This window comes from Rhea pennata, chromosome 1 (genome assembly GCF_028389875.1).
Source record: "Rhea pennata isolate bPtePen1 chromosome 1, bPtePen1.pri, whole genome shotgun sequence".
NCBI lineage: Eukaryota > Metazoa > Chordata > Aves > Rheiformes > Rheidae > Rhea > Rhea pennata.
Window position 1 is genome coordinate 152197286 of NC_084663.1, and position 129310 is coordinate 152326595.

The 129310-nt window shown below is 39.6% G+C and overlaps 3 protein-coding genes across 10 annotated transcripts; 2 read left to right on the top strand and 1 right to left on the bottom strand.

The window, feature by feature from the left end:
* Positions 1-6011: 6011 nt before the first annotated feature.
* TMCO3 (transmembrane and coiled-coil domains 3) lies at positions 6012-41177 on the bottom strand. 2 transcript variants are annotated; one of them, XM_062601664.1, is made up of 14 exons: positions 40890-41172; positions 40491-40583; positions 38130-38666; positions 33329-33508; positions 27822-28013; positions 26990-27118; positions 25095-25187; positions 23667-23853; positions 22633-22750; positions 21834-22029; positions 15717-15867; positions 8913-8992; positions 8300-8449; positions 6012-6926 (listed from the first exon to the last, which is right to left on the bottom strand). In XM_062601664.1, exons 3-14 carry the CDS (start codon positions 38574-38576, stop codon positions 6813-6815), a joined length of 2037 nt encoding a protein of 678 aa, XP_062457648.1. In that variant the 5' UTR covers positions 38577-38666; positions 40491-40583; positions 40890-41172; the 3' UTR covers positions 6012-6812. The 2 variants fall into 2 exon arrangements, 1 of the variants encoding a protein (XP_062457648.1); XR_009961391.1 differs by lacking the exon at positions 8913-8992 and having other exon boundaries at positions 6836-6926; positions 40890-41177.
* A 579-nt stretch (positions 41178-41756) lies between these two features.
* DCUN1D2 (defective in cullin neddylation 1 domain containing 2) lies at positions 41757-73645 on the top strand. 3 transcript variants are annotated; one of them, XM_062601667.1, is made up of 7 exons: positions 41757-41965; positions 44795-45011; positions 48065-48233; positions 51327-51457; positions 67007-67089; positions 69464-69560; positions 70296-73645. In XM_062601667.1, exons 1-7 carry the CDS (start codon positions 41963-41965, stop codon positions 70373-70375), a joined length of 780 nt encoding a protein of 259 aa, XP_062457651.1. In that variant the 5' UTR covers positions 41757-41962; the 3' UTR covers positions 70376-73645. The 3 variants fall into 3 exon arrangements, with proteins under 3 accessions (XP_062457651.1, XP_062457653.1, XP_062457652.1); XM_062601669.1 differs by lacking the exon at positions 41757-41965 and adding an exon at positions 42426-42650; XM_062601668.1 differs by lacking the exon at positions 41757-41965 and adding an exon at positions 42577-42650 and having other exon boundaries at positions 44643-45011.
* A 4542-nt stretch (positions 73646-78187) lies between these two features.
* On the top strand, positions 78188-121862 carry ADPRHL1 (ADP-ribosylhydrolase like 1). Of its 5 annotated transcripts, none has more exons than XR_009961392.1 (9): positions 78191-78720; positions 83065-83229; positions 89595-89720; positions 91882-92022; positions 95071-95198; positions 99164-99296; positions 100347-100500; positions 106356-118997; positions 120633-121862. XR_009961392.1 is itself a non-coding variant. In XM_062601672.1 (9 exons), exons 1-9 carry the CDS (start codon positions 78507-78509, stop codon positions 120666-120668), a joined length of 1296 nt encoding a protein of 431 aa, XP_062457656.1. In that variant the 5' UTR covers positions 78228-78506; the 3' UTR covers positions 120669-121862. The 5 variants fall into 5 exon arrangements, 4 of the variants coding, with proteins under 4 accessions (XP_062457655.1, XP_062457654.1, XP_062457656.1 ...); XM_062601672.1 differs by having other exon boundaries at positions 78228-78720; positions 106356-106554; XM_062601670.1 differs by having other exon boundaries at positions 106356-121862.
* Positions 121863-129310: the final 7448 nt, after the last annotated feature.

The following is a 129310-nucleotide window of genomic DNA, read 5'->3' on the forward strand; positions in this document are numbered from 1 at the left end:
CTTGTCCCGCCGCGACTTGAGCAACCTCGCTTACACCGATCTATTCTAGGCTTGTAATTTCGTAGTAATTGAAGTGAAAAAATCGTTACACAACTGCTACTGTGAAGCTTGAATTAGGCCAGATCTATGCTAAAGAAATCCAGCCTGCACGATTGCTGACACTTCAAACTGTGAAACCTCATACCCCATATGCTAGCAGAAAGACTAGTTAGTGCGTGTGCAACTACAGCAACTGCAATGATGCTTGTTAGCTGGGGTTGTGTGATGTAATTACATAAGAATTACATGTAACTGATGGCAAAACCCTTTTAGCATGCATAGTAGGGGCTATAAAGGCATAGCAATAACGGTAGAAGCTGCAGCAAAGTAAAAGCCTTCAAAAGCTGTGTTGCTTATAGGTGCTGAGGTAAAACTGCTTCATGGGGGTAGCTGCTCAGCAACTTCTGCCTGCAATACCAAGTGTGCGTGATACAAGGTTGTCATAACAAGGTCAAGAGGAGAGCAGGAAAGAAAAGGGTTTTTGTTTCTCAAAAAACATGCTGCTTCTTGATCATGCCTGGGAAATCTGTGAATATTTATTTGTGAATAAAAGACTTTACCAGGAGAGCAACTATACAAAAAAAAAAAAAAGAACAGAAAAACCTATCACAGACCCCAGAGGTTTATCAGTTGACTAGATTCACATTGAGTTTTCCTCTTTTACACCTCTTAAAAAAAATGGGAGTTGTGTTTTCTAATAATGAGGAATCACTAGTTACTTTGATTCTTTTGATAAATGTAGCAATATTCCAAATTGTTCCTTTACAGTAATGCCTTGCTACCTGTCACTTCCCAACTCACTGTTTTGGGGTTCCTTGGCCAATAAATTAGTACCCTGCTCTGCTAACTAAAATGATGTAATCCTCATTTTTCCATTCTTCATTCTTAACTGAGCGTGACAAGCAGGGAGCATCTGAAAAAGATTACAATATTTGAAACATAACCATTCAGAAAGAGGCAGACAGAACAACCCCCATGAAAGCCTGACCCTGGCCATTCAGCCTCAGGTGAAGCAGCTGAGATCCTTCTGCATGGTGACCTATTCCAAGAACAGACAGATAAAGCCATCACTATTGCAAGATTCAACAGCATTAAGAGAGCTACTATTCAAAAATCTCAGGCCAGTAAGTAGTCACCTCTAAAACCACCAAAGCCAGCCTCAGGGAAAACAAACAAACAAACAAACCCTAAAAAAAACAGTATCTCCTCCAGCTAGTGATGCTGCTCTCTATCTTATGTGCTACATATACTGTGCTGGCACATTTAAATTGTGTATATATCTTAAGTCCCTGCATGCATCCCCCTTTTATTACATTAATTCTTATGGGGAAAATTGTTTCACTATCCCACCTACTACTAAGCACTGCAATTTTCAGGAATGCATCCTCAACAGATAGCAGGGCATGTCCATCCTAGGATGAAGACATGACTACAGAAAAAAGCAGATACTTCTACAAAGATAGAATTCAATGACTATGCTAAGGTACAAAGCATTTTCTCTCATGTTTCAAGTTTTATCTGACAGATTAGCACCCTTTTAAAAAAAATCCGAGTATGAAGAGAAAAATTCTAGCTTCTCTAGCACACGGGAAAGTTGACAAGAATCCTCTTAGGAGGGAAAGCAAAGATGAGAAAATAATGTATTTGCAGTTGTGGTTTGTAGACTCTAAGATAACTATGCTAGCTTTCAGACCAAAGGAGCACTAGCAATCAAAGGACAGAATATGAACCTGGTCTACCACTACCTGCTTTGGCAAACTACATAGCTTCTCCGCAGACTTATGAATCAAGTCTTTCTTGACTCTAGGCAGTAAAGAAATGGTAACTGAAGACAGCCTTTTTTTCATTACTCAAGTTCTTCTATTTACACTTGTCACATAATCCTGCTGTGTTGCTTATGCTTCCCAGTAAGCCTCTTGTCTTTGCCCTGAATTTCCTGTGAGACAACTGACCAAGCACATACTACAGCGGACAGCACTTGTTTTTTCCTTTAATGCTTTAGGCAGTCTCCATTCTTTAGGCAGCTTGGGGGGTGAAGGGGGAGAATGTTATGCTCAGTTTGCCAGCATTTATTTTACCACATTAATAACTCCCTAAGCATATCTACTCCTAGCTTTTTTTTTTCTTTAGTAGTGTTGTTTACAACTAATTTGAAATATTTTTATTAGTGGGAAAATCTTCAGTTTTTCTCTAATCTCTGAGCACTCCTTCTTTGGCCTTTTGGAGCTTTAGGACTTGCTTTGTATTTTTAGCAGTGGAAAGCTATCCCTATTGATGACACTTTTCTGTGGCCTGCCTTCCCATTTTAAATAAGCTTCAAAAGGAGAACCAATCACACCTTCAAGCTATGTCACTGTGGCATAATGTGTAAAAGACAGAGAAACAAAGAAAACTACAGGTTTCAAGAGGTTATCTAGCTAATGGTCAGCAACTCATGACATTGATGCCAGTGACAGCACATGGGCACATTTTGATTGCATGCTTCACAGCTGCAAGCTATGCCATCTTAAGAGAGGTACCTGTGGAGCTACTCTTAAACCAGACACCTAATACCAGCTGAACAACTTGCCAGTGTTTGGGCTCATTTAGCGGTAGTATCTCCCAATTCCCAAATTTGTTTTTCCTTCAGAAACAAAAGTACAGCTGGGCACTGTAACCTTGGAAGTTTGCCATTCTCTGAGCTAGATTTTGTCCTCCAAGGCAGGATCAGTTCCCCCTAAGCTCCCTCCAGTCACACAGTTGTCCAGTTTGTTATTACTCTCCAGCAACTAAGACTCCATAGTCTCTTTCAGTGATGCACTGCTGTTAAATTTTTCCCACCTGGCACCAGCCAACTACTCAATAGAGGCAGTAGGAGAACCAAGGAAGCACCTCCTAAGTGAAGCTGGTAGCCTTCATGCTCTGCCTTTTGTTTGCTTTTGGGCTAGGTGGACCACATATTTCCCCAGCTGTAGGACATCTTGCTGCTCCTCCTTCACATTCCACTGTTGTTTCCTCCCTCACTGTCAGATCAGTTTACAAAAGGATTTCTCATAATTGCTGCTGTTTATAAGCTGTTGCTGTTTCCAGTGACAATATGTACGCTGTCAGCAGAGCTTGCCTCATGTCACTCAGTGGTCCAGTTTCCTCCATGTTCCACACTGCCCTGGTGCTCTAACACTATCCACATTGCTTACAGAGCAGCACTACAAATTCTTTCCCTAGACAAACCCAGGAGTGATTCTGTAGTTAGATTGTTCCTGGGTTCGCTCCAATAGGCAGTAAGACTTCTCATTCCCTCTATCAAGCCTCATCATATAGTACTATTCCTTTACGCTATACCCCCCACCCCCCCACACACACACCCCTCTCTGCTCACAGTGTGTCCAACTCTTTAAAAAAGGAACCATGAAGCTGCTTTCTCATCATCTATAACAATTATTAAAAAAAAATCTTAAAGTTTTTTAAAAGTTATGGAAATCCCATGGACTATGCCATTACAGCAGCATTTCTTGAGCTATCCTAGGCCCATACAAGTGACAGTTCTAAAAAACCTACCTCCACCTCTCAGAAAGTGTTCTCCTTCTGAGAAACTGAAGCATAGTCTGCTTTAGATGGGACAAGCCATAAGTAGGGTGGCTGTGGGTCAATATATTCCAGTCTGACCCTGGGAACAGGGAAAGGAATTAAAGTATAAGCATAGTCCATGCTATGAGCTTTTAAACTGTTTGGTTCATTCTCCTTCACAGGCAACAATGACTAGAAGTAGCCATCAAGGGGGTAATACACAACAACTCTAGTTCTCAGGCAGAAAGCTACAATCCCTGAAACAAACACACAAAGCAAGCAGTTACACTCACCTCCTCCCAGATAAATAAATCAGGTATGCTGAACAAGTCGCTACTTATGTACAGAACAGACCCTTCCTTTCAACTCGCTTAAGCTCACTTCACCACAGAAATAACCATTCTCCACCAGCGAAGACAAAGGTTCTGCCCTCCATCAGCTTGTCTATATTCAAAGCTGATCATTAGATAAAAGAATGAGATAGATATCAGCCAACAAGCTGAAATAAGATTTTCCAGAAAAGACCACCTGTTCTTCAGCAAATCTATATAAAAATCACTAGATTTTCCTTCGAGGGTTTCTAGGTCTCTGCTTTATTTTTAGTCTCCTTGACACTGGGGAGTGGGTAACAGTATTTTGGAGTACAACCATATATTTCTGAAAAGCTGCAACTGTATCTAAATGGACCAGTTGTGAAATATTCTTCCCATTTTACCTAGAGGCATGTCAGATGGTGATTGGATCCTAAATATAACTCAACAAGCAAGATCAGAATATTGATATGCAGATAAGGTTCCTATTGTCCTTTCCCCAGTTCTTAGAAAAGCTAGCCAAGTCATGACAGAGTCAAAAAATTATTCAGGAAACAAGTGACAGATATGAGGCAACCAAAAGAGTATCTATATTTTGCTCTCCGTTTTGGACCTGGTACCAAAAAGACTCCTCACTCAACTCCTTCACAAGGTAATCAGATTTTTTTTCCTCCTCTTAAGAGACAAAAACCATCAGTATTTTCTACTCTCCTAACAGTTTTCCAGAAAAGTAAAACTAGCCTCAGCAATTTAATTTATTTAGCTGAAGACCCAATCATCACAGTTATTAATACTTTCTATAACAGTTTCAAGGGCTAGCTGACTAAAAGACAATGAAAACCATACAAAGGTCTCTGTCATGGTCACCTCTAAGAATACATGGAACAACCCAATGTGAGGTGACATCAATTAGACTGTTTTCTTCTGAAACATAGGTGATATGATTGTGGTAGCAAATAGTACGTGCAAGATACATGTTCTTTCAAAACCAAGATGAGGCATTAAGGAAAGAAGCTTGGATTTCCAGAAGAGATGCCTGACTATGAGCTGTCGGTGGACAGAGTAAGACCTCTTTCCCTCATACTGTTAAGAAACAAAATTAAGTTATTTTTAATGAGGCAGCTGAAGCAAAATGAAAGGTTGAGATAGATTTAAATTGTACAATAAAGCTGTTGAACTGCTTCTACAGTTTGAATACTAAACAATAAACAAATAGAGCAGTTTTCAAAAATTTTTTGTTAAAGAATCATTTTTAAACAGAATTATTTATATGGTAGGTTTTTATCTGGGTTTGGCACTCTTCCCCAAAACATCTGAAACCAAGGAGAGGTGAAATTGTCATGCATGCTTGCAAGTTTTTGAAGAGTCAGTGCCAGAAAAGAAAGACCACAAATCCAGTGAAGAACAGGAACTCAGTAAGACAGTTAAGACACCCTGCCTTGCAGGGGCCAGTTGGCCTAACAGTATGTACAACCTCTAGACTAGCCCAAACTGTATTTTACCAAGCCCAGCAGATGTCAGATAAAACAGGAGAACACAGAGGCTACTTTGGTAGGGGAAAGAGCTTTGAAGCATTCAAATTCAGAGGAAAAAAACTTCTGTTAGTTCCACTACTTGGAGGACAACTTCTCTCATTTTAATTGGCAATTTAAACCTATAGCATTCATTTTTCTAACCATTTTGTGCATACTAAAGTTATTTTGTATTACAATATAGTACTGACCTAAGCTGTTAACAAATCTTTAATAGCATTGTTGTAAACATAAAATTCAAAACTTTTTTTTTATTATTTGTTTGTTGGACCCGGCTACAGTGAATAAGCTCTTTCTATGACAAATAAAGAATGGGCTTTTTACAAGGCTTACATAAACGCATATTAGAAAGTTGTAGAGTTCCCAATGCACATCTAATCAGCCTTTTTCAGTTTTGTGCAAATTGATTTAAAATGATTTCAAATGTAGAATTATTTCAATTCCATACAACCTCCAGAGAACCGATAAAATGTTTTCACACCTGCTTGAAGTTAGACTTTTATTTTCAGTTTAAACCCAAAGAAAACTATAAACAATTAGTGTAACAGTAGTTAGCAACAAGAACAGGTAACAACTGTCAGTCTTCAAATATAACTTAATTTATGTCCTTTCTCACCAGCTATGTAAATAAATACAAGAACTACACAAATGAAAGTTATCATTGTAAGAAAATATATGATATGTAGTAAATTGGAACAAAATATCACATAGTACTGGCTGTACCATTTGGAGTATGTATTTACGGTTTAAAATAGTTTGATGCTAACAGAGTTAAACTTTTTCTGTGTGTAAAGGATTAGACTTTTACTCACAATTGGAAATGTGTTTTGTGACCAGATTTATATCAGTGTATTGAACTTTTAAATGTGAAAATGACTCAAGTCATTTATAGTGTAAGAAGATACCATAGGCACCATAATATAATACATATATGTCTGTATGCATGTGTGTGTGTGTATGTATATATATATAATTTTCTTTAAAAAAAAACAAAATCTGGTAATGAACAAATAGTAGCAAAATCAGACTAAAATTAAAAGGCACATCCAGGCAAAAAAATACACAATGCAATTTGCATGACACTGTATTTAAAAAAATAATTTCTAATTTGCATAATTGATTGGATTGGGAACAAATATTTTGGCCATTTGAATCTGCCAGGAAAAAAGCCAATTTTGTAAGAGATGTTTAATTCAAATATCAGACTTTTTTTTTTTTTTTTTTTTTTTTTTTTTTTTTTTTTAAGATCAGTATAAAGCTTTTAACTGAGTACATGTTAAGAGGACTACTCAGACCCTCTTGATTTTGTGAGTGCATAGAAATACAATGAGCAATGAAGACGTTTTTTGCCAAAACATGTATTCTTGTACACGTGCAAGTCTTATCAAGTACTTGAGCGTCTTTCAGGTCTTGGAACACATTTCATAATTGCAGCTCTCCACAGGGCTGGGGCAAGTAAAAGGCTTAGAGTAGTCACACTCAAAATTAGGAGATAGACCTGAAAATTGGAAATGAAAGAAAACCATTACTTCTCTCCCCAGTTAGGTGGTGAGCTAGGAAACAATTATGAGTTGATGAGATCAGACTTTTCTGGATAGTATTTCCAAGAGACTTCCTCCTGAACAGCTACGCATTTTATTACAAAAGCAAACAAGTGCATATACATATCATGTAATTATATGTTTACCTGTTTTGAACAAGTAAATTCAAGAACAACTTTATTAGCTTATACAAAAACAATTATTTACATGCATAATTAAGAGATTAGTTTTAAAAGCTTAAGGTGCACTAAAAGACCAAAGGCCAAGAACCACTTCATTTTATACATACGTAAAAAACAAACACCTGGAAAAAAAAATCCCGAACTGGTTTAATAATAGGGTGGAAACATGCACTACCATTTTACACTCTTTAAAAACAAAGAAAAAAACAACAAAAACAAACAACAAAAGCACACCTCAAAGTCATACTGCACACTTTCCAAAATAAAATTTTAACCATGTTTTCTGAAACAGCGTTATACAATGGCAGTACGGAGGGGCTTTAAAGTGCAAGTTTGATGAAATTAGTTTTGAAGTTTCAAACAGAAAAGCAGTATTTGGAAATTTCAGAGCTTTATAAAACTATATAATAAATAATGACAGAAGACCTGCCACAGGAAAAATAAAAGCCTAAACATCTTCATGCACAGTGGCCCCCAAATTGACTATGAAAAATGGCGAGGTATCTGGAAACACTGTTCAAACACACAAAATTTTTAAGTCTTAATTACATGCAGGAGTAAACATGAAAATTTATCACCTAAACATATACAAGTGAATAGTGTTGTGTAAATTATTTTCCATATTTGCTTTGTTTGGAATTGGTTCCAGCATTATATAACCTACTGCTCACACAATGAAAATCTCAGCTAGTCAGCAAATAGAAAGGTTATTTTTTGTGAGCAAAGGTACAGAGAAGAAAGCAGCTAGCACTGGAAAGTGAGGTTGGTTGTCACACCTTTGAAGACCTTATTTACTTCAATTTGCAAAGAAGACTTCATCTTGAGAAAATAGGGTTCTGACAGCTCAGAAATAAAACTGCATTTTAAGATTCTTTCCTAGAGCATTCTCCCTCCCCCTCCCCCCCATGATTGCTGAAAAAGCTAGTTGTTGCTTCTGCAAAAGGATGTAAAATCATCAGAACTAAGAACTCTATCAGGAACATGCATGCATCAAGCATACAATTATTCTATTTGCATGGGCTAATTCTATTTGTTAATATTTGAGAGATGACACAATATTGGAGCATCTTTCAAATGCACTGTAATATAAAACCCCAGTAAGTTAATCAGGTGCTAAAAACAAAGTTAATAGCTACAAAATAACTTACCTCCCGAGATATGATCCCTGCTCTGCGTGCTCTACTTCCCAGAACAAAAGAGAATTCACTGACTTGTGCCAGTCCTGCTGAGACTATCCATTTGATATACTGGCTGCTCTTTGGAAGAATCAGAGAAAGGACAAGCACTGCCAAGACAAACTTTAAAAATGTTTTTTGGGTTGTTGTTGTGTATATATTGTTTTTGAACAGTGCAATAGATAAAATAGCACAATCATTGTAAGATATATAGCATCAGATAAAGTAGTAGTCTTATAAATAAATACATCTTTTAAGGTCAAAAGAGACAAAAAGTATACTATATAGTATAAAAGTAGTATCTTACTTGCTATAATAAAAACACTTGACAATTTTGTCAGAAATCCAGAGCTAGACAAAAAGATGTTTCTCCATGTATAATGGGCTTTTAACATTTGAAACATTCCTAGGATAAATTAAAGGAATTTTTTTAACTACTCTATCAATATATAAAACAGATTTACAGTAAGGGTGTAATATTATCTCTGCTATATCAAATATTCAGTTCTTGCACAAAATTTTCACTATGGCATGCAGAAGTAAGGTTATTTAGATTATTAAAAGATAGACAAGAAAAAGAAAATACCTTCATTATGACCACAGACAGTGTAAGAAAGAGTAAGACTGTGAGTTCATATATTACAAATGTAGGGAAAACATGAAGCCCTGGGGGAAAGAGGTTTTAAAAAAAAAAAAAAAAGAAAAGAAAGAAAGATTAGTACATCTTTTAAAAAGAGTAACTTTAGCAAAGCATTCGTACAAACATCTAAGTACAAATAAATAAATTGGGTATTTATTGGGACACAAAATGAAAATATGCAGTATTCACAAAGACTGAAAAAATGCACTTTACACAACTTATGTTTTATTATTACTATACTATTATTTCTACGTATGAGATATTTTATTACTTATTATATATATGTTTTTGCTGTATTTATTATAGTATTTATATACAGCTCAGCACTAAGAAAGAAATAAAAAAGATCCCCATCCCTTTTTATTTACATGAACTGAAAGTTTTTTTAGTGAATTTTTGTTAAGAGATGTGAACTCTTGTGCTATGTTCCAATTCTAACTTACTTAGAATATACACAGTTCATCACTGACTAAAAGAAATGCCTTGTGTAAAATTTTAGTGCCTTGTGTATTTACAACCATTCACATTTAACTTTTTTCATAAATTCTTACCACTGCATTGATGTATTTTTAATTTAACGAATACAACTGCAAGCTCAATTTAAAAGCAATATCCAATTTGTCTTTTTAGAAACCTCTGAAAAACAAATTTTAAACTTTAAGACAGATATCTAATTCTGATAATTTTTTATGTAATAGATTTAATGGCAGGAATGTATCTAAACTAAGAAACAAAAATCATTCCTACTTAATCATGACGCGCTTTCTGCAAGATCTAACTATTTTGTACACTGGAGGGATTTATCACAAACAATATTCCAAAAAAATGTAAGTTGTATATGATTGATGCATGAGCACTTTTCTGATGCACGATTTATAAACTTTTCTGTCTTTCACACCAATCAACAATGCAACTGAAACATATCTCTTTTTCGAAAGCTTTTTAAAAAGCTAAAAAAATATTGCAAGAAAATAATTTCACTGCTCTGCATATAGATTGTAACATACACATACACTCTTGTTAACTGTTCATCTTTTCGCCATATGAAATGGCAACAGACTATCACTGTGGGAAGAACATATTTGTGTTTACACTGACTACAGCTAAAACAGAAAACTGCCTGTTTTGATCCCTTGACCCTCACACGTGAGCTAGAAAAATCATTGACTGGAATCAGGGAAAACTGTAACCCCCTGAACATGATCTAACAACCAGAAAATTACACAAGGCCACATTGCTATGATGTCATGTTTTCTTTTTTTGAAAAAGGAATGTAGCAAAGTAGCAAAAATTTGTCTCATATTGAGACCTAATTTTTATTCCCAGTGACCACACATACATTTTCAGTAATCTTATCCATAAAAAAGAAAAAAAAAACCAAAAATCAGTAAAGGTCATTTTTATTTATTAATTATATGAAGTAAGATAACAAGAACCAGGAAGAGCACAGCAGTGTGAAATTAAATCTTTCTAATATTAAACAAATATACAAAAAAAAAAGTATTTTTTGAGAGAAGTCGTGGCCTCTCTAAAGAAAACTCTTACTCACAGTTGATTAATCAGAGTGCCTTTTTTTCCTTAGGGTATGAGGAACTTGTGCAGGCAAACATAATTGTGAGTCTTTGGAAGTTCATTCCTTTTTCAAAAAAGCTCTTAAAAGAGGAACCAAAATTGTGGTGTTCCTGATAAATCCATAATAGTTGGCAATTCTCCAATCTAATTATTTCTGTTGAAGAATTAGAGTTTAGCTTCCTAAAGCATATGAGGCATGTAAATCAATGCTGTAACTTATTTTAATGAAAGACAAGTTTTCACTAATTTTCTGTTCCCCATAGCACTACAGAACCAAAAGAACTCTGGATAACTAAAAGTTGCCTTCTCGTTCTGAACGTGCAAGAGAAGTTGCTAGCAGTTACTTCAAGATGTTTTGTACATATGCACATTCCATGGTGGATGAATATGTACTTCAAGTACTCTAAGCTCAGATTTTTATACAAGCGGTATCTAATCACCATGCATACACCCCACGTTTTGTTTCTTAATTTCCTTCCACCTACAGAAGCTCAAATGCTAAAGACTCACCATAAGGGGAGAGATGACAGAAAACAAGAGATACAAACATCACATCTAAAAAAAATAATTAAATGTGTGTGCGCACATGCGCAACAAATAGCTTTTCTCTTTTTACTGTTTCTCGTGTACACATTGCTAGTTCACCTTTAGGCTGGTCTCAGAGATGTACATGAACAGCAACTAGAGAAGCATGAGGTTTGACAAGAGGGCCAACTCTGATACATCTAGAATAGGAGATTTCCAAAGAGAGGCTATAATATAGCCTAGGGCTCTCATCATTGTCAGTGGATCTACTGCTTTTGTTCTGGTGCAGACAGTCTGAAGTTAACTTGGAATGCCTCTCAGTGTGCAGATTAGTACCATATTTGAAAGCTCTATGAGGCACAAACTATCATGAATTTCTACACTAACCTTATGGACCTTATGGAAGTAAGCATCACTAAGGTGAAGCAAGCCTAAACTTCTCGTATACCTTATTCTGAGAAAACAAAACAACGCCCCACTCGCACAACTTGGGAAAAAGACCTCCATGGATTTCATGGTTGTTATAGACCTTTGCCCTAGCTCTATACTAAAACTTGGGATAAAGACACAAGTCCTAACAAACCATTACACAAGTACACAAATCTTTCAAGCCTTCCTGACAGAACTAATGCCACCAGAAAGATTAACTTCGTAGATAGATGATGCATGAATAATGGCATTTTTTAAAACAGATTTATCAGGTTTTGTGACTAGGTTCAGAAGTCACTATGGACTTGTTCTCTAAAGTGGAAAAAACACTTCAGTCAAATACTTCAAAAACTTCCAGACCATCATCAGGCAGCATATGGCATATCAACCTGTCATTAATAGCTAGGATATCAATGAGATCCATTTTCATAGAGCTGAGTAGTAAGTCACTGAATTTCAACTCTATATAGTAATCTAGAATAGCTGGAACAGAGGCCCTGGAGAAAAAATGACCTTGTATCAGTATCAAGGCAAAAGCATGGTTCACTTGTGTAAGTCAGTACATGTTCTATCTTCTCTAGCCAATTAAAAGCAATATTTGGCAAAATCTTTCTGTAAGCAAGTCTTTCTTTACAAGTACCTCTTTTTTCAGATTTAGCAGATTCTACCTGCCTGCTGGATGGCTACTAAACAGCACGTAAAGATCAAAATGCAGTCATTTCCATGTCCCGGAAGATTCAGCATCAGAAAATCAGTAGACTCTTAGAAATCCTTGACAACAAAAATATTACTGAAGCCAGAACTCTTGATCAGATTGGAGCCAGAGCTAATCCTGACATGTCCTCAGGCCAGGACAACCACTCAGAAAAATAACTTTAGCCCTTTCACCGGGATGCTGTATCTACCAGCAGTTTCAATGATTGTTTGATCATAGCTAGCAAATGCAATAAACACAACAGCTCTGGCCAGATCATTAAGACAATAATGCCAGAGTGCCAATGGCTATGGGGAAAACCAACATTCATCTCCATTTTTGCACAAGGGAAGTCTTCTCAATCCTAATGTCAGTTCTAATTCAACAGAAGTATTAGAGGTTCAAAGAAAGATGGGTTTTGTGTTTGCTCTGGAGAATGATAGCGCTGACAGCGTCAGTATCACCCCCTTCTGAAGAAAGGGACTAAGCTATTAAAGAGTTTTCATCATTTTGCATTCAGGGTCCAGTGCAGACCTCAAAATTTACCCAGAAGGGAAATATGAGTGTTTGGCAAGTGAGGACATTTGTACAGTACTCTGAGAACATGCAACTTTGTCGGTGAGCAAAAGTAATCTGCCTGCTCACCAGTGGCAGATAGGGTCCTGATGCCTGATTTCAAACTCCACTGATCTTGTAATCTGGCAAAAAATGGAATATTGAAGCCTTAACAAAAAAAAGAGAGAAAAACAGTCAATGCAAAAATGCATCAAAACAAAATCAAAGGAGGCAGAAGGGGAAAGAAAAGGAGCTAAGTACTAGATATCAAAAAAAGAGGGGGGGAATGTTCTCAAAATGTGGCTCTTAAAAGATGCTCTCTCAAAAATATTAGTGATGACAGGCAGTGAGAAGAGTTTTCCAGCCTCAGCATAGAGCACAGGAGAGCCAGGAAGCTTGAAGAACACACATAGAATGTGTGGTGATGATGAATACACATGAATGTACAAATGGAGAGTTACTTGAACTACAGCTGTTAAATGTCTAACTGCAAAGGTGTATTATTCCTACAGATGTATCCTTACATAAATTTGAAGGCAGTAGCATTACACGTCAAGCTAAGGTCAGGAGGTCAGGGCCACTTTTAAAGATATGAGATGAACAAGTACTCTTCAGCTCAGCTTTCAGACACTAGAAGGATTTTTGTAGTGAAAAAAATAGACATTTAAGACAAGCAAGATAGGAACTGACTTTTTTCAAATGACATATTTATAACCACATTTCCATGATGTCACATTTTTCTATTTATTCCTTTATTCTAAAGGAATAAATAGAAATCATATTGCTGCAGTGATGTACCATCCCACCTCAGGATCTTAAGTGTCTTGACTCTCTATGTAGGGCGCTTGCTGCATGTAGCAACAACTCTCTGCTTTGGGAAGGGGAAAAACAATCTTTCCTATAACCTTTGCATAATTTCACATGCTAAATTTATCTAATGATAATCATGACAGCCTAAAGATATTTACGAGAGTGCATATACATTCAGAGAAATCAAGAAAACTTTTCTTACTAGATTTCCTCTTAAACTGTAAGGAATACATCATCTAATTCAGGTTTTCTCTGCATCACCACATCACTTCTTTTCAAAACCTACCTCCTTGCCACACCGCAAAACACACAAACTTCCCACTAAGCATAGAAGCTGAAAATATTAAGGGGAAAAAAAGTTTTTGTTTGGTAAATAAGTAGCATTATCATGTTTTGCCAGATGCTTGCTATTCTGATTTATGGCCAGACATTTTAGCTACTTTTCATGTGAGGCAAGAATAATGCCCGTTATCTGTAAAAATCACACTAATTTGTTAGGCAGTTTTCTCTTCTTTCTCTTCTTACAGTTATAACAGGAATAACAGTCAAAAAGTGTTTTTTTTTTTTTTTTTTGAATTTTGTAACAGAACTACCAAAGTAGGTTTCTTTCAATATAACTTAGACTAGACAGACTGCTGCCTATCATGCCAATTGAAGTCTCACTATTCTATTGTACTGTACCTAAATCTCATCTCTAATCTTAATCTATGAAGTCACAGGAGTGTAGGACTGTTTTTTTTTTTATTATTTTTCTAGGTGCTGAACTTTTGGCTTATGATTATTTGCCATGCTTTGCAATCTTGATAACACCACCCTTTTCATCACTATCTTTACTAAAACACATTAACATCTTATCTGTGAGCATTTAGGAATTACTCATCCACTTTTCGGTTATATAGTAATATCTTGTAATAAATACAAAATTTTATTGTAGCTTATTAGTTTCTTCCCTTTCATAAAAGTAAGTTCATCAAGTAAATACATCTATTAGTCAGGAGTCTGACTGAACAGCAAAATTTGATATTATGGGTTGGGAGAAGCAAAATTAAGACTGTTGAACATAATTATTTCTTTTTTATTTTGATAATTGCTGCAAAATAGCTTTGGTTTCTCTTACAAACCAGCTGAATGCCCATTGTTTCATACGCACATCATTGCTTAAGACTAAACACCTGAAAGCCATATGAATTATGCTGACGGGACTTCACTATTATTTGAATAAATACACAGAAATAAAGAAAAAAAAGCTCAGAATAGAAGCAAAACAAAGGTTAGCCTTGGAAAAGACCTGCTGAGCAAGCATGGGTTGAAAAAGGCTGGAGTGTAAGCAAAGGGCTAAATTCAAACTACTTATTTTGGACATTACAACGCCCTAAAGTTGGGCATACATCTCCTGTACAATATGTAAGGAGAGGCAAAAGCTTCATTCACTGTACAGGGACCAAAGTGCTGTCATAACATGCTTCCTTTAGAGAAGGACATGCACTGATACCTTAGGAATTTGGCATTTTAAAATGAAGACACTGACTGATTTTAAATATTGTCAAGATTAACTTGCTCTGGCTAACAATCTGGCTGAATTATTCTTCTGGGCTTAGGCATTAATATTCCATTTCAGTAGACATTCAAGTAGTCTGTCTGAGAGATATCTTGTTCAATTAATTCTTCTTTGTTGAGGACACACAGATCATATTTTCCCAACTAAACAAACTATAAAAAGGATCTGCTTCCATTATCATATTCTGCTTCTAGAGAAAAGCAAGCCACAAAGACCTGAAATCTACTCTAACAACTCAAAATGGCAACACAATTTTCATACGAATTACAAATAAATATCCACTGCAAAGAGAAATTTTTCCAAAACCCAATTATTTTACCTTAAAACAGTTTAACTACACATTTAATGCAATTCAAATATAGAATTAACAATGAAAAAGTGACATAAGAAAACAGAAATTGAGAGTACAACATGGAAAACGTTTAAGAAAATGAATGTTACCTTTAAAAGTATTAGCAAAGTCAAACCAACACTCGGATCAATTAAAATTTTATTTTTTTCCACAAAATAAAATCCACTTCCTCCCCCCACTCTGTAGTCACCTAATTTCTTCCTTCCCCATATTCATAGGTTAGCATTATTTTTTGTAAGTTTTCTTAGAAATTACCTATGGATGCAAAGAAAATGATGGCAAGAAAGTCACGTATTGGTTCAATACAGGACATAATCTCCTCAGTAACCATGTGACCCTGAGAAGAGATCAGAGCTCCAGCTAAGAAGCATCCCAGCTCCATTGACACATCCAAAAGTTCTGTGATCTGTCAAGGAATAACAGAAAATTTATTGCTGTTCTCTTTCCCTGAGTGACTTCACATATCATTTTACAGTGAAATTATAAAGCTATACATTATATTGAGTGCAGTAAATTATTACACCTTTCTGCAATTTCAACAACAAATAGAATTCAGCACATTTAAGTGTTCTGCAGTAATGTTCTTACCCGAAAGACACACAAAATCAGTTTCCCCTTCATATTACCTCCTTCCCCACAGAAGCAAAAACAAAAAAAATCCCTTAATCTACATTGTAATTCTTTGAGTCACTCATAACGATAGCATCCGATTTCACTAAAATGAGACAGCTTCTAACAACTTCAGAGTCAAGATTACATAACAGAATGAGGCTGTGAAAATAATGCAGTTAAGAAAGCATATTTTCCAACAGTCAACCAAAGCAGGAGTTGGGGTGAGGGACTGGGATCAAAACTTTTACTTTGAGAGAATAGCATTGATTCAGCAAAACATTCCCTGATATAATTGATGTTTTATAATTGTAAATGAGGTTTAAAAACACATTCCTGTGGTTTACGAAACAGAAATGGATTCAAGCACGTAAACTGCTGAACTGAAGCATGGTATCTATTTGAAAGAATCCACACTGCTCTTTTACTCTTTCTGTTATTTGTATATTGTATTCAAAAGGAAGGATGAAACATATGTAAAGAATCTAACCTCCTAAAAATAAAGAAATGGCTTAAGACAATGCTCCTAGCATTAAAAAAATGCAGGCAGCACTTTTAGTAAGTATAAAATACGTTTTAAAATAATTACTTTAAAACTATGCTGCTGTGGACAGTCATCTTACTGAGAAATAACAATGCTATTAATAAAACACTTTAAACTGAAGCCTTATTTCCATACTAATTTAGAATAAGCAACAATATATTACTGTACATTTATGGACAACATTCATCACATCTTGAACAGTGTTACACTGTATGGTATGAAGCTAAAACTCAAGTGACTTAAATTAATGGAGGAGAGCAAAAGAAATGATAAACAAGTCATTCCAAACAGTGCATAAAATGCTATCTAAAAATAAAACCAGACTCTTGTAATTTAAGTAGTAATGTCTGAATGTTCATTACATAAACTCCATTTGTGCTCATAGTCCTTAATTTATTGCAAGACAGTTAAGAAAATGAATTGAATCTGCCAAATAATGCAAACAGTTGCTGATCAGGCAAAGCCAACAAAATAATATTATACGTAGTACTTGGCATGGATTATAAGTATATACGAAGTGACAGCTTTTATTTTAAAAACAAAAGGAATTCAGTTTAGTTTCAAATGGTGGAGTGTTCTTCACAGTAATCTAAAATTGTAAGAGGGAAGAAAGAAATTATATAAAAGGTTTTAAATCACCAGAACAAGATGAAGACACAGGAAATAGTTTCAAATAGGAAATATGTAAGTCATTTTTCATAATCATAACATTAGCTTTGTAAAAGTTGCACCTGTTACATTAAGATCCAAAATAGCCTCTTTAGGCAAAATTTTAACTGTTTCTACCATTCACATATAATCTCCACACATTTATACATTATCAGCTAAAACAGAGCTCCAGGTCAAAACATTTACAGCAAAATATTTTAAACACTCGCATTTATTTGGTTAACTTTCATTTAAGAAGGGATTTACAATCCCTTTGCATTGGCATTGCATAATATGGTGCTCTCTTAAGTATCACTGTTCAAGCAAGGAACAATTCAAGCATGAAAAAATACACTAGCTGCTTGTTCAGAAAGCATCAAAGTAACAAGAGCAAACAATATATCCACATAGGTTTGATCCCACAGTGTAAGAACTGCAATCCACTTTACTCTAGGGCAACATAAGCATGAGTTCAAAGACTGAATTTTGCCATCTCTTCTCTGTCCTCTAGATACTACACAACCTCAAAGCTACAAAATATGTATGTTACTCTACATAGAGGAAAATCTATAGTAGATGAGACACACACATGCATACACAAACACACACACTCTGGAAGGGCTTGTTTTATTTGCAGGACGGCCTTCTCAGCAAAGATTCTTACATAAGCAAGATTGGGAAAGTATTTTGCATTTACTGCTCCCTCTCTCCGCTTGCACTAGTTAAAATGTTTTGTCTTTACCTAAGACGGCTCTCACAATTACTACTTTTTGGGCTGTGTGCCTGTTTCAGGTCCTTTTCTTTACTCCTATATTATAGAAAATGTTTTGTTGATTTGCACCTTTATCCCAGTACAATTCAGTTTTCGTTTGTTTTCAAAAAGTCCCATTTTACTCTATATTCAGATAGGTTACTTTGCTTTCACTAGGATATTGGACTTTTATGCTCAAATGTTCTCCTACAACAGTAAGTAACACAGGAGTGATACTCTCCATTCCATTTGAATTTCAATCATTGTTCAGTAGTTGTTTTGCCTGTATTTTCTGACAATGCATGTTTTATTACTACTCTTTAATCATCACAGAAGCTTAATAAATAGGGTAAGGCACTAAAAAACACTAAAAGACACTAAAAAAAATCCTAATTGGAACTAAATGTATTAAAATTTTAGGTATTAATTACTCTTGGACAGGTTTAGGTTAAGATGCGAAATCTAAACTTGTGTTTTAAGGAAGCAAAACCTCAATGCAAATGTAAATATTATTTAGGGAACTTTGTAAAAAATCCATTTCATTTATATAATTAACTAGAGTATTTGAGATTGCAGTCCTTCCTTAATCTTCTCCCCTTAATTAACAGAAAAGGAGTTCATAAGCACATTATGAGTCAGAAAAGCACTCCAGCAAACAAGGAATGACATTCATAATATATCAAAGGAAGAAGTATGTATGTTTTCATATACTACAATAACACTAACAACTTTATTTAAATACTAAAAAGTTGAAAAAGAAGATATAGTTATTTCCTTCCTCTTGCTGCCTTCATGAGTCAACCATAATGCAGTCAAACTGGAAGCCACTTTTTTACCCTTCTCTTTTTATGCATATTCATATAAATGTAACTACTATCCTTCTGGGCTTTTTTTTTTTTTTTTTTAATTGCTTAATAATGTTCAGCGACTTATTTTAAAACATGACAAAACTGAACACTGTTGTCCTACAAATGTCTAATACTGCAGTTCATTATCACAATACTATTTAAAACAGCCTTCTTGTAATGATTTTATTCACACAACAGAAAAGCAACACTACCCAATCAACATGCTGGCTGACATATTATGTGTTCTTCAGCTCTCCTTATGGTACACATCTTGACTTAAAAGCACCAGTTTGGTCATCTGTCTTAAATGGTCACATTTAAAAACCATAAGCTGGATTCTATTTTCTATGTTGTGATTGAGCAGGATAGTTTACCAACCTACAAAAAGCAGTATCTGAAAAACTCAAAGGTTGCAAAGGAGTCACTGCAGATTCAATAATAGTCTGCAAGCCTTTAGTATTGATTATGATGTACTAATCGAAAAATGTGCATCTCAAAGCTCAGCCAAATTTCTGGGTTGGCACTTGACATAAATCTTCCCCTGCCACTCCAAGATGTGCTTATCTAGTTGGAGGAGTGAGGTGAAAGGACAAAAGAATCAGTTACTTCTGAGAATATATTCTTTTTCCTCTAAGTTTGTCAAGAAGAGGTATATTTAACCTCTACTTTCAGATGTAATCATTTGCAATGCTACTGAATCAGGTCAAGCAGTTTAGGAATGCTCTTGACAGGAATTTTCAAAAGTCACTTCCACACAGGAAGCTCCTCATCTGACAGAGTCCTTACACTAAAACTGCATATTCTTACCACATATAAGAACCTCTTTTGTCTAATCCTCCCTATGCCTTTCCACATAAGAGCACAGAATCCACACTGATGGATAGAGAAACCTAAATTCTTATTGCTTAATCATCTAAGATTTTCAAGTAGGCAAACAAGAAAAATAAATATGATATGTATTACATGTGCTAATGTTACAGATGAGCCCCAATACAGCATAAACTTAGGTGGATATGACATCACATGATATCATGCCTACCTCTTTATCATGCATTGGAAAGGATGTGGCCTGCAGAAAACCTCATGTGCTAGATAGAGATTTAAAATATTTTGTTTATAAGTTTCTCTCAGGTTTTCTGAATGGAGCTTTAGAGTCACCTATAATTTTGGCCACTAAATTTCCGCTCAGAAGAAACCATAACAGTTTGTTTTCCTACTGACAACCAAAAAGCTCAGTTCATCCTTTCCAAATATATGCTTTTTCTTTTTTTTTTTTTTTTTCCCAATTTTGATTTTTTTCTCCATCCCATGTTTTTATTCCTGACATAAGGGAATGTATGCCAATTAAGCTTGGGGTTTTCTTTTTTCCAGAAAATTTGTTTGTTGAACTTTTCAACCGGTCAAACACTTGTGGTTTTTTTTTTGTTTGTTTGTTTGTTTGTTGTTTTTTTTTTTAATCTTGGTGCTCAGAACACAACTTTTTAGTATTACAGTAATAATTACAGCAATAACTGTATCAGTGTCAGCAAATATCAGGCATCTGAATTAGTTTGATGAAGTTACATGCAGCATGTTGTTACTATTCCCTCTTTATACCTTATTTTTAAACTTCAAAAGGAAAACTGCTTTCACTTAAAGTACACAAAGTATGTGCTTCTCTACAAAGGTTTCCTATGTCGAAGAAGCATGCCATTTTTGTGGTATAAATTCAATGCACTTGCTGAAATATATTCTCCCTCAGCTTTGTTTATGCACATATATCTAGAATCATGTACAGAATAAACTCAGTAGAATAAACCCTGGTAGGTCATATTTTTAATGAAAGTAAGACTGTTTCCAGATACTGTATTTTTTTTGTTGTTTAAGATGTTCCACAGATAATGTGTCTACTTGTTAGAAAGTAAAAAGAAAATAATTTTTGTTTCTTTTCTTATTAATGGCACACCTGTTTGGAATAACTTTTTACAATGATGGTATTGTTATATACAACAATACAAATACATAAAATACAAATTGAAAAATTGTAAAGTTATTCTCTCACTACCTTCTTCCTTGACCTACACCCTGAAGGCAGCAACTGAATAACAACTTTATTGTCTCTGTAACAATTACACAAATACCTTAGCAAAAAGGTGTATGCACAGAAACTCTTTCTTGTTATTTTTTCCTCAGAATCTCTCAAAGAGGGCCTAACAATCTGCAGATCCACAATAACAACATTTTAGATCCACAACATTATCAGGGAGTGTTATGTTCTATTCTCTAACAGAATAGTTTGCCAGAGGGCTGAAATGTGAAATAGAAACCAATGGAAGGAAGATTTTTTTTTTTTTGGGGGGGGGGGGGGGGGGAGCCCAGAAGAAACATCAAAACTTATAAAAATGGTTTGTGTTCTGAAGAACTACAATAGGACTCCTAATAAAGTACTATTTGGTCCTTTAAAATACCCAACTTCACGCACAGGAATTGCATGCTACATTTGAGGCAAAATATCTGAACATTAAGGCATTTCTCTACTTTCTCAACTTCAGCCCCAACCTGTCTATCACACACACAAAAAAATTATTTTGTAATCAAAACTATGTCAAGAATTTGTCATTCAAAAGATAAATAAATTCAACAAGTAAGCAAATATCACAATCAGCCATTATCAGTAATTCAAAACTCATCCTGATTTTTTTTAAATGCATGAAGCATCCCAAAATTAAAACTGTAATCGTGATTATTTAAGTGACTTCTATTAAAGTTATCTGCAGAAATTCAATGTACTGACACTGAAATTTTATCAGTTACTACTCACCTGTGCTGTGATACATCAGTCATTTGTGCATTTGAGTTTTGATATTAAGCATTTTAAAAGTAATTAACTGCAAAAGTATGTGGATATGCAGCAACAATAAATGTGACTGTTTTTGTGAAACTGATGCACTATAATGCATGCATAATTTTTAAAAATTAATTTAAATGATTACCGTTAACATAAGGAAGATGAATGCAGATATTCCTAGAATGAGGATTTCTTTATTCCCTTTGCTTTCCATATGCAACTTGCGATAATATGGTCCTATGAGATAAGTCTTTATAACAAGACAACTAAGAAAAACAGCAGCCAGAGAAAAGAGAATTTGGCCAATCAGTATCAGTATTCTCAGTATTTCCTTGACAATGCTGAAATAGAAAAACAAACAACCATTTCTTTAAACTGCTCTCTTGCCCCTAAATCAGTTTCACTTAAGTGAAACTGTAATTGCACAGATGATCAAAATTACCCTAGGTACCTATTGTAGGTGCCTACAATAAGGTATTTAGATAAATAAGCAAACAGCATGAATACTAAATCTGCTGAATGTCCAGTAATCTCTTTTACAGCCTAGAATTTACTTCTAAGCCATTTCTAAAACAGTAACAACAAAAAACTTTTGTTAGTTGATCAAGGTGATTTATCAGGCTCAATAATTCTAACTCATAGTCTTTGACAGAAATATACTTTGAGTGAATGAAGTAGCTCTGAAGAACTTCACTTATTTTCAACAGTAACAAACTTTTCTGCACTAGCAAATTTTAATCTGACTATTAGGCAGGACAAAGGTATCTAGAGCAGAAAGAATATTTTCGTATAACATTGTAATTACAAATAGTAAAGGGAACTCAAGAGAATAAAGCACGCATTTTTCAAGAAATTAATATTTTAAGTGTAGCTTTCTTATATTCATATTTGTAATCAGCATACTAAATTGGAAAGAGAGTTTATACATACAGCAATTCCTTTACCTGGAATAGGTGCTAGCTCCTGCTTGAATAAGTGTAGGCATGACAGCTATAAATAAACCAAGCTGCACATCCTGCATCACCAACATGCCAAGTAGTACACTACTATAGTCGATATCCCCTGTACATCCCCCAAAAAGAAAAAAAAAGTCACCGAAACATTCATCAGAATCTATGAATACTTTCAGTGCTCAAATATCTACAAATGTCTTCATCAAATGGAGGCTAAGCATGGTTCTCTATGGGATGAGAACATTCAAAGCATTCTATCTTTTCCACCATTAGGTAAATCACACCTATAAAATCTTCATATGAAGCTTCTGTTATACAATAAAAATACAGACTTTGCATAACAGTTAAACACTAGTTGTGCATTCACTGTAATTTCTGTATCGAAAACTTAACAGCATACAGCATAATGGGCATGCGTAATTCAACAAGAGACTGAATATTTAAAATATTTCTTTTGAATCCAAACACTGGAATATGAATATTCTAAAGATAAAAAAGCCTTAATGCAGTATGTATGAAGCAAGTACAAGAGGAAGAAAGCAAGTTGGCAAAATTTTTGAAAGGAAACATTTAGGAGCTATTTGAGAAGTTAGCAATGTGGCACTTGAAAGGACTTGGGACTACCCGAGTTGGTCTTAGTTTGCAGAAAAAGGACATGAATTACTTCATTTAGCCTTTATGCCATGATGACAGACTGGTAATAATGGTCTAATTTGCTAACTTCTTTAAAGCACAAGGATTTCAGACCTCAATTCATGAGTACTGCATGGGCCAGACACTCTTCCTCTAAGGAGGAGAGGCTATGCAGATAGTAGGTACGTCTCATAACAAGAATGCATTGGTCAGTGTTAAAAGATGATACCTTGTAAATCAGCTTGACAAGGCTTTTTTAAAACAAACAAACAAACAAACAATAATTTGACATGACATAATATTACAAAGCTCAACTACTTTCAAGTCTTATTGCAGATTCTACAGTATTTTATTGCAGATTCTATAGTAATCTGTATTTAAATCATACCTACCTTCTTTATCTCCTCGAACACTACCTGCAAGAAATCTGGACACCAATGGTGTGCTCGATAAAGACAAACAAGTGGAAATAAAGACACTTTGTGTTGGTCTAATTTGGAGCAAGTGTCCCCATAACAAACCAAAGGCAATCATCAGAACTGTCATGTAGCAGGGTCCTTGCAAAGATATCTTCCACACCTCGAGAAGAAAACAAATTCCATTTATGAAGTCTGAGGATGTTTTTCTCACTCGTATCTTACAAAGCTTTTCAGTGCAAGTAGTTAAAAATGCATGATTTGGGGATACAGTGCTGGTCCACAGAAGTAATAGACTCTCATCCTACATATCCTAAAACTCTAAAGGTATTACGTCTAGTAGATTATATTCCATTCCAGGGCTCATTACCAGAAGCTAAGCAAATTCGCTGGAGCTCAAAGACCAACAAATGAAGGGTGAAAGGTCCAGTATGAACTGAACTATATCAATATCAAACAGAAGACCAGTTATTTACTGTGATTTCAGCAAAAAATAGTAGGAGTGGTGAGGACCATCATCAATACCAGCAGTCCACTCTGCAGTGGGATGCACACAGCTTTCAAGTGGCTTGCATACCAGTAGTAATTTACATATTACAGTTTAGGAACCTCTTAATTACTAAATATACTAGAAGATTGTTAGCTCTAACTTAAGATAGATTAAAATAGTAGATTTTGTGGAATGCTCATAAACTTTAACATATTTCAATGAAAGTTTTTGTCCTCTCATGGACTAACCATGACCAATTTAAAGACAAATCACAGAATACAAGTACACTTTTAATAGTGGAAATACAGCTGCAAAATATGAAAATTCTAGCTGTTCTGGGGTTGGGGTCTTTTTGTGCCTTTTTTTTTCTTTTTTTTTAACAAGGTAGCATTTTTTTAATTAAAAACAAAAGGAACTTGTAACTTTTTGCTGGATTCTGGTGGCCACAGCATTTAATATTCCAGTTTTATCAACACACTTGCAGAATCAGTTTATCAGCCAGAAGAGCATGTATCAATTCACTACGCAGCATTTGCTAAACTGATTTATTTATTTTTATGATAGGACTGGCAAAACATCACTGAACAATGAATCACAGCAACTGGATTGCATGGATAGCAAAGATACTAATTGCCATAAATTATGTGAGAAATTCCTAGCAATCAAACTGTTTTACTGAAGTGGAAAGGAATAGTAAAGTGTTTTGGAAGCATTAAAAATAAATAAATAATGCTTTCTTTTCTTTCCAAAGATTTAAGAAGCAGTAGCAATTGTCATATTTGTCTTCTCAAAAAAAAAAAAAGTAAAATGTTACCCTAGAATGTTACAGACAGAGCATAAAAATATGAAACAGACCTGATTACAAGATTTAATTGCTAATGTTCAAGTTAGGCAGAAGTATTATAAGGAAATACCTTTCTTAATCTTTCAGGAGAAAATTCTAGACCAACCAGAAAGAGAGTGAAGAATACACCAAACTCTCCTAATGTCTCCACTTGTACAATAGACTGTTAAAAAATAAAATAAAAATCAGTGCATAGTAGCCTACTTTCAATGCAAACTACAAGTCTACTATCAATTCAAATCATTTCTTATTATGTTTCCATAGGCAGTTCACTCACTGGTCATATGACATCAAAAGTTTTCTCAGCATCTTGAAGATTTTTCCCATGACCTGGCTACTACTACACAATTTGGCTGGACAATGCTAGTTGCCTAAATACACGTGCTATTCAGTTAGGTAAGTTTTATTGCTTGTTCAACACAAATCGGTTAAGCTTTATGTGTATGTTACTAAATCCTCAAGGCTATGTTCTAGAAGTTACTTGGGGCTAGTTATTTCATTGCCTTGCAGGTATACAGACCCTGCTAGAAGGTATACAGACTCTGTTGGACTGTAGTAGTTGTTCTTCCTTCCAGCCTATAGACTCCATGTATCTACAGTGTAACTACCAGCCTTTCCTCTTCAGAGAGAGGTACAAGGGTACAAGAACAAGAAAAGCAGACGCCTAATATTTCTTTTTAACATATTTACAGTCCAAAGGAGAGGAGAATAGAGAATATCCTTGATCACGCAGAAGTGGAGATGAGGAATAGCTTCCCCCCAGATTAGAATCTGCCTGCCTCCTCAGTTCCTCCCACACTCCACATTTTTATGAAATGCAGAAGACTAAAGGAGACAACACGCTATAAGAGACCCAGTAAACATGAATAAGCATTATCCAGAAGAATGTTTAACCACAGCTCCATAAGAAACTGTCCTGAAGAAAACTCCCTCATCTCTGTTCTGACCACTCACCTTCCTGCAAATTTCAGTGCAAATCCACTGTTGAATCTCTTTCTAATGACAAACGTACAAACTTGTTTCTCTATCTAAGCAGTCAAGCTTTCCAGATATTCTCAACTGTGGTGTTACATACTACAAAAAGGTATTTTAATCTCATCTTTTCAGAATACAAAATGAAAGTGTAGTTTTAGGAAGGAAGGCTAAAAAGAGATTGACAGAAACCTATAAAGTCTCTTCATTCTCATTTACCTTTGAGCCCATTGGTCAATTTCACCTAAGAGCAGAGGTTCCACAGATCCTAAGTTCCACTGAGCTAAGTGGATGTCAAGGAAACAGATGCATTTTACTTAACTTCATATTAACATGCAACCTTCACATTTGTTCCATTTTGCCTGCTGGCTAAACAATCTGTTAATGCATACCAGATCACTAGCGAAACATGTGTAACCTCAGACCAACCCCAGATTCTACCGCTGCTCATTCACCTAGTAATCAGGGAACATGTGATGGAGCTAAAAAGGTTCAAGAGATTTTAGGAATGTGGGCAGGGGGACTGGAGAACTTGGGTTACTAGGCTGGATGAAAGAGCTGCAGAGATGCAAAATAACTCTCTAGGGAGCCAACCTATGCTACTCATTGAACAACTGTTTTAAACACCTGCACTGTTGTCAGCATCGACTTTTTGCAAGTTCTTGAATATTTGATATCTTTTCTTAATTTAGCTCCAAACATGATGCTTTACAATAAATAATATTAAATAAAAAAACAGGAAAAAATATCAAAACACAAACAGCCCTTCAGCTTTCACTCCAAAAAAATTTCTTGCCATAGTTACATAAGAGAAAAAAAAAATGAAGCCAAAGGGATTCAAAGATGTAATTTCAAGGCCTCACTTTGCATAGGTCAATGTTTGGATTTTTTTAAATACATTTGAGGTTAGCAATATCATATTTTTCTAAAAATATTCTTAGAGTTTTCAATAAATGAAACCAGTTAAAGCATAGCAGTAATTTCCACATTTACCTTGATACTATTTAATCCTGATGGTCCTAAGAGTACTCCACAGATGATATACCCAAACATTGTTGGCAATCCTATTGTTGTGCACAGCCAACCACATGGCAAAGACAACATTCCTATTGTCACAATATCCTGTATATAAGATTTACAAATACATTAATACAAAGAACACAAAGTTATAGTGAAATTAGACTCTCATCCTTCAAAGAAAAATGGCGCTGTAAAAATTAGATGTAGAGTACTGTGTAGAATCTATGATAACAAAACATCAAACATCAGTAAAATAAGCTGAACACTGTTGTAGGCATGAACACTACAGTTTTGCAGGCACAGTACAATTTACATTTAAATAAAATTATGAAACAGATCTGGTTTGTTTTTAAAAAAATAAAAATAATCATATCCATTTATTCTTTACCAAGCACACACACAATAGAAACATTCCTATGTATTTTCCAGCCTCAGTTTCCTTATCATAAGACACATATGAACAAACTCTCTCATGACAGTATGCAAGCTATTTACCAGGCACAGCAGTAGCTCTATTTAACAGTGTGTAGTTAGAGAGCAGGAGAGATGCTGCCTCACAGTTACAAGAAGTCAAATAAAACAGAGGGGAGTCGTGTAGTATGTATGTTTAAAATCACAACCAGTCTTGTGAGGAGTACACCTGGGAGTGAGAAAAACATTAGCCAGGTCACCAGTGGAAGGGGGAGTCATGTATGGTAGGGCAATTTTAAAGGGACAGATGCTGAAACTATATAAAGCAGCACTGGCATGGAAACAAGTGGGAATAAGTCACCCTAAAATGAATGATGCAAGCATCTAAAATTACCTTTATAAAATGATGATCAGCACGAGGAATGGTTGAGTCTCTGGGTTTTGTAAGGATATACTGATTGTTCTGGGAATCAATAAGCATGCTAAGACCTAAGTCATCTTCTACTTCTCTTTCTGAAGCATTTCTTTTGGAGTTGGCTTCATCTTCTTCCACCCTTAAAACTGCTTCAAAGTTAACACCTCTTACCTTTCAAGAAAAACAAGTAACAAAAAATTTGTTAGTGGAGCATATGGTAACAGGCTACTAGCTCTGCTTGAAGTTTCTCCAGGATACATTGAAGCCAAGTAAAAATACTGCAGTTCGGTCTTAGAGAAATTTTATCAGACTTTATCAAAAAATGATGTCCACAGCTGAAAATGTAACTTCAATGAGGGTTTTTCCAAGCCCACTTATTAGTGAAACAATGTCTCTTTAGATAAGTTGTCCAACCAAAAAATAGCAAGACAAGCAAGCAAAGCTGTAGAATTTCAATTCAGTATTTTCAATTGAATTTAATCTGTTATTTTCTTTTCTTTTTTTTAATTTTGGCACCTTTAAGCCACAAAAGTATAAGGTCTATAGTAAGTCTGGTTTAAAATGAAACATTTTTATTGATTTGAACAGAAATCTCTCTTAATCAGAGCTTAGAAACTAATGATCAGTTCACAAAAATCAGATAGTGGCTATACCCTCAGTCAAGAAAAAAGTCAGTACCCTGCAGAATTGAAGGGGAGAAGATGCAAACTGTTTCTACTCAGCTCTATCTTCAGTGTCTTAAAATTGTTCACTGAACAATGAAATCATTTCTGTCTTCTACTTTGTAATTAAATTAGTGTTAATGCAGATTCTCAGAATACTCTGAAATTCTTTCAAATTCTTATGCTATTCTCATTCCGACAACTGATTAACATACAACTTCTCTGGATTATCTTATTTTGCCTGTGCAATTTCCCAATTTTAAGATGACAGGCAGTCAGATAAGGCATCTATAAAATATCAGCCTATTTGCCCTCAGAGTCCCCTGCACCTTTAAACAAATTGTTCAGATAAATATTGCATTTTCAGTATTTAATACTGACATTTCACTTGCAAGTTTTATCCTTTTCTTCACTCCATATATTTATTTTAAGAGACAAATTTCTTATTATAGGCATTACCTCTTCCTCTATTTTTGTACATTATGCAACATGATGGGCCTTTAAAGAATTGGAAGTCACTAAGAATCAAATGGGGAAAAGAAATGCAGAATCTGAAACAAATTCTGAAGTCTGCAGAATTATTTAGAAGTAGCAAGTATTTACTTCAAGTACCAATGTTTTTATGTGCTGTACTGAGATGCTGATGGCCATTTTCTTCTCACACATTATGAAAGTTGTCTTTTCATCCCTTTTTCCACAACCTGTCTTATTATATCTATTCTGTTTTTACATCCCTAAGCTCCCCATTTACCAGGCTATTTTGCATTCCAGAATGAAGTGTCCATTGTCAAGTTTAAGAGCCCAAACTGCATGTTTTCAGCTGAGACAAGAAAGCAGGAGCAGCTGCATGCCCTGTACATGCAAGCTATTCTCACAGTATTGGAACAAAGAAAGGCTTCCCTACAGTCAGGGAACATGCAGAACTGTTTCTGTGTAGAAGACCCAACAGGTTCTCAATCCTACCACTTTTCTGGCATCTTTGCTCCTGATTCCCACCCTGTGCTTCTCCAGGGATACCAAAATAGTGCTCAGTGCACAACTAAAATTTGGTTCTGCAATTTAAAATATACTCTAAACTGACTTTCCCACATGAATTACTTCAGTATTTAGTGCAGTGCCCTCATCTTGCAGGTGACTATTACTTTGCCTAAAATCAAAACACTAGTAAGCCAACTTCTGTTCTAGTATCTTCTTGGGAATTTAATCCTATGACATCAGTGATAGTATTCAATACGCAAATTATAAAACACATCAATATCAAAGCATCGTCTTTGAAACTCTGGAATTCTAAATTCATATACAACATGTTGCATGCTCCTTTGTATTTGGTAGCTTTTGTGTGTGGAACCAAACTTCTCTGTATCAAATCAGTAGCAAAAGCAAGACAAGGGAAAATGTGGGCCTGCTGCTGAACGGGTGGGTGTCCTAGTGACAGTGGATACAGAGAAAACAGAGTTACTGAATGCCTTCTTTGCTTCAGTCTTTACTGCTAAGTGAGCTCTCAAGAATCCCAGACCTGGAAATGACAAAGAAAGTCTGGAAAGACTTTCCTTTGGTCAAGGAGGATCGGTTTAGGGATCTTTTGAGCAAACTTGACAGCCACAAATCTATGGACCTTGATGGGAGGCATCCACGAGCACTGAGGGAGCTGGTGGATGTTATTGCTTGGCTGCTCTCCATCATCTTTGAAAGATCATGGAGAACAGGAGAGGTGTCTGAGGACTAGAGGAAAGCTAATGTCACTTGTGTCTTCATGACATGAGGGCAAGAAGGGCAATGAGGAGGAGCAACTACAGTCCAGTCAGCCTCACCTCCATCCATGGAACAGCTCAGAGGAAAAGCAGGTGACCAGGACTAGTCAGCATGGATTCACCAAGATGAAATCATGATTAACCAATCTGATAGCCTAATGACTGGCTGGGTAGATGAGGGGAGAGCAGTGGATGTTGTGTACCTTGACTTCAGCAAGGCTTTCGACACTGTCTCCCATAACAACCTCCTAGAGAAGCTCAGGAAGCGTGTGTTAGATGAGTGGACAGTGAGGTGGACTGAGAACTGGCTGAAGGGCAGAGCTCAGAGGGTTGTCATCAGTGGCGCCGGGTCCAGTTGAAGGCCTGTAGCTAGTGGAGTTTCCCAGGGCTCAGTACTGGGTCCCATCCTGTTCAACTTTTTCATCAATGACCTAGATGAGGAGACAGAGTGCCTCCCCAATGATACCAAGCTGGGAAGAGTGACTGATATACCTGAGGGCTGTGCTGCCATTCAGAGAGATCTGGACAGGCTGGAGAGCTGGGTGTAAAGGAATCTCATGAGGTTCAACAAGGGCAAGTGCAGAGTCCTGCACCTAGGAAGGAATAACCCTAGGCACCAGTACAGGCTGGGGGCTGACCTGCTGGACAGCAGCTCTGCAGAGAAAGACCTGGGAGTGCTGGCAGACAAGTTGACCATGAGCTCCTGTGACCAAGAAGGCCACTGGTATCCTGGGCTGCATTAGGAAGAGTGTTGCCAGCAGGTGGAGGGAGGTGATCCTGACCCTCTACTCAGCCCTGGGGAGGCCTCATCTCAATACTGTGTCCAGTTCTGGACTTCCCAGGACAAGAGAGACATGGAGCTACTGGAGAGAGTCCAGAGCAGGGCTATGAAGATGGTTAGGAGACTGGTGCATCTCCCCTACGATGAAAAGCTGTGAGAGCTGGGCCTGTTTAGCCTGGAGAAGAGCAGACTGAGAGGGGATCTTATCAATGTCTACAAATACCTTAAGGGAGGGTGTCAAGAGGATGAGGCTGGACTTTTTTCAGTGGCACTCAGTGACAGGACAGGAGGCAATGGGCACAAGTCGAAACACAGGAAGTTCCACCTGAATATGAGGAGGAATTTCCTCCCTGTGAGAGTAACAGAGCACTGCAACAGATTGTCAAGAGAAGTTGTACAGTCTCCTTCTCTGGAGATATTCAAAACCCGCCTGGACATGATCCTGTGCAACGTGCTCTAGGTAACTCTGAGCAGGGAGATTGGTCTTAGATGATCTCCAGAGGTCCCTTCCAACCTCAACCATTCTGTGATTCTATGGAATTTAAAATTATCATATGATATGATTGGATAAATACGTTCATCATCCAGTGAAGTTTAAGGTATAGTTCAGAAACAATATTAAGAATACAGGGAAGATATCTTAAAACTAAGAAAATTACAAAAAAAAAAAATTATGTGTAGCAAATTTACAAAACTAAATATTGAATAGATTTTATGGTGCATTTTTGTTTTTACTGAAGAAAAGGGAACCAAAGACAAAATATGATAAAAGAGCAAGAATAGATAGCACAGATTCAGAAGAGCTTTTAAAAACTTACAAATTTGAGAATGGGAAAACAGTTATTTTAAGATTTTATTTCCTAAACAGCAGTTTCTGCAAATGGGCTGCCCATGACAGAATACAATGGATAAATACTGTCATCTTGCACTAAGTGGGTTATCTCATATTCTTTTTTCCTTTTTATCTATTACATTTCTTCTTTTAATGAGAGTGTCTATACCTTGTTCAGATTAATTACTTAGACCTTCTTTATTCTAGTGTTTCAATTTATGAGAAAATATGTTAAATGTTTCCTGCTAAGATGGAGGTCTAAGCAGTCTTCCAGTTACCATTTTATTATTCCTCCTCTTTCATGAATAGAAGCACAAGAAAGAAAGATACATTGCTCTGCTTGGCATTTTGCCAATTAGCAGGAATGTTTCTGCTGTTCCACCTGCCCTCTTTAAAGTGTGCTGTTACGCCCTAGAGTAACAGAAGAGGGCACTCCATTTAGCTCTTCCCTATCCACTTGTGATCCTGCTAGGTAGAATTACCATTAAGTACAACTGCAGTAATCTGATGTATACAAAACAAAAAACCACTTTCTGTCAAGAGAGGACAACTCCAAAAGGGGCCTAGCTCTCTATTAGACAGCAACTGATACTCTTCCTGAAGAGAATTCATGAGCTATGCTGACCTCAGAATTTGACCTGCAAGTCAACAAAAGCCTTTCAAGACCAGAAGCCAAATAAAATTGCAACCAACACTCACATAAACAGGACCAACTCAGTCAGTCTCTTAGGAAAAGACACTAGGAGGCAGAAGTAAACTGATGTACTCCCAGCTCCTAATACACACAGCCCTACCTGAGAGATACTGTCCATAATGTAACATCTACCGAAAAAAAAGAAGAACAACGCAAGTAATCCAATGGACTGAAAACATGAAAACAAAGGAAGTCAGAAGTGAAAAAAAGAAAAAAAGCAACACAGCAAAAAAAAAAAAAAAAAAACATATTTCATGAGCTTCACCAATATATCTTTTCCCAGACTAAAAACTAACTGCAAGGATTCCTGTTCTCCCATAACTTCCTCAATAAAATGAAAGAGAAGAAAAGAACTGGAGACATGACATGGTAGCTCCATACCCTGCAAAGCTTACACAGTGCGGTCCTCACCACCACCAAAGAGATGTCACAACTCTCATGGGATGTATCAGTGAGATGAAATACACTTCTCACAACGCAAAAGAGGCAGCTGCACAAAGGACTTTCAAATAAAGAAAACTGAGAAATCACTAGCAAAAAGGTGATGATTCCTGTTAGTTCATTTCATAACAAGGAAACTAAATACTACATATTTTTCTTCTGCAGAAAGGGGAGTTTAAATATATGTAAAATCAAAATGTTTTACAGTGGTCGCTAAAATTCTAACAACTATTTAATATAGCATAAAAGAAACATCTCTACAATGCTAATATCAATTTAAAAATATATATGTGAATGAAAAGATCAAGTCTAAAACATTACTTACAGATTTATTGTCATCAAAAGCATGTTCTTCTATTTCCTCTTCCAGCCTATCAGCTGCCTTCCTGACGTCTTCAAGAATCTCATCAAGTATTGATAGGCTTTTGTTTTGATGTTGCATATTCTTAAGGGCTTCAACCTGATGTTTCTCTGCTGCTAAGAGTTCAACATACTCCATTTCTTCCTGTTAAATTTTACCACACACGTATAAAGTGCTGGTTCCTTTGAGCAGGAAAACATTTGACCTACACTTCTTTTGACACAAAAGTTCTAACAAGAAATGTAATTACAAAAACAATATAGATGTTACAAGGGTATTTAAAGATTGCTTTATCTTGTAGCAAATTTACATTGGGGGAAAGGGGCAGAAGTAAAAAAAACAAAAATGAAACAAAACACCACACACTACTACCCACCAATGGAATTCTCTAACCCATTAAACAGTACAGCTACCTCACAATCACTATCCAGAAAAAACAAGAATAATTACTTTGAGGAACCCTAGACAACATTTCAGAGCCAAATAAAATTCAGAATTCAATGATTTAGCAGAGAAGTACAATAAACTTGAAAGGATGGCTTTACTAACTACAACAATCAAATTGGAAGGAAAATAAAAAGAAGCTTAATTTTATAAATGAGTTTATAAACAGGGGAAGGGGTTCTGTTTGTGTTTTTTAAAAACTAAAATAACTGTGAAAAAAGCTACAAAGGTAAAGGTTTGGGAAGAAGTACAGATTATCAGTCAAGTATCCTAGCTGAGGTTCCTGTTTATCTTGCCCAAGAAGCATTTTTCCGTCAGAAGCAGAATACTTGACTTCGTCCCTTTTTGCAGTCTTCGCCTCTTACAAATATCCACTAATGATTTATGAAATCTGTTTCTAGGGTTTGGAAGGAAGAAAAGAAGAAATACCAACTTGGTCTGATATGGTGTAAGAATACTCTTAAGAGCTTTCCTGATAAACTTACGTCTATCAGGATATCTCTGGGTGTCTGGAACTCTGAATGTCTGATGTTCAAAAGAAGAAAACTGAAAAAAGGTTTTATTTACTGCTCAAGAATAGACTTAAGACTGCCCCTTCTATATGGTTATCAAAGCAGTAATTTAACATAATACTTTGTGCATTAACTGAGCATATTTTTGATTGGGGGGAGAAAGATAAGATGCATCACTTCACATGTGGACATTATCTTAAAGATGTGCTGGTTAAAAGAGAACAACTACAAATGAGCAAACAAATACACAATGGCATGCTTCCTTTCAGTTAGATTCAGTATAATGATAATATTCAGACAAGATTGCCCCTTTGTTCTTTCTAAAGGCCAACAACATGACCAAAGGAAAAACAGACTGGGCACTTGACACAAGCACTCCCAAGGTCAGGCTGAGTTGCCTGAAAACATCGGTTTCTATCACCATATCAGATGCACTATAACATCCAGCTAGAGAGCAGGCAGAATATGGGTCTCCTTTAGGTTTTGTATTCTCTCTGCCTTTACCGTACAGGTGTTCTACATGCTCTGGACATTTAAAATGGCCCTAAGAACACCTATTCTTAAACAACTGAACTCTTCCTTTCAAGTTCATGGATGAACGCACCCCCCCTTGAAATCTGCAAGAACACACATATAATTCAATTAATTCCTTGATGCCAAGACAACAGTATGTTCAGAACCACCTTGTAACCGTGGCTTAGCCTTTTTAAAATCCCGAAACTGGGAACACCTAGGAACGAATGAGCAGGATTGAGTATGACTTTGGGGCAATACGAGTTACAAATGCAGCGTTGCTGTTGCTCACTACTGTTTAGTAATGAGCAAGGAAAGTGAATTCAGAGTAGGATGCATCTTTCCAGTGTGGGAGGCATTATTTTTTCCATCACTTCTGAGTAGCAGACACACAAAAACTTAGAAGCTGATGAGAAGTAGACAGAATTTTGTTGCTTTTTCCAGAACCTTGATTCAGGTTGTGACGAAAACTTAGGATTGCTGGCTTTTGTCTATTGCTGTTTAAAATTACCATAGCTACACTAGTATGATGAAATTTGCCCAGTTTACAAAAAATAACAAGAGCTGCGAAAAATGTAACTACTAATGTGCTTGGTCCAACATCAACTGCCTTGTTTCTCACACAGCACATAAGCAACAGTCACTCATGCTCTTGTACTGCCTTTGTGTTCTCTGTTACCAGATACTGCTTGAAGGTTTTAAAAAACAGCCACTGCTTGAGCCACATACTCTCTCCTAAATCAGCAACAACTTAGAACACAAGATAGATTTAATAGTGGGTTTTTCTTGAAAAATGGAACAGGTTTGGGGTGGAAAAGTGCTGACCAGTCCTTTTGATCAGTTGACACTGGTTGAAAAAGAGTTGGAAGTAAAACGCAGAAAAGCAAAGCTCTAATATGCAAGAAGTTAACTTTCTCTGGTTAGCAAGACAGAAAAGATTTGAAAATTCGGAGAATCTTCAGTTATAAGATCTTTTAATTAATGGAGACATATCTTTAGTCTATTGAAGTTTTCACCTACAGACCATGCCATAGTAGTACAGAGGGAGATGACCAGGAAGAACCACATCCATGAAGAGCACAAGCTTTCTCAAAGAGCCTGCTTCATGTTAGGCAGAGTGCATCACGGCACTAATGCTGCTCTGCTGAGGTTGGAGATAATCAAGCAGAAGTTGCATACTGAATATCATCGTAAGCAAGATGAGGATTCTGTACTAAACTGGGAACACCTAGAAACAAACGAGCAGGATTGAGTAAGACTTTGGGGCAATACCAGTTACAAATGCAGTTTTGCTGCTGCTCACTACTGTTCAGTAATGAGCGAGGAAAGTGAATTCAGAGTAGGATGCATCTTTCCAGCATGGGGGGGGGGGTATTATTTTTTCCATCAAATTCTGAGTAGCAGACATACAAAAACTTAGAAGCTGATGAGAAGTAGACAGAATTTTGTTGCTTCTTCCAGAACTTTGATTTAGTTTCCTTGAGCAAAGGCAGGCAGAAGCTGTCTTCCAACACTTCCTCCTCCATTTCCCCTCCACCCCTTAATGTGAATGATTCTGGCATTATCTTTTCTCAGCAGCAGAACCAACACGAAATGTATCAGACACACAGATTCTGATGCTAAATACTTCCAAATACTTCCATCTTCAATAAGAATGATAGAGTTCAGCTTCCCAACGCAGTCATTTGTATTTTTTCTCTCAATCACTCTTCAGAAAAACTGAAAAGATGTCTTTGAGTACACCAACAATGTAACCATTATAATTAAAACAAAATTGAAATTAATGTATGTCTTTCCAAGTGAGAACAAGTCATAACAAATTTAGCCCGTGTAATTTTCATCTTTCTGGCATGCATTTCCCCAGCATCTTCTCCTTTGTTTCACTTTATGTAACAGATTGTAAGGTTAGAACAAAGAATATTTTATTTAAATAATCATGCAGATGCATAAGAAGGGGGGACATAAAAGACTGCTTATTCAAGCATGTTGATATGATACACAAAAACAGCCTACACAATCCACCTCTGCAGAAGCAAAGCTTTGACAGAACACATATCTAGAAGAGCATGAGCCTCTCAAAATGACAAAAAATTAAGAAGCAACATACTCTTCAAGGGTAGATTACTCTAGGATTTGTTTTACAGTAAGACTGTTGCCAAAAAGTACATAAACTAGAAGGAAGATTCTGGACAGTTTCACTGCTGCTTTTTAAAAAGATGTGAGCAAAAAAAGGTGAAAAAACAATTCATTTTCATGAAAACTGTCATGCAGTACAGGCTGGCACTGCCATTAAGTACCTATATCAAAGTCATGTAAAGCATTTCACTGGAACACACATGGATCCAAGCTGCTTCCTGACCAAATTTGCCATAATTCAGTCTTTGCTTTCACAGCATAGAGTTCTTTATGAGGACATGGGGGATGGAGGGAAACAAATCTTTTATATCTTCCTTCAGTGGTTGAGGGCAGAGGCTATAAAAAGAACAATTTAAATACCAAGTCAATTAAAAAAAATTTCTTTAAATGGGAGATTTTCAATACACTTTGAGCATTATCAAGTACAGCAGACAGTGGCATGTCTGCCACTGCCTAACATGAAATCTACCTAACATGAATTTGCCTAACATAATTCTCTTTTGCCAAGAGAGTTATAGATGAGTAACAGTAGAGCACAAGTACTTTGCAGAAAGTTTAGGTCCCACATGAATGCAAACCTGTTAGGACTTGCACAATCTCAGTAAACTTTTCACGAAAATATTGTTTTGAAACCTGCACTTCTTAGGCTACAAGTACTGCATGGGATAACAATGAAGTCATCTCATATTTTGCACATCCATTTTACCCACATCTGAACAAATACAGAAATAAAAGGCAAGAAGTCCTTCTGTTCAAGTTACAGACCTTGTCTGAGAAATTCTCATGTAAAGTAGCATTACTATACCACTAATTAATGACTTTATATTCTCTTGGATAATCCCACTGATTTACATATTACAACTGTGCTATATGCATTGACTTCTCATATTCCTTTTCCTTTAATGTAACATTTGACATAAATCTTGTGATCAGTCTTAGCTTTGTTTTGAGATAACTATTGACTGTAACTGAATTTTAAACTGTTACAGAATCATGTTTACTAAGGAGAACAAATACTTCCAACTTTGCTTAAAATCTATTTCATATTGTAAGCTTCGTATAGATCCATTTTTCATCAACACAGATTGAAACCATATCATAATAGAAGCACAAGTAGAATATTAACATTCTAGTAATAAACACAGGACAAAAAAACTAACCTTAATTGCAGCTTCTCTCAAGGCTTCCAGTCTCTGTCTACTGCTTTCTTTCATATTTACAACATCTTTGTAATCACCTTGTAGAGCTCTCTGGAGACTGTGGATTGCTTGAAAGACTGAGTTTTCACTTTCATTTAGCTCCTTTTGGAAAATTTCAAAGGTATGCACCTGAAAGAGTTTCTCTTCATCTGACAGGCCTGTATCCTTCTCCACCGCTCTTATAGCATTTTTTAGTTTGTTGAGCACAACATTCTTTTGGCGAAGGAGGCCAGATAGTTTTCTGCAGCTCTCCAATACCCATTGCTTTCTCTGAGTAACAACGGCTCCTTTACCACGATGCAACTTTATTGCATGCTTTACTACATCTTCACGATCTCCAGTATTCACTAACTGGCTACAAAGCAGTGAAATCAACATCCATAAGGAAATAAATCCAATTGCCTGCATTCTTCAGTTTTTATTGCTGTTGATAGAGACTCATAATCTTTAACAGCTCAAAGCTTTCTGCTACATGGCTTCTGCAACTCCAGTACAATGCTGCAAGACAGTACCAATTAGTTATCAAACATGACGATGTTGGGCCATTCGATGAAACAAATTAGAAGACAAACTGAAGACTGCATTCTACGCTATAAAAAATGTGTGCTCTCCTTCAGCAAATAGTCAAAGCCAACAAACTGTCCAAGTTTAGTAACAGATTTTTGTTTCTCCTATGTTCAAATATTTTCTAAAGATCACCTTGCTTTAAAAACACAGTAATTGAAAAGCTTAGTTATATCACAGAGCAGTCATTTGTGTTTCTTTTGGGATGATAGAAGAGTCATTAAAAATGTTAAACTGTGATGCCATAGATTTTACTTCAACATAGTACTACAATTTATTCTTCTCATACATATCAATGAACACCTTGTCATTTCTGAAATCTATCTTAAAAAAAAAGAAAGTATCATATTCATTAGTATGTAGCATACTCATAGTCTCAGAATTATAAACATACTGAACTATAATATACAATGGAAAATTTTTAAAGAGAATATAAGTTATTACTATGAAATGAATGTTTATATATAGAAAGCAAAAGGAAAACTTTCTTATTTCTGAGCACTACTCATTTGAATCAAAGATCTTGATCTGGAAGGCTGCATGGCCTTGAAATATTTTACTTATTACTGAGCTGTATGAACTTTAAATAAACTTATAAGAACACTAAAATAAATCAATATCAGAAGCTTTTTTTAAAAAAATCTAATTTTTATATTTGCTTTTAAAAATAAGTAGGATAGCATTTCAAAACCTTCCCTCTCCCCAAGTGCTACAAAAAAGGCTAATGACATTATTTTATAATAACAAATAAACATTTTCTAAAAAGCAAAATACATAACATATACATAACAGAACGTATTTATTACAGTAGTATGCCATTCCAGAATTGCACAACATACATTAAACTTTAGTAAATCTTCAGTAAAGCAACTATTTGCCTAAATCTTCAGCTGCAATCTTGATTTCCGAGCCAACAGTCTTAATCAGGAACCAATGTGCAGGAAATGCAGTCGTGTGGAAGTAGTCTACCCAACAGAGGATCTTTAGCCAAAATATAGCATCAGTTGCAACCAGAGGCATCAATGCCAGCCCTCCTCTGCCATGCACTACTTTTACTTTTAAAATGCCCTATCTCTGTCCAAAGGCAACACCGAAAAACTTATTTGTGCTGCATGATGGACGATTTATTTGTTTTTGAAAAAAGTCAACATGTTTAGCTCCTAACAGTTGGGCTAGAGCTTAACAACAAGAAGAGCTAAAATATTTAAAGAACCAAAAGCGTAATTAAAGTAGTAAAAGCATGCTCACATTGCTCTTATTTCTATTTTATTACAATATTTCAGAACTTTGATAAAGCTATTAGGTTTGACTCTTAAATAAGAGATCAAAAGAACATCAACAACAACTTCCATCATCAGAAAAAAAATCCTAAATTGATATTTAAGGAAATATTTCTTCACAAATAAAAATTAACACTCTTCCTGTTTAATAAATTTTGGGGAGAGATTTTGATAAATACGTTACAACCTCCTGCAATAGAGAGGTAAAGGAAACAGCATAGCATGTATTCGAGTTTCCCTTCATGATAAGGTGAGTAAAACACTTTGCTGGACATCTTACATGGCATGACAAACCACATAACTGAACTCTGGGCAGAGACGAATACTAGTAAGTATGCCCACTGCTGCACTGTCTAAATTTATGAACATGATTCAGAAACAGGACAGATTTGTTCTGGTAACTAGGTGCCTGATCTAACCTTTTTTTTATATGAATGGTAATTTTATTCAGGAAAGCAGCACCTGCGGTAATACTCACAGGCTTTTAAATAGTGGTGAACATAAGACTTGTTATGTGCTTCACACTGTGCAGGTACACACGAAGAAGTGCTCCCACCTCCGCAGCAATTATCTGTAATTATCCAGTAAAGAGAACTCCTGCCGCTCGTGCTCCTTGTTAGCCACGGCTCACCTTCCCGATTTCCCGACACTGTATCACTGTGCTTCACCAACCTGTCCCCGATCCCAAGCCTGAACTCGCATCTCGTCCTCCCGAAACGCCTGCCGGCTCTCCCCACCCAGCTCAGCTCCCAACGGCAGGCTGCTCCTCGCCGCCCCCGGCCGGAGGAGGCCGGCAGGCGCCGGGCCGCCGCGGGGAGCCCGGCGCGCGGGAGCACGCCGCCCTAACGGCCGCCCTAACGGCCGCGGGCCCACCCACCTGGGAGCCATCGCGGCGCCGCGGCCCCTCCTGGCGCTGCCGCCTCGCGTCGCGGACTGGGGTCCCGGCGGCGCGCGTCGTCCGCCGCCTCGCCCTGGGCAAGAAGGGGAAGGGAAGTCAGAGAGACGCGGGCGCCGGAGCTCGCCTCGGGGAGACGAGGCCGAGCGGAGCGCAGCGATGCCTCATGGCGGCGGCTGCCGCACTGCCTGCGCCGCGGGCTGCCGGCGCGGCGGGCGGGCGGGCGGGCGCAGCGGCGCCCTGAACTCCCTGGCCCCGCGGCAGGGGGCCGAAACCCTCCGCCTCCGCCTCCTCCTCCTCGCGGCCCCTTTGCCCCCACGTCGGGGCGGCGGCGGCGGCTGGCCGGGCGGCAAGGGGAAGCAGGCAGCTGCCGGCGCCGGGCGCTGCTTCCTCCCTCCGCCCCGCTCACCTGCAGCAGGGAGGGAGGGCGGGCGGCGAGAGGAGCGCAGGGAAGTGGGGTCACAGTGCGGCAGACACCGGAGTAAGCGGGCGGCGGAGGCGGCCGCTCACGGAACACGCGGGGGAGCCCTGTCCTTGCCAACAGCCTGCCGCCGTCCCCCGCTCTCAACGGCCGCCGCGAAGGCCACCCCTCTCACCCGGCGCCGCTTACCGAGCGCCGACGCGGCGCCTTTAAGCGCGGAGCCGCATGGGACTTGCAGTCCGAGCGGCCCTGCCGGCTCGCCGCGGTGCACCACGGGAAACGTAGTAGTGGGTTCTTCCCCCTTAACCGACTCCACAGCTATTCCGGCAGCTCTTCGGCGCGGTGCACGCCGGGAGGTGTAGTCGCCGCCAGTGCCGGCGCGGTGCACGCCGGGAGGTGTAGTTCTCGCTCGCGCGCGTCCCAGCCCCGCGGGCGCTGTCTCTCCCCCACGCGCGGCGGTGAAAGGAGAGCCAGGGACTGCCGCGGTCGCGGGCCGCCGCCTGGGGCCCGCGCTTCTCCCGTACGCCTTTCCCCGGAGCGCGGCCGGCGATAGGCGGCGGCGGAGGCGGGCCGCTGCGCGCCTGCGCGAGAGGCGGCGCTGGGCAGTGAAGTTGGTCAAAGCGCCGGTGATAAAATGGTAGGTTGTTGGGCGAAGGGGGGAGGGGAGGGGACAGCAGGGGGGAAGAAGAAACAGAGGAGGGGAAGGGGGGGGGGGAAGAAAGAAATCAACCCAAACCAACCCGCCGAGGCCCCCCCCCCGCCCGCCGCGGTTCCCCGCCGTTTCTCTCCCTTCACGCGCCCCGCCCCTCCCTCCCCCCTCCCTCCCGCGGCGCCGGGTCTCGCGCCCCTGCCCGCAGGGGACGGCGCGAGGCGGGGGCCGCGCGCGGGCCGGGGCCGCCGAGCGGCCGTTGGGGGCTGGGCGCGCGCCGCGCGCGGGGGGCGGGGGGCGCGACCGGGAGGCGGCAGCGCGCGCGGAGCTGGCGGCAGCCTCCCGCTGGGGCCGGGAGCGGGGAAGGTCACCGGGGGGGGGGGGCGTCCAACGCGCGGCGCCGCCGCGGGTATTTTGAGCGCTGAGCCCGGCAGCCGGCGCCGCACGTACCTTTCCCTTTTTTGGGCTTCGGGTTCCCAGCGGCAGGTTGCCGCAGCGCGGCGTCCCTCGCTGCTCCCTCCCTCCTTCCCGCCCGGGCCGAGTGGGTCCCCCCCACGCGCGGGCCAGCGCGGCGACTCGCCTCCGCGGGCTGCAGGTGCCGCTGCGGGAGCCGGAAATCAGTCCGGCCGCACCGCTGCGGCTAATAGCGGAGTTGTTGAAGGCAGTACGAAAGGTGAAGTAGGAATTACGTTCCTCGGAAGGGAGGCTGGGGGGGGGGGGTGAGGAAGGACGGGATCTGTTGAGCGTCCCGTCAAGGCCACCTCTGCCTACGCTAGACCTTGACTGAAAAAGCAGCATCTTTGCACGTTGAGCAAGTGATCAGATCTGTTTTGGGAAGAGTTCAAATTGTGCCTGAAAGCGTTTTAATTTCATCATTTTTCCTTTGGATTCGCAGTGTGGTATGACTACTGTTTTGAGATGGCGTCTAAAACTTGACTTCCTCATGACTTGATGCAAAATGCACATCTTGTTCTGGGTTCCATTAGGAAAAAGGCATGCCAGAAATATGACTTCCAGACCTTTCCTCTCTCCCCCCCCCCAACCCGTGCCAGGAAAGAGTGCATTGATAATCCCCTCTTTGGGACATAAAAATGCTAAACAGAACAGCAAAAACATGGCAAAGTGGTAGATTGGATAGTCTGACACATTTCTTATACCCAACTTCTTCAAATAACTTTGTATTTTTTGAACCTGTAAAAAGTCCCTAGATGCATGAAATAAGTAGACTTACAGGAGGATATATTTTACTTGAGGAATGGTTATCAGAGACCTCTGTTTTGAAGAGGTCATCACTAAATTCATTGCTTGAAAGAAATGTAAATGGGGGTGCTGCTGCAAAGAGATTCTTCTAGATAAATTTTAACCAAAAGGGAGTTACACAGAGCTTAAAGAAATAAAGCGAACTAAGGAATTGCTGAATATCTTCTTGCCAAAATACATGGTAGTTGCTTTTGTGGCTCTTTTCTTATTTCGCATGTTGCTTCTCCTTTTTTTTTTTTTTTTTTTTTTTTTTTTTTTTTTTTTTGTAATTGAAGAATGTTAAGGAAAGACCGAACTCCATATCTTGTTTATGTAACATGATTCTTGTCTGGGACCATCTGTGGTCAAGAAGTCACTATCCATATGTTTACAAGAGATAACTGAACTGGAAGATGTCTGTATGTTTACAGTTTATTGCACTGTGATTCAGTGATACAATGTTTTCCCCTGATATTTAGAGACCAATGAAATGATCTTTTATACTACACCTGATTTAAGTAGTAGCCAGCAAGTTAAACCTTTTTCTGAGAAAACTTCATTGTTGGTCCAGAACATGTTTCAAATATAGTTTAACAAAATCAGGAAGTATCAAAACATAATTAAAAACCAGACTTTGATTTAAGTCATCTCTCTATCCTTCCAACTTTATACGAAGACCAATGTTTAGCTATATTAATAACTAGTCTGCTCTCCATAAAATCCCCATTTAAAAAAAATCTCCTAGATTTTGCAGAAGTTTAAGGGTGTTGTGTAGGTATGATTGGTGCAATTAATGGCAATTAAGAGAAAAAAAGAGAAAAATCTTACTGATTTCTATATACCACTACATTAGATTGTTTTGTTTTTTAATATCAATAGTATAAACATCTTCTGTCAGAGTTCATTAAAGTTTTAGATCATGTCTACAGGGACTTTATATTCTCATTCTAACATTCAGCAAATCTCTGGTATGTCTGCTTTATCTATTTTCTTTTGCTCTTTTGTATTCCAATGACAACAGTTACTGGTTTTTAACATAAAAATGTGAGAAATGCTTGTAAATTTCAGCTGATCACTTAAAATGGTTAAAATTCGCACTGTGTTTTAGAGCCAGGAAAATGTTAGGAAAACTGTTAGCAGATCTCTATCTTGCTCATTTATGAAGGGCTTTTGTACAGAATCTGAGAGTTGTGTCTGGAATTTCTTGTTTATATAATTAATAGGCTTATTTTTCAGAAGATAGCCATGTTGTCATATGATAAAATGTGTGTTTACTAGTGCTACAAAAAAGGAGAAGCCTTTTATATATGGCAGCAGTAAAGCAGAAATATGAATTTATATTTGCCAGAATATTTGCTGCTAAAAATGTGCATATAGATGCTGTCATTTCAATTTTCAGAAGAAAATGTTGTCTTTTTAACTGCAGAAGAGCAAGGCTTTGTCTTCCTGTAATTCTGAAGTGAAAATTGTCATCAACAAGAAAACTAAACCTTTTAAAAGTAGGCATTAGTAGTAGAATGCTGAAACAAACTTCTGGATTAGCTTCATTGGCTTTCCTGCTTCTTTTGCATCCCAAAGCATAAGCTTAAATCATCTCAGAAGGACAAGGTCCGCCAGTTTATGGCATTTACCCAGGCTGGTGAAAGGACTGCTATATACTGCTTAATGCAGAATGAATGGAAACTAGAAGTGGCAACAGACAACTACTTCCAAAATCCAGACTTGTACTACAAAGAATCCATGAAAAATTCAGTAGACCGGAAGAAATTAGAACAATTGTATAATCGATACAAAGGTAAGGCTTGTTGTTCTTTATTTTTTTTTCCATTTTAGTGTGATTTCTGCTTTTTGGTTTGCCATTTGTAAGGATTTCTAAGGAAAGATTGCTACCTACTGCCGCATCCATATAGTTAGTAACAGGGAGAAAAGAATGCAAAGTGTTTTAAATGTTCTTAATGTTTAAATGCTCTTAATGTTCAATACACAAATTCTCCATGTGTTCCTGTAGAGTTCAAAGTAAATTCACATCAGGGAGTTAAACCTATATTGAGGAGATAGTGTCAACTACGTATGGTATCAAGGAAAGCAAAGCAATTTACTTGATCTTTTCCGGGTGACTGCTAATACATGTATGATGCACTTCTTGTGGCAAAACAGTACACACAGTTCCGATACTAGTATTTGGCTAATTTAGTTCAAATATAGGAATACTGCTGTCGGTTAAAATGATAAATACTTTAAATAATATTAAGGCTAAGACTCTGACAAAACAATCAAGCAAGAAGACTCAAAAATTAAGCTTGAAGTTGCATCCTTAATTTATTCTTCATGCTTGCATACTGCAGCGCAAATGGTACTCCTGTTGTTCAGAGAGGCTTTGAGATAAAATCACAAGGAAGTGGATTAAAGGCAGAGTTGTTTATTTTTCCATTTCTTTTTATTTTACAATATTGTTAAAACAGGAACTGTAAGGAGAAAAGATCATGTAAATATAAAGATTTATGTGATCCAGGTAACAAAGCTTTTTGAACTGTCGCTATCTCACATGAATACATGCATTATTTATTAAACATTAGTGCAGAGCATTTTGTAATCATTACCAGCCACTACCTCGATCTAAAAAATCTTATATTTAAAAAAAATGAACTGTCAACGATATTCAACGATAAAATCAACTATGATTTTTATATACTTTACTAATTTTTATATAAGGATGGCTTTATATATACTCTTTTCTGTTCTTTCAGTACTATTTTTGCCTATTTGTTATTCTTTGACAATGTTTTCTATTTTAAGTATAGATATTCTTCAGTATTTCATTATAAGGTGGCAATGAATTGCAGAGGGACAGAAAATGAGCAAAACTAGAGCATTTCCTTTGTATATTTGAAAAAATTTAAGAAATAATCTTATAAATGTACACATACATCATTCCATCATTTCTTTGATCTTTGAATCTAAAACAGTGTTGAATCAAAAATATATTTAAAGTAATAAATGCTACTAAAAGTATCTAAAATCAAAGAAAAATATCACAAATTTATTTATGCTTCATAATGTTCTATCAGCAGAAAAATGTTTTTGTTAAGGGAAGTTGAAAGGATTTGAAAGAAAATAATTAAAGGTTTAGTTAAGCACCTTATCCGTTTTTCATATGCAGCATAGACTTTACACCTTGGTCTCTTAACAGAAAGGATTTTTTTTGTCCTATATAGCCTAGAGAATACTACAAATGTTGCATTATATTTGAAATCTCAGATGGAGAGAGATTTCATTTTCTGTGCTATCTCTGCATTACTTTTCTTATTTGATTTCCAACATCTCTATCAGAACAATAATTTTGTATTTATTTGTTCCTAGTTACCTGGATTCCATGAGTAATGTTAAAGATGGAATACTCCATGTTGAAATCCATCAGAATTTTTCCTTTGATCTCCATACCCATGCACTTTTTGCCTTCAGTTCTTCAATTATTCTGAAAATATACTAGAAATGAGTTTACATGTTTTAGAACTAAATCTGGCATCCAGTACCATATTTACTTGTTACTCCTGCACAAAGGTCCTCGATTTCAACTGAGTTACCCAGTTAATGATATTCAGTAACTGGATATCTTGGGTAAAGATATTTGCTAAATTAATTTCCTGTCCACTATTTAAATTTTACTATTATTGCCACTGTGGTAGTGACTGAAAAAATGAAGAGATTTTACTTAAAAACAAAAAAAGCCTTTAAAACATAGTGCAGATGAAAATCTTACCAGCTTCCTATTTAAGGAAGTTAGTAAATTTACTTGAGAAATACTTTTTTAAATAGCACAACCAATTATACTGAAATGGCTTCCTATCAAGAGTTGGAAAGACACTTCTGTAAACTGTCATGTTTTGGGGAAAAAAAATGTGATTTTTTTAAGACTATTACTTTACATGTAGATTTTTTTTGAGAATTCTGTTACAGTCATTGAAATTCAACAACAATAATTAAATAGCTACTATGTTCTATAGGAATTGCTTAAATAATTTTGAGGCACAAATTAACCAGTTATCCATCAAAGATTTATTGTTAGCTTTTAGATTTACATTTCATTATTTATAAATAAAAGTTTAGTGTTAGAATTGTGACAAAACTTAACATAGGTAATTATGAAGTGCAATACTGGCTCTAAAAAGTACTAAACTGAATCCTACCGTAACATAATGTTTCTTAAGTTGTGTTGTTTAGCTTAAGACCGTGTTGTGCTAGGGCATTGTTTGAGCAATGTTTTGGTGGTTTCTCTGGCTTACTTTTTTTTTTTTTTTTTTTTTTTTTTTTTTTTTTAAAAAAAGAATCTTTCGATTAACTGGTCTGTAAAGAGTTACAGTGTTTGTTTTCCTTCTTGGTTACCACTACAAGGAAAAATATTTGTGGACATGCTTACTAGTTTTTTTAACTTTTTATTGGTTTTATTTGTTTTTAGGTCTGTGCTAACCAATAAATGTTTTGTATTTTCGTGTATTTTATCAGCCTTACCATTTTTTAGCTATAGCCAGGCATTTTCTCCTGTTCATTCAGATCTTTCACAGATCAAGGTGGACAGAAAGAGAAAATACTAATTTTTAAAGTTAGCTGATCAATGTAGGAAAAAGTTGAAAGGCAATTCTTAGGGAAGCTTGCCAAATACATAATCTGCTTAGAGCTGCTCTTTAGGTACTTTTAAAATTAGCTAGATTTCAAATAAAGACTTAGTTTTGTGAAGCTTATGTAAAACTGAAGACCTGTGCTATGCAACATACCAAAGCTGTGCTGGTGATTATTCATAAATATTTTAAATGAATAATTGTAATTCTCCTATTTATGCTTGACCTGCAGACCCACAAGATGAAAATAAGATTGGCATTGATGGTATTCAACAGTTCTGTGATGATTTAAGCCTGGACCCTGCCAGTATCAGTGTTCTGGTTGTAGCATGGAAGTTCAGGGCAGCTACTCAATGTGAATTCAGTAAAAAGGAATTTGTAGATGGCATGACAGATTTGGGGTGAGTATCCATCTCTTTGTAGTTCAGAGTGTAAGGCTGGAGCTCAGTTTCTATTTAAAATGTTTATAATTGAATCAAATGTGAAGCTTTGAAAACTCTTTGTGGCCTTGTTTTGTAATAGTTTGGTTACACCTAAGTAACCTATGCTTTGGACTCTACAGGATTTTGTCTAATTGCATCGTGGGAATGTAAAATGGAACGTATTGAAAGATTGCAGTGCTGTGCAGCTGGATTTACACAATAGTCGAGCTTGTTTATTTTTGATAGTCTAAACCTTTTATGTATCTCACTGAAATGGCTAAAACAGAATTATTTAACTTTAGCTGACACTTGTAGAATTTTCATGGTGGTATGTTGAAAGATGGATTGAAAAAAGACACTGATTTAAAAAAAAATGAAGCTATTGAATCTATATTTTTGGTTACTGTTTAATTTCCATGCAATGGTTAGCCTCTTACCCTCTTAGAGAGTCATGCTCGCAATGGCTTATTCCTTCCCCTTCATAGTACAGTTGCAAACAATTGATAAAGTGTTTGAGTTAGCTGAAGGAGGGTAGAAATGGGAATGAGAGGATGGAGATTGTGTTCTTTTAAAGCAGACAAACTGCTGCTAGAGGATTAGAACTTTCTCTGTTGGCAGCATGCCAACTGTTACCACTTTTTCATGAGAGAAAGTTCTGTAAGCTGATGGAGAGAAGTCAGATTTGAAACTCCTCTTAAGTGTTGCTTACATTCTTAATCTGCAACAGAACAAAATGTGGTTTTACCTGCTCCTCAGTGCCTTTTTGTTTTTTACTCACTGCTCGGTGCCTTATTTAACAATGGTTAAATAACTTTTGAGTTCTTACCTCTTAGAAGTTATAGACTTCCTTTTCCAAGAGCCATAATAAAATCTAGATCACATAATTCACACAGACACCACCATTTAAAATTATCATTTTCAAATCTTGATTAATTTCCCAAAATGCATATTTCCAGTAACTTGTAATATGTGTTGCTTGCATAGTTTGCTGGTCAATGTATGTCTTGTAATCTTTTCTACCTCATTCAGAGGGTGCAAATAAGAGGGAGTACCAGCTATCAAGACTCATGTTTTTTAGCTGTTAAAGGCCATCTGTTCAGTCCCTGGTAATGGTACTGTCAAGCATAAAAGGTACTAAAGACCTGTAGTGTCCTGTCTTCCTTCAGCTGGTGCTGAACTGCAGAACCTTAACAATGACCTCATCAAGATTGAAGCAAAATAATTCCTAACTAAGCAAGGAAGACTGTGTTGATCTTTTGATGTAATTCGTGTAAGCGTATGCATGGTTGCACTATGATTTTGTATCAGTTGTGTGCTGTTACAAGTTGAAAGTCACTGGAAATGAAAAAATAGAGTTCACTCAGTGTTGAAGGTTGATATCAGAGCAGATAAAACATTCAATGTTTTGTCTTTATCTTATCATCAAATACAACTTTTTTCTTTTTATTGGTTTTACGAGCAGTAGTTTTTTTATTGTCTTTTATGCTAGATGGTTCATTGTGTAGAATATCTGTAAGAAACTGAAGTCAAAATCAGGATATTAGCAGTAGAAAAAGTTGTTTAGTCTGACTGGCAAAAATGGGAAAAATCTTTCTTTTTGCATTTTGAAACTGTTCTGGATAGCAGGCTTTGAGGTTAAATCATCTTGCTTCTGTTTAATAATAGAATCAAGCATTTATCACCATAAAATAATGTTTTGTGTATAACTCTTACTTGGAAGAGATGCATTATTACTTACATTCAGAATGGTTAAAATGATTTTTGTGAACAGATTGTTAGGTAGGTGGAGATCTACAATTTATTACTTGGATGCATACTTTTTGTTGCTAATATAATTTAATTTGATTTTAGATTGGTCTACTGCAGAAAGGCATTAATAAGGTGCCAACTTCCATGAAATGCAATGGTTGTTTCTTGAGCAGGGGGCCTAGCAGTCTGTTGCTACTGACCTCATCAATTATTGACCTCTTTCTAAGCTTTCCTTTTTAGGTAAGGATATTCAGAAATTGTGATGAAACAACTTTTGATATCATCTGAAGTCCACTGCTTTGTTTTGTCCCTTTCAGTCTGATTTTTTTGGGGTGGAGGCTATGAGAATATGTGATTGTCTAGCCATGTACAACAATCAAGTACTTGTGCTGTTATATTGAAGGCTGCCAACATTATCTGAAATATCTGTTGAAAAAAGGTTTTGTTGAGCCACCTGTGGCTTCTGGCTTTTTGTCCCTTCATTATCATGTTGCTCCTATATCCTCGTGACTCTTGGCTACAGTTTAACAGATATCTGTTATTTTTACTCTTTTCTGCTCAACATGCATGCAGGGTTTTGGAGAGTATAGTCTGATCATACCTGGTAGCAACTAGTATGCTGCTCATTGGTAATTCAGGTTAGTTACTGTTACATGTAGGAGATGCAGCATACTGGTTTTTTTAAGTGGAGCATAGGTTTTAAATGAAAAGAAATTGGTTGAGAGTTAGTCCTGATAGGATGCGTACGCTATGAATGAGAATCACCTAGATGGTATAACTGACTGTCCTCATTAAGTAAATCAAGTCTCCATGAAACAGGTTCTCGGTTGAAGACTGATAGTGGAATTCTTTACTTTTTCTGTACCAGATACCACTGGAGGCCGAAAAAGTACTTATCTGTACTACTAAGGCAGTTAGAATCATGTCTTCACTGTATGGATTTTGCTATAATTATCCATTCTTTAATAAAATTATTCTTTAAAATATATAAACCATTTAGCCATTGAGAAATTTTAAGTGAGGTTTATATATTCATTAAGAATAATGTCTGTTGTTTGAGTTTATAAACTCATGAAGAGGCTGAGAAAGAAAATAAAACCACTGAATCTTATTTGGATTGTGTCATTGTGGATACCTATTTATAACATTTCACCTAGTATTATTTAGGAAAAAAATATGACTGTATATATTTTAAAGAATGCTAACCAACAAGGTGCTCTGTTTTTCTTAACCACTCTTTGATTTTGTTCTGTTTGATATTGTTCTGAGACTAAACCTATTTTAATTTAAGTATTTATAAATAATGTAATTCTTCTGCAATAGGTGTGACACCACAGAAAAACTGAAAGCTCTATTGCCAAGACTGGAACAAGAGCTAAAGGATCCAATAAAGTTCAAAGATTTTTATCAGTTTACTTTTAACTTTGCTAAAAACCCTGGACAAAAAGGTCTAGGTAAGTAGAAGAAAAATTCAAGAAAATATCCACAAACAGTGAACTCGATTCCAAGTGCTTCCAGTTACATAGTGGTCTCGGTGATGATTATATAGTAAATTCATTGCTGTTTTCTTTCCTTGACTACTCCTCTTTTCTTCTCAATTGATTTCTTCTTTAGTATCCCTTTGGTACAGATAATTAAACTAAGTTTTCTGCTATTTTTGACATTCTCCTCTTATCAAAGTAAGTGCCTCTAGTTAGAAACTTTCCATCATTCTTCCCCCACCTTTACTTCTCCTTCCTTTCCCCCCAAAAAAGTGTGAGCTGGTGAACCCCTTATTTTATTCAGAACAAAACTGAAACAAAATCCTTATATCAGCTCAAAAAGAGGGAGAAAACTCTGATCAAAGGTCTTCTGACCTCTAAAGGATTTTTTCTTAAAAATATGGGCTAAGACTAAAGTTTAAAACAAAACAAAACATTGTAGATTTGGTTCCAGGAAGTAGACATATAACACACATACTTTTATTTTAAATTCTTACCATCTTCAGAGTTTGATGTTTATCCTCATCTATGTTTTGTATTGCTGGAGTAAAATGGATACAGTATTTAAATTCCAATGTTTTATTCTCATATTTCAACATATTTATTGAGTTTGAAAATAGAATAAAACATTTTTGGGATGACATCTGATACCCTTTCAAATTTATGTCCACTTTCAGAAGACACTGTGTATGAAAAGATTAAGCTCTTTTGTGTGAAGCTTATTAGAATAGCACGATACCATCATCACTGTTCTGTTTATGCGATAGTTAGGAGGAAGGCTTTTTTTTTTTTCCTAGCCACTTTAACTCTGTGTTAGTAAATGCGTATTAATAAATACTTTTTCTTGAAAACTTTTGGAAGAGAAGGAGTCTGTTCCTCATTCTTTCTTGGGTGTTATTTTGATTATTATCTTTTGTCTTTCCCAGTGTCTTTTGTTTTGTGGGCAGCTTTTCATCAGTTTTTCTTTTACTTCATCTTTGACAGCAATTTATTTTTTCATTACATGTATCACACTTTCATGGATCATGTGCCATTTTTCCAGAAACAAAAATGATGTAGTCTTGTAGTACAGCTTTGTTATTCCTTACCAACTTGAATAGGTCAACTTTAAATGAGCAGTGTAATACGGTGGTTTTGTGTAGCTTAGTGGAATTGAAGTTCATTAGCTAATTGTTCATTTTCTTACTGTTCTCGTGAAAAAGCTTAGCACTTCTAGACTGGGGAAAAAGGTAAGTCAGTTACAACTAGGGTTGGAATTTATGGGATACCTAAACAAATATTACAAATGACTTCCTGTTGTAATTGGCTCAATTCCAAATTGAAACTCAAATACTTGGGAAATATGTCTCAAAAGTTTTTCATTTCTGTTTGTACAAAGAGGGAGGGAAGGCAGCCCAACCCAGATTATGGAACTGAGCGTGCTGTTTATTTGATAAGAGAAGGAAAAAGGGAAACGTAACTGTTTTTCATTACTTATCTTTTTTGGTGTCAAGGTTCTTTCATTCTTAAGCCTGTCCTTCTGTTGTATAAGAATGGACTTACAGGTGAAAAGTACCTAAATACCTTCTAGCACTAAGAATTCAAGTATTATTGGGAGAAACTAAATGCAGAAATGAAAAGTTAACCTTAAAATACACTGTAGGAGGAGTTGATGGAATTGTTGCCTATTCCAAGTTTGAAGAATTTTATTAATTCTAGTCATACTGTTTCTTAATTTCAAGTAGTGCTTAGTTCTTACATGGTAGTACTTGGGGGACTTTTTGTCAGACTTCTGGTTTTGCTAAGGTGATTTTAGATACTAAAATAGTCAAGATTCAACTGAAAGTGAGTGAGTACTGCTTTTACTTCAGTGTACTTACACCCCACTTCTATATCGTGTGAACTTGGGCCACTGCAGGTTGAGTAGGAAGAGCGCTGAGCAAGCATGTTGACTAACATGACTTTTCTATGTGCTTGAGGTCAGTGATAGCTTAGCCAAATAAAAATTAACGCTGTACAAGTTCACAGTTGGAACCTTTTCAGGGAATTTCATTATATTCAGTGGAGCAGGGAGAAGAAGAAAAATGCAGGCTGATGTTTACAGCTTACTACTTTCTGTTCCAATTATTCTGAGGATTATTTTTATTCTCTTTCCACAAAAAAGTGTTCAGCAAGCAGAAGTCAATCAGTTATCTTACGGAAGTGTCAGTATGAGCTGAGAACTGTAGTTTCTTCAGCAACGTTTACCACAGTCTTTGCTTTTCCTTTTTTTTTTTTCCATCTTCTCTGTAGAGACTATGTATTTTCTTCCAGAAAAAGAAGCTGTTCATCTTCTCTCCCTCTCTCCAGAACCATATAGAGGTGTTTGGTATTTGTGCTCCAGTGATTGCATGGCCTGTTGTCAAGGAATACAGGAGCTAGTTTCATCCTTGCACAAAGTCCGTTTCTCTCTTACTAAGTTTGGAGCATTGGCTCAGGACTCTTCTTTGAATTCAGTCCAGACAGTTAAACTGAATGCACAGTTAGATTTGTTACCAAATGAGCTGGTGTTAAATTCTGTCTAGCTCTACCCTACTTCCTGAGGTATAAACTTCTCCTTCCTCTCTACATCCCTGTTAGATGACATGCAGTGCTATGAGAGTATAGGATGCTCCTAAGCAACTGCCCTAGCTGTCTTGCCTGAAAATTGTTACTGATTACATGCTCCTGTGATGGTCTTTGTATACTCATTCTCATAACATACTCACATTTGAAATATGATTGAAGACTAAAAGAGGTCAGTAAGTTTGTAGGGTTTTAAAAAGACTTTACCTCTTTTTATCCTCTGGAGGCATTGACTCCTCTTCCATATCTATGACTGTGAAACATGGAATGGTCTTAATTTGTTAGGTGGAAATAATCAAAGGAGTTGTTTCCTGACTTTCAATTACAGAATATTTTAATGTGACTTTTCTGAGTCATGAAATATCTACTGCACTCTTACTACACTTGGAAACTTAAGAACCACCTCTGATAGCTGCAGTGCTCATTTTAATTTAGAACAGTGATCTGTTTGCTAGAAGAATATTACTTTATGGGTTATGTTTATGATATCTGAGAATCAATATTCCTATCTGAAAATTAAACACATTTGATAAAGTGCCAGTGGCAAACAAGAAAGTCTTATTCTTAGGGAATTATTAATAGTGTAACTTTTTCTAAAAAAAAAAAAACATTTTAATGGTATGTCTGTTGGATCCTTCAGGCTAACTTATAACACCTCTTTTTCTTTTTTAATAAATTAAAACATGAGACTACAGCTCACCAGAAAAATGTATATGTGAAAGGCAAATAATTGCATTTATGCAATTATTTTTCATTTTTGTTATCTTAATATGTTGAAATGGTAAGAAATTACTCGAATACCTCTATAATGTCCCAACACCAATGCTCTAGTGAAGAGCATGTTCATTGCTGATAAATACTTTAACATGTTTCTGGTTAGAACAAAACTATCTATTTCTGTTGTTCTAACATGTATTACTTTTTTTGCTTCATCTCTAACCCCTGAAGAACAACAGGAAATAAAATGATTCATGGATTCCTTTTCAATATGCCTCATGGTCTTCCAATTTAACTTACAGAGAAACACTTACTTAGTATATTTGCCAGACAGGATTGACTGTTGCCTAAACCATTGCTGACAAATGTTTTTCTAAGCAAGTGTTCAGTGGTATGCCAGCAATGTATACTAGCTTACTATTTCAGTAGCTGTCTGCAAGAAGAATTGAGGTCAGATGGGCGGTGGTCCTCTGACTGAAGAAGTTTGGGAGCCGCTGTCTTCATTTAGTATACGCTTAGATTTCCGATGACTGATCTCAGACAATCTATTTCAGTGCTTGATCACACCTATTGTTAGTTTTTTTTTTCTTTTTCTAACTTGCAACTTCAATTTCTGTTGCTGAATTTTTTACAATTGATACTTTTATGTCCAGAGTAAATCTGTAGCATATGCATTTCCTTACAGTTAGTAACAGCTTTTTACGTATTTGGCAACTGTATATCCTCACTTAGTCTCTAGACTGAGTAAAAAGAGCTACTGCTGTGAATTTTAGCACGTTCACATTCTCAGGTCTCTGATAGTTTCTAGTTTTTTTCCCTTTTCACTCCAATTATCTATGTATCTTCCTATCCTGTAGTGCCCGAACAAGCTGGAAAATATATTTTATGTGCCTTAGGTATTTCACTCCTTGCTTTACATCTCAGTGTTAAGTTTGCTTATGTTTGTAATACTGATACTGTCAACAATTTATGATCCTTTGTATTCATGGAATTCTGCAGAACTACTGTGTGTATGGTTGGTTCCCATCTTCTATTTCTGCAATTAATTATTCCTAGCAACACTTCTTTCTAAAGAAGTGGATTCCTATTTATTCAACTGTTTTTCCAGTTTGCCCAGACAATTTTGAATTCTAGTCCTGTCCTCTCCAGTGCTACACCTTTTCCAGCCTTGTATTATTTGCAGATTTAATAAGTTGTTCTTTGTTGTATTGTCTAAGTTACTGACTTTGTTAGTGCGCTGGGCAGTGTTAGATACAGGACTGGCCTTGTGACTTCGTTGCTTTTTCCAGTTTGACAGAGAACCATGATGATTAATGTTTGAGTGCAGTCTTCTAGAACCTCATGTGACATCTGCAGAGCCTCAAAGATGATAGGTAACAGTTGAGATTGCTTCAGTCAGTTCCCAAAATACACCAAGACGAATTTCTCCATGCCTAGCTTTACTTTGGGCTCTAGTGCTTTCAGACTAAGTTCTAAAAGTTCTTTCTAAAATTACAATCATTTTTCAGTAAATTTGTTTTTTGGAGCACATCTTGGGGGAAAAAAAACCTTCTATGTGTCCACAACAACAACATTTCTTTCAGGAAATATCAGCAAGAGATAATAGCATCTGTTATTGTACCAGACGACATTTAGAGGGAGGGAGGGAGGGATGGAGAAGGCCAGGCTTCTGGACACAGATGCCCTCCTTAAAAGTTTAGAATTTTTGTGGTATGTGACATAGGCTTCTTTTCAATGTAGAAGATTTTTCTACAAGAAAGCTTTTCTGGTTTAGGTGGGGTTTTCTGTTTGTTTCTTCATTTTAAGACCAGGCTGTCTTCCATTACTACCTTGATTTCTTCTCATTCCACATTTCCCCCCAAAACCAATTCAAGAAATCATAGAATCAGTAAGGTTGGAAGGGACCTCTGGAGATCATCTAGTCCAACCCCCTTGCTCAGCAGGGTCACCTAGAGCATGTTAGACAGGGTTGTGTCCAGGCGGGCCTTGAAGATCTCCAGAGAAGGAGACTCCACAACCTCTCTGGGCAACCTGTGCCAGTGCTCCATCACTCTCACAGGGAAGAAATTCCCCCTCACGGTCAGGCGGAACTTCCTGTGCTTCAGTTTCTGCCCATTGCCTCTTGTCCTGTCACATGGGACAACTGAAAAGTTTGTCCCTTTCCCCTTGACACCCTCCCTTCAGGTACTTGTACACATTGATAAGATCCCCCCTCAGTCTTCTCTTCCCCAGGCTGAAGAGGCCCAGCTCTCGCAGCCGTTCCTCACAGGGCAGGTGCTCCAGCCCTCTGATCATCCTCGTAGCCCTCTCCAGTAGCTCCATGTCTCTCTTGTCCTGGGGAGCCCAGACCTGGACACAGTACTCGAGATGAGGCCTCCCCAGGGGCTGAGTAGAGGGGCAGGATCACCTCCCTCCACCTGCTGGCAACACTCTTCCTAATGCCCCCGAGGATACCAGTGGCCTTCCTGGCCACAAGGGCACATTGCTGGCTCATAGTCAACTTGTCATCCACCAGCACTCCCAGGTCCTTCTCTGCAGAGCTGCTGTCCAGCAGCTCAGCCCTCAGCTTGTACTGGTGCCTAGGGTTATTCCTTCCTAGATGCAGAACCCTGCACTTGCCCTTGTTGAACCTCATGAGGTTCCTCTCTGCCCAACTCTCCAGCCTGTCCAGGTCTCTCTGAATGGCAGCACAGCCCTCTGGTGTGTCAGCCACTCCTCCCAGCTTGGGATCATCAGCAAACTTGCTGAGGAGGCACTCCGTCCCCTCATCCAGGTCATTGATGAAGAAGTTGAACAGGATGGGACCCAGTATTGAGCCCTGGGGGACACCACTAGCCACAGGCCTCCAACTAGAGTCCATGCCACTGATGACAACCCTCTGAGCTCTGCCCTTCAGCCAGTTCTCAGTCCACCTCACTGTCCGCTCGTCTAATCCACACTTCCTGAGCTTATCTAGGAGGATGTTATGGGAGACAGTGTCAAAAGCTTTGCTGAAGTCAAGGTACACAACATCCACTGCTCTCCCCTCATTTACCCAGCCAGTTATTCCATCATAGAAGACTGTCAGATTGGTTAATCAGGATTTCCCCTTGGGGAATCCATGCTTGCTACTCCTGATCACCTCCTTGTCCTCCATATGTCTGGAGATGACATCCAGAATGGGCTGTTCCATTACCTTTCCAGGGATGGAGGTGAGGCTGACCAGCCTGTAGTTGCCTGGGTCCTCCTTCTTGCCCTTCTTGAAGACTGGAGTGACACTGGCTTTCTTCCAGTCCTCAGGCACCTCTCCAGTTCTCCAGGACCTTTCAAAGATGATGGAGAATGGCCTGGCAACAACATCCGCCAGCTCCCTCAGTGTCCATGGGTACGTCCCATCCAGGCCCATGGATTTGTGAATGTCTAGCCTGCCCAGAAGGTCTCTAATCCTTTCCTACTCAACCAAGGGAAAGTCTTCCCTTCTTCAGACTTTCTCCCTCACATCCAGGCTGCAGGATCCCTGGGGGCTGCCTTTAGTAGTGAATACTGAAGCAAAGAAGACATTCAGTAATTCTGCCTTCTCTGTATCCCTTGTCACCAGGGCCCCCGCCCCATTCAGTAGCAGACCCACATTTTCCCTAGTCCTCCTCTTGCTGCTGATGTATTTGAAGAAGCCCTTCCTGATGTCCTTGACATCCCTTGCCAGACTCAATTCTAAATGGGCCTTAGCTTTCCTCGCAGCATCTCTACATACTCTGACTGCATTCCTATAATTCTCCCAAGCAGCCTGTCCCCTCTTCCACATTCTGTGTACTTTCTTCTTCTGTTTGCATTTGGCCAGTAGCTCCTTGCTCACCCATACAGCTTGCAGCTCTCCTGCCCCTTTTGCTGCACTTCTTACTCATAGGGATGCACCGCTCTTGAGCTTGGAGGAAGTGATGTTTGAATATTAGCCAGCTCTCCCGGACCCCGCTTCTTTCTAGGGCTTTAACCCATGGGATTCTTCCAATTAGGTCCCTGAAGAGCCCAAAGTCCACTCTCCTGAAGTCCAGGGTTGTAATCCTGCTTGTTGCCTTACTTCTTTCCTGCCGGATCCTGAACTCCACCATCTCGTGGTCACTGCAGCCCAGGCTGCCCCCAACCTTCACATCTGTAACCAGTCCCTCTCTGTTGGTAAGGAAAAGGTCCAGCAGGACACCCTTCCTTGTAGGCTCCTCCACCATTTGTGACAAGAAGTTATCATCAATGCATTGCAGGAGCCTCCTGGAAATCCTGCATTTACATAATTAGACCGGTCAGTTCAGTATCATCTGTTTTCTTATGCCCCAAACTAGGCACAGAGTTTGATATACCACTCTTCATTCCCAGACATAGGGCCTTCTTTGAAAAGAATTTCTTTCTTTTATAGGATTATCTTTTCCACAGTTAATGTGGTACTAGGAGAGTTTTCTTTCTCTTTAGAATTGCAAGACTCCTGTCTCTGTGGTCTCATCTAACTCAAATGTTTCTATTTTTTTTTACCAGCTTAATATTGGCAACTAGTGTATTTCAATTTGGATACATGCTATTTAAAGAAGTAAAAGTAATACCAGTCCTCATAGGTGATGTAAGTAGCGAGATGCAGGAGACAAAGGCACATTGCATAAGGTCTGCTGTGTTTTCCTTTAAACAGAAAACAATTTTCTGATTAACATTACTCTGGACCCAGATGTCAAGTCTTTCTAGATCTGGTTGTCGTCTTAAGAAAAGACTGATATTTATGTCTTCTAAGTGGTGGATAGAATTCAGGAAAAAAGATAAGAAGGTTTCACACAGCAATGCCATCTAAGTGGCTGCATATTGGACCTGGCAGATATAGTACTTAGTCATACTGAACTGCATCTGAGTGCTTTGTTTGTATTTTGAGATAAAGCAAAAGCTACAGTTTGCCAGGAGACCTTGAGAAAGAATTGTTATGTATAACTGTGGATCTGTCTGTTTAAACTGCTCTCTCAAGTTCTTGCTATGATATCTAGCTATTGCAATGACTTCCAGGTTTTAATGGTACAGATTTGGAAAGGTTTATTTCACATTCTGCTCCTATGTTTTAGCTTTTTCTAGTGCAGTCTGAGTGAAATTCTGCATCCTAGCTTTTGAGTGCTTGCTGGGTTAAAGGACAGGATTATAGACCTTTAGTCATGTTGCATGCAGGTCAGTTCAGATTTCTAAGGACAGTTTTTATGCTGAAAACAACACCGTAGCTCCATCTTGCTTTTTTGAATCTGATATTTATCTCTTAATGGATCTCTTAATGGATTAGTCTCTTAATGGATCTCCCTTTGAGCGCTAACAAGACGTATTGAAGAGATTCCTCATGCTCTTCAGGACTTTACTACGGTGTGTTTCAGCACAGCTGAAGAACTTAATGTGCTCTTTCATGGTTTTCGACTTTCAACGTGGAAACAAAAAGCAGATTTGGTCTTTCATCACTCCTTTGTGGCTCCTTCGTCTGCTTACTGGCTCAAAAGGTTGTGCTTCCTTCTCTCTGCTAGTTTCCTGGGATCAAGCAAGAAATGGTACATGAGGAGGGCATTCAGAATTGAATCAAATATTACCTCAAGACCAGGAGAATGACTATCTTTTCATCCTGTATATGGACTTCAAGAAAGTTGCATCTTCTATGAGCAGATGAGTATAACATGCTCTTTTTAATTGAAGTAACATCAACTTTAACTTTCATCGTAGTAAGATCTCCAGCTTCAGATTCTTTGGAGAGACAGATAGTAAGGAGAGATATTATTTTTTTTTCTTTTCTTTTCTTTTTCCTAACCAGTTACCAAGATTTCTTCCATTTTTATATGAAGAGTTAAATTGATCTATTCGTAGATTATTTGTAGGAGGGAGTGAATGAAGAAAGCAAGGGAGAGCCAAGTTCAGTAAATGAATTTCTCGATTACTTATGAAAGAGATCTATGACTACTGTATTTGAATAGTGTTTCAATAGTTTTGGTCTGTGCTGCTGGTTCTTGCTTTGTTTTCACTAACTTTTTTTCTTTCACTCTGAAAAGGCTAGCAATTTGGAAAAGTTTAGGGATACTAAACTAGGATAGGATAGGGTACTGTGATGAAAAAAGACCCATAGTAGCAGCAATGTTGTGGCATAACTGTCAGTTCTAGTAATGCCTCATTGATTCTTTAACTCATATTTGACTCTATTTGAGAAATGTATATACCATCAACTTTCAGTCATTTATTGTAGTTTATCTGAACTGTATATTAGCTGTATGATAGTGGTTTTTTTTAAATTAACTACAGTAAGATTCTTTAGCTTACACTCAAATCACACTTAGCTATCTTTTTCTAAGCCTAGCTTACATTGAGGCAGTTTATCTGCTTTTGTCTAATTGATACTTAAGCTAATAAGCATAAAAGATTCTTCATGGAATCAGACTGCTTCAGCATAGCTGATGCTGAGCTAGAGCTAATAAGCATAGTCAGATACCTGCAGAGCTCTTCTGAAATCTGCATGCTATGCTTCACCCCACTTCCCAGTGCTTTAGGTTTCACAGAGGCTTAGTTCCAACACTGTATAGTAAACGTCCACTTACTCAGAGCACTGGGGAGCTCCTTGCTTATGGCTTTGCAGGGATGAATGAGTCCAACTCACCTGGAATCTAAATTGAACCGCTTTCAGTGTTTACATCATGCCCCTTATCTCTCCTTCCCCTCCCATATCCCGTATCCCGTTGGGGAACTGCAGATAAAGGCTATTTAACTGTAAACTTGTAGCAATTTAGTGAAGGGTTTTCAAGGTTCAATCCTGATGGTATTTTCTTGCTACTTTGCTATGTGAATTGTATTTGTATCTATCTAGAAGAAAAATGTTCTGACTAGGAAAGGAACTAATTTTTGTGTCCATGTTCTTAGTAATTTGGAGGCCAAAGAAGACTTAAAAATCATTCAGAGAGACGAGGACACAAGGAATCAAGTAACTCATTGAATCTTGCAAGTATTCATTTGTCCTTTGTTGGTCAGGTAGTGTGATAGTCCAGTTCTTTAGATATATTCACACCAGTTTCCACTGTTTCCACACTTGTACCAGTTTCTGCATGGTGTCCAGGAATTTTACTGAAGCAAAATAAGTATTTGTGCAATGTAGTTTTTATTTTAGCTTTGTGAAATTATGATTTTGCCTGTGATCACAGTGAGGAAACAATAGGAAAGAGATCAAAAAGTATCAACCCAATGATATCTGAGGGCAAATTACATGACCATAAAGAAAACATTTGAAGTTCCGTGTCTTACACAGGCTAAATACACTTCCATGGCAATTGAATGATAACCTGTGTTTCTGTGTCTTGCACCTGTCCAGATTAATTTTTTATGATGTGTTGGGAATAGGAGGATTGGTCGCTTTTTTTTCTTTTCAAGACCGTAGAGTGAATTTGGGCTAAAGCAGTGGTGAGAGAAGGTCTCAAGTAAAGGAACTAAAAACTCTGAAATACCGCTTCCTCCTACAAGTCTTGTGTTGTATTCTTTTGTAATATTTTGGATTTTTTCTGTAGATGAACCAGATAATGCTGCATGATACTTCCTGTTATTAAAAAAAAATCCTGCACATATAGTCTGAGGCAGTGTTCATTGGATGAAACTCACTGGTGAGCAGTGAAGCTTAAGAAGTTGCTGAAGTCCTTCATAGAGATGACTTATATGAAGTAACAAAGCATTACAATATTGATAAGATTAAACATTAATAGAGGAAGAAAAGGGCGATATTGGGACAATCAGTAAATCTCAAAAGGTGAAATTAAAATAAATGATTTGTTTCCAAGCTCTAAAACATGGTAGGCTCACTGTCATAATATACAGAACCTAGTCAGCATGCTAACTAGGACGTTAGAAGGGCAAATGTGGCTAATATTCTTCTAAGTAACTAAAAGATTTTAAAATATCATTAGGATGCCAGTGTAGTGGGTTTTGGTCTTTTTTCTTTTAAGTTCTGTCAGTAATTTAAGTGAGTTAGTTTTAGTATTCTGATAGCTTCAAACATGACTTCGCAAACAAATTTGTTGGTAGGGCAGTCCAAGAGAGCTGGATAGATGATAAGTGAGTGCTGGAGTCCCAGAGTGCAGTCTAAATGAACTTGATTTCATGTTCCTCATTAAATCTTCCTCTCCAGCCAGTACCTTGCTAGCTGTTGATTTGTCTTTGTTTTCTCACTTTCTTGATTACTTGTATGTACTGATTTCATTCCCATTGTCCAAAATCATAGCCAAAGGACAAGGAATTTTAATTTTTTGTTGTTGTTGTTTTTCTTTTAATACATGCAAGAGTCTAATCCAGTGACAATTGAAAACAGTGAAAACTTTTATTAACAAAACAAGCCTTTGCTCAAACACTGAAAATAGATACAGGCTACTGTATACTGAATGGCTCCTACATTAATTGTGCTAATTTGTTGCCACTTCAAGTTCTCTGCTCAATCAGGGAAAGAGAGACAAGGTTTTGCTTGCTTGTTTTAACCTAATTTTAGAATGAGGTTTTAATGTTTTAGAGAGGATCACACTACATGCAAAATGTTTTGCTTCTAATTGTGAAAAGCTGATTATTGAAATAATTCAGAAGTGTAAGAAACTCTCTTAATTTTAATCGCCTTCCCCTTCTCTGAAGCTTTGTTTCAGTGTATGTAAACAATTTATATTATCAAGCCATTATATTGAAGGGGCTACATGAAATGTAACATTTGATAGACAATGATACTGAAAATATTTTGGGGTGAAGAGAAAACTCAAACCATTGGATGTCTTGCATTATGAATTCACTACTTGTGTTTACTTCTAAAAAATCAGAAGTGGGTTATGTCTGTTTAGATAGCCAATCCGAGTTTGCAATTTGACTGAGCCGGATAAAGAAGTAACCTTTTCAGTCAGTGTTACATGTTTTGGGGATCAAAGTAGTATGAGCTATAGTTCCATCAACAGCTGACACAAGTGACTTTCATTTCTGACTGCTGTATCTTTCTAAAGTAGTATTTTTATAACCTTCTGTAAACATTAACTGTTTGGTGGTTTTATGCATCAGATATGTACACCAAAGTTTGTAGCAAAGTCTCTTCTAAACTCGCCATAGCTTAGGTACTAATTTTCAGAGACTTAAGTGTCTGTCTTGTCCATCCCAGTCACAACACATGCATTATAAGTGTATAATGTGGAAGGTACAAATTTGTATATTGGCATGATAGTTTGGTTTTTATTTTACTTACAATTATGCTTTCATATCTGTGCAGCACTGAAATAAGTATTTCTAGAACTGTGCAAGAAATCTGCATCCTTACAGAAAGACGTTTTTGCAAGGCATAGAATTGCCATGGTCTAAGGATTTTTCTTCCATCTTTCATAGCTGCACTGATTGTAGTGCACAAACAAACTCCACAGTAATACTATTTATTGATACTACCATGAGAGTCCTAATAAAGAACTGGAGCTCTGCATTGTACTAGGCCATCCCTTTACAGCAGATTAGTTCCATTTTTCTCTCCTCAAACTCTAACGTTTTCAATCTAGATGGGGAATTGTCTTCAAGCAAAAGTGTAGCCAATCTCTTGACAGTATAGCAAGCACACTTAAAGGCCTCTTTTCCCCAAATGCCTTAAATTGGCATAAACTATCATTGCCAAAAATGATAGTCCCATCCTGTCCATTTGTTCAATATCTCTTCTTTGTGTCAGTTCATGGATTTGTGTGACTGCTATGGAGCATGTGTGACTGCTGTGAACCATGTAGTAAGCTTCCCTTCCCTTCCCCTTCTCCTTCTCCTTCCCCTTCCCTTCCCTTCCCTTCCCTTCCCTTCCCTTCCCTTCCCTTCCCTTCCCTTCCCTTCCCTTCCCTTCCCTTCCCTTTTTTTCCTTTTTTTTTCCTTCCCCTGATCTAATTTTAACTAAGATTAGGACTTACCCCTCTTTTAAATCACTACAGGGCCGCACATGCTTATGTTGCACAATAAAGGGAGAGTAGGTACAAATATGCTTCTTTCAAAGCTTTATGCTACTGTAAAGGATTTGGAAAATCATGGGTACTGTTCTATGACAGTTTAAATTGATCTGAGTTTGCCCTGCCACAGCCTCCCCCTGTTCCACCCTTGATAAGTGCAATATGGCCATCTTCCTTGCGCTGACATTGGCACCGTGAGGTGAATTAGTACAGTAAACTAATCCAGCTGAAAACTACCTATACCGAAAAGTGATTACTTAGCAGCTAACGTAGCACCTTGAAGTATTTTACCTCAGAGTGGCATCTACACAGAGCAAGTGCCGGGAAGGGTGTGTTTAATGGGGAGAGACCATGGCAGCACCAGCTTACTTTGGTTTCAACTGTTACGGGGCCACAGCCTGAGAAGAATATGCTTTTTGTATATTATAGGAAACAACTCCTACATCTTTGCACACACATGAAACGTATCCCACAAGTATCAATTAAAATAGTATTTCATTTTCAGGTGTTAAATACAGTTTTGCAATAATTTTTCAATGTCACGTAATATTAAATTTGATACAGATACCCAAATTAATCAAAGTGCTGCATTTTCTTTCCCGTTTAACTTTTTTGTGGCACCTTCATCCGTCTTTGCTTCTTTGCCTATACCTTCTTCCTTTTACCAGGGACGATTTAATCTAAAGTGTAAAATTTCCTATGTCATAAAACTTTTCTTTGAAGTGCATTTTACTTAATGTTGTCATATGATAGATTTACAAGTTTGGCTTGGAAAGGTTAATTTTCAAAATGAAAGCTGAATGAATGGGGCCAAAGCCAGTTATTTCACAATGAGGTTTAGAATTCGGATTCTTTGAGTTTCTTCCTCTCCATTTCTTCTGCTTTTCACTGAGATGATTGCTATGACTTATAATCCTTATATCTAAGCAGCAAATAAATGCTATTAACTAGCTTCTTCTGTTTATTTTCTGTGAGAAATGAACATGAATAGGTAGGTAGAAAAGCCAAGAAGAGCTGAAAAAGTTCATTAGGGCAAGAAGTAAATTCTGTGCTGAAAGGCACTCTAATCACAGTAGAGAAAATACCTGTCATGCTGTCTTCATATGATTGAGTATGTGTGTACCACATTTTTCATTGTTGTCTTAATTATGACACTCTTTTTTGTTGTCTGGGCCCCAGCCCTCTATTATATGGACACTAGGGAATTGACTTTGTTGAAATCTGGAACTTCTCTTTCATACTTGCAACTTGATTTGAGGTAAAATACTGGCTTTTGATTTGTAATGTGACATGTAGAATTCCAAATATCACGCTCCTTTCCTCTAGGTGAAAGTCAGGCTTCTTTTTAATATACTATGACAATACTTTCTACTAAATTTTCACATGTTGTTTATATCTATTTTATATTGAAAGCAAACAGTGAAAGCCGTTTGTGATTTAAGAAAAGCTGTGCCTTTATTTTGTGGTTACACAGCAGCATGTATATATTTAGCACTGCTATCTGCAGGACCTGGGACAGAAGCAGATAGGCATTGTGAAGTGCTTAGAATGAAAACAGGTCTTCAAAAAAAGCATTTCTCCCTTTATGCTACACCTCATATTGCCGCTACTCTTCTGTCCAAACATGTGGCATTACTGCATCCTACTGTTGGCATGCCCAAGCTAAGCTCTGCTCTTACATCGCTGGTGGTGTTGTGGAATAAGTCCTCCTTTCCTGGAATTAATTTTTCAGTTTTGAATATGAGTGTTCTTCTGTTAAATGATACTGGAAGAGAAAATTGTATTGCTATAAAGGGTGCTGTAAAATTATCCAAATCTTCTCCCCCCTCCCCTTTACTTAAAATCCCTTTAAAGTCAAGTCCATACATAAAATGCTATAAATTAACAGAAACTGGCACTCCTAGACTTAAGTGTTTAGGTTTTTTATTGATATTTTCCATGTTTGTGTCTGTTTTGGTTGGTTGGGTTTTTTGTAGCCAGAGTTAGTGTGTTCTGTTTCTGTAGATTAAAAGTAACTTTAATCCAGCACGGCTGGATGGTGACAAGCAGATTTTAATAGTTATAATTGTAATGTTCTGTGTGCAGTTTTTACTAATAGTACTTGTCTTCCTCCTTTCTGGGTCAGTGAGTATAAAATAGAAGTTACTTGTAATGATTTTAAAAATAATATATTTCATCTGTATCGCAACATACTAGATACAGCATTAACTATGTAATCACAGCACTTCTATTACATATAATATACTATAGTATTTATGTGTTACCTTGTTTCTTGCAGATCTAGAAATGGCAATTGCATATTGGAATTTAGTCTTATCAGGAAGGTTTAAATTTCTAGATCTTTGGAATAAATTTTTGCTGGTAAGTACATACTGTATTCCTTCCTGACTGCCTTAATCCACAGTAGTCTGTAGTTTGTATAGATGTGTGCTTACATAAAGAAAAAGGCAAGATGTTTGAACACTTCCTTTGAATATTTCTGAAAACTGCTATAAAATATTCTTAAATCAAGCGAGATTAAATCCTCTCTATGTAATTGCCTAACTGGGAAAGAAGCAAAAAGATGCATTGAGGCAATAGTGAATTCTACTTGCTTGATTCTTTATCCTCCTCCTCATCAAAACTTCTGCCTGAAATGAAGCCATAGTTGTAGATTGAACCTACATTGTCTTTATTCTCAGACAGTTGTGGTTATTGTCAGTCATTAATTTTACAATACTCTGCTTTTTGTACTATTAATGCATAAACTTAATGTTCTCTAAATGTCAGTTTTGTTATGACTGATTTAACTCTGAGAGACTTTTCTTTTTAAACGAAAATTTTTGAGTAATTATTTTGACTCATTTTTTAGATAATAGTTTTGGACTGATCTTGATGGTTTTCTCTTATCAGTACAGCTCTGTAGGCAGTGGAATAAAGGTGCATAAATTAAACTTTAGAAATCACAAAATATTCTCGTTAAAGACCTAGTTCATTCTTACATGTTTCTTCATTTGCATTTCTTTGTGTTTGCAAAAACCTATATAATGTTATAAAATATATAATTCATCTTTGGGGTTTTTCTATTTAATTTTTCTCTGTAGTTTAAGAGAATAAAAAGTCTTTCTACATTTTGTCCCATAAGCACTAATGCGTAATAAGCAAAGTGTATACTTAGAATGTTTTCTTGTAAGCTCTCTTCTAAATCAGTGAGGTTTTTTGGACAGAGTATTTATTTTATTCACTCACTGTACATACAAGTTTCCACAGGAGAATTTGTGAAAAGATTTAACATTTTAACTGCCTTAATATGCTAAGATTTCTCAATCTATACAGATATGGAAATACACCTGAAAAAAGTCTTAATACTTTTTTTTCCCCCCCATTCAACTATCTAGTATGACAAACAGTTGTGCGAGTCTCTGATTCAATCCCTGTTATGGAGGACCTGGCATAAAGCATGTCTGTCTTTGCTTTGAATATTTAACCTGGAAATGTATATATAGTATATTTGTTTCAGAAGAAACATTTAGATCAAGAAATTCTACCTAAGAAAGTAGAAAGCTAGGAATCTTTAGGTCTTTTTTTTTGGGGGGGGGGGACACTAGTTTTCAGAAGACATATTTGCCTGTCATATTTTGCAATCAAGATAAGATGTTTGGCTTGTTTCAGATGTTTTCTGCTATGTTGGACATCAACCTAGTTTTGATGAAGTTCTAAACTTCTTAGAAATGCAATTTATTCTCCTGAATATATGAGAATGTTATTGCAAAAAAGAAATTTACCTTACTGCCCAAACTGATTCTATTTGCTGAACTGACAGAAAACTGAGGAAAATGAGTATTTTCCTCTGTGCTAATCAGTTGACTTCCCAAGAAGTCAGACAAATGCCACAGCTGGCTCAGGAGGTCCTGTGGGACTGTGTGTAGTGTGGATGGAAAGAGAAGTGAAGCAGGGGAAATGGGGCTTACAACCTGCCCCAGCAGACCAAACTAGTGCCAGCGTGGAGGAGGGAAGCAAGAGCTAGCAGCTATGAACAGGGCTGAAGGGAGGATGGGAGGGCTGACTGAAAACTCAGAGAAAGCTGACTAGGAGTAAAGCTTTCTTAAGTGTTGCTCAAACTGGCCAGACAGGAAACTAACATGTCAACAGGGTGATGCAGAAGGAGGATACCTGAAATCAGACCAGGATGTGGTAATGAAGAGTAAGATTGACTAGGAAGAAGAGGTTAGGAGAGAAGGAAAGGAGCAAACAGAGGTATTGCGCTATGGTGATGTGGAGAACAGTTGATCAGAGAGGCTGAGAAGATGGGTCCAGAAGGTAGCCTGGGAGTAAATGAGAAGAGGAAAGTAGGAGAAGGGTACAACTATATAACCAAGGGGTTGAGGGAGAGTTTGAATTAGCACAGGTAAAAGAGGACAAGGAAAGAAGGACTTGAGTTGAAATGGCAGAATGCCAATTTGTGGCTACACAGTTTCAGAATGTTGAATGGAAGCCAAGATCCATTAAGCAGAAGTGTAAAGTGCATTTTTTTTTAAACCATAACAAGTTAGAAACAATCATCCTAAAAGCAAAACAGAAGAAATAAAACAGCTAACAAAGACTTCTTGTTGTTTTTCTTTTTTAGTAGATATTTATTGTTGTAATTTTCTTCAGAAACTCTCAACTTCAATGAAAAAAAAATACAGTATAAAATACTGCTGTGAAACTTGAAAATACTTCATACTTAACAGTACCATTTTTTCCTTCTTTACAGGAACATCATAAAAGATCAATCCCAAAAGATACATGGAATCTTCTGTTAGACTTTGGAAATATGATTGCAGATGATATGTCCAACTATGATGAGGAAGGTAACAAGTACTTGAATAAGTTTTCAACATTGGTATAGCACAATTAAAATTTTGCTCTGAATGAATAACAGAACATACTTTTATGTTCTGACCTGATGTCTTAATTTGTTTACCCATGAAGGTATAGTAGCAAACAGAGTATCATACTTATTGCCAAAAAGTTAATGATAAGTAGATTAACAGTTTTCTTTAATATGTAGATAAAACTAAAGGTACTGTCAGACCATTATATAGAACATGCTATTTGAATCTGTTATGCTACAGAAGTCAAAATGAAACTGTATTTCTGTTCAGAAATGTTGCTAGCAGCAAGGCAATATATCATTTTTCTAGTTGTAAGAATGTCTACAAAAGCATATCTTTACTAACCTAAATGAGACTTACACTATGTCACTAATCCTGTGAATCCTGCTTTGGAATGAGTATGTACAAAAATATTTCCTAAATTTTGAATGACTTTAATAGGAATGATCTTGTTTTCAGCTAATTTAGAAACCTGGTAGGGTAGATTATGCTTGATATATTTCATTTTGTACTAAGAACTATTGCTGCAAGAGGAGAGTCAAATGTTTAATTTACTAGTTAGGTGCTTTTTCAAGTGTCCATCAAGTCATGTGTGTTAGAGCCAGGCTAGGCCAGAAATACTGAAGCCTCTGATACTTAGTATTTTAAGACTAAACCAACTTATTGCTAATAATGACATGTTCTTTTCTAAATTGCTTGTCTTCTTTTCAGGAGCATGGCCGGTTCTTATAGATGATTTTGTGGAATATGCACGACCAGTAGTCACAGGAGGAAAGCGTAAAACTTCCTAACCCTAGACTCATCAGAATGGACTAATTGTGCAGTCTGAACTGCATTAGGTAACAAAGGTTTTTTTTGGCCAATAACTGTGCACACTGTTGCTGGTTTCAGTGGTCATGATGAGACTCCATAGACAAAACTGAAATTCCTCCTTTCTGTCTAAAGAAAATGATGACTGACTTGTGGACACCTCAAGAACAAACTCAGAAGATAGTCCAGGCTGTTTGTAGGCTATTGGCTTCAATTATTGTACTGGTTGTATCATATAGGATGTAGATTTTGCATGATTTTATACTTTGGAGAAGTTTAACTAGAAGCCATTTTATTAAAGTTTTGACAGCACAGCATGCCATTCAGTTCATGATCCAAAATGAACACCAGCAGTTACATGAATAAAACTGTATTATATTGTACTTATATGAAAAGCAGTATTTGTGGTATATAAATTAAATCCCTAAATGAAACTTATGCAGTATGTTGTATTTTTATAAGACTTAGCTCTGTGTATCTACCCTAATACAGAACTGTAACAAGAAACACTTTTTTTTTCACTTGTTGCTGAGATTTTAAATTTATATTTTTAAGCTCTTAGATGTACAGACTAATCACATCTAGCCTCTTTTTTTTCTTTTCCCTAGTAAGATTAACTTCCTCATCACTATATTCTTGAAGGTCTTGGACACGTTACATTAGCGTTGCTGAGGAAGGACTGCTGCCCTACATTATGTTGCAAATCCAACATTTTTTTATTAACTATTTTAAAGTAGACCTTAAACAACCAAAGATGCTTTTATAGTTCATGTTTGATTATTGTAATTCAGTTAGTCTTCATTTATGTGTTTTGTTTATTTTATTTTAAATTATGAATTGATATTTATTTTTTTAGATTTTGGTAGCCTGAAACATATCATAAATTTTAGTTAAATGCAACAAGTTATGAATGCAGGTCCTGACATGTCCCACAAAAATAAACAAGAATAAGCCCAAAGATTTATTATAAATAGAGTTAGCTCCTGCTTTGGAGAAATAGGTAGAGGTAAGGAGACTTTATATTACTGATGTTAGCCTCTGGATGTTTTTGTAATAGAGTTATTCAGTAACATTTATTAAAAAAAAATGTATATAGATGCAGTATTGGATCGGTTTACAACAAAGCTGAATTTGTTCAGTCATTCTTTCTCCTCTTCTAACAGCTATCTTATTATAAAGTGTATGGGGCTGGTCTCTTCTTTCTCAACAGTGTCTTTCAATGCCTAAGCACAAGCAAGTTTTATCAGAAGCTATTGAGCATATTTTCATGCAGGGCTCTTCTGAACACTACCTCATCAGAATGAGTTTGTCATAGCTGCTATAAAAGTTTGTTAAAGCAAAGAGTTGTTAATGAGTATATACAGCTATGATTAATATATTTTCTGTAATCAGACTTGAATTGATGCAAGAACTTGGGAGATAATAGTGCATTAAGTTATATAATTTATATCTATTTGGATCACATCAGATAATTTAAGTATTTCATGATAGGATACTATTTTATTTTATAGTTGTGAGGATATGAAAACTTATAATGTTCTTCTAAACTCTAATATTTAGGGGTCTGTGTAAGCTGTCAGCTTTTATTTATGTCAATGCAACCTACAAGTTTAAAAGAACATGCGGAGTACAGAAATACTGCCTTCATTCTTTCTCCTACTTGAAAGAATTTTAGTTATGAATGATGCTTGAAAAGTAGAGTGAAGACAGGGCCTGTATTTTAACAAGTTAGCAAACTTTTTGTGAATAGTGATATAGACAGCAAGTTACAAATAACCCATGAATGATTTATTATTAGTCTATTTTTTACTCCTCAGGAGTATTTAAAGTGTTATGTCTTGCATGACAGCCACTAGATGTCAGTGTCTCAGCCTTTAAATACTTGTCTCTTTTCTGCATAGAGACATACTAACTAGTTGTTAGTATGTAATATTAACAAAAATTATTACTTAACTACATCTCTTTAGAAAGACATTCATGTATGTAAGTCCAGGTATTCTACAGAAGTCAAGTGAAATTTAAAAATAATAATAATACTCTGTTTTTAATGCATTCCATTTACCTGCTCTTCCCCAGTGGGAACAAGTAATTTTCATCTCTCTCCTGTAAGCTTTGGAGGATAAGTGTGTAACATCCAAAAACATCAGCTGCATTTATTCAGCCAAAAGCAATGGAATGCTTCTTATTCAGACAATTATGACTTAAAAATTGTAGGTATAATATAACTGAGCTGAAATAGTTTAATCTATTGGTCTATTATGTAGCTGAATAGTTTGCATAGCATAAGAGCTTGTGAAACGTTTGTTCATGCTGAGAATGAGAACTCTATCGAATCAAGCTAATAATGACCCTTTTACCATTTAAAACAAACAGAATGTACAAAATACTCTTTTTTTTTTCTTTCCTTTTAACTGAGGAAGAACTACCTGAGGGCACCAAGGTTGCTGGGCAGCTGCGTCTTGCATGTATGTGGGTTTTCTTTCTGTTTTTTTTATTTGTTTGTTTTTCACTTTGCCCATGTTACTATGAGGAAGAATGTGCTCAGCACTCATGATATTTTCTTTCTATACACATACATTTATTCACTTGCTCTTAAGCCTTATTGTAGTGAAGGTGGAAGACACCTTCCAATAGAAAAAGACTGGTTAAATTCTCTCTTAAGATGCAGGTTGCTTCCTATCAACCGTGCTATTCCCAGTCTTCTACCGATTAAAACCACCTATATGTTTTATGTTCCCATAAACAATAGTATGGAATACCATTTCCAGGCTCGAGCAGTTGTACGTGTAAATGCAAATAACCTGCTTTTAAATGGTGACTTCCATATGTATTTTCATACTTGCTGCTATCCACTGTTCCGCCTTACACGAGACTCTGACTTTGCTTTTAGGTAAGCTAGTATAGTGGTAACAACTAGGCTGGTAAATTTATTATCATACATGGTACAGAAAACTTTGATTAGGTTTTTCAGTGCTTACAGTGTTAGTTCCTAGATATGCTGTATGTATTTTTTAAAGTTGGTGCCAACTTGTTTGGTTTTACTTCTTAGAGTATTTGAAGCTGAGCCATGGGGTTTGTATTTGCCAGTTCTAAATTTAAATGTAATTTATCATGTATGCCATGCCAAGGAGGGCAAATCTATAGGTGTTTGCTCACGGAATGCACTTGAGAGATTTGCTGCTGAGTAAGCTGTACACATGTAAACTTTGTGGCAATTGAAAAAGGAATAAATGAACTTTCAACATAAAGGATTGAAGTCAATCATGTGGGATGTCTGTGCTTTTTGTCAGCTTTCTGCTTTGGAAGCATTGCAAAGGCTGGTGTGGTTTTTAGTTCTGTTTTCCAGTTAGTTTATTAGATTCTTGCTTTATTTCATCAGTCAGAAGATGGCAAGGATGCAACACATACATTTTTTGGCAATTATACTTAAAATAAATGTCTATCTGTTTTGCTCATCTGTGCCATCTTTATGTTATTTAAAAGCTTGCTGTGTTTAACTGCAGTGCTGGATCTATTACAGGTAGAAACCAAACTAACTGCAGTTTGTGTCATTAGTTCGTACTGGCAATGAGAAGTGTAATTGCAGGGGAAGTCCTACTCAGTCCTGGGCTCCAAGCTCTGTAAGAGAAGCAGCACAGTCAGCTGTCTGTGCAAAGACCTTCAAAGGTATGTATACAACTGTCCTTATTTCTCTTTCTCTGAAAGTTTGAATTAAAATAAAAGCAGTTGTCCTCTGTGCTCTCCCAACTTCCCATCTGTCTCCAGCCTCTGTAATACTACTTGGTACAGCCAGTCTGGTTGTTCAAGTGATTGATTGCCTTCTCTAATGAGCACAAAGGCACCTGAGTATCCAAGAGCGTGAGCAGACACAGCACTGATTGTTCAAGTGATTGATTGCCTTCTCTAATGAGCACAAAGGCACCTGAGTATCCAAGAGCGTGAGCAGACACAGCACTGAAACTGTTTGTTTCTGTCAAGATGCCTTGAAGCTTGTTTTACCAACCACTGGATACTCTGGTATCATGTGGGTCGGCCTTCTCCTGTAACCACAAAAATGGCTGGTACTGATACTGGAGCCACGGGAAGCTTGCTCCTTCCAGGCATCAGCAACCGTTGCTTTCCTCAAGTGTCACCGTCCTGGTACAGCCATCAGACAGACAGACACACACACGCATGCACACACCTTTTTTTTTTCCCCCTTCTTTTCTAGAAATCTGTCACATTTGACCTTTTTATCAGTGTGCCGTGTGGAATTTTGTTAGGATGGCACCTCCAAAACTAGGCTTTTTTGTTTTAAACAGACAGAAGTGTCTGGAACTGCAGCTGTGTTTTCACCCTCAAGCACAAATTCCAAGTTTCAGACAAGTGCATACAATGTTCAGCTTTTTATGAGAAGGGACTAGGGGAAGCTTAAAGGCATTAAAATTTTGATAAATAAGTGACTAGTTATTGGGATCCTCTTGGCTTGTATATATACTTGAGAAACTATACCCATTACATAGACTTTACATAAAGTGAAGTAAAAAAACCCAAGTTCTCTGCAGTGTTAAAGACATTTCTTTTAGGACAGTGGTGTAAAGTGGTTTGAAAATAGTTCACCTCTCTGTTAGAGAATTGAGTCAAAATAGTGGTGGTTTTTTTCCCCAGATCTCAGTAAATGTTTTCTTTATACTTAAACTTTTTTTTTAGTTTATTTTTTTTGTTTTTGTTTTTGTGTTTTTTTTTTTTTTTTTTTAGTTGTTACATGAACTCTTGCATTCATCTTCTGGCAAAATTAGTATCATTCCTAAAGAAATGATTCTGTTGCTAAAGTGATACTTCAATAGTGGCAAAAGATACAGCTCCTGATAGAAGTCTCAGAAGGTTTAGTAAATAGGCTGAAGTCTAATGAGTAAGCAAAGCAGGAAATCAAATCTCTAAAAAGACCCAGCTGATACCGAGACTGATCTATATTTGTGTAGGATGTGGTTTTGTATCCTTGGAATGGGTGAACTTGGAACTGAGCATTTTGCAAATGGATATGTTGGAATAGCAGGAGCATCGCTCACTGAAGCATTTGGGATGTCGTCTTACTCTTATTTAAAATGCTTAAGGTCTTGTGGTGACACAGCACTCTTAGCTTGTGCTCTGCTGACCAGTTATATTTTGGGGGGGGGAAGGCAGTCCCTGTATAGAGCAAGAGCCCTCTTTTGGGAGGCAGAGAAAATTGTTTCACATCCCTTCAAATATAGGAGGACTGCGAAGCCAAGTTTCCCATAGGCTGGATGTATGCTTCCGTGTTTTCAGATATTGTTTCAAATATGATTGAGCTGAAATAACAACTTGCTGCCGCCAACAAGAAGTTGCCTTTCTCTTGGCCTGCTCCTCATTCATTTTCTTCTGTATTTTCCCTGCCTGGAACAAGTCATATGGACAGTAATGACAGGAGACCAAAGCTTTACTTTTATCTTGTTTAACCTTTAGAAAATATTTTTGGAAACTATTTGTTCTGCTTTGTTTTTCTCATCAACAATTTATATAATGAATGCTTTATTTTTCTTAATGGAGTTTACATACTTTGGCTATGTTTCAGATATGCAAGTATGATATTTTACAAATTATTGTCTCATCTTTATTTTCTTGGAGTGTGTGCCTAACTTCTGCCCCAAATGTTTGCCAAAAAGCGACCGGAAACACTACATGAAAAAGAGATTATATGCAATTTACAAATTAAAAAAAACCCACTAAATTCTTCATTTTATGTTCTATTTTGTAGACTTGGAAAAATAAAGCTTCTCTGAAATATTAAGGCTAATTTTCATCACAGCTTTATTTCTAACAGCTAACGATTTTTTTCCTGATTTGGGCTGTATTATGAATGGTCAAGTGTACATGCAACAGGGTGGAATGCATGGGAGGGAACAGGGGAGTACAACTGCCAGCCGTTGAGAGGAAGAGAGAAAAGGACAAGCTAAGACTAACTTTTCTTATTTTCAGAAAGGAACATTTAATCTGATAAGGCCATTACTAGCCCTCTTTGGTGCTTCAGTAGATGATTTCTTTAGTCCTTGATTTGCAAGCTGGAATTCCCAAGTCCTCTCAAATCACAATATTCTGTGCAGTCAAGGGAAGCTATAGCAGGAAACATTGACCTGTAACAGATATCAAACTGGAAGCTACCACGCATTTGCTTGATGTCCTTTGGGTAAGCTACACCGGCCTTAGTTGTCTGTTCTGAAAACTAAGCGTTCATTTATAGGCATGCTGAGCCTGAGGATCAGAATCTTACATTTGCCTCTACGTTATTTAAATGCCTCAGTGCTGGGATGTGATCTCTGTTCCCCTGGCTAATCAGTGCTATGACTTGCACCCGCACAGCTCATGGTTAGCCATCTCTAGAGTCCCATGCCCACATCCACGCTATGGAGTACTTAGCTTCGCATCTCCTCTGATCCCTATATAGCCCTCCTGGCATCCTAAGGCAAAATGCTGGTTTTGAGTGGTTTCCCAGTTCAGAGTGAGAGTGTGTGTGAGGACACACTCTCAGTGTCCAATTCCTGAGTCTCAGCACTGCTGTTAACCAAGTCCTAATCATTAAAATAAGGCTGCACAAACCAGATGCTACTTTTACCAATTTTTCATCTTATTTCTTATACTGTAAAATAAGGATGGTGATGCTTCTCTTCCATTCATGTGTTCTTTTTGTGAAATGGTGTTCTTATATGCATAAATTATTCAGTCATGCAACTAATTGCTTACTATTTTGAGTGATGTTAGTAAGATGCATCCTTTACACTTTTGGCCTTTTCCATCCAAATGGCAACCAGTATTTCTTTCTCACAAAAGTCAGAGAAAAACAAAACCTTTCCCAGCTATTCTTTATCAAAATTAAAGTCAAACCAATCAAAACTTTCTATCTATCTAGGCAAGTTTATATTTAGACTTGTATTTCTATTTGTAAAGTAATAATTTGTGATTCTTTAGGACAGTGCGAATGGTGCCTTGGAACCACAATTTGGGTTTGTCTCAATAAACTCCCCTGGAGGAAGATGTTGAGCCCATACTGCGACATGTTTGTGGGCAAAACGTGTTTAAAAGGCTACAAGACTGCAGTGGTCAGTCCTTGTTACATTGAAATGTCAGAGGACAGAAAAAACTGTAATGACAGAATAAAGCAAACAATCTCAGAAGTATCAAGTTTAGAAGCATGGTATTAAGAAAATCTCTTCATATGTGAACTTTCCTAGACCTACGGCACACCGTTTAAATACATCTTTCAAAATAATTTCCTTTCAGAGTTTAAGTGTAGGCTGCCCCAGAGCTCTGTCTTAGCAAAAAAATAGTGATTCTTTGCCAGGGAGCTAGGAGATGTGAGATTTAAGTTGGTGTTTTGCTCAGCATTTATCCAGGGCTGCAGTGAATTAGCAAGATACTCTTGTTATAGATAGAACAGAGCAAGAAATTTGTGTCATCTTGGAATCAGATAGCTTTCTGGGTCACTTTTTCGAAGTCAGTTACAAACCCATCTGAGCCTCTAGTTAACAAAATATTGCCGTAGAGCATAGTTAGAAATGTGATTTACTGCATTTTACTAGGTTCTTACCATGCAGCCCATCGTTCTAGTATTTACTGTGTTTGGAAAAGTCTTTTATCACATCCAACTGTTTTCAGTTTCTTGATCAGTCCCCAAAAGGGAGACTGACTCTACCATATCAGAAAAGTGAAGGAAAATATATTAATTTACAAGTTGTTGAATAAATAAACACCCCTGTGGAGGCATCTGTTTTTCTCGGTGTAGAGTTACTTATGCTGGGTAGGGCTAAGTGTTTCCTGGCTTGCTCTACGCTGGGTTGCAGAGGTGATGTTTTTGCACTCGCTTTGTGGGCACGCTCCTGCAGCTTCATTGAACAAAACCCCTGGCTTATGAAATATTTCCTCTCCATTGGGTCTCAGGCAAGAGAAGGCATCTGCAAAGCCAGAAAAGGAAGTTCTTGCCTTATAGAGCGAGCTCTCGGTGGTGACACAATGGCTGATATAAAGTGTCAGGGGAGCTGAGCTGAAGGCAAAGGAACAAAGAAAGATCAAGACTCAGTGGCTGTTTCGCACGGAAGGAAAGTGGAAAGTGTCTCGGGGATGGATAAATTTAAGGCTGCACTTGTCTTGGCTGGGGTAGGCGATGCTCTTGGTTATCGAAATTTCTCCGGAGAAAACAATGTTTTAGGTGCAAAAATCCAGCAGGAGCTGAAGGAAATTGGAGGGCTCGAGAACCTGGTGCTTTCTTCAGATAAATGGCCAGTAAGTGACAACACCCTCATGCACATGGCGACAGCGGAGGCCATCATCACAGGTAGGTGACAGTGGACTAGCGAATGCAGCTCGGAAAGGAGCGGAGCTGTAGAGCCGCTAGATTTCTTAAAATAAGCCCGAGTGCTGTGGAAGTAATGAGAAATTGTGTCAGGTTCCTAAATGCTGCTTACGTGAGTGATAACATACGTATATTAGCTCGCCTTCTAGGTGAGCCTAATCTTGCGAGCATTGTACAAACTAAGGAGATTCAATTTCTTAAGTGTGGAGTAGCTCTGTTTGTTTTCCACAGGTTTATAATATTGATTAAAGCTTCGAGATGAAAATATGGCATGTTCAGCATAATTAAAAAGAAATAAAATAGATTATCTGCACACTGTGCTTCAGGGAATAATGCATCCAATGGAAAGAACCTGCCTAAAACTCTTCTGTAAAAAATAAGAATCGTTCTAGGCTCATTTTTAACATTTCTGTTCAGAACTTCAGGTTGGCACAGAATTGCCCAAATAGCTCTTTCAGACTAAAATCATCAGAACCATCCCATGTTTGCCAGCTTTCAGACAAGCGGTTGCACCTGCAAAGCCAGAAGAGGAACAGTTTGCTTTAGGAGGAGAGTTCTGTATCTTTAGTCCATAAAAATATTTTGAAATGCGATGTTTTATAATAAACTATGTCAAAATAGTGAATGTTTTTAGCATGTGTCTTCTAAAATCACAATAGTTCGAAAAAGCACATTTGTTTTTTCTTAAGGCAGTAGTAGTCTTTTGTAAGATGCCATGATATTTATAGCAACACTCTACCATTGAACCAGGGCTTTCTGAGACCATCAAGCCTGTCATCGAAAGTACATAAGAAGACTGTAACCGTTCAGTAATATTTTCTCATTTCAGAATGAATCAAACTATCTACCCCTGTAAAAATATTCCTGATTTTTCTTAACTCATTATAATACTGGATAACTAACAATAGCAGAAGCTTACAATATAGCTGATATTGCCAAAGTCAATAGAGTTTCGCTTCTGCTTCTGTTTCACTGCTTTATCTGTCTGCTGCTAACCTGCTCTAAATTTAGTATGTAGAGATCAGCTGGAGAGTGTGTTAGGCACTTCTTGTTTGGCTACTAGCTAACCAATGGTTTAAGGGATAGCTAATACACTAAAGATAAGGGCAAGGTGTCAGCCTATCAAAAAAAAAGATGACTAACATATTTCTGAATATAGGCTATGATTAAACACATATCGTATGTTTTCTGCTTGTTGAACTCCATAAATCTGTAACTTCAGAGTAATCAAGCCAGTTAGACTATCAGTATAATAATAAATCTTATTTCTTAAATACAGCAGGAGCACAGCTGTTCTTTAAAGAAATAAAAAAAGTCTCACTATTTCACATTGACTGTGTTTATCCTGGACTCTCATTTCTCTTTCCTCTTTGGATAGTCTTTTAAAAAAGGTCCTCTCATAGACTGGTGAGAAAGTAAAAAGCTATAGTGGGGAATTTTAGGTGTGCAAAATTGCTGAAGTCAACAGAATAAACCTAACGAAGGTGGCAGCGGATCCCTGCGGCTGAAGTGTCCCTGGCCCCGGTGACCGGCATGGTCATGCCGCAGGGAGCACTTGTTCACTGTTGAAGATGATGGGAGTGTTGACAGGGTCCAGCGGCTTCGTTTTCTTTCTCTACGACAGTGACTTCAGTGCAGAGCAAACACATATGCTGCAGAAAGAAGAAAGGAGGAGGAAGTTCTTTATGAAGATACCGGAAATCTGGAACATGACCGACTGAAAAAAAAAAAAAAAAAAAAAAAAAAAAAAAAAAGCAAATATCCTGTCCCTCGCTGCCGTTAGTTAAAACAAGATACCACAGGTATCACAAGATATCACAGCTGCTGCCTAGGACCCCTCTTGCAGACAGAGAGAGGGACCTTCAAGGGTATTTCGCATCCTGAGTGATTCTCCCAGCTGCCCCAGCATCCTGCCGAAGGAGCACAGGCTGACGATGCGTGGCCACCTCAGTTCTGGGGTATGCACCTGGGCAGAGGACTCGGGCAGGGGCTGAAGGTTGTGCAGAGAAGTCCAGACATGAGCAAAGATGGCAAGAAAAGAGAGGAGCCTTCCGTTCTCTTTAGTGTCTACCGCAATAATAAGCAAATAAGTCCATGCCAGAACAACATCTCTGTTTAAAATTCTATTTTTTTTTCATTTTGTAACAACACCCTCCGGGTGATTTTATTTACATCAGTTTATCTGAAGCACAGAGAAGCCATTCAGTAGAGTCACGCAAAGCCATGCCTCCCCGTGCGCTCGCCTCCCCCTTTCCCCCCAGCTGATGTCCCCAGGAACAACCACCCCCAGCAACGCTCTCCAGGCTGAGAAATCCGTGCAGAGCTCTGCCCAGCAAGGAGGGTCCCTCTCCCCATGTGCAGCATTCGCCTTGCGGGCTGCCAGCCGGCTCCAGCAGCCTCTCTGCGTGAAAAGCGGCAAATCCAGGCTACTCGCGGGCCAGGCCATTGCACGCTCGGCACGTTCCAGGTCTGAGCTGCCCAGAGCCCAGGCTCCCCAAAGTCAAACCCCAAAGACTCCCACCCCCCAGATTGCTCCCAGCCTGAGGCTGAGGCAGGCGCCAAGCCCAGGGTGGAGGCCTGACGGTGAAGGACAGGGCAAGTCTGATTTTGGGAGCTGGTTTTGACCAGCGCCGCGCTGGCTGCCTGGGAGAGGTCTGAGGATGCTCAAGGCGAGGGGCAGCAGCGGTGGTGGCCGAGCAGAGGCTGAGCTACTGCTCCAGCACAGGCTGAGGCTCTCTGCAGGTTAAGTGGTGGCCCAACCTGGAAGTCTGATCCAACAGCAAAGGATAAACGAAATAGCTACGTTCATCAAGAATTTGTCCCATAAAGAAGGAACAGAAACTTAACACTATCAAAAGCAGGAGAGCTATCGCTCCCATCAGGAAAGCCTTTTCCTTTCTGACTCTAACAAGCACTTAAAAAAAAAAAAAAAAAAAAAAAAAAGCAGCCTTCATTTCTAAAAAACAATTTGTCCTACTGACTTGACAGCTAAGATACCAACCTGACTCCAATACAGGAGTTGTGGTGGGCTTAGGTGGTCCTAAGGTGTTAGGGACCAAAGTACCTCTGACTTTGAAGACCATCCTTCTGCAGAAGCTGCCAATCAATAAACTCCACCTCAGCTCACACCCAGGCAGAATGACTCTTTGTTTCTAAATCTGAAAGGTTGGTAGCTTGAGAATCGCTTGTTTCTCTAGGATTTTATGTGGAACAGCTAGTATATTTGATAGGCTATTTTTTTAAGTGAAAGGAGGGAAAGCTTGGCTTTATCCTGGATCTTTTTAATTCTTCCATTTACATAAATCATATTTTAAAGTGGCTCTGGGTTATGGATGTCCACACTTCGTCTCATATTAAAACTTCTGTGGATCTCAATAAATCATCAGTCTTTGACAAAATGAAGATACTTTTAGAAGAACTTTTCCTGCTATGTTGTTTGATTTGTAGGTTGACAGGGTTTCTTTGAGTGTACTGAAAATACATAAATGGACAAATTCTGTCATCATCCTTGGTTCTCATTGGTTACAGAATTGCAATAGAAGTCAGTGGAAGCTTCTCCTCAGTGCAAACTGAGGGCAGGACTCTTCAACCCCAATAATATAAATAGAGTAAACAAGCAGTTATACTGAAGAAAAAAAAATGTGTGTTTAACACAGGAAAGACTCCTTAGAAAAGACTGTAGACCTTAGCTGAAGTAATCCATGAACAGCTATTGCTAATGAACATATTCCAGGAAAATGACCTGCTGATAATACTGCAGTCTGTAGGAATTTACTATGATTACTGATCTTTATAAAAGCTCACTGTTTTGGTTACTGTACCAGCATGCCCGTGCATGGGACACCTACAGATTTTTAAACAAGCAAATATAAAACACAGGATAAAAAAAAAAAAAAAAAAAAAAAAGTTTGCTAATTTGCTTTTGCGTGCGTATCTCATTAAAATAATCCAGCAGTAAGTTAAAAAAAAAAAAAGGTAATTCGCTTTTAAATTGGAGCCCTGGCTGCGAACGAACGCGACGGCACGGGCCGAGCCGGCACCGGCGGCTGCGAGCGCACCCTTCCCGCGGCGCCCACGTGCGCCTCGCGGGCAGACACCGCCGCGCGGGCTCCACGCGACGGCCTCGCCAGCCCCTGCCCGGCGCCTCTATGAAAGCGTCTACGGTGGCGCCAGGGACGCGTCTTCGAATATACCGCAGCTGGCAAATATTGCAACTGGAAAAGTTTATCACAGGCGTCGTCAGCTTTTGGGGGTTTGTTTTCAGCATCTGCCGCCTTTTTTGGTTTTGCCTTTGCCTGACAATCTTTCGTTCCTGCTTCTGCCCAGATTACTGGTGTCTGGAAGACCTGTACCGTGAGCTGGTAAAACGCTACGTGGAGGCCATCGACAGGCTCCCCGGGAGACGGTCAGACCCTGCTACCATCGAAGGCTGCAGGGAGCTAAAACCAGATAACTACCTCCTGGCGTGGCACACGCCGTTCAACGAAAAGGGTACGGGTCTCCCTTCTGCTGCTGAGGCTGGTTCTAAGACCGCTTGCTTTCCAGATCTGTGAATATTTGGAAATCGTTACCCCTTTGGGCCCCTGACTTCAAAAGCTACAAGCCCTGAAACATTTCCATGTTTGCCTGAGGGTGGCAAGAGAAAGATGTGCCAGGAATTCCTTTTGTAGGGCACTATGTCCTTTTGCAAATGAACCCTTCCCTGTTTAACATCTATTTAAAGAGACTTTGTTCTTGGCTCTGTGCCTCTGGGCCCAGATTTTTGTCCTTGTATTTAATGGTTATTTTAAGAAATATTTTCTGCCGTTTTTCCTTTAATTGCCTGCGGTCTTAGATCTTTTCAGTGGTAGCAGATCTAAGAAAAAAAAACAAACAAAAAAAACAAAAAAACAAAAAAACACCCCCACAAGTAGCCGAGTTTCTCCCTGTGTCAGTGTGCTCACTAGAGGGAAAACAGAGCTACTGCATTAGTTTTCTTCAGGTGGAGGCGCTGCTAAGAACTATAATTATTTTGCTGGTAATCCCTAACACTCCTCGCCCTGTTTCCCTGTTCCTTTCTTTCTCTTTGGGGTTATTTCGTTGTATGAGGAATCGAATTTCTACTTCTAGTTCGGGGACGTGCATGCAGCTACGTGCGCGCGCGTAGGCACGTGCCTGTGCTCACAGACTACTTTTAACCCTGAAGGAGCGCAGAGACGCTCTGTCATTAGATGAGGTAGACCTGGACAGCCACAGGGCCCCGGTAGCTCCTAGAACCACGCAGAACCGCGGCGGCGGCGCGACGCCGCGGCTCTTTCGGGCTCCCCGCCGGCGTCCCCCTCGCTCAGCCTCAGCCTCAGCCTCTCAGGACAGCTGCGGAGGGGCAGAGCAGCCTCCCTCTGCCGGTTTTGTCCACCCCCCTGTTAGCCAGGCAGAACTGAGAAGGTGCCCCCTCGGCAGTCGTCACGCGTTTTCTGGTCGATCGTGAGTAAAGTTCGGCTGGAGTAACCGTGGGAGCCGCCTGGCCGGGCCAGAGAAGGTCCGGACGTCTCCAGTGGAGGAGCACAGCTCTTCCCCTGGTGGTTACCTTGCCGCAGCCGCCTCTCTTCTTTTAGCCTTCCTCCTTCCCAGCTTTCCGTGGTGGAAGACTTGCTCTTGGGGTACTCTGGGCTGCAACTCTCTAAAATGAAGTGCTGTCTTGAGAACTGATGGCAAAAACCCATCTTCTCTAGCTGGTCTGACAAATACCATCCTGAACATCTCAAGGCATCTCTTCTTTTTCACCCTTAGAACAAAAGAACCAGTGACATGAGATGGAGATGTTTTGCCCCCTATGGTGCCTGACACTGCTATGGCCATAATTAACTTTTAATTGAAATTTCATAAATTTCCTCTTGAGGCAAAAAAAAAAAAAAAAAAAAAAAAAAATCCATAGACATTGAATGTCTAGCAGCCAGGTGATGTCTCAGATGGGTGGGAACCAAAATGCTGCTTTCTTACAATCATTCTGTGTTGTCTCTCTTGAAGCAAAAATTCATGTACTAGCATTCATGGAATAGTGAAATTCTAGATTAGGTAATTCCTAATTGCTTATATGAAGCTCTTGTGCTCTTCTGGATATAGTCAGTGCATTCAGTTCTTAGGTTAACCTGCTCTATACGTCACTTACTTAGCCACCTGTTGTCATGTTCATCGCTACATTCATTCCAAAGGTACCTGAGTTATGTTAAAGGATTATATGATGCCTGTGGCTACCAGAAGAACTATACAAGAAGATGCCTAACATCTTCCATTTTAAGACTTCATTTCCAAATTGCAGTTTTGGTAAGCTTTAGGCTGAAAATTTCACTGCTGAGCGTTTGCCTCCATTTCTTAACATTTTTTTAAAGTTTTGGTATTTAATTTCAATCCACTATTTCTGAGATGTGATAAAAATGTTTTGTTCCATTGCTAAAAAAAAACTCCTAAGTGAGTGAATGCTCAGAAGCCATTCTCCAACATCTGAGAGTTGGGAACTGAAATCTGAGTAAGGTGTTACCCCCTGAGCCAGAAATGTGCCTTCAGAGACCCTGGGTAGGTCCAGTCAGACAGCAGCTCGGTTCTGCCCGCACTGAGTGTGTCCCAGGCTCAGGCTGCCACATCTGAGCAGCAATTTATTTGCAGCTACTGGAACCAATTACTGGGCTTCTGAGTAGTACTTGAGACTGTGCTCCTCTGCTGGTGGCATTGGTAGGGGAGCATGAGGAAAAAGTGAGTTAGATGCAGAGAGTCGGAGAAGAAAAATGAAGGGAAGCATAGCCTCAGAAGGACAGGAGATAAAAGGGAACAAGCTCTAAGCTTTCATGCAGAGCAGTCTGTAGTCACAAAAGAGCTCAGAACAGTAGCCACTAAGCTGATCTTTATTATTCTACAGAAATAAAGTGAAGGAAAACACACTGAGGTATTCTACACTAATAGAATAGTAGAGTGCATGCATGGATGAAAATGATAACATAAGACGGGGTCAATTCAGCTCTTGTATAGAGAAATCACCTCATAAATCTATTAGGAAGTTCATGAAGTAGCCAAGAATCAGGAGGGCAAAGGAAAGGCTTTGAAGACAGTCTGTTTGGATTTTCAGGAGGCATTCAACAAGGTTCCTCACCAAAGGCATTAAATGACAAGCCACTAAGTTGCTACAGGATGAAAGAAAGGTTCTCCTGTGGCTACATAACTGGTCAAAAGACAGCAAACAAAGAGTCAGAGATTACAGCCTGTGTTCTCCATGAGGAAGGAGGCACCTGGGTTGGACCCAAGCTGTTGAATGTATTCACAAACTATCTGGAAAAGCAGGTGAACAGTGAGTTGACCAAATCTGCTATCAAATATAATAAGGTGCAGAGTTGTGGAAGATCCTCACAGTAATGGATAACTGTGTGACCACACAGCAGAATAAATGCAATATAAGTAAACAAAAAATTCTACACATGGGAAAAAACCCTAATTTTATATACACAGTTCTCGTTACTTAGCTAACCATTATTACCATTCAGGGAAGGGATCTTGGTGTTGTAATAGTTGTGCAAGAATATCACTTCAGTGCTCAATAGGAGTCAGAAAGCAAATGGAATATTAGGAATGACCAGGAAAGAACATAAAACAAAACACAAAACACTTTCACCACTCTATAAATCCATAGAGTGCCTCTTTCTCGACTACTATGAATAAACTGCCCCCACCCCACCCCAGCCCTCAAAATGATGTAAGAGAATTAGAAAGCATATGGCAAATGATGACCAGGTTAGTCAAAACCAGCTTCCATAGGCAAAATAGTTAGAGACTAGTGTTCTTCCACCCAGGAAAGTGATGCCTGAGATAATAAGAAAGAGATCTGCAAAATTGTAGATACCTTGGAGAACATGAATAGGAATAGAGAGAACTCACTATCTTCCAGCAAAAGTTCAAAGCAAGCGAAAGGAGAGACTTCCTCACACAGTATCTAGTTCACCTGCAGAACCCTACCCCAAGAATTTGCAGATACTACAGTTCACGTGGGTTCAAAAAATAGCTGGGCAAATTCACCCAAGGAAAATCTGTGAAGGGTTATTAAACAGAAAGATGAGTGGCCAGATGCCTCTTGGATCAGGGAGCCAAGTTATTAGCAGTTTAGTATGAAGGGGATGCATCATTATACTTTCCTCCTTTTCTCTTGCTCTTTCTCAAGTATCCTCCGCTGGCCCCGGCAGAGATAGGAGCTGTTGGAATGACCTTTGGTCTGACCTAGCAGGATTTCTTTATATTCTTACATGTCTCACCCCTAGCTGGGACTAACCTTGCTGTCCCGTATTTCATTGATTCAAATGGTAGCTATTGATGCAGTGGATCTAGTATTTGCTAATCTCCTGAAGCATTGCCTTGGCTTACCATTATGCAATGTGGTGGAATTTTTTATTTGCCAATTTGCTTGTTTAATTCTTCAGAAGGTTTTAATGTAACTTCTAAACTAGAAGAACCATGAAGTTGCAAAAGCAACCACCTTCAGACCAGCATGCAGATTACTGTAATGCATCCTCAGTTTTTGTACATATTAAGACATGATATTTAATCACATCTTAATATAATGTGTCTTAATATAATCGAGTCTTAATTCTAAGTAGCATTATACCTCTTTGATTATCCAGCATGAATTGTGTCCTTTGGAGGAATACAGGTTCAATTATGAATAAGACAAACGCTGCTGTTTGCTGCACTAGATAGAAGTGGTTAAATGAAAGGTTTGGGCTTTCATTTGGTTTGGGCAGGAGACAGGTTTTCCCAGTTAAGTTGAACGATGTTCTGGAAGGCTTGATTTCTCTCCTGCTTCTTCTGTGTGGATTTTATGTAATTTATGGGATAGGCAGATGCTGTTATTTGCTCTTGGCTCCTTAATAACTAGGTGCTACAATTGCAGCGTATCTGAAGTATGAGAGAAAACACACTATTTGCAGGACAAATGTCCAGCCATTTCAGCGCAGAGTTGTGGCTGGAGGAGTCCTGGAGAGGACTTTTTTCAGGCTGGTAAGCGTGAGGAAGCAAGTTTGCAGAGAATAGAAAGATATTTTGCAAAGCCTTTTATGTCACATCTATCAAATGTTTGGCCTTTTTCAGATTGCCCTTGGTAGTTAATCTACCTGCTGGAAAAGTTACTTCACATAAAATTTTAACACTGGACTGTGGGTCAGAAAGGAAAAAAATGTCTTTATTTAACCTAAGGAGATTACCGAACGAAGTTGCTCACTTAGGATAGCTGCACTCTGGGGAGAAAAGAGTCCAGAGAGCAATGCACATCTCAGCTGGTCTGTATTGCCCTCCGGAGATGCCAGTGGGCCTTATGTAAGTGCTTTGGTTCGGATCGGGCATATACTGTTGAAGCAAATCTTCCTACTGCCTGCTTACCACTCTTTGAATCTCACCATAATCTTAGACCACCTGAGCTGGAGCCATTTTGGGGTGAAACTAAACTGAAAGATGCTCTCCAGGGAAACCCCTAGTGCACCCCAGCCACGGTGGGCACTGCCCAGGGAAGCAGATGAGGGCTCCTCTGAGGTTAGGTGTCTGCAGCATTGGTGCTGGGGCCTCGGCATCTGCTGCTTCACTCTGAGTGTGAATTGCTCCTCTTGCGCCACAGGATTGCCTAATGGAGATGCAACCTGTCTCCCTGCTGTCTATCTAGGAAAGACAGGAAGACCGTGCAGGTTCCAGAGTGGCTAAAATTAGGTGGCATAACTACCCCCCGTATCCTTCAGGGGCCAAGAAGAGAAATGCTGATTGCTTTCAATTATATCCAAGGTCACTGGGAAGTGTGATTGAGAAAAGACAGTGCTGAAAAACTCTAAAATTTTGAAATACCGAACCCTATCCATCTCTGACTTGATCCCTGCAGTGAGTTAAAGCTTTTTGGGGGGCACTGGCTCACCAGCTGCAAAGAGGAGATAATCACCTCACTGGTGTGTTGTGAAGATAAGCTCATTAAAATTTCTGTGGGATCTTGATATTACTGTGAAAAGTGCTGCAGAGAAGCTCATTATCAAATTTAACTGCATTCAATGAAGTGTTCAGAAGTTGAACACCTGGTGTCATGCACTCAATCCTGAGGATTAAAAGAAATACCAAATTAGCCATTCAATAAATAACCTCTGTGCTGCATGAGGCACGAGGTTCCCAAGAAGAAGCTAGGTGCAGCCTGTACCATAATGCGTGTGTACAAAAACACCAACTTATGGTTACATGGGCAACCCCAGTTCTGACATTTCCTGACTTTGGAGGATTCAGCTTTGCAGCCTTCACTTTCTTTTCAAACCCTCTATTTTTGCATGTAATAGAAACTATTTTGTGAACTATCTATGGGACTCTCCAGCATGAAACATGTCATAAAATTGTGAGACTAATTGTGATCTTCTCAAAAAGTGTTTGGATGATATGCTCGCAGCATGAAGATTAGTAAAATAAGAGCATAGTAAAAGAAGTCTAGCTATTCCTCAAATGCTGCCATTTCTGGTGGTAGCATCTGGAGCTAGCAAAACTGAAGTGACAGCCAAGAATGACCAAGGACAAAAGGAGAACTTGAATCAAACAAGCGATGTTGACCAGAGAGCCCACTGCTCTTTGATATCCATGGTGGTCTTCATTGCATTTGAGAATACTAGAATATTCCTGTAAAATCAGAACAAGTGTAGAAGCAAAATTCCTTCCAAGAATGTATCAAAACTTGTACCTTGCTCTGCATGCTGATTTCCTGTTCCCTGAGGAGTTCCCACACATGAGCTGAATCACCAAAATGTGCATGTTTCAGATGGTATCGACATATTTGTGTATCTTTAGTTTCCTTTTAAAAGCTTAGCATTATCTTTTCGCTCTAGGTTCTGGATTTGGAGCAGCTACGAAAGCCATGTGTTTAGGGATGAGATACTGGAAACCAGAAAGGCTGGAATCGCTCATTGAAGTGAGCATTGAATGTGGACGAATGACTCATAACCACCCTACAGGTAATGCCCACTGACGTGCTATTTTTTTCTGAAGTCCCTAAGGTTGCTTTTCCCTTCCAGGGGAACTAATCCTGCAAACCCCCCTTGGTTGAACTGCTTCACCTGGTTGAGCTGCAGACTCACAGGCCTTGGTTTGATCATTGCTTGGATATTATCTAAAAGCATTTATTACATATATTGTATATTCGCTTATATATTATAAAAACAGCAATTTCAAGGATAGGAGTTATCCCTCTGATAACTAAACACAGCCTGTCTTGTCCAGAGTATATTCAGGTCACTATTCAGGTCGTATTCAGGTCACTAGCTCTGATTAAATTTTAGGATTTACGTGCATTTGGATGACACTTTTAACATGTAAGTCTATAATTCTGCGGATAATAACATTTTTCTGCTGACAGGTCTCGTCATATCCAACCACTGTAGGTAAAGGTAGAAAGCCCCCCCAAAAACGTTATCTCCACATAGTTTAGGGCACACTCTGAAACATTATGTAAACAAAACATAAATAAGTAGATGTAACGTTGTTCTAAATATACTGATCAGTCACACTGATGACTTTATACTACACAAGCATGTATTCATTCTGCCTGCTTTAAACAATAATACACAAAACCACGACGAATGGTGACATGTTTGTCATGCTCAGTGCTAAGGAAATGCAAGCAGGGAAATTACGAAATACAGAGGGAAAGAATTTAAAAACAAAGTAGGAAATACTGTTTTTTCCATGGTATTTCCACAAAGCATGCTGCAAAGCCCAGAGCGACACGCAGGTTCAAAAAGGGATCGGGCGAAGGAGGAGAAGGGGCCCTTGCTGTTAAACGCAGTTAAGCCACGTAATTGAAGTTGCTGCCGCAATGTTGCGTTATTGCCGCCACCGGCAGCTTCCCATCCTCAGCAGCCGCCGTGCTGTTGGGGCTTCGTTTCTTCCCGGCCGCAAGCGGCGAGCGCCGGGGGCCCGGCACGCGGGAGCGGAGAGAAGCCTCCTGGCCCCCCTCAAAGCGTACGGATGCTGCCCAGCTTCCAGCAGGCTCTGGAGGGTCTCCTCGCGCCTCCTCACCTGGCTCTTTCAGCCTCTAAACCCACTCTGTCGTAGCCACCTGGCCAAGTCCAGTGTACGAACCTGCACAGCAAGTCGGCTGCGTGATGTCTGGCCAAGAAAGGAGCTTTGAGCTGGCTCTGCCTGTTTCTTTACTGATCCAAGAGCATCTGTCGGACGCTGGGTGAGACTTGCCTTTGGCCCGGCCCTGTACCGTACCTCTTAATGCAGAAAGAATTCCTAATAGTCTCATCTAGAGTCGTAACCTCCAAAGATAATTCGGCTTTACCTTCAGCAAATACTAGCGCTTTTGGCTCATGCATCAAGAGAAGCGCACGCATCAATACTTTGCTCACCCAAGGCTTATTTAAGGGACTGAGTTGTTTCCTAGCTTTCTCTTGGATGTTGCATTGGGGTGTTTTTGCTGCATTTGAGGAAACACCTCCTCCCCACTCAAGATGACACAGACATGTGAGAACTGAGCCTCTAAATTCTGACGTGGTGGAACTTTTGAGTGCCCATTAACAGAAAATTCACCTTAAATATATCCGTGTCCAAAGCAGAAGACCCAGCTAAGCAGGCAGATAGCATATCCTACCTAGGCAATTGCTTCTTCAAGATAACTGCAGCCCAAAGAAAATAAAGAACGAGTGTGTTTATCAGCTAGGTAGAATGCACTTGTCCACTTAGAGTAAAATGAAATAGTATTAGATCTAACATCCACAGCTGTTGAGCTGGGTGACTCTGTAAGAAAGTTGATCAGCTTGTAGTTAAATAGCTTTGTGGAAGTCAGCTCTTCCTTGTGACTTGAAATAAAAGATTTTCAGTGTCACATTAATGCATGATATTTATTTTTGACCACTGCATCAATTTCTGTCATATTACCCCACTGAGAACAGAAGCTCCCTCCTGCGTAAAATAAGTCATAAACCAGCGGGCACCATGTATTAGCCAAGAATTTTAACATGCCAAGGGTCAGCCTGTAAACAGACAGAGATAGGTTATATGCATTTGGTAAACTATGCTAGAAGTATGAGGCGATGATTTTACCGGGGACATGACAAAGATGGTATAAACACAGATCACATATTAATAATTGCTATTATCTACTAATTCCAGGCTTTCTAGGGTCCCTATGCACAGCTCTGTTTGTGTCGTACGCAATTCAAGGAAAACCCCTTGTGCAGTGGGGAAGAGAGATGATGAAGGTTGTGCCAATGGCTGAAGAATATTGCAAGAAGACCATTCGACACATGGCAGGTAACATGTCTGAATCGAGAGAGTTATTTTTTAAAAAATATGTCTGGCTACACAGATATTGAACAAATGTCACTGCCCAGTCCTGCTGCTTCCCCCACCTCCTGGCTTCACAGGACATCTTCTGCATTACCTGTGTAGGCTGTAAGTTCTTCTGAGGTTGTGCCCTCTTACACTGCCTGTTAGTTGCCTGGTATATTGGTGGCATAAGTACAAAGAGAAGTTGCAATGACAATACCAAACTGCACAGTTTTATTACTAGGGGAGGAAAAGAAATGTTAGTTAGCAGCTTATTAGGAAAATTGACTGCTGAGACATGAATTAGTTCAGCTCCCTTCCATCAGTTAGTGCAGTCCAATATTGTCCATGAGGAAATGCACTGACAGTCCTTGTTTTTCCAGGAGAAGTTCACCTGCAAATGCCTCTTGGGCAATGAATTGTTTCTCTTTTGACCACAGATTCAAATCTGGCTTGCTGCTTTTCAGAACAAATGTCTAAGATACCTTCTGTTTTTTACCTTTCTTTCAAAACGACTGGAACACAGCTGTTAAACTCAGTATTGCTACTTTACTTCTGGACAAAGGTATTTTAGTTTCCTCTTGCCCAGGAGAACGTATCCAGAGTAGTAAGACCCGCTGTAGGCAAATGAGTATAATTATATCAAGAACTGAAGGAAAGAGGCTTTTCTGGTTTATCTAGAGGGACAGCTGTTGAGAATGATTGAATTCCATGGAAATCTTTCCTTGGAGCATTCAAAAATGAAGATTTACCTGAGCAGGAAAGCTGCTGCTTTGAAAACAGAAAGAAGCAGGAAGCCTTTCTGAAAGACATCGCATTCTTTCATGTGTCTTGTTCAGTACTAAGATTATTTTAGACAAGACCTATGAGCAGCAGGTGCAGGATTAGCATGAGTGAGCTTCTCTCTGAATGACTTTACAGAAGGGCCCTGTCACTCCACCAGACCCGACCCCCGCCACGCAGAGGCATGTGTGTTGGGCTCCTGAAGCGTGCTCCGGGTAATACCGGCATTGTTGAGCTTAGTCCTGTTTTAGAAGCAGGAATAGTCTTCTGCATCAGAGATAAGCTCCTTGGTTGGTGAGAAGCGCTGCAGAAAAGTCCTGCTAAACAGTGTCCTCCATTTTTAGAAAGCCCTTTCTTAGCTGCTTTATTCCCTTTCACAGAGGGCTTACTTCAGTGTTCCTCTCTGTTATTAAATTGCATTTACTTGCCGGATAGTCCCATGGATTTGAGTGTGACAGTGAAGACGTAGCCTCAGGCTGGACACAAGGAATGGGGCAGAGCATCAGTTGGGGGGTGGTGTGGGGTTTTTGATGGTACCATAAGCTGTTCATGCAACTGGAGTCTCCTGTGGCTGCTTTATCCCTTTATTTCACACCCTGTGCACTGAAGTGATGACATTGCCTCTCTTGTTGGGCTGCTACATAGGAAATACTCATTTCTGAAGCATTCGTGTGTTCTGGTCGTGGGGAGAAATAGCGAAGTACAAAATGCATTCTCTAAGAAACAAGCATACCTGCCAGGTCTTCCGTATTTTTGACAGTAGTTTTGGAACTAATTGATGGAGTGGGTTTGGGAAATTTCTTTCAAACAACTTTTTTCTTTGAGAGACATTTTTTCTCAAGGGACTCACCTTGGCCCCTGAGTGCATTTTTACTCTGCTTTTCTAAATACATCTTTTGCTAGGGTCCTAGCTAACAGCTTCCAGAAATCCTGCAAAATTAGGGCAGGGATTCAGAAGACGGGAGGCTGAGTTTTCCCTGCCCTTAGGAATATAGCGCAGTGTAATCCAACGCCTTTACCTGCGAGAGGCTGGGGAATTGACAACCCTGGGAAGGTACCAGATCATCCAGGGCATCACAAATTCTTTTAATGGAGTTGAACCACTTTAAACATTTTAATTGCCAAAGAGGCATGCTTGCATGGTGTTTAAGGGAAAGAAGCCAAATCAGATTATGCCCTTCAGAAAACAATTTTGTTCTGCGCATGTTCCTCAGTCACTTGCAGCAAGCCCAGAACTGAGCGACCAGAAAGGACAAAATCTGGGGGAAAGCAGCAACACTTAATTTGATTTTTAAACTATACACAGATAGCCCCGGTGAACTGTTAGTTTCCTCTGGCATCTGTGGTGGTTTTGTCCACCTCACTGATTGCCAAACCCTTAACCACATTTGCTTCCCGGGTGGGTTTTTGCTCAGGCCTAAATTCTGCAAACATATACGGGCGTATGTGCTTAACGGAGTGAGGAGCAGTATTCTGGGTGACTTATGCACCGTTTGTAGCCTTTACCAGAAAGGCTGATTTGGAGCTTTGGCTTGAAAATAAACTGAATGTAATGAGATTATTCGCGTGCACGGAGGTAAATATGTTTAGAGAGACTCTTATTAAAGTGGCGCAAAAAGAAAAAGAGCTGCAGTTATAAAAGAAAGCTTAATTGTATGGGCACAGATATCAGATGCGTGTTATCTGCCCCCATACTATGTTTGGTATGTATTACGATGTACATAAATGGAAATTTTGGTCTTTCCTGTCTGCCTTTTCTGAAAGATTATCCTGATGAACAAAAATACCAGAGAAATTATATAAATACAAATTGATAACTGAGCCAGGAGACAATTTGTATATAGGACATATAAGCATTTTTAGATAATCTTTTATCATAATAAAGGAATACAGAAATTAGCATAGAATTGATTTTTTCTCCCTTTCTATTGACTCTTATATTTTCCTTTGAGTGTTCCTCAGTAAGTTCACTCTCAGACTCCCATCTTGCTGTATTTTAATATACCATAAAAATAGCATGATATTCTGAAAATATTTTCCTTCTTTCCTTCACATCCTTTCTGTCCAGTTAAATGTCCCACTTCATATTAAAATGCATACTTAGTACATATGCCTGTTTAATATATGTTACTGTAAAATACACAATTTTTCTGGTCAGTCAATACTATCATTTTCTTAAGAAGTTACTGTAGTAGTACTGAAAATGTTGCCAAGATGAAATACTACATGCTTAATTTCTTTTGCATTCAGAATATCAGGAGCACTGGTTTTACTTTGAAGCCAAGTGGCAGTTTTATTTGGAGGAGAGAGAAATCAATGAGGAAAATCAGAATAAACCTGTCTTTCCGGACAACTATGATGCAGAGGAGAGAGAAAAGGTAACTGCAACTTCAGAAAGTGCTCAGAGAGGTTCTGAACTGAAAGACACATTTCCGAAGGGATACATTAATGCTTTTAAATGTTTCCAGGGCTAAAGCAGACAGGAAGCCTTATATTAAAAAAATAATAATAATAATAAATGAAGAAAATGAAGAACAATTTCCATCTTTGGTTCGGGTATATGACAGCATTAAAAAAAAGCTGTAGTCGGTCTTGAGGTGCTAAAGAATCCTGAAATGGTAGGAAACAATATATAGAGAAAGTCTTAATAGTCAGATGTGAGAACGTCTGGAGAATATACCAAACTGGTAAGTGGCCTCCAGTCAGCCATGGCTTTTTGAGGCTGGAAAAGACAAACGAGGTCATCGGGGAAGGGGGGGATCTCCTAAAAGCCCAGGGGAGCTGTGGCCCCACTCCTGCAGAGATGCCCATGAGCATTAGGAGCTGCACTTGACCACGGTCCTCAGAAGAGAAAAGGCCATCGTAAGCGGCTGTCTGCTCATGCAGGTTTGTTCCCTTTGATTTTGGCTGAGATAATTTTATGTAGCCCAAGAGATGGTGTTTCACCACGTCTCCTATGATACTATTTTATAGCGTACATGATCTTTCTTTTGCCTCATGACTATCAGTCATAACTTCTTAACCCAAGAGAAATAATGCCTCTTCTTCCCTGGTGTTTACAACTTTCTGATATTTGCTGGCACTTCTCAGGTTCTCCACTTAGCAGCTGAGGAATACGTCTGTGCTTCTTGTCACCTTTTCCCATAAATCAATTCGTTTTTCAGACTATTAAAGCACAGTTCTATTCTGAGAAGTCACTTTGTGTATTTTTAGGTGCTCATATATGCAGTGAAAGATGCCAATGGAAGACAGACTGACAGTGGATAATAAACAAATTTGCTCACTCTATATAGAACGAATAGATCTCCTCCTAGTTTTATTTTCTTAATTTAGTGCCATGAATTTGTTCCTTTTTTGTTCCTGCCAGTTCTACAGAACCTTAACACAACTTTATGAGAGATTAAACTGAACAGTATTTCCCCTTGATCATTAGCAAGAGAGAACTGAATAGATTCCTAAGGCAGAAACAAAATCTTTGCCCCAGCCCAGCTAGTTTGGCCTATAGAGCTATTCATTTCGATGCACAAGAAAGGAAAATATTGCTTAATTCTCAAACTCCACGGCCATCCAGAGATCCCAGCCTTACAGAAGGCTCTCATTTTGCTTATAAACTGAGCGTGTTTAGTTAATAGCCATGGAAAGCATAAGCAAGGAGACAGTAACCATGATGCATGTCTTTGTGATCTCCCCCAAGTAGGTCGATACTGTCCTTCTTCCTATTCCTTCCACTCCACCCATACTAACTGGCCATTTGTGTTTGGAGGTAGAGTTAACTGCTTGCCTTTCTACGGTGCTTTACTAAAACCCAAATATCTAGCACCATTTTTGTTACTAGGTCCTTAAACGCGTGTTTTGGCTAGACAAGGCCCACTTTTCAGCAGGCACGTACCAGCTGCAGGAGCTTTCAAAGTTAGGCCTTCAAAGGTGGCTTGGATTTATCTGAGAATGTTGCAAAGACAGTTTCCCTTTGCAAAAGAAAAATAGTACCTCAAAATACTGTACACATTCTATATAAGCAGGTGTACAACTTAAATTTGGAGATAACTAGAAATGTGGGTATAAATGACATATTAACCCTGCTTGAACATGCAAATAGGCAATCAGCTGATGTAGGATAAATCAAGTTTTAATCGTCCTTTTTTTACATACTAGAAAATCTGCAAGTAGGCAGAAATTGGGCCTTACTCATGTCCAGCCTTGATTCTGCAAACAAGCCACTCTCATATTGCACACTTTTCCATGTTGGACCCAGTGCACAACAAAACAGGAGAGGAACTGAGCCAAAGTTACTCAGGAAATTCAGACACCAATGGACTTCATTTCCTTAACAGAGAGTTGCTTAATCCAGGATCATGAAAAGAGCTCAGAAAGGGTTACAAAATGATAGAAAAAGCAGTGTCAGCCAGCAGTAGGTCAGCTCCTTCAGGGTGAGGAAGGGAGAGGCAGTTGCAATTGCCGTCTGCAGGGGTTTGCATTGAAGAGGAGATCTGTGAACCACCTTCAGACCATGGCGGGGGCTCAGATCCAGCAGTGCAAGCAAGTGCGTGTTTCACCTGCATCCACTCTGTGTGGCCAGTCCTCACCCCGCCGCCCGGAGAAGCTGACTCACTGCCAAACCACTGAGCTGCACTATGGCAGGAGAGGCAGGAGGAGGCTGCACTCTTGAAAAGTTTGCAAAATGCAGCCTCGGTGCAGATAAGTCCCTCCAGGCTCAACGTAAAGAATTGTTAGCAGTCAAAGTGAGGTGATGGCAAATCTGTGCAGAACATCAGCTATCTTAAGGGCTAAATGGAGTGAAACTTGAGACGCCTGCATGCTCACCCAAAATAGCACTTACATGGTTAGTCCTCTTGCCTTCGGTAGTGTTACACAAGCGTCAGTATTGCTTCACCAGAATAAAAAAAAAATGCAGAATTAAGACTTTAAAGTTTGCTTGTGTCAGAGGACAGCATAAATAGATAAATGCTCTCACTAGTCTGCAAAGGTAAAAGCAGCAGAGCGAAGCTGTAATCTGACTCTTCCTTGTTTGATGTGTATGCAGATAGGCCACATCAAGGCATATAATGGCCAAGGGAATGTGAATAGATTTAAATGCAGGCCTTCATACATGTTGTAGAAACCAAGAGTAACTCCAGCAGATACCATTCAGCTAAATGTGTTGTAATTTATACTTCAGGAAATGAAGCTAGGTTATAGACCAGTTTCCTTTAAAGGATATATTTATATATTTGCTATAAATTTAACAGAGCTGTTGAGTATGTCTCGGGATTTGGGGCAGGTAAAAGTGAGTTCTAGAGCACCTGCTCCAGAGAAAATCTAATTGTCCCTAACAAACCTTGCTGTGGTGGGGTTTTTTGTTTTTTCTTCGTTCTTCTTGTGAGGAAGAAATCTGTTTCTCACATTTGCAAATTATTTTCACTCTTGTTCAAAATATGCTTGTTGGAGAGGAGAGGAGAGGAAGGGCCTGGCAAGGGCCTGGCAAGAAGGATCTAAATGAACATAGTCTGAAATTGAGACTCTAAAGAAATTACTGAGGAATAACCTTTTCAAAACCCGTGTAAAACTGGGGACATTTGCAGAACATTTGCAAACACGTGACAAATGAAATGGAGAACACTTCCAAAAGGCAGAAAGAGAACTGACAACTTAAGTCTTTTCCACCCCCAATATTTGAAAGAACAGGAACTTTTAAGATATGAAGTTAGGGACTAACTTGATCAGCTTGGTATTCTTGCCTTGCTTAAATTAAGTCAAGTATTCATCCTGCCATGAAGCTGCTCATGTCCTTCCTCGTGGTGTCCTTCCTAGTGGCATCCTCTGTCCCTCCCAGGGATGTGCTGCTTCAAGAACGGATCAGCTAGCAGAGGAGAAGGGGCTGTAGCAGTACCAGGTCTTGGAAATTATATATGCAGGAAGTCATTTTGTACCCATGCTGATGAAATGAAAGCTCAGACCTCCATTTACTGTGCCATACAAAATGTCATCAGTCAGCAGGAGGACACTTCCCCCAGCTGCTGGACCCATCAGTTTTCTCACTGGTAGAAGGTCCTAGAGCAGAAAGGCTAGAATCGTAGGAATATCAAATGCCTCCTTGTAACGCACAGACCAAAGGGTTTGGGCAAGCACGTGAGGTATGGTGGGATAAGCCAGGGTACGGGCCTAGAGGACACCCCAGGTTCTGGGGTGGATGCTGTTGTGTCCACTCATCCCCTGCTGCAGGCAACTGCATGAGCAACGTGGTTGCCTGCTGCCCATTTATAAGCTATTCCCACCGAAGGAGCAGTTCAGGAGAAGTTACCACATTTTCCAGCAAGCCCCGCTGACGCTGCTGTGTTTCCCACAGACGTACAGGAGATGGAGCTCTGAAGGCCGAGGGGGCAGAAGGGGTCACGATGCCCCCATGATTGCCTATGATGCCCTGCTGGGATGCGGCGGTGACTGGACTGAGCTCTGCAACCGCTCCATGTTCCACGGAGGTGAGGGCTGTGCCCTGCGTTTCGGTCCCCCCCCGACTGAAATGGCCTTCTGCTCCCTCTCGCACATAACGTGACCTTTGTGGGAGGAGATGTAGCTTGTTGAAAAAGAGACCTCTTGGCTGTACATTCTCGGTGTTCACCAACCTGCCATTCCACCTATTATTTCTGCTTTGCTGGTTTTATGTCCTAAATATTGTTCCTTCAGGAACAGCTGCAACACAAGCCATTAACAGTTTTTCAAATGTTAATTCATCTAAGTCTCACAGTTTTGCCAGAGGTGCCTGTGAAGTAAAACCAACATCATTTAGTAAAGGGTTGGTGTCTTCTATCAACAAAATGCTAAGACATCTGCCAAAACAACCTTTTAACTGCACACAGAAACACCAAGTAAGAGTCTGAGGGAGAAAAATAATACAGTGCCTCAGTAAAAGTGTAAGGTGGAATCAAGCAAACCAAATCTAAGTCCTAGAGGACAACTGATTACTTTTGCAGTTTTACAAATGGATGACAGAGAGTAGATATAAGAGGAATCTGTGTGACCACGTATCACAGAAAAGGCCGATAGGGAATGAACAATCCTGGGCTGTCTCTTCCAGTGCAAGAACTAGGGGAGATCAAATATAAACAGCAGGCAAAAGGTTTGAAACAGGCCAACAGAGATGCACCTTTCACACAACAAGGGAGGTGCATCCTTCTCACCGCACGATGTTGTAGATGCTAACGGCTCGTGTGCATGCAAGAAGCAAGTGGACAAACTCATGGAAAAAGATTTGCTGAGGGTTATGAAATACCGGGCGAGCAGCTCTAGTTCAGGACTGCACAGCACAGATGTACACTTGCCTTGGGGTTATTCTCTTCCCAGAGGCATCCCCCTCTCGGCACTGCCAGAAAAAAAAAAACGCAGGGTTACGTGAAACTTTGGGACTGAGCCGTCATGGCCATTCTGTCCTTATCTGCTTTCACTCGTGGCTTAGTATCTCCTCCCTGGAGTTTGACTGTGCAGCTACGAGTGACTCTAAGAGAATTTTGCAACTGTGTTTAAATTTGCAGGTGAAAGTGCAGCTACCGGATGTATTGCTGGCTGCTTGTACGGATTGGTGTACGGCCTGAGCAAGGTGCCCAAAGGCTTGTACCAGGACCTGGAGCAAAGGGAGAGGCTAGAGTACTTGGGCGAGAGCCTTTACCGACTATCCACAGAGGAAAAGTAAAGCGGTTTCTGCCATTTTCTCTTTCTATAAAGACTATGTCAAACCCTGTAGATAACTGACTGACTTTAATAGCGAAAGGATAGGCTGAGAGTTAGTCTAAATGGCTATATGTAGAATATGTACAAGCGAAGCTAGCTGAATAATTCCGGACTAATTAGGTATTTGCAGCGTTCATTTTTTTCACAGCTGTAGGGATTTCTGAGTATAAAAATTGCTACTTAAACCGGTGAGAATGGAAAAAAAAAATAAAACCTCTTTTGATTGATTTCAGTCTAACTTGCTGTAATACCACTTCCTAAAAAGCTCTGACCAATAATCACATATACGAGATTAATTTTTGGAACTAATGCTTTCCTGCAAAACTAATGATAGTACACTTTTAGGGGGATAGTCTCTGTATATTTGGTGATCCTTCCACCACTATTGCCCTCCTTGTTCACAAATTTAATGTGTCTGTGGCACTTGTAAACCTAATGTTTCACGGATTATCTGCTAATGAGCAGCTGATCCACCCCATCAGCACTGCGGTGCAAGGTATTGTTACACTAGAAGCTTCCAGAAAAGGAAAAGCCAACACTAAAAATACACCTAAGGTAGAACAAAACAGCAGGGTGTCTAAAATTTCGGAATTACGCTTTTCTCATTCTGCAGTCTCATTCCGAACAAACTTTTTAAAAAAACATATAAATGACAAATATTTGTAAATAAATTAATATTGCACCATTTTCAAAGCATCATTCTTTATTTTTAGATTGCACAGATTATATGTTGCCGTATCAGTATCAGAATTTTTGGCTGAGCTCTTCAAGCAGTTGTAATAGGTCAGCCGTCAGGCTGTGATACATTTCACAAGTCTGAGAAACACTAAAATCCCCGGGAAGAAAACACTTACAACTGCTTTCCCCCCCCCCCCTTTTTTTTTTTTTTTTTTTTTTTGAGACAACCATCTAATTGTATGGTTCAGTTAAAAGATACCTAATGCAGTAAATAAAATAAATGAGTAGACCTGGGTGAGTGAGATTCTGATGTATCAGCAGTACGGGCACAGATCTGGACTCTCTAACAAAATTCTACGGAAGCAGTAGGAGCAGAACCTGTCCCTGGTGCTTAACCCTATGTGTCACCTCAGGAGTTTGGAAACTGAGGTTTACGTGGCACTTTCCGGCCCCCACAGCGAGTGATTGACTGCTTGGTGTTGGTTTCTCCTATCTTTCTCCAGCTGCTGAAATGCATTTTAGAGAGATAGCCAAAAATACCTAAGTACTTTCCTACTCCTTTTTCCATGTCAGCAATTGCTGGAATCGTCACTGGGATGTTATGTGACAGGAAGAGGAGCAGGTGATCTGTGTCATTATGAATAGCAGCCTGCATGGCAATACCTGTGTGACAGTGTTGTCCGTACCATGAGCAATTTTGAATACCGTTGTTTTAGCATGTTTTCTCTTTGCAGCTTTGCCACCTGCTTTCATGTTTGCTTTGGAGATATGTTAAACAACAAGGATCGTTTGGGTCTGTAGCTTTCAATCTGGTGTAAGAGAATATTAAGACTTTCTAAAAACGTTCCTTCTAGTTTATGATGCCTCTAGCATACCTGTAATAAATTCAGCAATAGAGAAGAGGGAAAAACATATCATGCATAAGGTAGGATTTTCTCTAACACATTGACTTTTCCCCCTCCTTCAGAAAAAAAAAATCACAAAAAAATAGACCATTGATAACTGCTCCTCCAGAGTATCTCATAGCATTTCCCTCCCAACCTTACCTGCTGGTTGAGGACCAAATTTTCTTTCAGAGACAAATAGGAGAATCTAATCTGAAAGGTGGTTCACAGGAGCTGAACTTCTAAAGAACTACTTTTGCAGTTACAGAAGGAGAACGGTGCGTCGGCCAACATTTCATCAAAAGCGCTATAGAGGCCTAGGCATCGGTCTGACCGGGCAGAGCTGCTGCAGCGGCGCTCATTGCTTTCCTTAGCTATGGGCCATTCATTGACCCAAGGCCATGTGCCTGTGGACATGAGGATCTAAGCATTAAAGTGCCTTGTGTGCTCCAGCTCATGACCATTTTATCCAGAGTCAGAACCAATGGACACAAAGTCAGAGCAATTGATCTGCCTCTGGCAATGTCTGCGAGTGGAAGAGTGCTTTCCAATTTGTCTGTTTTTTTAATGAAGTCTCCTCACTGTTGCCTCATCTTTCCTGAGATCTGTCCTGACCGCTGCCCCCTCCTTCCTTGTCCCAGGGCAGCTGGTCTTCTGTGCTCCCAGGAGGTGGAAAACATTGGTCTGGTATTTAAAAGGAGACTCAGGGAATTCAGGGTCAAGAGGGCACTCACTTCTCCAGAAAAAGCTACAGGGACTGGAGATTACAAGTCAGAGGGGTATCTGACGAGTTTCTCCTTGCAGTATCAGCAAACCAGCGCAGCAGTGAGAGGGCCTGAATGTTTTAGTGGGGGGCTGGTAAGAGCCAAAACGACAAAACCTCCGTACCAGAGACAGCAAATCAGAAACTCCTTTGCTCCTTCAGCTGCCTGCTTTTAGCAAACGTTACAGGGCCCCACGGTCCGCTATTCAGAAGCCTCTATAGCACAAATGGAGTGAAGAGTGAAGAGAGGGTTCGTGCATGCAGGGCTGCGGGAAAGTGCTTGGCTCCTTTCGTTATCCTGGGACAGACTCCAGTTGTCCTCAGCTCCTTGACATGGCAGTGTCTGGCACAGAGGCTTTACCTGGGATCAGCCAGCCTCTGGATAAGGTTGCACTGCGGCTGTTGGCATATCAGGCTGTTGCCGCTCAGATGCTATCATAAGTGTCATCAAAGTACCTATAAATAAATAAGTAAACTGCCTGTCTGCATCTGAATACACATCTTAATTATTTGTGGGCCAAGAAGACAAGAAACTTTTAAAAATGGCCTCCAGACATCAAAATGATCTGCCCTCCAGACACTGAAGACATGTCTTTATAGCAATACATCCTGAAAGTGGCAGCAGGTGAAGTAGCATCACATCAGCATCCCCTGGGTTAGAGAGAGCCACAGCTGAAGTCTGTGTGAGGCCATTGCATGGCATTAGGGAGGAGTCCAGGCAGCCGCCTCGGCCTCTGCAGAGCTCATACTGCTAGGAAGTGACTTTTACAGAGAGCTCTCTGCTGATTTGAGATTCTCAGTGTGCACAAGGAGATAGCTGTCCTGTTATTATAGGTGGGACAGCAGTTGACTATACAAAGTTGATATAAAGGTGACCATGTTTCATTGACAGGTCATTTTGTTTAAGAATAGCTGGTTGCAAGTTGGGAAAAAGCAGTGAAGAACTATTAAGGATGTCTTGGCCCGTTGAAAATGGCAGTGATACCCTCAGATCCCTATACCTGAGGAACCTTAATTCTTTGATCTCCTTGCTGAAGAGGAAGCATACTGTTTTCCAAGCACTGTTACAAGGCAATTTTATTGTTTTCTGAAATGTTCTCAGAATTTAGTTTAATTACATCATGGTCCTTACACAGAACAGATTTCAGATTTACAATGCTGGTTTAATGCTGGTTTGCAGGTTAGGTCATCTTGGAAGGATTGCAGATGCCCTAAATAGGTGCTTTATAGGTTTGTTCATCTGCCATTTTCTGGTGCATATGGAGTCAACCAATGCAATGTGTCTCGGTACTTAATTCTGCATTTCAAAAGACATCATTTGAGAATGCTCTAATGTATGTTTCACCAAGAGCACCAAAGGAAAAGGCCAAACAGATGTCACCAGTAATATATTTTGTAGAAACTGTTCAAATTTTGTAGTTCATAAGTGATTAGTTAATGGTAATACTCATAACAAAGAGGATCTGATCTTCCTTCACAATCAATAATAGTTTGGCTATGCTGACTTCACTGGAAGCAGGACTAGTCCACACTCTACCATGGTTATTTATTTGTTGTACCCAAAGTAGTGCAGAGGGGAGAGGCAAGCAGGGCATCTTGTTCCACTGCCGTTCTGAGATGAGAGGTGACCCTAAATCGTGATGGCTTATGGCTCTATGTTTGCTTCTGAGTACACTAGACACTTCTTAGAGAGCACAGGCGCAGTATTCTGCAGTGGAAAGCTCTCAGTCAAAATATCAACAGGCTGGCTAAAGCAGGAAGAGTGAACCAGGATATCTTTAGCCTCAGTTATACCCTGAATTCTGTTTTCTTATTCCGAAAATCCTAGTAGTTGTGACAAACTGGGGTCTTGACATAAAGTGGCAGCCTTGCTTCATCGGCTGTGGTTTATTCTGAAGGGAAAGGGTAAATGTTATCACGTTGTGCATGTGGGAGAGGACACCTGTGCTATGCTGAAATGTGGTTATTCCTAATCGAACCCTATGAAGTATTGTTTGTCACATCAGATATACGCCAGTTGTCACGCTTTTTCCTTTTATTGGCCTTTAAAAATATCTACAAAGCCATTATAAATAGACTTTCTTCCATTCAAGATGGCAACTTCATCCCGTTGCTGAGAGATGCAATTTTCAATATGTGCACTTGAAACGCAGCCAAGCGGACTCCAAATGCCACCACCCTCACGAAGGAGGACCAGCCCCTCACTTTGCAAATAGCCCCCGTAATATCGCAGTGGGGGCCCAGTTCCAATTTCTTCTGAGCTCTGTATGGTACCAGCTGCTTGGGCACAACTGGGCCTTACACAGCCTTTCGAGGCGGACACTCCCCAAGAGAGGAACCTCTCCGCAGCCTCTCTTCGTTTTCTATAGGGCGGCTTAATTTATAGAATTTCTGTTTCTGTTTCTGCTCATAAAAATTAATACCCTCCTGGTATGTAGGCTGCATTCTGTGCATGAAGCTATTTCCCTGCACAGTGAAGTAACCTTCCAGATTTTCCCGGTGTTAGAAAGCCGACACCTCTTGCGTTTTTCCTTCCGAGCCCCCTCTATTGTTATTGACTTCACACTCCAGCTTTTGTGCTGAGTCCAGTATTTTATTTAGTAACTGAACCACACCAGTTAAAGCATTGCCTAAATCCCCAGCTGTCCAAGGGCCCGATTCTTCAAACTCGAGTGTAGATCCAGCATACCAGCCTTCTTGCTCCAGATTAAGGGGGTTGTAGTCAAGTGACATTGCCGAGGCGGTTGTTATATCAAGGGCCTTATCTTTAGTTCTGTACTCTTGGTGTGATCCTCTCAGCATACAAATTTATAAGGATAGTCCTGAAGTGGGATTTGAATTCTAGCAAAAAGAAAGTAAAAGACAACACAAGTCAGGTTTTTCTTTCTCTTTTTTTTTACTCTGGAAATATATCTGCTGATTTCTAAACGGTACCAACAGCAAAACCTGTCAGTAGAGGATTTGTACTTTTCAGCCTTGACATTTTGCTTTAATGGTTTGAGTCTTTTGCAAGTCTGTTCTTATAATGCAGAGGCAGAGTTGTCTTCTTCTGCTAAATGCATTCTCATCTTATTTATCTTTTTCTATGCTTTACTTAGCTGGAAAGGCAAATTTCTTCTACGGTGCCCTCATATTGGGGCACAGACATACTAAATTAGAGCGAGGAGTGGCACAGAAGAGATGTGGTCACCCCAGCTAGTGTTGCTTATTCTCCTAAACGCTTCCACTTGTCACAAAGCACGGAAGAAACTGCGGACGGTGCCCTGTGCGATTAAAGCCCTACACACTCTTACTGCAAGATGCTTCACAAAGCTTCTAAAGCATTTTGCATGCTCTTTAACAGGCCACTAACTACAAGTCTGTTGAAAAGTTCTAAATTAAAATATTTTTTTCCATTTTACGTATGGTAGTGTGCCATTAAAGCCAAGTAAGGAAGTAGCAGCAATGTTGATGACTTGAAAAGAACATTCATGTTTTTTCTTGTGCAGCACCAAAAGCACAAAGTTTTGCGGAGATAAGATGCTGATAGACCCTTTGGTGCTGAAGAAGAAACTCAATAGGATGGCAACAGAGCAAGGGGCCTTTGCTGTCCTCAGCAGCCTGCTGCTTTACGTCACAGAGCTCGCAGCTTGCGACCCACAGCTGAGCAGCAAGAGGACAAAATGGGCAGAAGGTGAAGAAAACAAGGTGAGTTACAAACTGTCATGCCCAGATCCAAACAGGGGCCAGCGCCCCACCAGATTTCAGCTTTTGCGGTCCAGGTTTCTAAACAACAATCGTGAGCCATACACCAAGAAAAGAAGAGAAGTTGGCAAACTGGTCATTAAGGAAAAACTGTGGGTAAGCAGGACTGGTAATAAGTTAAGCAAAGAGAGAAAAGAAGACGGAAAAGCACCAGAAGAGGATGAAGACACGACGGTTAACGACAGGGCCAAGTGGAATAGCATATGTGGGAAAAACACAGTGAAAAACATTCTGAAGAAATTTTTAGCTGCTGAAGAAAAAGAAGCCAAGGAAAAATCTCTCAGCTGGAAAAAGAAGCAGCCAAACAGCAGTTTACCGAAAATAGTCAACAAGAATTCAGTCCTCTCCAAGCTGAAGGAGCAGTTTGAACAAAGCTCTCTCTGTTCAGCCACAGAGGTGAAAGAATCACTGTTGCGAAAAGGTGGGAAAAAGACTAAAAATTTCCCAAGTAGAAAACCTATTCGTAAGCCAGAGGTCAGAGTGCTGCGCACAGCAGCCATGACAACCACAGATATAAATAGTCCAGAGTCCCAATATTTAGTGTGCTCTACAGTCCCAGTGCCCAGACTCAGTATGGCTACTGAAATTAATCATCCTTGGAGCTGGTCAACAAATAATGCCATTAAGCAGCTTTTTTGTCATGAGATACCGTTAAAGGAAAAAGCAGAATCTCACAGAAAGCCTGGTGTGATAAAACCACCAGGAAATGCAGCACAGGACAGGGAGGACAAAGTACAGCTACTAGTGGCACCCAAGGACATGCTTGATGCAAAGAACAGTGCTGAGACTGAAACAGACTCCACAAAGCAAGGACCCAGCTCTAATCCTCATCTAGATAGCTCTTCTACTGCCTGTGAAAATAGCCTTGCAGACTATGTTCCTCCATTGTCTCAACATAGTCTAGACTGCACTGGAAATAACATGTCAGCAGGGCTTGATACATCTTCACTACTGGAGCTTACCAATGCTGTACAACGTGGTAAGGAAGACATTGCACCTTCTAACTTGCCCTACTCTAGCAGAGCTGAAGGATCCCACAAACAAGGTCCCAAGGATACTGAAGCAAGTGAGATTCCTGAAATAATTATGTATGTATACAGTCCAGAGGAAGCTGACACAGAGGTCACAGAGCCAGAGAAAGATCCTTTCTTTGCAGTCCAAAAATGTTTTCCAGAGCAGAAAGTACTGGAAAATATGCTACCATTTCACTACCCAGGAATTCAAGCATCTCATAAAGTTGAGCCTCCAAGGGATGACCAACAGTTAACTCTCAAAACATCAGTTACTGGCAAAAGGCCACCAAAAGACAAACGTATGGCATTAGGTTTTAGAGGAAAATGTTCTGAGGAAGCCAAAGGAAGAGAGAACGGTCACAGTGAAGACAAGATATTCCCTACTTGTAGCAAAAATGATAGTGATGTCCCAGCTAGAATGGAACAGGAGATACCTAACTGCCAAATGCAAAATGAATCCAAAAATAAGGAGCCACATGGACACCAAATGCTCAGCCCACAAAATAAGCTTGGTAATTCCAATACTGACATGCCAAATTCAGATATAAATCAGACAAAATACACACTTTCCTCAACTGAGAGCCAGAAGAAGAAGCCTGGTGCTGCAGAAGAAGACTCCATCTCTTCTGACTGGGAAAAGAAACAAAGCCCTTTATCAAGTGACCTTGTGAAGCACAACTCTTACATCGTAGAAGAGGATTTTGAGAAGGACCAATTATCTTCATCAAATGAAATGATGAATCATGCAAACAATCGAGCCCTGGGCAGGAGTACCTTGACTGACCTGGAGACCTGTCACAAGCCAGCCAGCTATTTCATTAAGCATGAAGAGGCCAGTGCAGATGAGATGCCTTGGCCTGATTCTAGGACATGCCAAGCATTTTCACCAAATCCTTTAACGATGCCTACGAGTGGGATTGCAGGGCAAAGAATCCACCACACTCTTAGAAATCCTCCAACCCTTCCACCCATTGATCTGATGAGCCAGGAAGCTCGTGATGTGGAAGATGAGCATATCAGCCATGGCTGTGAGAAGCATCAGCTACCCTCTTCAGATGAATCAACAAACCGTCAGAATGACACTAAAGAGGAGAAGAAAACTGCACCTGATTTGGAGAACCACCAAATGCCGTCCTCAAGTCATGTGACAAAATATGAAAATACTGTAGCTGAAGAGACAAATACATGTCAAAGCTTTGAGAATTATCTTTCACTTTCTACCAAGAAGCAAGGCAAATATGAAAATAAAATCATACTGAAGAGAAAGTCCCTATCACCCTTGGAGAAGAATCAAGTACCAACTTCAGATGATACCAAGAAGCATGAAAGTGATATACCGGAAGAGAACTTGTTTCCTTCAGCAAGTGAACTGGTGTTACATCAAAAGAAGGATCCAGGAGATACTAATAAAGTCCCTAAATATAAGAAGCACAAGCTCCTGTCATCAGATGATGACATTAAGCATGAAAATGATAAGACAGAGAGGAATACAACTACAGGAGAGAGAAATGCAAGTGATACTATGGATCGTGACATCAACACTTCAAATGAGAAAAATTCTCATAGCCCTAACACATCCCAATTACCTTCATCAGAATATGATACCAACATTCAAGGAGTGAAGAATAAGGGACAGGTTTTGAAGTGTCTAACGCCTTCAAGAGATTTAGTGAAACATGAACATGATATGGCAGAAGATGAAAACATCTGTTGTAATAATGAGAAACACCGCCTGTACTCATCAAAAGAGCCAATGAAACATGCAAATGACACTGCAGGGGAAAGAAACATCAAGTCTAACTTCAAGATATATTCGATGTCACCAAGAAATACAGCAAAGCATGACAATAAGACCATTGATGAGAAGAACGCCTCTCATAATTTGAAAAATGAACCAGTGCAGCACAAAAAGAATAGTGGAGGAGAGAGGAATACTTTGCGTGATCCTAAAAATCAAACACCACCATCAAATCCTTTGGCGAAAAATGAGAAGGAACTCCCCCCTCTAGAAACACAAAACCAGATGTCACCAGGTGACTTTGTAAAGCATGAAAAAAAGTCAGTTGAAAAAAAGACTAAGCATACCTCTGAGAAAGCCCAGGCACCTTCAAACAAACTGATGAAGCCTCGGGAAAGAAGTACTTCAGGAGAGAGGAAGCAAAAGACACCAGCAGCAGAGGACATTGGGACACCTGAAACAAAGGCTGGGAAAGAGAACAATGAACATCAGCATTCGGGGAAGGACCAGTCTCCTCCTTCAAGTAAATCAGTGAAGCATGAAAGAAATGCTTCAGAAGGAGAAAAACAACAAGCAATATTTGAAGATTTTAGGAAGTCTGATACACATGCTGCAAAAGAGAAGAACAAAGATCCAGGTTCCAGGAAATACCGATCAGCATCTTCAGAAACATTGGTTAAGGCTCAAGACAAAAATACTCTAGAACAAAAGCAACAAATATCAGCACCTACAGGGTCAAAGAAACCCGGTACCAATGATGTAAAATTAAAAAATAGAGATCCAAATTCTGAGAAGTCGCAGCCACCTTCCTCCATCAAACTGGTGAAGCCTCAGGAAAGAAGTACTTCAGGAGAGAGGAAGCAAAAGACGCCTGCAGCAGAAGACACCAGGACTCCTGAAACAAAGGCTGTGAAAAAGGATGATAAACATCAGCATTCTGGGAAGGACCAGTCTCCTCCTTCAAGTAAATCAGTGAAGCATGAAAGAAATGCTCCAGAAGGAGAAAAACAGCAAATATTATTTGAAGATTTTAAGAAGCCTGATACACATACTGCAAAAGAGAAGAGCAAAAATCTAGGTTCTGGGACATGCCAGTCACCATCTTCCAAATCATTGATGAAGCCTCAAGAAAAGAAGAGCACAGCAGAAAAGAAGCAATCAGCACCACCATCCGATGAAAATATAAAGTATAAAGCCAGTATTCCAGAAAAGAAGAGTGGACCCCCTAAAACTAAGAAATACCAGCTATTCTCTTCAAATCAAACAGAGAAGGATGACAATGACAATGATAGCACAGGAAAGGAAAGCTCTGTGGGTAATTTTAAGAGCTATGAAGCTCCATTGCCAAGAGATGGTATAAAACGTAAAAGTGATACAGTCCCAAAAGAGACCATTTGGTCTGATAGTAAGATGCACCAAAAATCATCATCATTGACGGATGTATCAAAATATGAGAAAAATCCCACTGAAAATAGAAGAAAACAGCCTAAGTTTAAGAAGTACCGAACACTCTCTTCAATTAATTTAATGAAGCATGAGAAAGACACGAGTGAAAGGGAGGCTGGTTGGCAGGCAGCTGGTGAAACCAATGACAGAGAAGCAGAACTGGATGACAGCTCTAAAACAGCAGCATTCTCAAAATACACAGTAGAAAGTTACAGTGAAAGACCCTTAGATTCATCTTTTAAACCACTGATCATTAGAGTAGCTGATACTTTTAAACACCACAGCTAAAATACGGCTACAGATTAGTAAGAACTTCAAACTGATCATGCCACTGATTCACTCGATCTTTCTTTTTTCCTTTACTCTCCAGGGCATTATATTATCATTTTGTAATCACAAGGACATTGATGTGCATTTATCTGTGCTGGGGATTTTCCTTTCTTAAGCGTTAGCCTGAAGGCATGAATGAATTTAATCACTGCAAGTATATTAGCTAATTATTGAATTAACCCTCAGTTTATAAATTAAATATGAGAAGGGCTTTGAGATCAGTGTGAACTTAGTCCTGCTCCAGTCTCTCTTTGCTAAATAATGGGTTTTGTTTGTAACAAAGACGACTGTTCAGGGTGGACTCTCTTTATATTCACTTATTCTAATGAAACTCTGCTAGTACTTCTTCCAGGAATGGTGGTAGGCAGTGTCAGCTTTAATTATGTCAAAAAGTGCTTATTCTAAGCTCTGTCTTTAGATAGATTAATGGGAAATGTCGATGTATTGCTGCACTGGATGACACAGTTAATAGAAAGAGCGAGGAAAGCAAGGGAAGGCTTCTTTTATCTGCAGAAAAATCCTCAAAGGACGTTAATGTTACAACAGGATTTACTACAGATGACATGTTCAGCCTGATTAATATTATTAAAACAGTGATTTAACCTCCTTTGAAACTATTTGTACTTTGGCTGTGTACATGTTGGCTTTTGTAAAGATACGCCACGTCACATGACTCTTAATTACTGCAGGTAAACATGCAACACGTACAAGAGCTGAGCGAAGCTCGGTAGAGAGCCTCTCATGAGGATAATTTAAACAAAGAGGCTTAAAACCTTGCAGGAGGAAATCAGCTCTTCCTGGGGATATCCACCTGGGTCTGAACCTTGGGGAGCACAGACCTAAGGTGGGCACTGCAGCTCACCTCTAAAGCCTCAGGGAGCATTTATCCTACAGCGTGAAGGGAAACGGGGTGATAAGGAGCAGCCAGCATCCCTGGAGCCTAGGAAAGGGATGCGACTTTCTGTTTACACTAGCAGCAGCTTGTGCGCAGAGCCCGCACACGCCAAACTTCATTGTGGAGCAATGAGGACGGCTCCTCTGTTGCCCACTGATGAACTGAGCATCATAGCAAGACCGCGGCGGGTAGAAATGTTGCAACAGGACTGTCCCACATTGCTGTTTCCCTTACCTATGTCATAGCGTGTTCATGCAAAGCCTTGCAGTGGAAGAAGGCCCTTTCTACCGAAAAGGCATTTCTTTGAAGGCATATCCTAAGGACTCAGTTAGCTTTTTCCACTGCCTGCCCATACGCAGACCTTGGCTCAGGGACAGTAAAGGTTAGGCTGCTTGGAAAGCCAATTAAAAATCCGGTCACTTAAGTGGCTCAAGGCTTCAGAAAGTGGCAGCGCTAATCAGGAAGGGAGAGAGCTTATGCAAGGAAGGTCCTGCTCCCCTGCAGCAGCAACTGCCTCTGAATTTTGAAGATGTTCTCTGCTATGGCCCCCAACATGCGTGTGGCCTGGCCATTGCTCCAGCCCGGGCTGGCAGAGCCCCTCAAGCGGCTGCCACGACGGGTGAGCTCAGGAGCAGGCTGGCAGCAGGCTCAGTGCACCCAAGCCCCACACATGGCACCTGTGCCAGGGACAGGGCTGGGAGGCAGAGAGGACGAGCTGCACAGGTTACCCTGCCAGCTAAAGAGATTTAGACTTTGCTTTCTTTTCCTTTAAGACGTATCACGAATCAGGCTTTCTGGCATCAAGAGGCTCGCAAAACGAAAATCACATTTGTAGACCATATCCATCCTCAAGCTAGCGGCTCAGTGGAATTTATTTGGTGTACAGCACTGCCCTTCTGCACAGAGGTGCCGTATTTCACCTGCTGAGCTATCATGAGCTGCCAACCCTAAAAACTACCTTGTACTAAACCTGAAATGTTATTTTTACTATCCATGATCCCATCTCCCATCTGAGAAAAGTCCTTACAACATGAAGAATTTGAACCAGACTGGAACGGTAAATTCTCTGTTTATTAGCTGGCTTTTTTAAAACAATGGACAAATCTGCTGGGACAGGAGAAGCCTTTTCATTTTTTTTAATAGTCTTTTAAAATAAATCTGAAGTCTTTTTTTTTGCTTATTCACAACTGGAAAGATCATCACATTATAGCAAATTAGAGGATTTCTCCTGTCTGCCAGAAAGCTAATCAAATGTTAAGCAGCTACCGCCCAGCTGCTCAGTGCCTACCAGGTGGCCCTCAGTTCTTCCAGTTTACAGCCAAAATGTCTGTTTTTCTCGACAGAGATACAGCAGTAGGAAAATCAGATGGAACACTTTATGCTCAGGACAAGTCAGGCAGAGTCATCTTGTGGGAGTTAATTTTTACATTTCTACCTGCCGCCTTCTCTGCTGGAAAGAAGTAAACCGTCCATTCAAGTCAATTGACCGCTCCTCCCTGAAGTGCACTTAAAACATGACAGAGATTGGCCCTAAATGCATCTTTAGGTGTAACTCTTCCCTTAAGCAAATAACACAGTTTGTTTTCAGGAATTAACACAATTAAATCTTGAGGAAAGGAGGCCATAAAAATTCTCATGGTGATCAGAAGAGTGTTTGGTGTGTCTTGCAGTTTGCAGCTCAAAACAAGCCACTCCTGCCCATGCTGGCAGGAAATTTAGCACTGGCCATAAGTAAAAAAAAAAAAATGCCACAAATATTTATTTAAGAAAGAATAAGAGTTGGGTGGGAAAGAGGGGCAGGTATAAACTATGTCACCTGTGCCAGAAGAGGTGCAAATGGCCAGGCTCCAAATCCAGTAAGAGCCTTGCCCCAAGGTACAACCTAGTGTATGAACATAGGAGAGTGAATCTACAGAAAACCATGTTTCAGTCCCAGTTCCTGGCTCCAGTGCCCAGGGGTCTTTCCTGGTCCTCTTTGCCCAGAGTGAGAAGCCTTGGGCCTTGGCTCCCCTTTAAGCACATCCTTCCCCCCGTCTGGCACTTCTGCTGACTTTTGTAGTTTTGAATGACTGATGTAATTCTGTGCTGTTCTGTTCCTACGCTTCACTATAGCCTTCGGTTCTACTATAATGCATTAGGGACAAACATCTCTCAAGGGCACTAAAGGCATTAGGTCCTCATTAAACTTAGCAGGTTTTTTTTGTTGTTGTTGGTTTTTTGTTCATTTGGTTTTTTGCCAGTTTGGGTACTGCTTCTCTAAAGGCCTGGCTCAGATCTAGATAGAGAAAGACTATCCTACCAAGCTAGACCAAACTTCTTCCACATGGAAAATAAAGAAAAAGCAAAGTCCACACATAGAAAAGGCTTTTCAAATCTGTCACCAAATATAGTGACATAGTTCAAAATTTTAGATCCTAAAGGAATTTTCCATACTTTTACATACAGACATTTTTACTGTGATCGGGCAAAATGAATGGCAACATTTTCCCAGGCATTGCATGTTGTTTTGAATCCTCCAAAGCTTAACTTTCCAGGAGTTTTTGAAAGCCTGAGTAAAGGTGGTCTGTAAGGAGCACCACGACTTTCAGCTAGAACTGGGGCATCTGAAGTGTCCCAAGCAAAGAAGTCGGTCTGAGAGGAGCATTTGGTGGTTTGTGACAAGGTTGAAATTGAGGCAAGCAGAGAAGCCAGGCAGGTTCGTAGAAGCAGCCATCAGTGAAGTATTCAAGTTTTTTTTAATGTCCTCTCTAATCAGACCATAGCAGAGAGCCCACCTCACGCTTCACATCAGCAAGGCACCTCTCAGATGGACTTTCAGAGGGACATGACAGGGCCATGAAGCGAACGTCACGTCCGTATTTTTGTGGCTTGAGGTGCTGAGTGAGCTCAGACAGAACCTGAGGAAAGGCTGAAAACTGCCCGCGGCACACCGCCAGCGAGGCCGCTCTGCCCCCCCTCCGCTTGGGAAGGGCTGCTGAGCCATGCTGGCCAAAGGGGTTGTCCCCGTGAAACCAGAACAAGGAGCTCCTGCTTGCCAGTATTTTGTTTCAGCTGAGAGAGAGCACACAAATCCTGTAAAAGCTCTCTCAGCAGAAAGTTCCCAGACCCTGAGGAGAATTAGCCAAAGAATACAAATTAATGCTACAGAAGGAGGCACAAGCAGTCCATCTCAAAACTAGGAAACATGCTGTTATTTTTCTCCAGTGCAGACAAGGAAGAAGCAACTGTCCCTGTAGTATTATCTGATTCCAAATTGTTCTCATGCAATAGAAGTGTAATGAATGCACATTTCTGGGTCCAAACTGTGAAATAACTTAGTAATTTATCCACTTCTTCCACAGCTCTCTCCCAGACAACCTTTAAAACATGGTGCATGACAAAAAGACAGGGACTAAGTTCTAAAGCTATTGGATTTACCTCAGGTTTTGCCTCTTGTAGTGTTCTGGATTTCAGTGGAGCTGGTAATAAAGAGAAAGCACTAAAGAGAGGAAAATAGATTTCATATGAAAATGCATTTTTTCCCCCCTACATTTCAGCTTTTTCATTTCCACCTGCAGCCAGCAGATACCAGCAGACAGGTACTATCGGATACTTCAGTAAAGCCTCCCTCTCTGACATGGCTCAGATTCAGTCTCTCAGCTACTGATAGTAGAAACGCTCCACCTAATGGCTGAATCTGTAGAGCGAGTTAGGAGTGAGTGCTGATGAACGCAGAGTAAACTTCATTCACTGCAGGAAATATTAGCAAGACGTAGGGAGCTAATTCTTCCCTTATTCCAATTCCAGCATTTGCACACCATTCGAAAGGAGCTTGTCTGGGTGTCTAAAAAAAACATTACAGATAATAACTGGGGATCTTTATAGTTTTGGAGGGAAGGTGGGTGCTGCTGAAGACTTTAAAGGAAATATCTCTTACCTTAGAAATAAATACTCGCATATAATCAGCTATTAGCAGAAACAGTTTTAACTACTTCACTATGTGCTTTCCAAAACGCATTATGCCCTCTATGTTTTATTCCTCTTTTTCATTTCTGTGAGCATCTCTTTTTATAGAATGAAGCATTTTTCTCTCCTTGACAAGAACTTTCAGTCTAGAAAAAATCTGAGCATCTGCTGGGCATCTGCTTTCCTGCCAACTAAACAACCTTTCATACTGAATAGCAAAAGAATCAGCAGGCCAGTACATGTCTCTCTTATGACCAGAAGGACCTGAAAAAATTTTGGGAATTGCTATGCATCTCCTATTGCTGGATGTGACTTGTCCTTAGTGTACCCTCAGTTGTTTATATTCTGCTGAGCTACAGATGCAAGAACAGCCCTGAAGAATGGTGTGAACTTCACTTGGCAAGCAAATCTTACAGCAGGCTTTCAGTGGTGCGTGTAATTCAACAGCAGAAACAGACTGCCGGGAGAAAATTTCCTGAGATAATAAAGCCATACAAATCTACTACGTGCTGAACTGGTTATCTTCAAAAAGGCACCAATTAGCTAGTGCGGCCTATATTTTCAGCAACAGCTAGTGACGCTGGATAACCAACATGGGACACTTTATTAAAAGGATCTAATTTTTCAGGAAGTGCTCAGCGCTTGCTCTCTGAAAATCGAGCTCCTTTTAAGGTGTCTCGTGTTAGGCACTCAAACCCCTTTAAAAAAAATAATTCTTGGAGTATCCAGTTTTCTGAAATGCAGGAGAGTTTCACAGGTAGATGCATTCCCGCTGCACCTACCAAAAAAAGCCTATGAACAGAACTGATTTGCAGGAACAAGCTGGTACCTGGGAACTGTGTGGGTGAATGCAGCCAACGCGGGTCGCTTTTACCACAAGGAACTGCAACCACCACCTGCAGGCTCTACAGGTTTTTTGGCCTGCACCATAGCAGGCAAGAAAGGAGGGAATCTCTAAGACCACTCTAGCCTATGCAGGGAGGCAGGAGACCTTTATCTAGTTGGGGTGCTGCCTAAAAAGAAGGCAAGTCCTTCCCATCTCTGTGCTCCTCAAGGCTTCCTCAAGGAATCAGAGAGACAAAACTGTAGGACATCTCAGAGCCAGTTCATCCTGACCAAAAAACAACCATGTTTAGTCAATTTACCTCATTAGGATGAAATACTTGTGCCTCCTGGGATCTGTAAAAGCACAATGGATTATTCACCCTCAGTCCTGGATTGCTAGCGCTGGTTACTGAAATCTTTCATTCTTCTAAAGAATGGGAACAGTGAGGGCAGCGGTGATCCAAGCAACCCAATAAGGTCCCATCAAATGTCTCTACAAATGTCTGTGCATTATTTGTATGACCGAGTCTTCTTGGAGTGTCAAGAAGATGAAAATAACAAAGCCATACCAAACACCGAGCTTGTAATCGTTCTGACATTGCCAAGGAGGGAGCACCAGAGAGAAAGACCAAGAGCGCCTGCAACTGTCTGATCAGTATGCAAACTGCTTCCCTTGCCTCCAGGAGAACTGACACATGCTGAGCTTCACAGAGCAGCTGGGAATAGGTAGAAAGGCGGCGCATTAATTATGCAGACGTCAGGGCTTTGAAAAGAGCTCCTCAAGCTGCATTTCCCATAGCTTGCTCCTGGCTGCCCCGGCTCCTGTGGCCTCCTCCAGCCTGGGCACCAAAATGACTCCAGCCACCGAATCAGGAGCAGCTACAGCCTGGGGAGCATGAACCATGCATACAAGCAGGCAAACGGTGGGACAAGCCTCTGGCCACCCAGGCTGCCCATCGGGAGAGGGCAGCTGGCCAGGGCTGCATGACACCACACAACTTCTTATCTTGCTCTCTCTTGGTGATGGGAGCGATCAAGTGCAACCTGAATCGAAGCCGACACCACAGCAGGACCAGATTGGGGTTGTCTCTCCGTGATTTCGGACTGGCAGAAGAGGCTGAGATCACGGTGACCGCATGAGTACCCGGAAGCTGCGAAAGGCCTCGGACAGCTACTGCTGGCAACCCAGAGCTCTTTCAGGGAGAGCTGGCCCTTGCCGAAGCTGGGCTTTCCTCTCGTCCCACAAATTCCAGGGAAGGAGAGAAAGTGGTCCGGGGAGGAGGGCTCCCCGTGTGCCATGGTTTCAAATGGCTTGAGTTCAAGCCTGTCCCCCCAGCAGACACAGGCTGGCTGTGCCCCTGTAGGTTCTTCCTCAGCCTGCACTGCCTGCCTGCAAAACAGAGGATTATGTGGGAGACAGGGGAGCTCGGGCGCTAGCTGTGATCAGAGTTGTGCTAGTCTGGATCAACCACCTGGATACTGGAGGAAATCAGAACATCTGGTGGCTTCATACCAATCTTTACTGTTGTACTACATGTCTGCCGCCTCTTTCAAAACCCGTGTTACCGATCCCAGCCCATCCTCAGCTCCTTCTGCTCTGCCAGTGCTAATCCTCTAAGGGGCACGTCCATGTGAGATGGTCACTACGTGGGACAAACAGGGTGGAGGACAGGTGACACTGCGGTTTGAGCCCTCCATCGGTGCATAAAGCACGACAAGCATTTGTGGGCTCAGGGTGTTGCCTTTCCAGTGAGGGCATGGGAGAGCTCAGAGAGGTCTTGATTCATGCTGGGGCCTCTAAAGCTGGCCACCACTCCCTGGAGGCAAACCAAGCCTGGAGATAACTGCCGGGAGCGTGTGTGTTTCAGAGCTCTCTTTTAAACTGGCAGTGCTTTTTTTGGGCTGTATCTATAGTCAAGTTGTTGCTCCTCTATAATTGCTCAAAATGATGCCAGCAGTTGCCTGGGGTCTTCTCATGTTCCTCTAATGTTTCCTTTCACCAGCTTGTAAAAGCTATATTTGAACATGGCACAAAGTGTGTATGTGTTTAAAGTGCCTGAGAGTGTGACTCCTGGTAGGAGTAAGTAAGAAGCTAAATGTCATTAAGGATTAGAAGAAACAGACTTGTAGAAATACCACATGGAAGTGAGTACTTTAGTACAAGCTGTTCCTAAGAAAATATAATAAAATGCAGGTAAGTATCAATATCTTTTTTTTCCTAATATAGTAATTCTTCCTGATTTCAAAAGAATCCACTTCTTTCTATACCCTACTTCTCCATCTGTTTAATGGGAAAGAATAACAAGGATTTTTTTCCTCTCCTGGTTGCCATTCTTTGTATAACTGGTACACAAGTTCTTTGGGACAGGCCAGTCTGCTCCAAATGTATGTATCATCTGTGTAGCTAGGACCAAGATATCCACTGAAATTTCAAAGTTATGCTAAAGCTCAGATTGAAGATCACTCATATTTTTATTAACTTCCATCTCTCATTTTCAGAATTCATGTAGAAGCTGAAACATAGCACAAGCACAATTACAGGTGTTCTCTTTAGAAAGCTCAACACAGAGGCTTAGTTTTATGTTTAAAACCTAGTTCACCAAATTATTTATCTAAAAAGAGTGCTCACTGCTGTCTAGTGTATACAATTAGCACACTACTCCAGGCAAACTGAAACATAAAATCAGATCTTTCTTTATGTTTCCCTTTTTGAAATTCAAGTTTAAACTAAAAAACAGATGTTTGCAAATTTGCTAAACTAAGAGGAGATCAGCTTCCATTTTCTAGGGGTTGAAGTACAGTTCAACATCATTTCTGAAGGCAATCTCCACCATGCTGGTGGAGATGTTAAAATTCCCCTCTGAGCACCATATGGCTAATGAAAGATTGCAAGGGTGCATTAAGTCAACCAGCAGTGAAGTCCTCCTGAAGCTTTGACAGCTTCCACCAGGCAGTGTCTGCTTTGGTGGCTGCTCTTGTGGTAATTTGATGGCAGTGGTGCAGCTCCCTTTGTAGCAAGAGAAACCACAGGTGGGACAAGACACCGGTCCCTGATAAGAGCTGGATGAGACCATGACAAACACAGTTCACTCTTGCTGCTAGGAGTAGTGGGGCTAAGTCTGCTCTGAGTTATGGGTAGGAGATACAGCACTAACGAAGCTCTGCTGTTTCTCATTAGCGTGCTGCTTGATGGTATTTAGGACACAGTTTACAAGCCTGGCAAAGGCAAGGTTGCAGAGTTCCTGTTTGCTCTGTGCTTCTAAGCCCTCTGTAGGCGGCTGCTGCTGGGGGAGTGGGACTCAGTGTGTTTTCTGTTTGGCAGTTTTATTCCAAATGGAGCAAAACTGAGATTCCTTCTGTTTCCATGTATTTTTTTAAGAGCTGAATTGAAGAAGTATTATAAAAATGAAGCATATTCTTTTGAGTTTTGACTTTTTACTGTCAATTGCTTGTGACTGTAGTTCCTGAGTACTACAATAAGACAACCACTGAAATATGCTAACATTTTCCTTGAAATTTATTTCAAGTAGAAAAATACATTCTAATAATGTTCCTCCATCCTGAGAAGGAAAGTTCAGGCTTCCTGATACACTGTGTTTTGGTTTCTTTCCCAAATAAAACATGTTCCCATGGGAAAAAAAAACCTTCTGAAGACATTATTATGAAAAATTAAAATTATTCTGAAGAAACAGAATGTTCCAATCAAAAATACATTTCATGGGGAAACCATTGATGGTTAGCAACAGCTAATGGAGCGTGCAGAAGCTGCTATGGCCTGGGATGGGAGCCTAAGGTGACAGGAGTCCTGCAACTTGATCTTTCCTTGTAGCCTCAGACAGGACCATGCGTGATGACACTGTGTTAGCAAAGGAAGAAGCAGCCTAGAAGACCATCAAGCTGTAGAAGACCATCAAGCCAATGCTTCTGCATTTTCAGAACAATCCACCGGGACAGGAATAAGCTCCAGAGATAGCAACTCTAAACTTTCTGAGGAAAACATCCAAAGGGCAATTTCCCTTTACTAATTGGTGCATACAAGAAGGGGAAATCCTAAGACTGTCACAAGCAAAGGTGTCCCTGAGTTTGTAGGAGTGTTTTGCTCCGAGGTCCTTGTGGGTGGTCGTGCTGACCTGTAGATGGCGAGTTTTCCATTTGGAGGAGTGGCTGTTTCAGGGAAAAAAGGGGGGGGGGGGGAAGCCCTTCATCCTTAGGGAAACCTGATAGCAAATACTGTTTGAAGTGGATAACTAAGAGTTAACCTTTCAGTTTCCCAAATGACTCTCTCATGATGCATAACTCTGTCCGCATGACCGATCATCTACCAGGCATCAGGATTTTGCCCTGAAGATGATACTATTACAACTTTGGCTAAATATTAAGCGTTCTAACTCGAAATGGAAATTGGGAACCTCACCACCTGCTTCAACAGGATCCACAGTCCACGGCATAAAATTGTCAAGATTTCTCTTTCTGGAGGCAAAGTGGAGGTATATGACGGTCACACGATCATTTCATTTTCTGATTCCCTCCTATGTTTTTAGTAATGCACTGACATGAAGAAAGAGGTACCCGTACTGACTGACTGACACTAAAGGTACCACTGCGAGGTCCAAGACATCTGCAGAATGACTTGCAGCGTTACTAATCTCTGGGCTATCATGAGCCAAATTCTCTCAGGAGGTCAAAAATTTTATGCTTGGTCCGCACTGAATGACATAATTTTAGGAAAATGTTTTCCATATGTTTTTCATAATCCATGGCTGTATTTTAAGCTCATCTGGGCTCCTTCACCAGTGAGCTAGTAAAAATATCAAGTTGAAAAGAGTACTTCTAATACACACAAAAAGACATGTTTTTCTCTGACTACCCAAATGGAAACTCCACTTACTCTAAATTCATCCTTTGACGCAATCACTTCCTATTGCTGGCTTCCCTCTCTTCCTTTCTATTTTCCTCCCTTTCCCCTTATATTTCTGTCCTGTCCAAGGGCTACAGAATGAGGCTGGCATGTGAATCATGTATTTCCAAGAAACATAAACTATATACTCTGTGGGTCAAATTTTCCATTTATTTTTTCAGTTAAGATTTATGAGCCCTCCAGAAGGCTGCATGGGTAGGAATGTCTTTCTAACATCTAACTCCTCATTAATTCCTGGGAAAACCCCTCATACAATCAGAATTTTTGATAATTCAATAGTTTTTCCATTTTGAAGTTTCTCTGTTATTGTGTTTAAAAAAAAGCACTCACAGATATTCAAAAGATATTTTTAATGCACTATGTTGATCAGCTATACAAATGCACATATATTCCATTTTGGTTGCAAATCACAAACTCAGCTACAATTTGGGGCCCAGATAACTGAAATATTTGTTTTCTCTGGAAGATTTTTCCATCCCTCCTACTCTCCTGTGCCGTACCCCCTCCTCTGTGGATAGCCTGGGATTTTCCCTTCGCCACCATCCCAGGAGGAGCCCCGCAGTGGCAGAAGGCAGGAGAGCCCTTTGCCCTGTGCAGCCCTGGGCAGCAGCTGCTGCTGCTGCTGCTGCTGCTGCTGCTGCTGCTGCTGCTGCCAGTGTTGCTGCAAAGCAGCTAGCAGCTCTCCTTGGACATTGCCATGGTTGCAGGGAGATGCTCAGCTATGGGTCCGTGGATATATAGCAAATGAGCCAGCTGCATCCTATTTGCTCCGGGCTGAGCTCTGCAAGCGTATTTGACTCTCCAAGCTGCAAGAGTAGAAGAGCGACACACCGTAGCCTGGGTTGAGACCTAACGGGAATACCAGCCTGCCCCTGCTCTGCAGCTGCCCTCACCGCCCCCCGCTCGCCCACAGGGAGCAGGGCGATTTGCAAGGCCCCCAGCTTGTGTGTGAGTTTGTTTGCCCGTGAGAGCGTTTAGTACCTCCTGCTGCCCGCAAACCCTACTTCTTTCCTGAGTCTTAACAGCTTGTCTTTGACCCCCCAGTGTGGTTGGTGGGCTTCTCCACCCTGATACCAAGCACAGGGGAAATCCAGGGGACGAGCTAACAGGAACCGGGGCTACATCTCGCTAACATACCTCTCTAGCCCGGGGGCATGCCCTCTCCCCAAGCGGCATCTCCAAAAAAAATGCTGGCTGAGGTTCTAGGTGTACAGGAGCGGCGGGGTCTCAGAGCCCTGCCGCCTTTTGGCTCATAGTCTCCTTTTATGCCTTGTAGGATGGATATCGTCCTAGTGCCCTAAATTACTGCTCATAAAAATAATCCCAGGGTTTGCTGTCGCTGACATGATGTGGTGAGGTGCCCCCGGCAGTCCCTCTCCAGCGAGAGCACCGGCTCCCTCCACCCTGGCCAAAGTCATCTCGTCAGACCCTGTGCTCTGACGTCCCCCTCAGACTTTGGTGAGGGGCTGCCACTTCAGGGTAAGGGCTTTTTTATGTCCTTTTTTGCAGCAGGGTCAGCAGTTGGGCTTGAGCACCAGCCAACAGAGAACTGGCTCGGTGAAGCTCAAGCCCCCTGTGTTTTGTAAGACTTGGCCCTTTTCTTCCCCATTTCCGGAAGGAAAAGGTCTAGCAGGTGTTTTGCTGGCATCAACGAGCAAATCCACAATGATCTGCTTCAAGCCCCTTTTGACGTTCCCAAACAGCATTTGCACAGTGACTTCTCGGGCTGCAGGCACGGATCGAAGCGTCCCCTCCGGCCCCCTACCGCCCGCCGTTCAGCTCGCGTTCCCCGGCCACCACGGCTGGTAGGAAGCCTTTCTAACCAGGCTATTTTATCGTTTATGAAGATCGTCATTCAGCACTGTGGGTGTGTTTGTGAGAGAACTGCTTGCTAATAGTAAGCGGCAGTAAGAAAACCGCCCTTGGCAGAGGCAGGAGGAATATTACCCTGTGACAGCTCCATTATTTTGGGCCAGTTCTGTATTTTGATACCCTGTGCTGCTTCCCTGGCGTCACACGGGAGCCGACTACGCCTCCAACAGCAGAATGCGGTTTTATATGGCAAACATGCTCATACATCCCCTGCTAGGGATTAGATAAAGCTCACTTTTTGCTCTTCACAGGATTAAGGAGTGAAGCGGGCAAGTTTCTCCACAGGATTTCCTTGCTTCGCAAGATGTTGGGAACGCCACAGAATTGCATAGCTTGGCAGTAAAAAGAAGCCAAAAGGAAAAGATAGTAACCATGCATAACACAAAAGCCCCAGAGTTTTGCACAAAAGCCAGCTGCTCCATTAAATAGTAAAAACTAGAGGCAGTAAAACTCCTTTGCAGAGGTAAACGGTAACTGATCAGAATTCAAGTAATTTATCTGCTTCCCCTCCATGCTTAAAGCTCAAACTCATCTCCAAGGAGTGCCGTAAGCTCTTCCAGCCGGGCTACGTCAATCCTCCTCCAGGAGAAAGGCGCTTTCTGATCGGCACCATTACGCTCCGCCTTTTTACCCTGCATTATCAGACTTAACCATTGATAGTTTTGGTTTCTCAGCCACCCCGGGCAGTCCGACCCCCCTGCTGAACAGGAACACCCTTGTGCCCCCCGAGCCACCCATCCCTTTGCACTCCCCACACACTCGCTCTCGGGCTGGCCTCGCAGCCCTCGCTTGTCTCGGGCTAACCTTGCCCGTGGAAGTCTCTCGTGCCACATTTCCTAAGTCCTTTGCAACCCACATTTTTATATACCAAACTGCAGCCCAAAGGGGAAGAGAGGCAAACCAAAAGCATAATGCAATTTGATAGAAATAGAGCGAGCAGATTACTGCACTCCTGCCTGGCAAAGACATGCCTTAGCTAAATCCTGAGGGCTGCACACACTGTTGCTGGCTTTGGGAACTTGGTTGGCTCTTCTGGCAATCGTTAGTGTTGTTGATGTGTACAACTGATCCTCTAAAAATAGCCCTGTTCAACCAAGAGCTGCAAAAATCTGAATGCAATGATATCCTGCCTCATCAGTCCTTACACTCATCAAAGAGGGATTTTGTCTCACTCCTTCTAAAATATTTTTACCTGTCTTTATCAGCATAGGCAATCTACTCAATTACTGTCTTGAAGTATGTAAGTTCAGGAGGGGATCCCATATGCCTTTGGTCAATGTAGGCTTTTAGTTTAATTAAGGGTAAGTGTTAAAAATAGAAACGGCAAGATATTTGTATCACAAGTCCTTACTGCTAAACGTTCAGCATTCACAATTCTGCTTATTGCAATCATCTGCTGTACGTTTCTCAATTATTTGAGGCTATTCTATTGTTTTTCAAAATCATTCAGCGAGAAATGTTAAATGCACTCCAGAGCAGAGCATCTGAAGTGAGCTCTATGGGGTCAGTCAAGTTGAAGTCGCAAAAGCCAATTAAGGAGAGGAAGAGGTACTTATGCACGTGGCTAAAGGGTGTTTGAGAAGAAAAACAGACATTGGAAAGCTAAAAACAGCCACTGATTCTTACACAAGTGTTACCTAATCATTATTTCTTCCAAGAAAACAGCACATCAGAGCTGTCCCTTGGTTCATCACAAGTGTCCTCATTGTGAGGAAACTTCACAGCAACTGCGAGATGTTTAAGTACTACTTACTATCACTGCTGTAAACTTGACTGAAAGGATCAGTCATTAACTTTCTCCCATGGGAATAGGAATGGTATTGCCAGAGATGTGTTATCACTGCTATGGGAAATACAGCACCTTGCTAATCTTGTATTTTTTTCCATGATACTCACTACACTGAAAACTAACCGCTGCTTGTAGTAACCACACATGAGTGCTCTAAAATGCAGCCACAGCAATTAGAAGAGCTAATTAGAAGAGCAGTGCTTTTGCACACAGGACAAGTTCCAGGCACTCAGACTAATACTAGTGATGTGTACTTTGAAAGGCTGAGGCCTTCCTAGAAGAGGACTTTCAGGAAAACTTTGTGGAAACTCTTTTTTTTTTTTTCCTTCTTCTTTTTCTTTTCTGAAGCATTCCCTAATTTTGAGGAAGTTCTCAGGAAGTTGCCCATCTTCCTGATTTATGACCACCCAATTTTCAGCTTGCATATAGGTCTAGACTTGCAAGCTTGTTGTGAGCTATATTTGATTCTATGATATGTTAGGAAGAAAACACTGCACTATTTTGCAGCAGTATTTTCTCTACCAGACTGAAGACTGAACTTGCACTCTCTCTACTTGCACTCCTTTTTGTTTGCTTTCCATGACTGCTCAAATATGCAGAAAAATTGTGATTGTACCTTCAAATTTAAGACCTTGCCTGTTTTAATACATAACCCTCAGCCTCTTTTTTTTTTTTTTTTTTTTTTTTTTTTTGGAACACAAGCAAGGAAATGCAATGCACGCTAAAGAAATTTCCACATGTGACAGATTTCTTTAGAGCTGACCAGGTCCTTCAGGCAGGGGCGGGAAGTCTCTGGCTGGAAGAAGTGCCAGAGCTTTACAGTAGCCTTCCTCCTAGCACAGCAGCCCCCAGAGCGAGCCCTCGGGGCCTTCCCTTGCACTGCTGAAATCCTAGGTGGGCTTTGCAGCTCTGGAAAGAAATGAAGAGAATGAGCTCCTCTCCTTGCAAGGTTTGGATGCCCTGCCACGGATGTTTGAACCCAGGGACCAGATCAGATTGAACCAAAGAACTGGTAATGATGAAGAGAAGCAGGATGAATAATCAGCCTCCCCACAAAGTGACTTCTGTAGGATTGCAGCTGAGCTTTCTTTGCTGAAAGCTGTTTCATTTGTTCAAATCAACCTATTGCAGATGTATTAAAGCACCATCAAATACCCAGAAGTCTATATTTCTCAGCAAATTTTATGCAGAACATTTATGCTGCCACTGAAATGCAAAAGACTATGTTTGAGGTAAGTTTCCAGAATAGCGTTAGCTAAGAGAATTGCATCTAGAACTACTTACAGAATCATTCTTTGCAATGTAAAAATGATTGTAGCACCAACAGGTATCATGGGCTAAACAGTAGCTGACTGGGGCATAGTATCAGGGTACACTGGCCCACTAGAAGGTAGGTCCACAGCAGGCAGCATTGCAATGATCTAATGTTAATTCTGAATATCATTTATGTATTTTGGTTGGTTGAATTACGTATATACATGGATTATGACTGCGAGAGTGATGGTCAAAATTCCATCACCATCTAATAGGAAGAAGTTAGCACTTTGGCAATCAAGTGATTTCAAGAAGAAATTACTTTGTGTAGCTCAGAAAAGATATTATCATAAAACTTACTTGACAGCACTTGGAAGTTTTTCAGTTGCTCATGGAGGACTGCTGGGGATGAGGTGTCAGGTAAAAGGAAGTGATTATGAAAATAATTCTATCATAGTTTCTGAGAACAAGATTCTTGAAAAAATATGTTGCTAAGAAATTTGAAAATACAGAAAGATGAGGTAGCTGTTGCAGAAGCAATACAAATGTGCAACATTATCATACACAAGGATTGCTGTAGCTCTCTTGATAATAACAGCAAATTAAATCATATAATTTTCCTAAGTTCACTCATAGCTAAAATGAAATTTATTGTTAGAAAAAAAATGGTGTATGGCCAACATGTGAGCTACTCTTTTAATTGAGAAAACAAGAAAACAGCTGGCTGAGAACATATTATTTTTTGTAATAACTTACTCATCAAACCATGGAAATACCAAAACGTTCCTGATAGTTTTCATTGCTACATATCCCTCGTCCTTTTTAAGACAGCAATGAAACAGTATCACAAATATTCAAAACGTAAAATGACATTTAAATGAAATGAAATGGAATTGGTTAACTCCAATCCAATTCCAATTTGACAACGCATCAGCTAATGATGATATTAGTATTAACTTTGAGCAACACTTGTCTGCAATCAACACAAAATGAAAATTGCGTATTTCCTTCAGTATGTTGTTTCATACAATCTGCACCCTGACAAAGAATGCCAGAGAGAAATTATAATTTGACCCTGCATGTTGCAATCAGATTTCCTCACCTGCCGAAGGAATTTAAAAATAATCCAAAATATTTCAGCTGCTATCTTGATTGCATGTAAATACTGAGCATATCTGCAAAGATATATTATTTCTATTCCCTGCAGTTGAAAGAACCTTCAAAATGCTTTCCAGCTAGTAGCTGTTAGTTTTGTACATTAGGTGATAGCAGATGAGTTGAAATACTTCATTTCCTTAAATATTACAGATACTGAAATGATGTAGAAACAAATTCAGTGGCTGTCTGCAATTTCTTTTTTATTCATAATATTCTCATTTGTTAGGACATAGCCAAATCTGGTTTTGGTTAAGTTTGTGGCAATGAGAAGTACTTTGACTATAAATGTAGATCTCAACTTAAAAAAAAAAGAGTAGGAAAGACATTACATTTGGGGATATATATTAGTCTAAAAGACCTAGTGCACTTTTTTATTTTAGTAGACAAAATTACCTTAACCTGAATCAGTTACTTTCTTTGAAAGAAATGCTTACTTGGCAGTAATTTGTAAGAAACTAGACAAAAGGCTGGCTACAGATTGTTTGCAGGACAAATATTGCTTACTGAAATTCAACAGAGTGTGCATGCATAATTCAGGTATCTTAAGTGGTCTAATGGTCTTCAAGTCCTTGCTCTTTCGACTGTGGCACTTATTGAACGCACTGCTATCAAGGGCTGCAGTGAGAAAAAAAAAATAATGTGCAAATGGATTTACCTAGATTACAGGAACCTGCTAAACATTGGCTCTGTTAAGGCTTAATTTCAAATTAAGGTTGATTCAAATGTGGCCCCCAGCGGCTGCCAGCTCGGCCGCTGCAGGGGCTGATACCCGCAGGGGTGCAGTGCGACACAAGAGCCTCTCGTGCTGTCAAGCCCAGCAAGCACAACTTCTTGTTTTTCCTTTGGTGGGTAAGTTGAAAAAATGCACAGGGAATAAACACATGGAGAGTTACCGTGAAGAACAGTCTCCTCCGGAGCATGTTAATGCTGTGGAGTTCAGCGCTCGGGAACAGACAGAAATGGAGTTGACTCAGCACCCTTGCAAAAATGCATTATGAAGCAGTATTTATTTACAGAAACTCAGGTTATCTGTGTTCCTGGAAAACTCTTGGTTTATTCCACATGAAGAATGGATGGTCCTCCTGGTATGAGGAGTTACTTTTCTTCTTTTTTACATCAGATTGTTCCATGACTTTAAGGATCTTTTTTTTCCTTAATGTTTATTTTTAGAAAAAACTTTTACTACAGCACTCCCATAGAGACATTTAAGTGATACACACAATGTTCTTCACTGCCATGGCTACGCATTTATCTGCAGTGAATGTATTTAAATAATTGTGATGACAACTCTTTATGGAATAGGATATCCCTTGAAACAGTTGTAATGAGAGTCCTTGCAGAAGTCCAAACACAGAGGCAATTAGGGTCAGGAGAAGGGTTGCCTGTGCTTTTCATAGCCAGGAATGAACGTAAAATCATAGTGCACAGACAGAGATCATTCTGAGTAAACCCTCTCCCTAAGCAGTAGATGTTGGAGTTGCCAGAGTTGCTAAGCATGATACCTTTGCAAATTCAC

Coding starts and splice junctions, on each gene's coding strand:
- TMCO3 (XM_062601664.1), bottom strand. CDS start 38,576: ATGCAGGCAATTGGATTTATTTCCTTATGGATGTTGATTTCACTGCTT. Junction 33,509..38,129: donor TGAGAGAAGCTGCAATTAAG/GTTAGTTTTTTT, acceptor AAAATTTAACAG/GAAGAAATGGAGTATGTTGA. Junction 22,751..23,666: donor TGTTCGAGGAGATAAAGAAG/GTAGGTATGATT, acceptor GGGGATGTACAG/GGGATATCGACTATAGTAGT.
- ADPRHL1 (XM_062601670.1), top strand. CDS start 78,507: ATGGATAAATTTAAGGCTGCACTTGTCTTGGCTGGGGTAGGCGATGCT. Junction 78,721..83,064: donor AGCGGAGGCCATCATCACAG/GTAGGTGACAGT, acceptor GCTTCTGCCCAG/ATTACTGGTGTCTGGAAGAC. Junction 95,199..99,163: donor ATGCAGAGGAGAGAGAAAAG/GTAACTGCAACT, acceptor TGTTTCCCACAG/ACGTACAGGAGATGGAGCTC.
- DCUN1D2 (XM_062601667.1), top strand. Junction 48,234..51,326: donor GATGGCATGACAGATTTGGG/GTGAGTATCCAT, acceptor CTTCTGCAATAG/GTGTGACACCACAGAAAAAC. Junction 69,561..70,295: donor GTCCAACTATGATGAGGAAG/GTAACAAGTACT, acceptor TCTTCTTTTCAG/GAGCATGGCCGGTTCTTATA.